Below are 131,571 nucleotides of genomic sequence, written 5' to 3'. Positions count from 1 at the left end.
AGTTGCACTGCACGCAATAGATGCGTTCTGAACTTGCCCTTTGGAGAGACGCTACAGCTATAGTTTTATAACTACCTTTTAGAAACTTCTCACATCTTTGTTATTATAGCGCATCTCCATCCTACCTAAATCTAAACATCGTAGCTTTATCTAATGACTTACTTAATCGATCTTGCTTCCTTACTCTTAGGACACAAAAACAGAAAATCATGAATTTCAACGAAATTTTTACTTTGTGACATCCAGCATGCTGTTTCCACTAAATTACAATGAAAAAGGAATTCGAATATAAATTTTGAAGATTCTAGCTCCTTCCTGTTGCCCCAATGATTTTTACGTAAAACGTCCAAATTTCGAAAACTATTAAAGTTACTAAACTACAAACATAACAAATTATTATTTTAGCATCACTCCTGACATGCTATTAACTTTTCAGATCATTTACTTTACTTTTAAGGTATTGCGCAACATTTGTGACGTCATAGCTAGTTACAGCGGACTAGGATGGCACACAATGGAAAGCATATGAATTCTATATGGCGCGAGTAGGCTGCTTCCCTACACAGTATTAAAATATACTGCAATTTTATGTCTTATTATTTGTTTTAAAAAATCTGTTACTACTTACACAATTCATTTTACTGGAGAGTGGCAAACGGCACAATTACCAGCAGTGCCCTAAGGGATGAAATTACAATAAATAAACGTTATTGACAAAATGACACAGTTTGCCTCGGAAATGCACGAAGTCCACCAAATGCCAGGATGACAGTAGAAGCGATGTAAAAATTGGACTGTGTACCATGCACGACACAGGTTCTACCTTGGTGTGAATTAACTTTGTGTACTTCAAGCTGGTGCCTCTTGCGTTAACCTGCACAAGCAGGGTGAAGGGTAGGATCTTACATTACCTTTAAAATAAATCACAGATGATTGAACACTCATTCTGTCTTGTTGCTGTAAGAAATCGGAATTAACTGAAGACTGTTTCCTGACTATGACATAATGGGCCTTGCAATACTTCTGATCTTTCTTTGAAACCTAGACTAAACAACATATTAATTTTTTGCAAGGATTTTATAGCGCCTCCAACACTGCAACAGTACGTAAAATAATGAAATAAAATTTTGTGCTGATTTGGTCTAGAGCTTTCTGAGCTTGTAGCTAACATTAATTTCAGCTGATCATAAACTGTAGCAGACATCCTATTTGACAGTGAGGGTGCGTGGGGACAGATGGTAAGACTAAGGTCCCCGCTGAAAGAAAGCGAGATACATAGGAATAGTTGAATGAAATGAATAGCCTGCTTGACATAGGGCAGAGGAGAAGCAAGGGGAAATCTGTAAATAGGTGTAGAAAGTAGAATAGCGATTGCTAAGCTTCCAGTTTGAGGAAAGTACAGCAATATAACAATTAAAATAACACTAGCAAGACAACAAGGTTGACATTAAATGCAGAACAGATGAAATATCATTTCCGACTGTTGGCGTGGCGCTACGATCAATAGCTGACAAATGGAAATCAGTTATGATCATGTGTGACGAGGATTAGTATAAGTTAATAGTTTCGTCTTAGAAAATTATGTTTATTATATGAAGAAATATAAATGAGGTAAATAAGCAAAATCTCAAGAGAGAATACGAAGGTTGTGTATCAAATCTTTTATTTCTGTAGGCGATAAACAGATCAGTAGATCCACAGATCTCACCGGTTTCACCCTAAAACTCACAACCCCTCCAGGAGGGTCATTCATCAGTTCAAGACATAAATTATGTGATCAAAAGTATCCGGACACCTGCCTGTAAATGACTTACAAGTTCGTGGCGCCCAATATCGATAATGCTGGAATTCAGTATGGCGTTGGCTTACCCTTAGCCTTGATGACTGCTTCTACACTCGCAGGCATACGTTCAATCAGGTCTGGAAGGTTTCTTCGGGAATTACCGCCCATTCTTCACGGAGTGCTGCGCTGAGGAGAGGTATCGATGTCGGTCGGTGAGGCCTGGCACGAAATTGGCGGTCCAAAACATCTCAAAGGTGTTTTACAGGATTCAGATCAGGACTCCGTGCAGCCCACTCAGTTACAAGGATATTATTGTCGTGTGACTATTCGTCCAGGGGTAGCGTCTTTGATTCATAATCCAAACGGTTCCGAGTTCTAATCCAGCCGCTGCTTAAATTTTGATTAATAATCAGCATTGGCGACCGAAGATTTCCGGCGTAAGATGTCACCCTCATTCTCCCAACGGCCTTGTCAAAGAGGGTGGAGGAGCGGATATGGGTTCAGGGTACTCTCTTGTCCTAGGGGTAGGAAACTGCCCTGAAGGCGGAAGAATCAGCAATGATAAACGGAATGAGGATGCAGAAGGCAATCGAAACCACTGCATTAAAGACACGTAACGTGCATCCACAGGAAATGTGGCCCGTAATTGAAGTAGTGTCATGACGATCTCTCCATTGGCAAAAGATTCCGGAATAGACCCCATTCGGATCTCCGGGGGGGACTGCCAAGGGGGAGGTTAACATGAGAAAAAGATTGAATAATCAATGGAAGGATAACGTTCTGTGAAGTGGGACGCAGAATGTCAGAAACTTGAACGTAGTAAAGAAACTAGAAAATCGGAAAATGGAAATGCAAAGGTTCAATTTAGATATAACAAGGGTCAGTGAAGTGAAGTGGACAGAAGACAAGTATTTCTGGTCAGATGAGTATAGGGTAATATCAACAGCAGCAGAAAATGGTATAACAGGAGTAGGACTCGTTATGAATGGAAAGGTACGGCAGGGAGTGTGTTATTGGGAACAGTTCAGTGACAGGGTTGTTGTTATCAGAATCGACAGCAAACCAACACCGACGACGATAGTTCACGTATATATGCCGGCATTGGAAGCTGAAGATGAAGAGATAGAGAAGGTGTATGAGGTTATTGAAAGGGCAACAATGGAAAAGGGGATGAAAATATAATAGTCATGGTGAACCGTGATTTATTTTCAAAGAATATTCTTAAGAATTTATTTTATTTACTAGCGATACATCAAGAACATTAACACATTTAATCACACTATGAAAGCATGGAAGTAGTTGCCAGGGAGTAACTGATGAAATCATAACCAAATTCCTTTTAACAAATGGGAATTTTATTCCTAAAAGCGTTTTCTTTTAAAGAAAACAGATTTAAAATTATAAGCAGAAAGCACCCTCTAAATACCAAAGTTACAATTTATTCAGAGGCACAAAGAAACAAGTTTTGACTGTATGAGCTTTCGGGCAGAGAACCTTGGCGCTCCCTTTTGACACGGCCGTAGTTACGACTATTCACAACAGCCTCTGAAAGACTACACTGGTGCAAATCTGCAACACACCAGATAACTTTAAACTAAGAGTTTTAACAATTTACACAAGCACACAAACTATGCACCTCCCGTGGTAGGGATGGAAATGGTACAAAACACCAACAATTAAAATATTAACCTTGCCATCGAAGGTGCAACTTGATTTTAACTTCTAAGAAATGTCTTACGGTGAAAGGATGGCAACTTTATATACTAAAATGATCATTTAAATAACAGCCCATGAAATGCAATCTTATATCAAATTCTGCAAGATCGGCCAAACAATAGTTATGGTGCTCTACAGTACACAGATACCGCCTCTGAAGATCATAGGCAATAATATCAAAGTTTCCAAAGATCAAAACATATTTCAGGTATTAGGCCGTTACACTCCAAGCAATAAATTTTAACACACCAAATCCGACAAATATGACAGAGGCAGCTACTAACGTACGGTAGATTGATAGGGAGATTACCAAACAACCCGAACTGCAAGTTGCTCTAACCGCCCCTAGTCCACAAGGGAAAAACGGACCACCCAATTTATAAACAACCACCTTCCCGCGGGTGGGCAAACGAAGAACAATGGTGGGACGACCCCAAAGCAAAACGGCTGGTGACCTCACTTGAAAACAAGTAGAATTTAACAAGAGCAAATCAAACGACATATCACCAATCACTTGACTTCTAATAAACTGCGATTTCTCGAGAAGACCTGGCGCAGTACCACCAAATCGCTCTCCCGAACCGTCCGCTGCCAGCCGCTTCAACGGACGCAGGAAGGCGCGCCGATCTCCCGTCTCACGTCGTCGCAGCTCGCACCGGCCAGACTGATGTCGTGGGTTGACTCCTCTTGCTCTCGTGTCGACCACGAAGTCAACTACCCCTCGCTATACGCCGCGGCCCGCTGGACTCACGTGGCGACCTCACATGCGCCGACGCTCAAGACGGACAAGTCGTGTCTCAGTGCGCGACCGACCAACCGATCGATCCAACCGCCAGTGACCATTGCCTGAGCAAACTCGAGCAGACTGGCGGCCTAACGCACAGACTCAGATGCAGGAACTAAGCCCTGACCGGGCGACCACTCGCTGAGTTCTCTTACTGGCGGAGTGGAAAGACTCTCATTCTGCCGGCTTTAAAGGTTGATACGAACGACAGACATACTAGCACTCCGAACGACAGACAGACACTAACTGCCTAACAAATGCGGACGAGAGACAGACTAGCAAGCTGGGGACGAGAGACTGACCCAGACTCACTTACTGGCGAGCTCATAGCACCCCTTAAATGCACGTGAACAGGCAACCTTTCCCCTTTCCCACCAGAGGGAGACACCAAAGCTACGATTGCCACAGCGGCGCCACCGCCAGAAACGGAGCGAGACTGCTTCACACTACGCGCTGTGGCGCGCTCTTCAAAACAGCAGTTTTTACCACGGCTAAATGGGGGACTGGAATGTAGTTGTACAGAAAGAAGTAGAAGAAAAGGTTACAGGAGAATATAGGTTTGGGAGAAGGAATGAGAGAAGAGAAAGACTAATTGAGTTCTGTAACAAGTTTCAGCTAGTAACAGAGAATACCCTGTTCAAGAATCACGAGAGGAGGAGGTACGCTTGGAAAAGGCCAGGTGATACGCGAAGATTTCAGTTAGATTACATCATGGTCAGACGCAGATTCCGAAATCAGATTCTGGATTGTAAGGCGTACCCAGGAGCAGATACAGACTGAGATCACAATATAGAAGTGATTAAGAGTAGGCCGAAGTTTAAGACATTAGTCTGGAAAAATCAATACGCAAAGAAGTGGGATATGAAATTACTAAGGAATGACAAGATACGCTTGAAATTCTCTAAGGCTATAGATACAGCAATAAGAAATAGCTCAGTAGGCAGTAGAGTTGAAGAAGAATAGACATCTCTAAAAAGGGCCATCACAGAAGTTGGGAAGGAAAACATCGGTACAAAGAAGGTAACTGCGAAGAAACCATGGGTAACAGAAGAAATACTTCAGTTGACTGGTGAAAGGAGGAAGAACAAAAACATGTCGGGGAACTCAGGAATACAGAAATACAAGTCGTTAAGGAATGAAATAAATAGGAAGTGCAGGGAAGCTAAGACGAAATGGCTGCAGGAAAAATGTGAAGACATCGAAACAGAAATGATTGTCGGAAGGACAGGCTCAGCATACAGCAAAGTCCAAACAACCTTCGGGGACATTAAAAGTAAGGGTGGTAACATTAAGAGTGCAACGGGAATTCCAATGTTAAATGCAGAGGAGATAGCAGATAGGGGGAAAGAATAGATTGAAAGCCTCTTTGAGGGGGAAGATATGTCTGACGTGATAGAAATAGGAGTCGATTTAGAAGAAATATGGGATCCAGTATTAGAATCGGAATTTAAAAGAGCTTTGGAGGACTTACGCTCAAATAAGGCAGAAGGGATACATAAAATTCCATCGTAATTTCTAAAGTCATTGGGGGAAGTGGTAACAGAACGACTATTCACGTTGGTGTGTAGAATGTATGACTCTGGCGACATATCATCAGACAATCGGAAAAGCATCATCCACACAATTCCGAAGGCCGCAAGAGCTGACAAGTGTGAGAATTATCATACAATCAGTTTAACATTTCATGCATCCAAGCTGCTTGCAACAATAATATACACTCCTGGAAATTGAAATAAGAACACCGTGAATTCATTGTCCCAGGAATGGGAAACTTTATTGACACATTCCTGGGGTCAGATACATCACATGATCACACTGACAGAACCACAGGCACATAGACACAGGCAACAGAGCATGCACAATCTCGGCACTAGCACAGTGTATATCCACCTTTCGCAGCAATGCAGGCTGCTATTCTCCCATGGAGACGATCGTAGAGATGCTGGATGTAGTCCTGTGGAACGGCTTGCCATGCCATTTCCACCTGGCGCCTCAGTTGGACCAGCGTTCGAGCTGGACGTGCAGACCGCGTGAGACGACGCTTCATCCAGTCCCAAACATGCTCAATGGGGGACAGATCCGGAGATCTTGCTGGCCAGGGTAGTTGACTTACACCTTCTAGAGCACGTTTGGTGGCACGGGATACATGCGGACGTGCATTGTCCTGTTGGAACAGCAAGTTCCCTTGCCGGTCTAGGAATGGTAGAACGATGGGTTCGATGACGGTTTGGATGTACCGTGCACTATTCAGTGTCCCCTCGACGATCACCAGTGGTGTACGGCCAGTGTAGGAGATCGTTCACCACACCATGATGCCGGGTGTTGGCCCTGTGTGCCTCGGTCGTATGCAGTCCTGATTGTGGCGCTCACCTGCACGGCGCCAAACACGCATACGACCATCATTGGCACCAAGGCAGAAGCGACTCTCATCGCTGAAGACGACACGTCTCCATTCGTCCCTCCATTCACGCCTATCGCGACACCACTGGAGGCGGGCTGCACGATGTTGGGGCGTGAGCGGAAGACGGTCTAACGGTGTGCGGGACCGTAGCCCAGCTTCATGGAGACGGTTGCGAATGGTCCTCGCCGATACCCCAGGAGCAACAGTGTCCCTAATTTGCTGGGAAGTGGCGGTGCGGTCCCCTACGGCACTGCGTAGGATCCTACGGTCTTGGCGTGCATCCGTGCGTCGCTGCGGTCCGGTCCCAGGTCGACGGGCACGTGCACCTTCCGCCGACCACTGGCGACAACATCGATGTACTGTGGAGACCTCACGCCCCACGTGTTGAGCAATTCGGCGGTACGTCCACCCGGCCTCCCGCATGCCCACTATACGCCCTCGCTCAAAGTCCGTCAACTGCACATACGGTTCGCGTCCACGCTGTCGCGGCATGCTACCAGTGTTAAAGACTGCGATGGAGCTCCGTATGCCACGGCAAACTGGCTGACACTGACGGCGGCGGTGCACAAATGCTGCGCAGCTAGCGCCATTCGACGGCCAACACCGCGGTTCCTGGTGTGTCCGCTGTGCCGTGCGTGTGATCATTGCTTGTACAGCCCTCTCGCAGTGTCCGGAGCAAGTATGGTGGGTCTGACACACCGGTGTCAATGTGTTCTTTTTTCCATTTCCAGGAGTGTACAAAAGAATTAAAAAGAAAATTGAGGATGCGCTAGATGACGATCAGTTTGGCTTTAGGAAAAGCAGAGGCACGAGAGAGGCAATTCTGACGTTGCTGTTAATAATGGAAGCAAGACTAAAGAAAAATCAAGACACGTTCATAGGATTTGTTGATCTAGAAAAAGCGTTAGACAATGAAAAATGGTGCAAGATGTTCGAAATTCTGAGAAAAATAGGAGTAAGCTATAGGGAGAGACGGGTCATATACAATACCTACAACAGCCAAGAGGGAATAATAAGAGTGGATGACCAAGAACGAAGTGCTCATATTAAAAAGGGTGTAAGGCAAGGATGTAGCCATTCGCCTCTACTGTTCCATCTGTATATCGAGGAAGCAATGATATAAATATAAGAAAGGTTCAGGAGTGGAATTGTAATTCAAGGTGAAAGAATATCAATGATACGATTCGCTGATGACATTGCTGTTCTGAGTGAAAGTGAAGAAGAATTACATGATCTGCTGAACTGAATTAACCGTCTAATGAGTACACAGTATGGACGGAGAGTAAATCGAAGAAAGACGAAGGTAACATGAAGTAGTGAAAACGAGAACAGCAAGAAACTGAACATCAGGATTGATGGTCACGAAGTAGATGAAGTTAAAGAATTTTGCTACCTAATCAGTAAAATAACCAATGACGGACGGAGCAAGGAGGACATCAAAAGCTATGGCAAAAAAGACATTCCTGGTCAAGAGACGTCTACTAATATCAAGTATCGGCCTTAATTTGAGGAAGAAATTTTTGATCATGTACATCTGGAGTACAGCATCAATACTAATAATAATGTCGTGTGACTGGGGTAGACCGTTCGCCGGGTGCAAGTCTTTCGATTTGACGCCACTGCGGCGACTTGCGCATCGATGGGTATGAAATGATGATGATTAGGACAACACCAGTCCCTGAGCGGAGAAAACCTCCGACCCAGCCGGGAATCGAACCCGGGTCCTTAGGACTGACAATCTGTCGCGCTGACCACTCAGCTACCGTGGGCGGACAGTACAGCACAGTATGATAGTGAAACATGGACTGTGGGAAAACCGGAACATAGGAGAATGGAAGCATTTGAGATGTGGTGCTGCAGACGAATGTCGAAAATTAGATGGACTGATAAGGTAAAGAATGAGGAGGTTCTGTGCAGAATCGGAGAGGAAAGGAATATGTGGAAAACACTGATAAGGAGAAGGGACAGGATGATAGGACATCTGTTAAGACATGGTACTAGCGGGAGCTGTAGAGGGCAAAAATTGTAAAGGAAGATGGAGATTGGAACACATCCAGCAAATAAGAGAGGACGTAGGTTGCGAGTGCTTCTCTGAGATGAAGATTTTAGCACAGGAGATGAATTCGTGGCGGACCGTATCAAACCAGTCAGAAGACCGATGACCAGAATAAAAAAAAAAAAAACACTCCGCCACAGGCCGTGCATTACGAACAGATGCTTGATCGTGTTGAAAGATCCAGTCGCCATCCCAGAATTGCTCTTCAACACTGGGAAGCAGGAAGGGGTTTAAACATCAATGTAGGCCCGCGCTGTGATAGTGCCACGCAAAACAAGGGGTGCAAGTCCCCTTCATGAAAAACACGACCACACCATAACATCACTGCCTCAGAATTTTACTGCTGGCACTACACAGGCTAGTCGATGACGTTCACCGGGCATTCGCCATACCCACACCCTGCCATCGGATGGCCATACTGTGTACCGTGATTCGTCACTCCACACAACTCTTTTCCACTGTTCAATCGTCCAATGTTTACGCTCATTACACCAAGCGAGACGTCGTTTGGTATTTACCAGCGTGATGTGTAGCTTATGAGGAGCCGCTCGACCAAGAAATCCAAGTTTTCTCACCTCCCGCCTAACTGTCATAGTACTTGCAGTGGATATCGATGCAGTTTGGAATTTCTGTGTGATCGTATGGACAGATGTCTGTCTATTACACATTACTACCCTCCTCAACTGTCGGCGATCTCTGTCAGTCAACAGACGAGGTCGGCCTGTATGCTTTTGTACTGCACGTGTCCACTTCACTATCACATCGGAAACAGTGGACCTAGGAACGTTTAAGAGTGTAGAAATCTCGCATGCAGACGTATGACACAAGTGACACAAAATCACCTGACTGCGATCGAAGTCCGTGAGTTCCGCAGAGGGCCCTATTCTGCTCTCTCACGATGTCTAATGACTACTGTGGTCGCTGATACGGAGTACCTGGCTGTAGGTGGCAACACGCTGCACCTAATATGAAAAACGTATGTTTGTGGGGGTGTCCGGACACTTTTGATCATATAGTGTACCAAGCTGCAAACTCTCTCAGCTGCTTAACATCACCTGACAATATTGTGCATTTTAAGAATCTTACTTGTTATATTACAGAGAGTATAAAGAAACATATTAAAGCAATATCATTTTTATTCAGAAATATGAAAAATTAAAAGAATAGCAAAAGGTAAAGTATGTTTTGATACCCCTGTCAACAGATTACTAAGATTCAGCAGCCAAAATGGAAGAAAATTATGGACAGTATCACAACCTCAAAATATACCAGCATAATGGCTGCTCCGATTAAATGTCTTACTTATTACGAACATGCAACACGTGCGTCACCTTTTATGCCATACAAGGGTGTACACAAATGAAAGAAATAAAACTGTCCAGGGACATAAGCCAGAGTGAAAACAATTTTAATGACTGTTTCAAAAAGTTATCAAGTTAAATACAAGTTTGACGCGAATATGGAATCTGATCAGCTCAAATTGCAAAGAATAAATGTAAAAAGAAAAGTGGTGCCGACTAAACTGAAAGACTAGTCAAGAACAAATATGAAATAATGGAAATTATGTGGAGAAATGAAAATATTGTTCCTAAAGGATGTAGCTACACACTGTAAAACTTTCAAACATGTAAAATAAAAGATGGATTTTTAAAAAAATTGTGTGCATTTCTTTTGGAGTTACCCTCATATATTGCAGTAACTCAGTTTTTAATCAGTAGTTATTTGCAGAGATTTACATGAGGCACGATAAGAAATTAGCCTATCCAAGAAACCGATTTCATATCCCATGCAGCTATAATTTGTTAATATCACATATGCTATGATGAAGAAACAAACAAATCTAACCTCATCTTCAGAAATAGAAGACATGGATTATTGGAAAAGCGTTTAAAATTCAAAATAAAACTATGTAGTTGTATTATTATTGTTACTTTCCAGTCCCGTGTAATGATTCAGCTAACAGAACAGTAAGAGGGAGAGTAAATGCTCAGTAGCACAAACGGTGCGGAAAAGTCTCCATGATTAGAAAGTAGTCCTACATTCTGGAAATATTGTGTATAGGTTTGAGAAAAACAGCTACCAGTGCTACATAAAAAAATATGGTCACAAGTGGACTACTCATAGATTGTACCTCTGTGACATAAAGGCAATGGCATGATCAGCAAGGACACGTGACAACGACCGTGTTCAGTACTAACGTGGTAATGCAGGTGGCAGGAGTACTGTGGCGATTTTGTGGGTGGAAGGAAACAAAAGTTCTTTATGAGTGTTTGGCCGCTGTACGTAGGAGGTGAAAGGGAATGCAACAACGTTTATATTTGTGGAGAAGAGACGAAAGGAAAGACGGAAGATTAGCACTTGTCTGATTGGTCAGATAGTTTTATGTACGCATTTCTTGGATCAGTAAGCGGGAGTCGGTAATAATCACCTTCAGAGAAGATTTGGGGTGTATGAAGGTTAAGGGAAAGAGGTTCGTCCAGGTAGTGGTCGAGTATAGCTGATGAATGTGATGAGGGTGGGAATTTTCTGGTGCAGTTCATACATATTTACAAAGGTACACCTATGAAACGTCTGAACCTTAGGAACGTAATTTACTGGTAAAATATTTACATAGACGACTGCAGGTGGTTTCAGAATGAAATGTGTTGAGCATCATATACAAGAACTTCTAGTGAGTTTTAAAACATGTAAGGTGCGCAAGTACAAGCAGCATTGACAGTGATACGAATGAGTCAGGTAAGGCATTTGTAGGTGCGAGATGTAGTGAAACGATGTGATCCCAAGGTATGGCCTATTAGTAGTTGCAGTTATTTGTTTTTGTTCAACTTTCAGTTTCCAGGATAGCGTGCAGTAGATAATTATTACCAAGTGTATTTGTGTTCCAGTAACTTGCACGACATGGTTGTACAGGGTGACAATTATTGAACTGTAGGAGAAAAACGTAAATTAGTTACAAAATACGGCTTTCACACACTTCATTCAACATGTAAACACTACAGATATTCGGATTTCGGTTATGACATTTTCGATCGGCCTGCCATCATCGTCGTTGATGTGGCGCAGACGAATAGCGAAATTCTTCATGACTTGCTGAAGTGTCAGAACATCGATGCTGTCGATGGCCTCCTGAACGGTTGTTTCCAGCTCAACAATGATTTTGTGGTTATTGACGTACACATTGTTTTTAATATAGCTCCACAAAAAGTAGCCGCATGTGTTCAGATCCAAAGAATATGGTAAGCAATCGAGGCCCATGCCAGTGGCCACTGGGTACCTCAGAGCCAGAATACGGTCCTCGAAGTGTTCCTTCAGGCATCAAACACTTTCCTGCTTCGATCGGATCGACCTCCGTCTTGTATGAACCACATCTTGTCGAAATCAGGGTCACTTTGGATAATGATGTTGAAATCATCTTCCAAAACCTTCACATACCGTGCTGTCAAGGAGTATCGCACGATTTTCCGTGACTGGACAATGCACACCACACAGTCACCTTTTGAGGGTGGAGAAACTTATCGATCGCGATATACGGATTGTCAGTCCCCCAAATGCTTCAATTCTGCTTATTGAAGAACCTATCCAAATGAAAGTGGGCTTCGTCGCTAAATCATGCGCATACGTATGCTGATTCCCATCATGCCCCGTGGCCAACCATCCAGCTTGAATGTCCTAACACAAACCGTTCAAAACTTATAACAATTATTTCTTGTAGTCCAACAGTTGTCACACTGTATATGGTGTGGTGAAAATTAGGAAGGCGAAATCAGCAGGTGATTTTTCTACTATTAATGCGTTCGTATTCTTGGTACTGATTACTAGGTGCGACAGATTGCTGTATGACAAAAAACAGTTAAGGTGAAGAAGATTTCTTTGGGAGAAGGTAGGGGTTAAAATGAGGGACAAGGAATGCCATATCATCAGGGTACATGAGTATATTTGAGGGGAGAGGAGTAAGTGGGACAAAGTTCTTACCACCCCACATAGCACTGTTGCCAAATTTATTCAAGATGGTGGATCCAGGATGGCTGCGATACATATGGCAATGTCGCAATGACGTCAAGGTGGGAAATTCGAATTTTGGCAGGAAAGTAGGTCAATGGGGCTACTTCCACTAACCCTGCCCCTCCCTTCCCCCCGCAAATGGTGGGAAGTTAAAATTTAGCGGAAAAACCGCACTTTGGCTACCTCCACTAACCTAAGAAAATAACGAGGAAAAAAATCACTTGCACTACCTCCACTAACCTAAGCCATCCGACCGTCACCTCTTCCTAGGAGTTGGTGGGGCAAGGGCACAGCCTGTGCTCGGCTGCTGGATAGGATGGACATAGGTCTTTATTATGCAGGCATTGTTTATTTAAACAATTCGTGTTGTCATAGGTAGTAGCTCCATACAGTGCGTTCACTACGAGTTCTGGAGTCCAACTGATCAAGTGCACAGTATTGCGAACAAGGAGCACTGTCACCCCAAGGCGGTCTGGGGAAAAATGGCGGGAAAAAGACACTGCCTGTTCTGGGCTGCTGGATAGGAAGGACTGTACTTTATTTATTTTGGAACAATTTATTTAGCAATGAACTTCATGTGGTTCACTTATTATGCCGATACAAAACACTCACTGTGATGTGCTTGGGGTCACACTACATAGCCTACAGACCTGCACACTACTCGTAAATCACCGAAATAATGCAGTACACTGGTGTACAGACACGCAAACAACTCGTAAATTGTCAAAATAATGCATGTAAAACGCTCTGCAATCACGCTTGCTAATCGTCAGCTGTCAAAATTATGCATTGCACAATCTCGCACATGTTCACAAAATAATGCAGCAGACATGCAAACAACACGTCAATTGTAAAAAAATAATGCATTTGTAACGATCTGCAAAGACACTTATAGCGCTTAAACAGCTGCAAAATATGCATGGCACAAAAACTCATTCCATGTAAAAAACGCTTCTGTACTGTCGTCAACCGCAACATATCAGCGAACTCTTCCCTACAAAGGTCCCAAGGCACGCATGTCGGACGACGCACTCACGTCGGTTCCATATGTGGGGCGCCCCTGGGCCACGTGCAAGTGTTTTCCAATGCTGGCACAATGCCTTTCTACCTGTGGTCCAGTGAAGACCTAACAGCCGAGCGACTCACCATCGTAGGCGCAAATAAAAGGTTCTCACTGTTATACTGATGTCACATGTCTATGTAAGTAACAGTCAAGTCGCTCTCTCTGAACACGCTATAGAAATCTGTTGCAATGCTTCCCAGCACAAGGTGCATTGCTCCTAGTGAACCTAATGGGACATGTGAGATGCATCTAGCTGTGCACGTGTTTACTGTGGCTGACATGTAGCTCTCAGAGCTGTCGGTCCAGCAATAGACGTTTGCATAGCGGCTCACCTGTGCAGGTGAAGCTAAAAGGCTGCCAGTGTTATACTGCTGTCACATGTCTATGTAAGCAAGAGCAAATTCTACCTCTCGGAAATCGTAATGTGCTGCAGAAATAGTTAACAGTCGCTTTTATAGGAGCTTTCACGATGTCTCAGCTTTTCTTCATGGAAATTCTTGTCTAACAGGACCTATTTACGAAAATAGCCCAGAATAATGCCGAATGCATTCCTCCTGGTGGTCCTAACGTGGCACCCCATCCATCCTGGAAAGTCTTGCTTTCAACAAACATCTCTGAAACGCAATCGTTCTCACTGCTATATAGAAGCTCTTATGTCCCAGCACAAAGGATGTCTTGCAAATGAATGGAGTATTCTGATCGGCTCTTACTGAAGTTACTCACCAATTTACTGATGCTGCTGGTGTGGAAGCACTATCCGCCTTTTTCTTTCTGCAGACGAGACTTCAAGCGGCAAAACTATTTTGTACAGATCGCCATATTACACTGACAGTTAAACCCTGCAAAAGTGGCCTACAGATCGTCAAATACGGAAAGAGTCTTGCTCAATTAGGCTGTTCTGCCACTAAGGACGGAAGATTGAATATTTTAGCGTGAAACCGATCTCCACGTACCATATCGATGTAATAAACATACAATTCGTATCCTGCGCCATACAATATCATCCCTTTTGCATCATACATGTAGCAATCGACCGCCAGACACTCGTACATATACCGCAAAGACAGACAGTATAAGGCCATGCACAGTATATACTCCTCACAGTACTTGATATTTCCCACAAGTTTACGTGGTCACCCACTGCAGCTGACGGTCACAAGTCATCCACTACCGACGCGTGTCCAGAGTGCCCTCAGTGGACCGAAGTCACTGTTTGAACTGTTGTACAATGGCTGGCCCGTTTCCCCTGGGTGCAAAGATGTTACTGTTTCTAGTCCCAATCTGCTTGCTTATTTGCATTCTACACCCATCTCTAGATGCACAATGTACAGAGCGATGTTGGGCTGCAGATCCACAATTTACCACATCCGAGTTAGCATTCGAATGTGGATCTTCCACGCACTATATATGCAAACTGGTGTTCAGAGTCGGATCCGCCACACGTAACATTTGGGATAGCGCTTCCAGGTGGACCAACCATGTCTTACGTCTGAAGGTGTGTTGTATGTTCGAAGTTGGATCCACCAGTGGGAAGATCTGGTACTGGGAGGTGTCTGTGACACATGCACACACACAGGTACACAGAAAACAGAGCAAATGCATTGCAAATGTGGAATATGTGGGTGGATGCGACTGTATGCAATCGCCTACAGTGATGTACTATGCCTCCCAATCAGATAAATAGTGAATTGCGCTAGGTGTTGGCAGCTGTACTACCAGTTTAGAACACAGAAGGAGAGGTTATGTCAGAACCACATGGGTAGAACTGACATAAAATCGATAGAACTGCGAAAAATGAGTGAAGATAAGTATAAATTGAGGAAACATACACCAAAATGGGGGGGGGGGGGGATCTAGGAAGTACTGCATGTCTTCTTGCTGACACAGAACGATTTGTGCATGGGAACAAGTATGTGACAGCAAGAGGAATCTGAGAAAATGTCAACATGGAAGCAAAGGGAACCATGGAAGCAGTCACGGTTCTAGGCGCGCAGTCCGGAACCGCGCGACTGCTACGGTCGCAGGTTCGAATCCTGCCTCGGGCATGGGTGTGTGTGATGTCCTTAGGTTAGTTAGGTTTAAGTAGTTCTAAGTTCTAGGGGACTTATGGCCTAAGATGTTGAGTCCCATAGTGCTCAGAGCCATTTGAACCATTTGGAAGGAGTCACTTTCTTTTCTGTCGAGGCAGCACTCTGCTGTGTGTCTATTGTGGTAATAGTGATACACGCTGACGTGTTTCAGGAAAACAGAGAACCATCTGCTTCTAAACTTACATGCATATGCATTGAAGGATAACAGAGAGTGGACAGAGTGATCGATTCAGATGGAGCTGTAATAATTTAATAGTTGATTGGAAGGGAGATGATCTTGCTGGTCATTTGAACATTTTTCCAATGTTATGTCAGGGTGCATCAGTCATGTGACATAGCCTGCGTTTGACTTGTATACAACCACGTGTTCTGTATGAGACTTAGAGCACTGTCTAGTGCGATTGTTAACAGCAAACCTCTCGGACATCAGAGGACTTCCATCTCAAGTGTGATGAAATGTCCTTGTTTCGGCACATTCCTCTAAATGAACAAAGATTTATCCAATGTACTCCATTCCATTGTCACATCTTGGGTATAAGATCGAGACTTCAGTTTCATAACTAAGGTGATTCTAAGTTAGCGATAGGTGTTTGTGAGACACTGCAATCCCCATGTATGCATCTGCTTGACAAACGTGCTGTTTACAGAGTTAGTAGCGGCAAGGATGTAATTACACATGTCGAACGCTGCTACTATGCGTTATCTGTTTCCTTATAAGAGGCATTCTCCATTACTAACGATCATTTTATATAGGACTGATGCGGGCATAGTATAATTTCTGAACCACGATCGAATGTGAACAGTGGACGCTATGCATCTCTGGAAAGCTACAATGTGCATGTATCACAGAGAATCGATATTTTAAGGAAGTAGTTTTTTTCATTTTACAGTCTGTTAGAATAGTTTATCATAGACAAACCTGCAAGAAGGATGTATGTCACGTGATGAAAATATATTTCCTACAATGGAATATTAACAGCGCTGCATTCCACAAGACTGATACGTCAGAAATTGAAGCAATGTAACATTATAGCCTGTTTTAAGTGCGGAACCGTGTAGCCTTAGTAGTGCGTGTTTTTATGTTCTCTCTTACCAGTACCCTCCTGGTACTGATCCCAGACACCAGAACAATGCTTTAAAATTCGTAACGTAGTTCATTTACGTAAAATGCTTCCAAATTCATCTTTCTGGAGCTCCATCATGCATGAAAACAACCCATTTCTTGTTCTTCTTAACTGTGTGCTACTACATCACAACTCCTTCAAATGTGTTACTATACACCTATAAGGGGTGATAACCTCCTCGACATGGGAGCATCTGGAAAAATATTGTGCACTTGGATAGGCGAGAACTCGGTAAGCTCCATGCATTCACAAGACGCTGAATGTAGCGCTCTACTTCTGGTCAGCTGCAGATTGAATCTGTAAAGGTCGGGTTGGTGTGTGGGGGGTCTTTCAGTCTCTAATTTCATCTTCTATCTTCGAGAAAGCCCTGTGACTCCCATGCATATAGAGATAGATCATAAATTATGCACTATGCTCGAGGTGCTAGAAATATGTAGAGCGCTGTCTGGTATACATTCATGATGTATACGTTCGAGAATTAACAATGAATGGATGTACTGCAGTCACCTATCTACATTCACAATGATACTCGCAAAGTAGAGAACGGGTTGTTTAGCGATGACACTGAAATTGGGGAACATGCTGTTGCATCTCTGATGACTGTTGAAATTACTGTAAAATTGCTGAAATTTTTCACGCTATCAACTGTGATGCTTATTATTACAGTACATCGATGGTGTCTTTTCCATCCCATCTGTCCACTGGTACGCTATTGGTTATCACATAATGATTGACTAACATCGGTTGTTTGAGATGGAGTAAGAGTTTTGGTGGAGGGGCAACACCTTCTGGGGATGGCTAGCACTGAAACAGTGATCAAGTACATGACTGGAATATGAGGAATCAGTCAAAACAGAGTGCAGAACCATCAGCTATTTAGCGACTGTGACCTATGAGTTTAAATGTAGAGGATGTCATCACCTTCGGACAGCAGTTTGGAAACGCTCCACAACCCTGCCAAACTCTTCCAGTTTCCTTATGTTGTAATTGTCTTTTATTTAAAATCATCCAGTGTGTGTGTGGTGTGTTACGTTAGCAGCAACAACAACAAAATGATTTACACGATGCAACGTCTAGTTTTCTGTGAGAAGCAATGGATCAGAACGTGTTAATGTCATTTTAGAACCTGACACAGACCTCGAAGTTGTGGCGGGAAAAAAACGTATGGCAGTGTACAGAGCGTGTTACAGCAGAAAAAGAAATGTTTCAAACAACGAAAGACGCTCAAAGTGGGTATTTCTTGCGACTTACAGTATAGTTTGTCGGATATGGTCACACTCTTACAGTACAGGCGATGCAACTTTACACTAATCAAATGGTTCAAATGGCTCTGAGCACTATGGGACTTAACAGCCATGGTCATCAGTCCTCCAGAACTTAGAACTACTTAAACCTAACTAACCTAAGGACATCGCACAACACCCAGTCATCAAGAGGAAGAGAAGAGAAAATCCCTGACCCCGCCGGGAATCGCACCCAGGAACCCGGGCGCGGGAAGCGAGAACGCTACCGCACGACCACGAGCTGCGGACTTACACTAATCTGTGCACTGGATCAATACCCGTATATTCAACAACTTGATACCAGCTAGCAGACAGTATTTGTTTTCGATGTATGGGAGGAGAGAGGTGTGGTAAAAATTTTATCAAGTTCTCTATCGGATGAAGTTAGTGGAACTTTTATAGTTCGTAGCCGGCCCGAGTGGCCGAGCGGTTCTAGGCGCTACAGTCTGGAACCGCGCGACCTCTACGGTCGCAGGTTCGAATCCTGCCTCGGGCATGGATGTCTTTAGGTTAGTTACGTTTAAGTAGTTCTAAGTTCTAGGGGACTGATGTCCTCAGCAGTTAAGTCTCATAGTGCTCAGAGCCATTTGAACCATAGGTCGTAATTTTTCTGTGTTAGATGGTACATAATAAGGATGATACCATGTTGGGGTGATATACATGAATGGGCCCTGAGGGATGTGTATCTGCATCAGACTGCAGTACCTGTATGTAGTTTGGGGACGCACCACAATGCAGTAGCAAAATCCTCGTCCTCCTCCCAGTTCCTACACTGCCTATTTTTGTACTACCTCATGTTGCAGGAGCAGGCTTCGTTTGGTGCTGACATTTCACATCGTACACTGTTGGCAGAGCTATGACAACATGTTCCCATTTCCACCAAATGGTCAAAACACGGACCTGTCGCACTAACTCAGGTCACTCTGTTTCTACACAGGTTGCAGGAGGTGGCAGATATAGCTCTCTTCGACTTCTGCTTAGTTCTGACTTAAACTGGAGTGATCACATGCACAAAGCTACAGAAATGGCAGCAGTTGCAAGAGGCATAGGGACTATCTAAAATTTTACTGTAGCAGATAGGTTCGAAAAGGATGACTCCTTTCGAGATATGGGCGTGCCAAAATACGATTCACTAGTGGCTGTAGTCATTAAAAGACTTCTCCATAGGATCAAATGCAGGTATGTAGTTGAATTGAAAGACTTAATTCCAAATCGCAGACTTTCTACCGGGAAGCGTAGCACTAGCGATCTGAAAAGCCTGTATACACTTCTTACGACCTCAATCAGCACACCATCTGCTGTTTGCGATCATTCTCAATCAATGATCACCTATAACACAGTGGATATATTGCAGAACCTCTGACGTGGCACCGAGACAGAATGCATTACTAATACTGGAGGAATATCTAGCAGAGGCATGAGGGAGCTGCAAATACCGTCTTCATACTGCATTCCTTAGCCGAATCACTTTCTAAATTCGGTGATTTTATTACGAGCTTACACAGTCGGCGACTTGTGACCGCACTTTCGGTCTGTTAATTTACATTCCGGCGATCACCGTCTATGTTCAATGCAGCGGTATTTGTCTGGAAAAACCACTTCATTCGAAGGTAATGCCAAGCCATTATAGTTTTACCATGGATACTTGTGTGAACCTATAGAACCAGGAGCGATTGTGATAGTAATATGGTCATTGCGATCGCGTTTTTTAACATATCGCAGTTTGTAAGATGATTAGGCACCTCTTTCTAAGACACAATGATACCACTCTCGGGAAAAATTTATGAGACATGTCGACCCACCGCTGAATTTCGGTCAGTATTATTTCGTATCGCCGGCAATCAGTTATTGGCGAAGTATTATACTTAGTAGTAGCGGGCGCGTGATAGGTTTCCCATGAGCATCAGGCTTATGAAGTATGTGTGTGTTTCCCGACATGTGCAAAGGAAATGACTATGTCCAGTCCTAAGGAAGGTATGAATTTGACGTGGAATACTGCGATAGCAAAGTGAAAAGTATGTCGGGTCATAAGAATGATAAGATATCTCTATTTCCAGAGCCACAGCCATCAGCAGGGTGTATTAACGATTCTTCACACATTGTCGAATGTTGTTCCGTTGAGACTGCAATCGTAATATTTAATTGTAAGTACAGTGATCAAATATGTATGTAGCCAGTTTCCTAGGACGATTCCGTCTAGGGGTGTGTGGCGCGCAGCGGCCGTGGTCTGTGGTGGGAATGATTCTCACTAACAGCAGGAGCCGCTCCAATGGAAAGAGCGATTGGGGTGCAGAAATGTAGGTCACCTTACCATGTCATTCTCTATACGGGCGAATAGCAAACTAATACTTAGTATGTGTTGTACTGCTTTTGTGATCACATGTAAATCTGAGAAGATTCAGTATGGACTTGTGTTTGCACTGGATCATTATTTCCTCCCATGTAAATTGTCTGTTTGACTGCTTCTGCACGTTTCGCGCTTTTATTTAGTTCAGAGAGCACTGATGGTGGTGTGTGCATCTAGCAGGTGGTATCAACACGATGCGTATCCAGTACATTTTTCACTGATGGCTAGAAATGAGTTACAGAGACAATTCCCATATCGCTGGATTGGACGTGGAGGAGATGTGTCGTGGCTGGCTCGTTCGCCACAGTTCACAGTTGATACCACTGAAGTTTTTCTTGGGGGGGACCCGTAAAAGACATTGAAGATATGCGAGAGAGAATTGTCAGAGCATGTGCTTCTATAAGTGCCAAAGTGATAGGGAATACCACTCAATCCATGATAAGAAGATTGCAGCACTGCATTGATACCAATGGTCATCACTTCTGTATGGTCTCACCTTCCGTGTGGTCACACCTTCTGTAAATGGACGTTCATGCCATCTTTTTGACCTTTTTTGACCTTCAAAGATCTTACTTTTACACATCATTTGATTAGTCTTGATAGCTGCTACCAGAAAAGAAGTACCAAACTACAACATGCCATTTAAAAAACAAAGTTGACGTTCATATCTCTGACGCGACCCCAACTAGCAACAAAAAACAAACGTCATATTATGGCCCCTGTTGTCCCATGCAACATTTGCCCCACAAACGTTTCAGCTAATATCATACTTTCAGAGTTATTCTAGGTGGCATTAGTCAGTGACTTACCCAATATAATGTTGGTACACAACTAAATTTGGAAGGAGAATGTGGGATTTTTACTGATGACTGTAATAAACGAAGCGCATAGATGTGGGAAGGAGAGAATCAGAAGGAAGAAGTTGAGGGGAGATGTACAAGCTTCGAATACAAACAGTAAAGTGCAGTCATAGGCAGTCAATATCTGAGACGTCTTGCACTCCCAGTCGAAAGAGTTCATTCAGAGACACATTCATTCTGCAACAGCTTGTCAAAACAGGCCAGTAAGGTGGACAGAGATCCAAAGCACATTGTTGTTCTCAGGACGGGATAGTACAGCTATAGACATGAGGATGCAGGAGGCAACGGAAACCACTGCATTAACCACACAACAAATTGGACAGTTAAAGATAGAAGTCAGTATAGAGAATGGAGTTGTAGGACAAGTAGAGCAAAATATGAAACTGGTAGTCATTCTTAGCATAAATCAGTAAGACTGTATATGAGGCGGTATAACGTCAAGCTAAGGATACAGAGCAGGCTGCTTCATCTAATGCTGGAAATATCCAGCATTATTCGTGCTACAGTGTCATAATCAGCAACTGACCTCCATATGAGTCTAGTAACAGAGTGATTTGACGCCGCACTATAGATTTCTCAGATTAATTATCACTTAAGTCACGTTTTCTCTCGATAGTAATCGTCATGAAACATCCGATTAGCAGTCATTATTTTAAGAGACAGAAGAAAAGAAGAAACTAGCAATACTAAATTGGAAATCTTTAACAAGAAGAAGAGAACAGAGTAGTGATGCACTGTTGTTTGGAGGACCCATCGGGCAGGTACTGCCATCTAACCTCGCGTAACTGTGCCTTCCCTCGCATTGTGTGGGGGTCGTGTCTTACGTTTATCGGCTGAGGATATGTGACTACAGTTGGTCCGTGTGTGGGGTGGATTCATGTTTGAGTTGTATGATGGAAGAAGAGATACATGAAACTCGATGCCAGCACGCAGCTTAGTCGAACAGCACCAAACAGTGCTTAACATCCACATCCGATGGTTGAATCACCATAAAAATGTCACACATTGTTACTCGATGAAATCCTGAGAAGAGATTTGAAGTCTAGTGCACGACATTGGCGCAAAGTGTAGCAATCAGTAACTTCATGCAAATACCTTCCCCAGGCTTGCCGGCCAAATACCAGATGTTAAAATTCTACCAACACCAGATTTCGAACCGGTTACCTCCAATTCTGGCATTACCTCACAGGCGTGCACTACCGATCTCTGTTTCATAGGCGAACACCAGAGCAAAAGCGTGGGACGAATCCTAGATGGACATCGACGACAGACTACATGTTATATTAATCAGCAGTTTACCAGATATCATTCCACGAACTCTTAAGGTCAGCTGCGCGTCAAATGATAGTCAACAAGTATCTCACTACAGCGCTTTTGATAATTACATAATTCTTTCAGCAAAGAAGGTTAAGTAAATATTCCAGAATTCGAATCAAAAACAGCGGCCATCACAAGGAACTTAGACGGAGATTCCTGCTGTTTAACCATGCAGCTTAAATCACTTCATAAAGAAAAGTCTCACATTATGTACCACCAGTGAAGAAGAGCCTGAAATACTACACATGGAAGAGGCAATACTTATGCAAGTCGATTGAAATTCAGTCCACCTGTCCTACTGAAATTTGGAAAACAATAAATTCACTTAAAAATAAGAGCTCGCAAGAAACTGATGGCGTTTCCAACAGAGTACTAAAAGCTTGTTCCCAACAGACAAGTAGCATTTTCAGCCACATATGTAGTAGCTCACTGAAACAGGGCACTTTCCCAGATAGACTGAAATACACTATTGTTAAATAATTGCATTAAAAAGGGGATGGGTCTGATGCTAACAACTACTGCCCAATCTCACTTCTAACAGCTTTATCCAAAATTCTTGAAAAAGAAATGTATTCAAGAGTAGCATCACATAATGTATTCAAGAATAGCATCACATAATTGCAAAAATGAACTACTAACAAAATGTCAATTTGGTTTTCAGAAAGGATCTTCAGCAGAATATGATATTTTTTCACTGATCAAATATTAAGTGCACTCAGTAACCAAACATTACCCATTTGGATATTTTCTGATCCCTCAAAGGCTTTTGATTGTGTGAATCATAAAATTCTTCTAGTTAAGCTGAAGTATTGTGGTATGAGTGGGACAGTGCACAAATGGTTTAACTCATATTTAACTGGAAGAATTCAGAAGTTTGAAATTAACAGTACAGATAGTCTGCAAAAATCAGCAGAGTCCTCTAACTGGTGAGGTATCAATAACGGTATCCCACAGTGTTCAGTCTTGTGTCCCTTATTGTTCTTAATATGTATTAATGACTTGCCACTCTGTATTCATGAAGATGCAACGATAGTTCTTTTTGCTGACGGTACAATTGTAGTAATCGTACCCAACAAAAAAGAAACAGCTGAGGAAATTGTAAACGATGTCTTTCAGAAAATTAAGTGGTTCTCTGCGAATGGACTCTCACTAAATTTTCAGAAAACACAGTGTATACAAATCTGTACAGTAAAAGGCATAACATCACTGATAAATTTAGACCATGAATAGAAGTCTGTTGTTAAGGCAGAATATTCAAAATTTCTGGGTGTGTGCATTGATGAGAAATTTAATTAGAAGAAACATATCGATGATCTTCTGAAATGATTAGGTTCAGCCACTTATTCTATTCATATTATTGCAAATTTTGGTGATAAACATATCAGTAAATTAGCCTATTGTACCTATTTCCATTCACTGCCTTCACACGGCATCATATTTTGGGGTAATTCATCATTAAGGGAAAAGGTATTCATTGCACAAAAGCGTGAAATCAAAATAATAGCTGGAGCACACCCAAGATCGCCTTGCTGAAATTTACTTAAGGAACTCGAGATATTCACAGTGCCTTCGCAATACATCTATTCACGTATGAAATTTTTTATTAATAACCCATCCCAATTAAAAAATAACAGCGAAGTGTATAGCTACAACACTAGAAGAAAGGATGATATTCACTACCCTAGGTTAAATCTGACTTTCGCACAGAAATGTGCGAATTATGCTGCCACAAAAATCTTCGGTCATTCGCCAAATAGTATTAAAAGTCTGACAGAGACCCAACCAACATTTGTCACGTTCCACATCATTACGAAATGTCGTATTCATGATCTATGAAACAAGTATTAATGTAATGTGATAGTTATCCGGGAAGAATCGCACGTTTCGTAGTACATAAACAATGAGTTGTGCGATTAGCTCCCGCGATACCGAGCACAGAAATCGCGTGTCACGCTGACTAGGAGGCTGCCCTATCGCTGACGAAATTCATCTGACACGTAGATGCAAGCCCGCCGGCTTTGAACTGCTACTTTTATCTCCGGGGAATTCCTGTCGCGCGGGTGCTGAGTCACCATTGCCTAATGTCGGCTTTTGTTTTACCTCTTAACAGTAGAAAGCACTACGAGTTTCCGACTTCGATTGGTTTTCTACGCCCACGCTCTTGACATGGAGTACACGAAATAGTGCGTTCAGTAGTAAACAAGTTCGTTTCGAATTATTATTATTTTGCTTAGTTGCTAGACACGTTTAAAGAGTCAGGAAAATCTTTTTTAAATAAAGGTAAATTTTGTTGCCATTAATGACTTTTGATAAACTTAATACTTGTAATAGTTACTTTTCCAGTTCTAGACATACGAAAGACGATGTTGCTTTTGGCCAGCAAGCTAATGTGATCGGTATCGCGTTTTCGTAGAAGTTGGAACAGTAGAAACTCGTGTACAGGTTAGGTATTTTATATTAGAAGAAACACATCGATGATCTTCTGAAATGATTAAGTTCAGCCACTTATTCTATTCATATTATTGCAAATTTTGGTGATAAACATATCAGTAAATTAGCCTATTGTACCTATTTCCATTCACTGCCTTCACATGGCATCATATTTTGGGGTAATTCATCATTAAGGGAAAAGGTATTCATTGCACAAAAGCGTGAAATCAAAATAATAGCTGGAGCGCACCCAAGATCGCCTTGCTGAAATTTAATTAAGGAACTCGAGATATTCACAGTGCCTTTGCAATACATCTATTCACGTATGAAATTTTTTATTAATAACCCATCCCAATTAAAAAATAACAGCGAAGTGTATAGCTACAACACTAGAAGAAAGGATGATATTCACTACTCTAGATTAAATCTGACTTTCGCACAGAAATGTGCGAATTATGCTGCCACAAAAATCTTCGGTCAGTCGCCAAATAGTATTAAAAGTCTGACAGAGACACAACCAACATTTGTCACGTTCCACATCATTACGAAATGTCATATTCATGATCTATGGAACAAGTATTAATGTAATGTGATAGTTATCCGGGAAGAATCGCACGTTTCGTAGTACATAAACAATGAGTTGTGCGATTAGCTCCCGCGATACCGAGCACAGAAATCGCGTGTCACGCTGACTAGGAGGCTGCCCTATCGCTGACGAAATTCATCTGACACGTAGATGCAAGCCCGCCGGCTTTGAACTGCTACTTTTATCTCTGGGGAATTCCTGTCGCGCGGGTGCTGAGTCACCGTTGCCTAATGACGGCTTTTGTTTTACCTCTTAACAGTAGAAAGCACTACGAGTTTCCGACTTGGATTGGTTTTCTACGCCCACGCTCTTGACATGGAGTACACGAAATAGTGCGTTCAGTAGTAAACAAGTTCGTTTCGAATTATTATTATTTTGCTTAGTTGCTAGACACGTTTAAAGAGTCAGGAAAATCTTTTTTAAATAAAGGTAAATTTTGTTGCCATTAATGACTTTTGATAAACGTAATACTTGTAATAGTTACTTTTGCAGTTCTAGACATACGAAAGACGATGTTGCTTTTGGCCAGCAAGCTAATGTGATCGGTATCGCGTTTTCGTAGAAGTTGGAACAGTAGAAACTCGTGTACAGGTTAGGTATTTTGTATTCAGAGCAGTGGACTGCTATATTTTGCGCCTGATCAGGTCTGTCAAACCATAATAATAATAACTAATAAAACAATTTAATCAAATGAACAATCTGCAGATTGTTATAAGTATCTTACCACAATGTATGTGATTCACAATTAAAGGCAGATTTCCCATTTACTCAAGACGTGTATACAGTTCTAGGGTCAACTGAACATTCCGACACCGTGACGTAATGATATTGAGATATCATACATACACACAGGGTTAGTCAACAAAAAACTGACAATATTTTTTGTGCCTACATTATTTTTTGGCATGTTAGATATAGTGACAAACTGATCTATATCTTTGTTTAGATAGAAAGGTGACACTTTGTTTATTGAAAGGTTAAGTTAGTCTCAGTTCTGTGAACTTCGTAATTATTCTCCGGTAAGAACGGCATAAAAATCTGAAGGGGACAGTTTTTGCAGGTCTCCGAATAGAGTATGTATGGAATCACGCGGATATACGTACGTAACCGATCGCAATATGGCCACGAACTCAGCAGGGATGTTATGTGGCGAATGCGATGCAGATTTTCTTTGAAGCAGCGCTGCCTTAGATCCATGTGTGATGGTGGTTCCGAGGCTGCGCGAACAGTTGTCATTTCTCTTTACGCAACTGCAGCGAATTGTATATTTCCACCTAATCCCTTCCGCTGTATCTGGACGAGTCCCAAAATTCTTTCTGTCGCACTTCCCTGGCTTTAGCACTTGACTCTTTGTATGCAATCCGTAGCTGAGTTCCCCCATTTCGCCAGCGGCCTCTCTGGCCAAAACAGCTTCCGTTTCGTTTCTCTTATTGTTGCAGTCTGCCCTACCTCTGCAACAATGTTAAGCCATGCGCAAAAGAATTTCGCTTCTTACGCAATGCAAATGCTTGAGGGTAGAATCCACCGTTTATCAAGCGATAAAATGATTTGTAATTGGACCAACGAACTGTGCAGTTTCGTAAAGTTCCAACGAAATCGCCAATAAAATTCATATTACTGTTTTGGAAGAAAGGCAGCATGTTTAAAGTATGAAGTTTTGTCGACAATAAGATCATTAGAGGCAGAGCACAAGCACAGACTGGGGAAGGATGGGAAGGAAATTGTACGTATATTTCAAAAGGAACCAGCCCAGCATTCGCCTTAACCGATTTAGGGAAATTCAGGGAACTTAACACATGGCAGGATATGAACCGCTGCCCTCCAGAAGGCGAGTCCATTGTCTGACCTCAGCACCATTTCGCAGGATACTTAGGTAGAGAATAGCTACACAGAAAGTTTTGTACGATTTATGAGCTGTTACTCATCTCATTTCAACGGGTACGAAATACGAAGGCGCTCTTTTTAGTGTTTACGTAAACACTTAAAAAATAAGCAGTATATTGCTGCAAATCGTTGTATGGTTTCTCAATAGTTTGGTCTTTCAAATTTTTTTCACTGTTTCTTGTATTCGATCCAGTTCAGGAACTATACCGTCTACTTTAAAATGTTGACGCTACAGAAACACGGTTTTGAATGGATCAAGAACTCTTTGAGAGGATGAAAGTTACATACGCTTTTGTCTAAAGCAAGGAAAAAATAATAAGTCGTTAGTCAGGTGAATACTGACGATTAGTCATAAATTCGATATCTTTATCCGTCAATTTATCGATTGCTAGACGTGTCATGTGACAGGCTCCCAATGTGATCAATAAGAATGATGCAACTTTTCCGATTGTTTCTCCTAATTTCATCCATGGCAGAAAAGATCTGGTATATCATTCACCATATTCAGTTCTTCGATTCTTCAAGTTTACGGTCATGACATGTCCCGTGTAATCACAGAAGCAAGTGACCTTGAAAATGCTTCACAAACGAAACACATTTCCCGTCATACACCTCATACAGACAAAGAAGGTGTTAAGGCTATGAAGCCACAAGTTACGTGCCCGACTTGCAGTGCATCTAATTTTCCATTAGTGCGTGTAGAACTGAAGAATCTGAGTGTAACAGTGATAACAACGAGTTTTTAATTACAGTAGCCGGCAGGATTGGCCGAGAGGTTCTAGGCGCTACAGTCTGGAACCGCACGACCACTACGGTCTCATGTTCGAATCCTGCCTCGGGCAGGGATGTGTGTGATGTCTTTAGGTTAGTTTGGTTTAAGTAGTTCTACGTTCTAGGGGACTGATGACCACAGCAGTTAATTCCCATAGTGCTCAGAGCCATTTGAACCATTTGATTACAGTAGATCAAGAACACTGAAAGAAGGGCATTTAACTACTGAATCTGAAGAATTTGAGTGAAGGACTTTTGACGTAGTCGTGGGACTATAGATGAAAAGTGGATTTATCATTGTGTGTTGGAGACCAATTTACAGTCGAAAAAATGGACTAGAGATGTAGGAACGTCCTGAAATAGACTGTGTGGCGTTTAGTTGTAAGGGAAGAGCGATGACGGCTCTTTTCGCTCCCAAGGTGTTACATCATCACGGACAATAAGGGTACACCTGCAGCGCAGCAAAATCGAGAGAGTTAAAAAAATAGTAATTCACAGATAATAAGATCCTAGTCAGGTAAAGAACATTAATCAGTCAATTCAATGATGATCTTGGATAGATTCAGTTGTCCCCCTCCCCCCCCCCCCCCCCCATTTCCCGAATCGTCGTAACTCCTAGGAGGAATGGGTGAATAGGTGAGTAATAGCACCACATAGCGTGCACTCACCTGAAGAAACGTCGCGGATCTTTCCGTTGTTGCGCTATTCATAAAAAACGAACAGCTCATTGTATGGACGGACGTTGTAAGACATACAGTACCGCTAAACTAAAACGAACATAATTACTATGTCTTCGTTTAGAATTCAAAATAGAAAAATTTTAGTGAGACTTCGTACTAAATTTTTCGTCTCTATTGACTATTTTGACGAGCGGGACATTAAACAGTATTCTTTGCGTTTCATCACTCCAAATGAAATTTTTCGTTTCTTGGTTCTCAGAGAGGGAACTGAAATTCTCTTCCACGACATCTACACGCCTTGCTTTCATTGTCTCTGATATCTGCGATCTGCGAATATTTCAAAGATTTGTTATGAGCCTTTCCATATCTGTCTTGGAGTAAATATTAGCTCCGTACACGCCAACTTTGTTTGTGACACCCGCCATCTGTACCTACATCTACATACATACTCCGCAAGCCACTCCAGACACACTCCGCAAGTCACTGTACGATGCGTGGTGAAGGGTACTCTGTACCACATCTAGTCCTTTACTTTCGTGTTCTATTCGCAGATAGAGCGAGGGAAAAACTATTGTCCTTGCGTCTTCGTGTGAGCCCTAATTTCTCGTATCTTACCTTCGTACATTACGACGCTACGTTTGTATGATTGACCTGCGTGAACGATTTCTTAAACGTGGAATTTAAAACTTCGACCTTCCTCTTGCTATCTTCTACTGCCAAACCCGACTGGTCTACGAGTAACTGAAGTGGAAGGCAAATCTTTAGCCAAGGTATGTCGGTGATAGCTGTAGTATGCCTCACACGTAGACCTTTTCACAGACGCACAAATCTCTACTACTCTTTGCCTCTCGTTATTTGCGCGTTATCTTTTGATTCGAGAGTGTAACAGCCTTTGCTTCCTCAGCATTTTTCGAATTTCGTTATTGAACCGCAGTGGGTCTTTTCCGTCACTCCATTTACTAGGCACATACTTGTCCAGAGTACGATTTACAGTCTGTATTTTTTTTTTTTTTTTTGCCCTTAATTCCTCTGTGACCATCATTCTGGAACTAAATGTTTGCAGTTCATTGTGGAAGTGAGATGCTAAAAACAGCTTCTCTTCTCTTTCTAGCAGAAACACTCTCCTAGTCCTCTTGACTGATTTATTAATTTTCGTAACCATAGTCGCTATGTTGACATCATGATTACTAGTCTCCGTCTTTATGCTGATGCCAACGATAAGATCCGGCCTGTCTGTAGTTACAAGGTCCAAGATACTTCCGTTACATGTTAGCTGCGGAACTAGCTGCTCAAGATATTTTACAGGTTTACTATCCTCGTACAATGAAACTCGATATCGCAACAACTGTCATAAAATATTTCTAACGGGAAAAGACGCTTATTTCGTTAAAGACGAAATAAACAGCTAGCATTTCTCTTTACTCACCTTTTAGGCGGAGAATAATTACAAAAGGCAGTATTATACACCGCAGCTGTACGAGGACGCATGACACTCATCACCGTGTGCCACAGAGGCACATAGGCCTAGTCATCAAACATATGTATGCCTCGGCGAAATTTTACCGCTGTATCATTATTTGGAAGCTGTCGTGCATTTTTTTCTCTTCCTTTATGAAGGAAATAATGTCAAATCACGCCAGCCCAAAATCTTATTATTTCGTTTTTAAAATAGAGTTATTTCCCTTGCATGAAGTCATCTTCGATATTCTGGGATATACGTATTCCGGGCTGGGTGATGTTTATTGTAAGCAGTACACCGAAACTGCTGGGAAAGTAGCTTCTGACAATGGAGAAATCTCATCTACACTACTGGAAATTAAAACGGAAGCACCACGAAGGCAGCATACGACAAACGTCTAAATACTATGCTGAGATATTTTAGTTGTCACCGGAACTTCATTTGGGAGCCATCCATCTACATCCTCTATAGTAGGAAAGTTCTCGAAGCGGGTTTTTCATTAAGAAATGGCACTTGAATCTTAGGTGTTTGAGAGAAAACCGTGTTATGCTTCGGGTAAGAAGCAGAAACTTCTAGCACCAGCTGTCACTTGGACAGCGCCAAGATGGTTTCCTGCAGAATGTAGCCTTTCACCTCTAACGTTCAAACTATGCATCCAAGAAACAAAAACAGAAATGAAAGCAAGGTTGAGCAGTGGGATTAAAATTCAGGGTGAAAGAACATCAACGAGAACATTCGCTGATATCATCGCTGTCCTCAGTGAAATTCAGGAAACGTTGCAGGACCAGCTGAACGGAATGAGGCTGTAATGACCACATGCAATGAAGTGGGAGCAAGCAGAATCAAGACGAAAGTAATTAAGACGAGCAGAAATGAGATTAGCGGCAACATCAAAACTCGGGACTATGAACCAGATGAAGAGAAAAAATTCTTCTAATTTCGAAGTGAGAAAACAAATGATAGGCGAAGCAAGGACATAAAATGCGGACCAGCACAGGCATGGAGAGCATTAGTCGTCAATTAGGGTCAAATATTGCCTTAGTTCAAGGAAGAATTTGTTAAGAATGTACGCTTCGAGCACAGCAGTGTATGGAAACGAATCATGTACCGTGAGAAAAGAGGAGAAGAAGAGAACAGAAGCATTTGAGATGTGGTACTTTTGAAGATGTTGAAAATTAACAAGAGCTGTAGAGTAAGCAATGATGAGGTTCTCATTTTACTAAGATTTGTAGCTCCTCTTGCTGTTCCTCCGTGTTTGCGATTTAAAAATTTGGTTCTTTGAAAATCCCCCTCACGCAAACACAATTAGTTTTTATTTTTTTATTTTTTAATATTTACGCAGACATGTTTCGACACTTATGAGTCATCTTCTTTGTGTCAAATTTTTATTTCTGTAAAATACAATAACAATTTTATAATAATTTAACTGTTGTAGGCCTAAGAGCTACAATATATGCAATTTGCTTTGTTTTGTTTAGACGCTCACCTTAAAATTACATCGCTAAATGAACTGCATTATTATACACCGTTTTTTGTGTTCTTTTTCGTCGTGTTTTGACAGCGTGTCATCTGCAAGCTAGCCATGAAGAAAATTATTGCGTATTTGTGAAGAACTGTTCGTGGGTAGACGTTATGTGCATTTCTGTACTTACATGTTCCGTCCTGTTTCGTGTCTCTGGTTGGTGTCTCGGTCAGCTGTTGTCCAGTGCACTGTTTTCACGCAGTTTTTCACAAAATTTTCGCTCACTAGTTCACCTCCCATGCACTTTCATAAAATGTGGCGAAACGTGATCTGAGCAGCCACTTCTGACTCCATACTCAGTGAGAGGTATTATGTTATTGTCGCTGTTCACTTGTTCATCATTGGACTTACGTTTGTTGTGACGCTAATTTTGAATGTTTCGTCAGAACTGGTGTGGTATGGCTGCTGGGAGAGGCCAGAATGTATACACTGAATGTATACACAGAATGTATAGACACTACATACATAGATTTGCTGCAAAATTCTAGAGTATATTCTGACTTCGAATTGAATACATTTCCTGGAGATCGAAAAGCTTGTGTCCCGTCTCTCTCGATACTAGGATAGAGAAGAGGAACACATAAAGTTCTGTAAGATTTATGGGCTGTTGCGCGTCTCGTTTCAACGAGTACGAGATACGAAGGAGCCTTTCAAATTTTTTACACTTTTTCTTGTATTTTATCCAGTTCAGGAACCATGCTGTCTGCTTTAATGTTGGCGCTACAGAAACATGGGTTTCAAAGGATCAAGAACTCTTTAAGGGGATGAAAGTCACACACATTTCAGTCTAACACAGTGGAAAAATAATAAGTCATTAGTCAGGTGAACACTGACAACGAGTCAGAACTTTAATAGCTTTATCCGTCAAATTATCGAATTCTTGAATTGCCACGTGACAGGCTGCCAATGTGATCAAGAAGAACGATGTGACGTTTTCGGTTGTTTTCCCAAGTTTCATTCATGGAAAAAAGAAGTGGCATACCATTCACCATGTTCAGTTCTTCAATTCTCCAAGGCAATGGTCGTCACACGTCCCGTGTAAGCGTAGAAACAAGTGACCTTGAGAATGCTTCACAATCGAAACAATTTCCCGTCATACACCTCATCGAGACGAAGTAGGTATAAAGGTTATGAAGCCACAAGTGAAGTGCCCGGTTTCCAGCGCATTTGATGTACCATGAGTGTATATCATGAAATGAATAGTGATTGTGAAAAATCTGAGCGTAATAGCGATAACAACGATCGTTTGCACACAGTAGATGACGAACACGGAAAGACGAGGATTTAACAAGTGAATCTTAAGAGTTTAGGGAAAGGACTTTTGACGTCGTCGTGAGACTGTAGATGAAATGAGGATTCATCATTGTATGCCGGAGGCCAATATACAGTCGAAAAAATGGACTAGAGATGCAGGAAAGTCCTGAAATAGACTGTATAGCATTTAGTTGTAAGGGAAGAGCGATGAAGGCTCTTTTCGGTATCAAGGAGTTACATCATCAAGGACAATAAGGGTTCACCTACAGCGCAGCTGAATCGAGAGAGTTAAGAAAAAATACTAATTCACACATAATAAGATCCCAGTAAGTTAAACGACATTAATCAGTGAATACAATGATGTTGTTGGATGATTCAGTAGCCCCCCCCCTTTCCATCCACCTCCAGGAGGAGGTAACAGGACCACATAGTATGCATTCACCTGAAGAAACTTCAAAAATGGCTCTGAACCCTATGGGACTTAACATCTGAGGTCATCAGTCCCCTAGAACTTAGAACTACTTAAACCTAACTAACCTAAGGACATCACACACATCCATGCCCGAGGCAGGATTCGAGTCTGCGACCGTAGCGGTCGCGCGGTTCCAGACTGAGGCGCCTAGAACCGCTCGGCCAATCCGGCAGGCAAGAAACATCGTGGATCACCTTGTTATTACGCTATTCATCAAGAACGAACGGCTCCTTATATGGAAGAAAGTTATAAGACATACAGTACCACTAAACAAACATCAACATAATTACTATGTCTTCGTTTCGCATTCAAAATAGATCAACTTCAGTGAGGTTCGTATTAAATTTTTCGTTTCTGTTGACTTTGTCGACGACGGGACATTAAACGGTATTCTTTGCGCTCCAAATGAAATTTTACGCTTCTCGGGTCTTACAAAGGGAACTGAAATTCTATTTCACCATACCTACGTGCTCTGCGTTCATCGTCTGTGACATCTGCGATCTGTGAATTTTTAGCATTTGTTTCTATGTCTGTGTTGTAGTACAGATTGGCTCCGTACACCCTAACTTTGTTTTGGCATCCACCATCTTTATTTGCATCTACATACGTATTCCGCGAGCCACCGTACGGTGCGTGGCGGTGGGTACTCTGTACCACTAGGCCTTTGCTTTCATGTTCCACTCGCAGATACAGCGAGGGAAAAACGAATATCTATATGCCTCCATATGAGTCCTAATTTCTTCGTGGTCCGTACGCGAAATGTATGTTGGCGGCAGTAGGATCGTTCTGCAGTCAGCTTCAAACGCCGTTTCTCTAAAGTTTCTAAGTAGTGTTCTTCAATACAAATGTCTTCTTCCCTCCATGGATTTCCACTTGAGCTGCCGAACCATGTCCGTAAAACTTGCACGCAGATCGAACCTAATGGCAATAATTCTAGCAGCTTGCCTGTGAACTGCTTCGATGTCTTCTTTCAGTCCGACTTGCTGCGGATCCCAAACACTCGAGTAGTACTCAAGAACAGGTCGTACTAGCGGTCGCACTAGCGGTCTCCTTTACGGGTGAAGCACACTTTCCTAAAATTTTCCCAATAAACCGTAATCGACCATTCGCTTCTCTATCACAGTCCTCACATGCTGGTTCCGTTTCATATCGCTTTGCAACGTTAAGCCCAGATATTTAGACGAAGTGACTGTGTCGAGCAGGGCACTGCTAATGCTGTATCAGAACATTACGGGTTTGTTTTTCCTATTCATCCGCATTAACTGACGTTTTTCTACGTTAAGAGCCAGCTCCCATTAATCGCACTAACCAAACATTTTGACTAGACCGTCTTGGATCACTCAACAGTCGCTTATATTCGATACCTTGCTGTACACCACAGCGTCATCAGCGAACAACCGCAGGTTGCTGCTCACCCTGTCCGCCAGATCATTTATGTATATAGAGAATAGTAACGATCCTATCACACCACTGATGTTTCCCCTGTCTCAGATGAACACCCGCCGTCGACAACAACATACTGAGTTCTATTACTCGGTACTAACGAATCATGGACCGTGGGAAAAGGAGAAAAACAATTTGGAAATTAATAAGAGTGGTAAGTTAAGAAATAATGAGGTTGTCCGCAGTATTTGTGAGGAGAAGAACATGTGGAGAACATTGACAAGAAGAAGCGACAGGATTACAGGAAGTGTGTTTAGATATCGGGAAATAATTTCCATTATACTTGAGGGCGTTGTAGGGGAAGGAAAAATGTAAAAAAAAGACAGTGATTCAATAAATCCAGGAAATAATTCAGAACATTGTGTGCAAATGTACTCTGAGATCAAGAGGTTGGCGCAGGAGACGAATTTGTGGCGAACCGCTTCAAATCAAAAAAGTCAACAAAACGAGGCATGTTTGTGTGCCTTATATTTCGTCTCGTTATGCTGGAGACATCATTAGAGACTCCGACACCAGTTTTAAACTTAAAAGAAGCTCAACACGCTGAACTGTTAGTACGTATCCGCGCAACCGTGACGGCACCACAACGCTGCCTGCCATCGCATAGTCGGGTTTGCTACTAAACTTATAGTGGGGAAGAGTTGGCGCTGTTCGCCATATTTACTACAAAAGCCAACAAATTGTCCTATGTGCAAATAGAAGAAAATCAGCCTAATACCGATATTTCAGATACTTGCGGAGTGTAGTAAGGCAATGTGTGTCCCGTAGTGATTTGCTGTGTGGGTGACTGGCCCACGGACTCTGTCTGGCCTTTAAGTGATGCGGCGCTTTTATCGCAGAGAGCGTCTGACACGTCACGACGAACGACGCGCCCTCGCAGATTTAAATGCGGCTGCCGTGAGAAGGCAACACAGTCCCCTCTCGACAGCTGCGGCGCGGTTCATATCCCGGACCCTGCAGCCGTCATCGCCGGCCCTACAGCTGCCAGGCGCTGCTTGCTCGTTACAGGTCGGTGTGCGTCTGGCTATCAGCACTCTTTGTAAGTCAACTGAAGAATGGCTTTGACCAATGACTTCATAATTTACTCATAGAGATTATAATCCCAAACAGCCGGCCGGAGTGGACGAGCGGTTCTAGGCCCTCCAGTCTGGAACCGCGCGATCGCTACGGTCGCAGGTTCGAATCCTGCCTCGGGCATGGATGTGTGTGATGTCCTTAGGTTAGTTAGGTTTAAGTAGTTCTAAGTTCTAGGGGACTGATGACCTCAGATGTTAAGTCCCATAGTGCTCAGAGCTATTTGAACCATTTTAATCGCAAACTAAACTGACACTCGGCGCGCTGTCTGATGGGAGCAACTGTAAATGGGAAATACCTTTACGGTCGCACCCACCAGCCATCACACCCACTGTCAACTTAGTTTGCGCGTATAGTATTAATGTCTTTATTTTCGAGCCGTAGGTAATAAATGGATTATCTTCTGTGGCAAGGCGTCATCATTGTAAACTGAGATAAATGAATGTGTTCTTAAAAGACAGGGCTAGACACTGTGTACGATTTTTGTCGCTTGCATTAATTAAAATCATTTGTTCGTTCCAATTTATTCGATACTTATTTTCGTTCTTAGTCAGTTTGAGATATTTTGGAAGAATCTTTTTTCATTCTGAACAATTTTTACTTTTTGATATTCGTTTGTAGGTATAGATTTATCTGTTCCTATGGATATGGAAGACTTGAAGCAAGATCCATCAACTGCAGTACAGAATACAAATTTTACAGGTGTCGCTTTTTTCGCCTTCGCTAGCACTAATGTTACTACGATATTCTGCAATCGATACTAGTAGTACCGAAAGCTAAAAGACCGACTACGAAAAATTAGTATCCCGTACTTCAGTTGACCTAGCAAAGACGCAAAGCGACGTACGTAACATTGGCACCCTTTACCTCAGCTGAACGATGAAGGTAGTATCCTATGTAGGTCAACTGAAGAACCGAATACAAATCTTATTTATGTCGCTTTTTTTCGCCTGCGCTAGCGCTAGTACTATTATCCTATTCTTCAGTTGACCTGTATAGTCCAACTGAGGTACGAGATACAAATTTTACGTATGTCGAGCTTTTCGCCTTCACGAACACTAGTATCCTATTCTTCAGTTGACCTGCTCAGGTCAACTGAAGTACGGGACCCAGAAGAAGGCCGCTGCAATCGTGGCCGAAACGTTGGTTTTTCTCCAGCAGCAGTAGTTTTTACATTATGACGCGGTACCATACCCAGAAAACTTTTATGTCGACTGACTCTGGCCGCGGAAGCCTATGCAATTATACGGGATATAATATTACTGTTGTAGGTTTTGTCGCTATCGTTAGTACTACAATGACGATTTTCAGTCGATACTATTAGTATAGAAGACGAAAACAATTTGTATCCCATATTTCAGTTGGCCTACATTGGTCAACTGCAGACTAGGATACTCGTGCTAGCGAAGGCGAAAATGTCGACCTACGTTTGATTTATATCCCTTGCTGCAGTTAACTTATACAGATTAGGTGAAGTTCAGGATACAACTCATGTATGTCTACTGAGGTATTCCATGCTAACGTTACTTCTGTCCCTTTTTCCCCTTTCTTTTTTGCACTAGTATCCCATTCTTCAGCTGAGCTAAATAGGATAACTGAAGAATAGGATTCTAGGACTCAAAGAACCGATGCACTTAATATATGTTCAAAATATGAATGTACGAGTACATGATATATGGCCACCATTTGTATCTCTGTCCTGCATTTCTTTGTTTCTCAACATTCGTCTGTTAAATCTGTGCAACACATCATCTCTGGTAACTTCTGACATCATTGGTCAAAGCCGACAGGTTGTATCCTATTCTTCAGTAATAACCCCTGTGCGGTACATCTAGCATGTCAGTATTTAACACCAGTGCTTCCACTTTCATTCTATGTTCTCACTGCAATAAAAATCGTCAACGCCGAGGCGTAAGGCAGTTGTTTCTTATGGAACGTAATCAGAGAGAAAAACACGTGCTTGACCTGGTCTTCTCAGGTAATGAGACATCACGCCACCTGAAATATTAATTTCCAACAGTTGGTGCCTTGTCTGCAATAGAAAACTTTCTGGTAGTAACAGCATTGCTCTATCGTGTGAATTCATGTGGGACTGATGCCTCTAGGCACTATGGGACTTAACTTCTGAGGCCATCAGTCTCCTAGACTTAGAAGTACTTAAACCTAACTAACCTACGGACATCATCACACACGTCCATGCCCGAGCCAGGATTCGAACCTGCGACCGTAGAAGCAGCGCGGTTCCGGAATTAAGCTCCTAGAACCGTTCGGCCACAGCGGCCGGCTCATGTGGGACTCCTTGGAATAATCTTTATGAAGTAAGGGTCTACAAATATAGCGAACTGGCATCTTAAATGTACGGTGTTATGCTTAGGTGCAGAACCACCTTTTTAGAAAACCAGTGAGGCGACTTTACAGTCATGGTGGTGGCTTTGTACGCCACCATCTCGAAGCTAAAGGTTAATTTTCAAACAGAAAGAGCGCCATGTGACATGTCAATTCAGATATAGAATTACACGAGAAAATAAAAGGTGTCTCTCACCAGGGCACAGTTTCATTCACCTTCTAGTTGTTATCCGCTTAACACATTCCTCGTCACTTTAGCCAAGTTTCCTGCAAGAGGGAGCCAGTACGGCGCGGCTGCAGAATGACATGTTGTTCTTGTTGTGGTCCTCTGTCCTGAGACTGGTTTGATGCAGCTCTCCATGCTACTCTATCCTGCGCAAGCTTCTTCATCTCCCAGTACCTCCTGCAACCTACATCCTTCTGTGTCTGTTTAGTGTATTCATCTCTTGGTCTCCCTCTACGATTTTTACCCTCCACGCTGCCCTTCAATACTAAATTGGTGATCCCTTGATGCCTCAGAACGTGTCCTACCAACCGATCCCTTCTTCTGGCCACGTTGTGCCACAACCTTCTCTTCTCCCCAATCCTATTCAATACTTCCTCATTAGTTATGGGATCTACCCATCTAATCTTCAGCATTCTTCTATAGTACCACATTTCGAAAGCTTCTATTGTCTTCTTGTCCAAACTATTTATCGTCCATGTTTACCTTCCATACATGGCTACACTCCATACAAATACTCTCAGAAACGACTTCTGACACTTAAATCAATACTCGATGTTAACAAATTTCTCTTCTTCAGAAACGCTTTCCTTGCCATTGCCAGTCTACTTTGTATATCCTCTCTACTTCGACCATCATCAGTTATTTTGCTCCCCAAGTAGCAAAACTCCTTGACTACTTTAAGCGTCTCATTTCCTAATCTAATACCCTCAGCATCACCCGACTTAATTCGACTACATTCCATTATCCTTGTTTTGCTTTTGTTGATGTTCATCTTATATCGTCCTTTCAAGACACTATCCATTCCATTCAACTGCTCTTCCAAGTCCTTTGCTGTCTCTAAGAGAATTACAATGTCATCGGCGAACCTCAAAGTTTTCATTTCTTCTCCATGGATTTTAATACCTATTCCGAATTTTTCTTTTGCTTCCTTTAGTGCTTGCTCAATATACAGATTGAACAACATCAGGGAGAGGCTACAACCCTGTCTCACTCCCTTCCCAACCACTGCTTCCCTTTGTTGTCCCTCGACTCTTATAACTGCCATCTGGTTTCTGTATAAATTGTAAATAGCTTTTCGCTCCCTGTATTTTATCCCTGCCACCTTCAGAATTTAATAGAGAGTATTCCAGTCAACATTGTCAAAAGCTTTCTCTAAGTCTACAAATGCTAGGAACGTAGGTTTGTCTTTCCTTAATCTAGCTTCTAAGATAAGTCGTAGGGTCAGTATTGCCTCACGTTTTCCAATATTTCTACGGAATCCAAACTGATCTTCCCCAAGGGCGGCTTCTACCAGTTTTTCCATTCGTCTGTAAAGAATTCGTGTTAGTATTTTGCAGCTGTGACTTATTAAACTGATAGTTCGGTAATTTTCACATCTGTCAACACCTGCTTTCTTAGGGATTGGAATTATTATATTCTTCTTGAAGTCTGAGGGTATTTCGCCTGTCTCATACATCTTGCTCACCAGATGGTAGAGTTTTGTCAGGACTGGCTCTCCCAAGGCTGTCAGTAGTTCTAATGGAATGTTGTCTACTCCCGGAGCTTTTTTGCGACTCAGGTCTTTCAGTGCTCTGTCAAACTCTTCACGCAGTATCTTATCTCCCATTTCATCTTCATCTACATCCTCTTCCATTTCCATAACATTGTCCTCAAGAACATCGCCCTTGTATAGACCCTATATATACTCCTTCCACATTTCTGCTTTCCCTTCTTTGCTTAGAACTGGGTTTCCATCTGAGCTCTTGATATTCATACAAGTGGCTCTCTTTCCTCCAAAGCTCTCTTTAATTTTCCTGTAGGCTGTATCTATCTTACCCCTAGTGAGATAAGCCTCTACATCCTTACATTTGTCCTCCAGCCATCCCAGCTTAGCCATTTTGCACTTCCTGTCGATCTCATTTCTGAGACGTTTGTATTCCTTTTTGCCTGCTTCACTTACTGCATTTTTGTATTTTCTCCTTTCATCAATTAAATTCAGTATCTCTTCTGTTACCCAAGGATTTCTATTAGCCCTCGTCTTTTACCTACTTGCTCCTCTGCTGCCTTCACCACTTCATCTCTCAAAGCTACCCATTCTTCTTCTACTGTATTTCTTTCCCCCATTCCTGTCAATTGTTCCCTTATGGTCTCCCTGAAACTTTGTACAACCTCTGGTTCTTTCAGTTTATCCAGGTCCCATCTCCTTAAATTCCCACCTTTTTGCAATTTCTTCAGTTTTAATCTACAGTTCATAACCAATAGATTGTGGTCAGAGTTCACATCTGCCCCTGGAAATGTCTTAAAATTTAAAACCTGGTTCCTAAATCTCTGTCTTACCATTATATAATCTATCTGATACCTTTTAGTATCTCCGGGATTCTTCCATGTATACAATCTTCATTTATGATTCTTGAACCAAGTGTTAGCTATGATTCGGTTGTGCTCTGTGCAAAATTCTACCAGGCGGCTTCCTCTTTCGTTTCTTACCCCCAATCCATATTCACCTACTACGTTTCCTTCTCTCCCTTTTCCTACTGACGAATTCCAGTCACCCATAACTATTAAATTTTCATCTCCCTTCACTATCTGAATAATTTCTTTTATTTCATCATACATTTCTTCAATTTCTTCATCATCTGCAGAGCTAGTTGGCATATATACTTGCACTACTGTGGTAGGCGTGGGCTTCGTATCTATCTTGGCCACAATAATGCGTTCACTATGCTGTTTGTAGTAGCTTACCCGCATTCCTATTTTCCTATTCATTATTAAACCTACTCCTGCATTACCCTTATTTGATTTTGTGTTTATAACCCTGTAGTCACCTGACCAGAAGTCTTGTTCCTCCTGCCACCGAACTTCACTAATTCCCACTATATCTAACTTTAACCCATCCATTTCCCTTTTTAAATTTTCTAACCTACCTGCCCGATTAAGTGATCTGACATTCCACGCTCCGATCCGTAGAACGCCAGTTTTCTTCCTCCTGATAACGACATCCTCTTGAGTAGTCCCCGCCCGGAGATCCGAATGGGAGACTATTTTACCTCCGGAATGTTTTACCCAAGAGTACGCCATCATCATTTAACCATACAGTAAAGCTGCATGCCCTCGGGAAAAATTACGGCTCTAGTTTCCCCTTGCTTTCAGCCGTTCGCAGTACCAGTACAGCAAGGCCGTTTTGGTTAGTGTTACAAGGACAGATCAGTCAATCATCCAAACTGTTGCCCCTGCAACTACTGAAAAGGCTGCTGCCCCTCTTTAGGAACCACACGTTTGTCTGGCCTCTCAACAGATATCCCTCCGTTGTGGTTGCACCTACGGTACGGCTATCTGTATCGCTGAGGCACGCAAGCCTCCCCACCAACGGCAAGGTCCATGGTTCATGGGGGTAGGCAGAATGACATATTTCACTATTTTTAATTACCTTACTATGTTTCACTTCACTATTTTTAATTACCTTACTATGTTTCACTTCACTATTTTTAATTACCTTACTATGTTTCACTTTTACATATCACGCTTCATCAGTCAGTTTTCACAGTGTGTTTTGAAATTGTGAGTAAATACTTAGACACACATGAGCAAAATTAAAAGTTACCACCATATTATTTAAACGGAGGTAACATCAAAAGCAGCTTTCTTTTATCTAGGTCAAGCAAAAATTGATTTACGGAATAATTTTATTTATGTGGTATTTTCAATTACTCATTTCGTGTGTGTTTCGGTAAACCGTAATTTAGTGGAGTAATACAAATCTTTGTTTGAACTGTTAATGGCCAATAGTTTACCAACATTGACGAAGGTTTATAAGCAATCTGCTGCCCCGTTTTCGTAGCGAAGAAACAGGTGGCTGAATTTAAGTGAGACCCTTCATAGTTTGGAGATGGTCCAAATGCAGGACGTACAAATAATAGAAATTCGGGTGAAAACCGGAGAGGAAATGCGCAACATTTTAATGGCCAGTAGGCAGTCAAGGGTGTATTAAACACATGAAACTGAAGAAACAGAACAAATTTCGCGGTGCATTCGGCTCCTAAATCTACCTGTGCAAAAGAATTGTGCCGAATGAGGGATGTTTCTGTTGAATGCTAACCACAAGGAAATGCGAGAAGGAATGTCTCAGCGTCGTGTGGACTGTTTTAAAAGGAATACCACAAATTTTGAGCAACTATACTTTTAGCTGAATGTGACCTGAGCTGCCAAAGAAAGCACTGCACACAAGGCGGTGGCAGGCCGTTAGAAAGCAGGAAAAAATTAATTTGGGCAACAGGAAGGTAATGGCCGTTGTTTTGCTGAATTGGAAAGAAGATCTTATACAGTTCAAAGAGAAAACAGTAACTGTCGAATACTTTGAAACATAATAGACGAACGGAAAGACAGATGAGGTCTGGTTTAGAAAAGAACAAATGGTCGTTTTTAAAGGTGCTGCTCAGCTGGAAATACGATGCACTTGAATTACAAAGTCGTGTGATGTCCACACAGTTCCAGTAGGTATGGAACGTAGCGAGTTCTGTCTTATCCAGTGTAAAAGAAATTTGCGGATGGGAACGCTTTAAGTCCTAGTTGCAGTGTGTACAATCTGTTCGTTTTTACAAAATACACTAAGGCGAGGGCTGTCTTTCAATCATTTACAAAAACAATGAAACAACAAAACGTATTGTACATATCGTGTTATTGTTTCTCAAGATATTCTTCTTTAAAATATATACATTTTTGCATGCGCTCAAACGAAATCTGTAAAGTGCGTTCCCCACTAATGTTGGTACTTCACAGGATTGCAGGAACTGATATAATCAAGATTGTAAATTTTTGTAGACATGTTAGACACGTCTATCAGCATTTTGCTAAGACAACTGAAGTCCTTTTTGCAGAAGACATAAGCGCAGATTTATCTTCGTGAACATCGAACAAAGAGTGAGCGATACTAATCATTGCTTCTTTAACTACTTCCCCGTCACTGAAAGGTTTAGTCCCTTTTAGTTAAAGCTTGACAGACCCTTAAGAAGCCATTATCATGCTACTATTTTGCTTAGCTGCGTTAAGAACAATGTGTCACATACAAATCACGTGACTCCACCTACACTCACAAGCTCTCAAGTTATGCAGGACAGCGTCAAAAAACATTGCTCAGGAAGATGCTGTCGGTACAAACAACAACGTTCATAAAGAGCGAACTCACTGCTTGCAGCAAAGTTTTGTTGTGATTAAAGTGACTCTTCTCCAATTCCCAGCAATAAAGGTCTAATATTTCTTCAGGGAGAAAATGAGTACAGCTCTGAGCGCACAAAAAATAGTTTTTTTGCTGAAATTTAATATCGGCTGGTACCGGCGGAGGTTCGAGTCCTCCCTCGGGCATGGGTGTGTGTGTTTGTCCTTAGGATAATTTAGGTTAAGTAGTGTGTAAGCTTAGGAACTGATGACCTCAGCAGTTAAGTCCCATAAGATTTCACACACATTCGAACATTCGAAATTTAATACCGGAAATTGTCGGAACAGAAATTTGCTTACGAAGGGCGCCAGGAGATCTAACAGAAGCGATTTGAGTGGCTTACGTAGGCTCAGCGGGACGAACTCATTTTTTTTTCTGCACATCTGTACATAGTAAAAAATACGAGTTTATATATATATATATATATATATATATATATATATATATATATATATATATATATAATATGTGTGTGTGTGTGTGTGTGTGTGTGTGTCTGTGTTTTGTAATCAACAGTGTAGTAGAGAATGACATGCACTTTAAATGACAAAAATGTCAGTGCTTACAAGTATATAGACAGAAAACATATTGCTGCCATAAATCCGCACCTAGACACAATACGTAACGAATGATATACCACACCTCAAAATTAGAGCAAATTAGATAAGACATGTCATATTTGGATTCAGCAGCCACAAAATAACCTTTAAATGTCGAAATATGGCAGGTAAGGTAAATAAAAGTCATTTGGTGACCAATGCAAACGACTGGCTTATAAGCAGAATTCTGTTCATGAAGGATGACGCCATTTTTCGTAGGAAAGTCCAGTGTAACCATTGGAATAAGTAGTCGTTTTCATGCGAGCCTCGTGAATGAAGCAGCTTCGCAGGAGGCGGTTCAGCTTAGAACACCCGGAGAGTTGATTTTTGTTTATTTTCCTGCTTGCGAGAGTATATCCGTAGATTCGGGTGATTCAGCTTTGTTATGAGCATGTCATTAGGTGTGAAGCATAGTTAAGACAATCTATAGACGGGGTTGAAACTAAGATTAAATCTCTTTTACTGGTAACAGGTTTCCACGTCCATTTGAGCTTTTCCTGGCATTCCGCCGGATGCTGACGCCGTTTCCCTATTTCCTTTTTCCAGACTGCTGATGGCGCTGCTCCTGGACTCGTGGATCGCCGAGTTGGTCGTCGTCTTATCGGCGGCCGTGCTCGCCCTCTACTTGTGGTTCTCCAGTGCCTATAGTTACTGGAAGAGCAAGGGGGTGCCGTACGCCAAACCTACCGCCCCGTTTGGAAACTTCCGGAGAACCTTTCTAGGCCAGGAAACTGTCGGTGTGACACTGCTGAAGATACACAACCAACTGCCAAGTAAGAAATTTTAAACTGTCGTCAATGATTAGGAAATATACACTATTAATTAAGTGAATCTGTCCTGCAAGCTGTAATGATGTAAAAATGTTCTGTGCGTTTGTAACACACCATTTTCTCGCCGCGCCTGTGACTTCGTCCCGTGGCTGTAGCGGCCAGCATTCTGGTGTCTAGGACAATGAGGCCCTCTGCAGCCTGAAAGCAATGGGCAAGTCTGTACCTGATACTCCTCAGTGGGTTGCGGGGAGGGCTCTGGATCCAGCTCAAGAGCGAGTGACTTTCCCAGGATGGGAGGTGTCCGTAGCACCTTACGGGAGCTGCAGTTAGACCGTTATTACACTACCATATTTCTTTATCCAATATCTTTGTCAAATATCTTTGTCAAAGAAATTTGATGGTGTAATATGGAACTTCGTCAAATGTCGTCAAATATTTGATCAGATCTAGGGCGACGCTGTATATTTGATCAAAGAGGTCGCTTGCCTTCTGTTCACTGCAATGTGACATGTTACCACGTGGAGCGCTAGCATCGCTGCAGCGTTCTGTCGTCTGTAGTGTTTTTATAAACATTGCCGGTAAATACAATTGGTTATACCGACAACTACAAAATTAATAGAGATGTATAAAGCTGATGAGGCGCTTTACAACGTGAGGCACACTGAATACAAAAACAGATTAGGAAGATTGGAGACCTAACCTAACCTAACCTAACCCTCTCCTGTAGCAAGAAATCAGAGTGTTACAGTGGGCCTGTCTTCTGCAGATATAGCAGTTAAAAAATGGCTCTGAGCACTATGGGATTTAACTGCTGAGGTCATCAGTCCCCTATAACTTAGAACTACTTAAACCTAACTAACCTAAGGACATCACAGACATCCATGCCCGAGGCAGGATTCGAACCTGTGGCCGTAGCGGTCTCGCGGTTCCAGACTGCAGCGCCTAGAACCGAACGGCCATCCTGCCCAGCAACAGTTCTTAAGTGAGTATTGTGCTTTGTGATATGAGGATACACTTCACTGAGCACATACTGAAATGTATGCTCATCCATTCTTAAGTATTTTAAATATACAACTTGACGTCCTCCACTATAAGCTCACGTAACAAGTTTTGTTGAACGCTTTTATCGTGTCGTCATGAAAAAAAAATGGTTCAAATGGCTCTGAGCACTATGGGACTTAACATCTGTGGTCATCATTCCCCTAGAACTTAGAACTACTTAAACCTAACTAACCTAAGGACATCACACACATCCATGCCCGAGGCAGGATTCGAACCTTCGACCGTAGCATGTCGTCGTAAAACCCAGGGCTTCACCCAAGTGCGTTTCCTTTCTTTTCCCGCTGCTCTTCCGCATGTGCACACAGTACAATTGTGGTACATGCAATTGCTGTTGACAACAAGTTGTTGTTGTCAACCGTCTTGAACTTTGACGAAAAATATGATGACAGTGTAATACCCCTTTTTAGCGCCATGTCAAAGATCTTTCTCAAATATATTTGACGAATATTTGATTACATCTTTCATCAAATGTTTGACAAAGAAATTTGGTAGTGTAATGCCGGCCTTAGCATCAGCAGGAAACATGCAATGATAAAGCATAATTCTGTTTTGGCTGTAAGGACTAAATGTCAATACTCTCTAACACAAAAAACAGCACATCAAGAAGGAATTACCTCAATGGGACTGAAATCTACGATAATGATGGAACCTGAAGAAACCACGCTCGGGGCGCAAACCCAGGTCTTCTTGCTTACTAGGCAGAAATGCTGAGCATTACACCACCGCAGCACTACAGTCAACATTGCTGTACAAACTACCCAAGTCGTATGCCCTCCCCAACACAAACTACAGTTCATATCTCCAGCTTATCGTCCCCCTACACTGATATGAATTGAAGTTTGTGTTGTGAAGGGCACTGGAGTTGAGTAGTTCGTACAGGGGTGTTGACTGTAGTGCTGTAATGGTGTAATGGTCAGAATTTATGTTTCGTAAGACGGCAGCCTCATGTTCGAGTCCTGGTTGTAACATTAATTTTAATTCATTTCTTCAGCTTCCATCACTGTCGTAGATAAAAGTGATACTTAAATGTCCCTGGGAAAATATAATTATAAGGTCAATAAGGGATGTTACGTACATATACAAACAAATGATTACAATTTCAGAAAACCGGATTATTTATCCGAGAGAAAGAGCTTCAGAAACTCAGCAACTGACTAATCCATTGGTCCACCTCTGGTTCTTATGCAAGTAGATATTCAGCTCGGCATTGATTGGTAAATTTGTTGGACGCCCTTCTGAGGGATATCGTACCAAATGCTGCCCAGCTGGCGCGTTAGGTCGTCAATGTCCCGAGGTGGTTGGATAGCCCTGCCCATAACCCTAAAAACGTTCTCAGCGTAGTATAGATCCGACGACCTTATTATTCAAGGTAGGGTTTGATAAGCACGAATACAAGCAGTAGAGACTCTCTCGGCGTGTCAGCGAGTATTATCTTGCTTAAACGTGTGCCCAGGATGGCTCACCATTAAGGACAACCAGATGAGGCATGGAATATCGTCGACGTAACGCTGTGCTCTATGCTGGTTGCAGATGACAGCCAACACCTGCTATGAAATGAGATGGCACCCCAGACCATCACTCTAGTTTGCTTAACTGTAAGACGAACGACTGGTCTGGGGCTGTCTGGGCGTCTCCAGACCCCTTTACTGGTGACTGGGCATCAGTTCGATGTGGGATTTATCAATGAAGAGACTTGTACTGCCGTCAATGAGATTCCAGGCCAAAGACATGTCTGGGGATACCAACCTGTCGCCCGCCATTCATCCCGACAGCCCGGAGTGATAGAATACCAACCTGACTGTCGCCTGCCATTCATCCTGACAGCCCGGAGTGACAGAATACCAACCTGACTGTCACCCGCCATTCATCCCGACAGCCCGGAGTGATAGAATACCAACCTGGCTGTCGCTCACCCCTCATCCCGACAGTGCGGAGTGATAGAATACCAACCTGACTGTCACCTGCCATTCATCCCGACAGCTCGGAGTGATACAATACCAACCTGACTATCGCCTGCCATTCATCCCGACAGCCCGGAGTGACAGAATACCAACCTGACTGTCGCCCGCCATTCATCCTGACAGCCCGGAGTGATAGAATACCAACCTGGCTGTCGTCTGCCATTCATCCCAACAGCCCGGAGTGATGGCCTGGGGTACCATTTCTATTCATAGCAGGACCCCTTTGGTTTTCATCCACGGCCCGCTTAGAGCTCCGCAATATGTCGTCTATACTTGACGCCTCGTTTACTTGCCCTTCATGGCAAGCCCTCCTGGACCTACATTTCAGCTAGATAATGCATGCCCACACGCGGCGAGAGTTTCTACTACTTTTATTTGTGGCTGCCAAACTCTAAATTGGCCAGCAAAGTAGCTCGATCTGTCCCCAATTGAGAGCGTTTCGAGCATTATGTGCAGGACCTTCCAACGAACTTGAGAGTTTGACGCTCTAACGTGCTAGTTGGACAGAATTTGGCATTATATATGTGATGAGGACATTCAACAACTCTGTCAACCAATGCCAAGCAGAATAACTGCTTGTATTAGGGCCAGAAGTGGACCAACGCGTTATTATTGGATTGCTCAATTTGCGAAGCTCTTTCTCTTCAATAAATCATCCAGTATTTCCGAAATTGCAAACATTTGTTTGTCTGTACATGTACATTAAATCTACCGTTTTACGTGCCGTTGGGATAATTCCGTCATCGTGTAACTTTTTTTTTTTTTGCCTCACTGTGTAATTTTAGGGAGCTGTTTCGAACGCTGTCTGCAGAAGGTGCTGTTATGGTGTGTATTTCGATAGTCGGCAGTTAGTGGCAAAGAAAAGTTGGCAAGTCCCCATTGCGTGGGCCTGAGGACCGGAATAGTCGTTTGCACGTCTTATAGGCGAGAGCGGCTGTTTAGTGGCCACACTCATTATCGGTAACAATCGGCTGGATAGCTGGCCGTAGGGCCACAAGCTAGCGGAAGTTATCGTTCACGAAGGAGACTGCACTTGGCGTAGTCTGATAGAACACAGTAAATTCGTTTCTTCCCGGTGTAAACTTGTAGCGCTGTGTTTCTGTATTTATCTTTTCTGGCTTTAGACCGTTGTCTGATACTGCTTGTGGAAGAGATACTCTGCATGATCAAAAGTATGAAAATGACTTACAAGTTCGTGGCGCTCTCCATCGGTAATGCTGGAAACAATATTGTGTTGATGACTGCTTCCACTCTCGCAGGCATACGTCCATCCAGGTGCTGGACGGTTTCTTGGGGAATGACAGCCCATTCGTCACGGAATGCTGCACTGAGGAGAGGTATAGATGTCGCTCGGTGAGGCCTGCCACGAAGTCGGCGTTCCAAAACAGCGCAAAGGTGTTCTATACGACTCAGGTCAGGACTCTGAGTAGGCCAGTCGATTACAGGGATGATATTGTCGTGTAACCACTCCGCTACAGGCAGTGCATTATAACAATTCCTCGAATGTGTTGAAAGATTCAATCGCCATTCCAAAATCGCTCTTGAACAGCTGAAAGCAAGAACGTGCTTAAAACATCAGTGTAGGCCTGTACTTTGATATTGCCAAGCAAAACAACAAGGGTGCAATCCCCCTCCATGAAAAACACGACCACCCAATAATACCACCGCCTCCGAATTTTACTTTTGGGACTACACACGTTGAGAGTTGACGTTCACCGGACATTCGCTACAACCACACCGTGCCATCGGATCGCCACATTGTGCACCGTGATTCTTCAATCCACACAACGTTTTCCCACTGTTCAATCGATCAATGTTTACGCTCCTTACACCAAGCGAGGCGTCGTTAGTCATTTACCGGCGTGATGTGTGGCTCATGAGCAGCCGCTCGACCGTGAAATCCAAGTTTTCTCACCGCCCGCCTACCTGTCGTAGTACTTACGGTGGATCCTGATGCAGTTTGGAACTCCTGTGTGATGGTCTGGATATATGTCTGCCTATTAGACATTACGACCCTCTTCAACTGTCGGCGGTCTCTGTCGGTCAACAGATGAGGTCGGCCTGTACGCTTTTGTGCTGTACGTGTCCCTTCACGTTTCCACTTCACTATCAAATCGGAAACAGTGGACCTGTGGATGTTCAGGAGTGTGGAAATCTCGCGTACAAACGTATGACACAAGTGACACCCAATCACCTGTGCACTTTCGAAGTCCGTGAGTTCCGCGGAGCGTCCCATTCTGCTCTCTCACTATGTCTAATAACTATTGAAGTCGCTGATGTGGAGTACCTGGCAGTAGATGGCAGCACAATGCACCCAGATATGAAAAACGTATGTTTTTGGTGGTGTCCGGATACTTTTGATCACATAGTGTATCACTAAGATGGGGCAGAAACCAGTTTGAAACGGGGCAGTGGCAGCGTTAGAAAATTGCAGCGAAATGCAGTAAGGTCTGCAGCAGATAGGCACTTGGTGCAGGGAGTGGCAACTGACCCTTAACATAGACAAATGTAATGTATTGCGAACACATAGAAGGAAAGATGCTTTATTGTATGATTATATGATAACGGAACAAACACTGCTAGCAGTTACTTCTGTAAACTATCTGGGAGTATGCGCACGGAACGATTTGAAGTGGAATGAGCATATAAAATTAATTGTTGGTAAGGCGGGTGCCAGGTTGAGATTCATTGGGAGAGTCATAGAAAATGTAGTCCATCAACAAAGGAGGTCGCTTACAAAACACTCGTTCGACTTATACTTGAGTATTGTTCATTAGTGTGGGATCCGTACCAGGTCGGGTTGACAGAGGAGATAGAAAAGATCCAAAGAAGAGCAGCGCGTTTCCTCACAGGGTTATTTGGTAAGCGTGATAACGTTACAGAGATGTTTAGCAAACTCAAGTGGCGGACTCTGCAAGAGAGGCGCTCTGCATCGTGGTGTAGCTAGCTGTACAGGTTTCGAGAGGGTGTGTTTCTGGATGAGGCATCGAATATATTATTTCCCCCTACTTATACCTCCCGAGTAGATCACGAATGAAAAATTAGAGAGATTCGAGCGCGCACGGAGGCTTTCCGGCAGTCGTTCTTCCCGTGAACCATACGCGACCGGAACAGGAAAGGGAGGTAATGACAGTGGCACTTAAAGTGCCCTCCGCCACACACCGTTGGGTGGCTTGCGAAGTATAAATGTAGATGTAGATGTACTGAAAATTATGGTAAATGTATAGCAGTTTACAATTGTTTTAACAGCTTGTATGCATCCGTTTAGCTTTTATTAATATCCCTGCTCTTTTAGTCATACTTTCTAATAGATTTTACAGCTGTTTTGAATATGTAGCTCATGTAACTACGTTTTGTCTCGGGAATTCAATCAAACCGTCCTTTACTGTGACCTTCCGTATTCTTATTTTCTTCTTAACTACTGTCGACAGATTTTCGATTGGGTTTATGTCTGGGCTATTCTCAGGACACGGGAGGACAGTAACAACATTTCCATCCAAAAATCTTCCCACATACTTAGCCTAATGTATGGCGCACCATCATGCATAAAAACATAATCTTCACCATTAAACAATTCCTTATCAGGAGACAGACGTCTCTTTTTTAACACGTTGAGGTACTGTCCTTGATTCATAGAACCTTCAACAGTGTACAGGTTAATTCCTTATCAGGAGACAGACGTCTCTTTTTTAACATGTTGAGGTACTGTCCTTGATTCATAGAACCTTCAACAGTGTACAGGTTCCCTGTACCCTTCCATGAAAACTCTCCCCGACCGTAACTGAAGTAAGATGTTTCACAGTTTGGCGTGCATAGTCATAATAAAGGTACTTCGATTCCCTACTCCTCACATACTGGCTGTTCTTAGACAATTTTTGATAGTCCACAAAAGTTCGAGATCAACATTTGGAAATGAGTTTATTTAATGAAATGTGTACTAATGCATAAATTATTAGTAAATACCCGTTGTCAGTCATTGAAAATTCAAAAGTTCTGCAAAGATTTCCCCCAGTTTAACCACTTCAACTCCCTTCCTGGGGTGATCTGGGGCGTAGATCGGGATCGACGTTCTGGCAGGCCTACTTTGTACAAAACGCTCCTTGTAGTTCCAGCTTACACAATCGCACCATTATCCTTCAACTGCACAGACATTTTTCGAGAACAGCAGAGAATCGGATCCAAAGTACATCCTTCACGGCAGCGGCTGTGACTTCAAGCCCGACTCCGTCGTTGTTGATATCACGTAACAACAGAATCATTATCCTAATAGCAGATAAACAGAGACGAATTGCATAGACATTGATATTTAAAAAAGTAAGTGAGTGTTAATCCGTAAGTCAGTTGTAACAGTAGCACTTAATTTTTCCTTCCAGTGAGAACTAGAAGTCAGATAATACAACCAGAGTGACTATATGTTGCCTCAGGGTTTGTATATGGAGTAACATCTTCTTCCTTTCTTTTGTCACATCTTGACGTTACGTGACTCATTTATTTAAATACGGTTTGTGAGAGCTACAAATGAGAGTAAAGACTATAGTAATTTACTCAGGTAAACAAAATGGAAACTAGATCTGCTGAAGCGTAACAGACGATTTTTGTGTAGTTGAAAGTCACTTTAAGTTGAGGGTAGCTCGTTTCGTGTTATCGCGCAATAGGGGTGAGAGTGTCACTGATATGATACAAGATTTGGGGTGGCAGTCACTGAAACAAAGGCGGTTTTCTTTACGGCGAGATCTGTTTACGAAATTTCTATCACCGACTTTCTCTTATGAATGCGAAAATATTTTGTTGACACCGACCTAGGTAGGGAGAAATGATCATCATGATAAAATAAGAGAAATCAGAGCCCGAACGGGAAGATTTAGGTGTTCCTTTTTCCTACGCGCCATTCGAGAGTGGAATGGTAGAGAAGTAGTATGAAAATGGTTCGATGAACCCTCTTCTAGGCACTTAAGTGTGAATTGCAGAGTAACCATGTAGATGTAGATGTAGAGATTGCATGTACAGGTGACATTTATTTCCACGGCATCTAAGTGCTAACCAGTATTACCATTAGTCTAACTCCAGTTAGGAATCAGACCTTCACAAGTTAGTGGCATTTCGCTATTGCGATCGATCTGAACTTTTGCTGTACTGATCTGCGAACGCACGTCAGTGAGTTTATTCTGTTTACTTATTCTCTGTACCGGAAAACGAGTTTGAGAAATTCTCCCACAGAAATACTTTTGCACCTTACTATTAACTATGTTACTTACACCGAAGAGCCAAAGAGACTGGTACACCTGCCTAATACCGTGTAGGGCCACCACGAGCTGCCCATACATCCGTAAGAGTACGAGGGGGTGAAACAGCACGATGCGAGGCATCCCAGATATGCTCAATAATGTTCATGTCTGGGTAGTTTGGTGGCCAGCGGAAGTGTTTAAACTCAGAAAAGTGTTCCTGGAGCGACTCTGTAGCAGTTCTGGATGCGTGGGCTGTCGCATTGTCCTGCTGGAATTGCTCAAGTTCGTTGGAATGCATAATGGACATGAATGGATGCAGGTGATCGTACAAGATGCTTACGTAGTTGTCACCTGGGCAGAGACGTTTCAGGGGTCTCACATCACTTCAGCTGCACACCATTACAGAGCCTCCACCAGCTTGAACGGTCCCCTGTTAACATGCAGGATCCGTGGATTCATGAGGTTCTCTCCATACCCGTACACGTCCATCCGCTCGATACAATTTGAAACGAGACTCGTCCGACCAGGAAACATGCCACCAGTCATCAACAGTCCAAAGTCGGTGTTGACTGTCCCAGGCGAGACGTAAAGCTTTGTGTCGTTCAGTCATCAAGGGTACATGAGTGGGCTTTCGGCTCCAAAAGCGCAGATCAATGATGTTTCGTTGAATGTTTCGCCCGCTGACACTTCTTGATGGACCAGCATTCAAATTTGCAGCAATTTGCAGAAGGGTCGCAGTTCTGTCACGTTGAACGATTCTCTTCAGTTGTCGTTGGTCCCATTCTTGCATGATCTTTTTCCAGTCGCAGCGATGTCGAAGAGCAGACGTTTTACCGGATTCCTGATATTCAAGACACATTCGTGAAATGGTCATACGGGAATATTCCCACTTCATCGCTACCCCGGAGATACGGTGTCCCATCGCTCATGCGCTGACTGTAGCACCACGTTCATACTCACTTAAATTTTGATAAACTGCCATTGTAGCGGTAGTAATCGATCTAACAACTGCGCCAGACACTTGTTGCCTTATATAGGCGTTGCAGACTGCAGCGCCGTATCCTGCCTGTTTGCATATCTTTGTATTTTTATGCCTATACCAGTTTCTTTGGATCAAATGGTTCAAATGGCTCTGACCACTATGGGACTTAACATCTGAGGTCATCAGTGCCCTAGACTTAGAACTACCTAAACCTAACTAAGGGCAGCACACACATCCATGCCCGAGGCAGGATTCGAATCTGCGACCGTAGCAGCAGCGCGGTTCCGGACTGGAGTGCCTGGAACCGCTCGGCCATGCCGGTCGGCTTAGAGCAAAGATTCTGTCAACAATTGTATTCTGTGTTTTGTATGTGTGGGTGTGGATGTATCTGTGTGTCGCTTGGATCATGTCAATCAGGCGTAAGGAGATAAGCTAGCTGCCTGATATTTAGAATAATTACATTCGCTCAGGTTGGAAGTTACACCTGGTAAGTGGAATTTGACGGAAGAGAAGTGGCATCGTTTCTGTCTACATTCTGTTGTGGTGGCCACGTGGGGGTGGTGATACAAAATCATTAAGTATCTGTGACATATGGTATACTCCTGCTGTCGGAGTTAAAATACATGGTGCCAGGAGAGGATATTGATTCAAATCATGTTGGTTAATTTCCGTCGGAGCTATTGCAGAACATGTTAAGTGGTTAGAAATTCCATGAACTTTCATGACACTGTGCAAACCAATATGGAAGCAGCAGTGGCGACTAAACAGTCAGCAGTCAGAGAAGTGAGAGACAATTAAGACTGTTACAAGAATATTGCACTGAATGTGTACTGACTTTGTTTTTTCTCATACCACGGAACTTGAAAGTAAGTGTCTAACAGCTTGAACTAATTACTGTGCTTGGAGGATATTGGGTTGCCTTGTGATCTGTGTTTTTCTCATACGGTTTCACAGAACGTATATGTAAATAATTGTGTAAAAGTTTTGTTTAATTAGCTTATGTAATGCAGTTTCGTTTTTTCAGTCTTATTTCGCTCCAGTGAGGTTAGGCCAGCAGGTAGTTGGATTTCACAAAAACTAGAAAAATAAATCTCGCCAAATTGTTAAACTTTGTGACAAATCATTTCCTATGTATGAATAAAACAAAACTCATAAAACTGGACAAATTTGTAAAATATTTATAACTCGGCGTCTGAAAAAAGTACTAGATCAGCCCATCATTGTGGAAGATGAACTTACACCTACTTTCTGTGTCTTAGACTTAATGTAGCATTGTTGTCCTGAACTATCGGGTAACTTTGTGATAATTAATGTGTATTCCAAACTCCTAGCACCTAACTGCACATAAAAACTACATTCCTATCAAAACTGAAGCTATAAAGTTCCATATATGTGGAATTTAAATGTCACAGTACATATTGTAAAAATGTCCTTAAGTTGCCCACTTCTACGCTACCACTCTTTTTCTCATTCCTAGATAATTTTTCTCTCTACAAACTGCCCAGCTGAACAGTTTTGTTCCGTTGTTCAAGAGGCCACCTTTCCCCTGAGCGTTTTTAGAGGAAGTAGTAGCAGTCATTTAGCTCCATGATTGCCTGGGGATATACTACTCAGGCACAAACCTACATTCCTGAACAAGCCTGTTGCAACTGACTTGTGGCTGCTGGATAGAGGTAGTCCACTAACGATAGTTGGCCCTCAGCTGTCGCACACTCCACCGCCATGTAGCACACCTTCAGTTTTCTTACATTTTTATTCAGGTTTTTAGCGCTCTTCCAGTATCAGCGATTATCCAGTTTACCCATTATATGCGCCGCCATTAGATGGCTAGCGAACATCAACACCATACCAGATTCGCCTAAACCGCAGCAAGCACAGAATGGTCACGTTTGCTGGGATTCGCGTTACAGAGAGCGAGTGGGTTTTGAAATGTCAGAGACGCGTCGCGCCACACACGACTTTGTATTTGTCTCACAAGGGGAGCAAACGGCAAGTGGACTTTTGTAGTTTGGTATTGTGAAGTTCAGAACTCAAATACACCTCTCTCAAAAAGTTCGATGCAACTCTAAAAAATTCTCGAGAAAATCGTTTTTTAAGTTTTCCGATCACGTCTAATATTTTTCGACAAACAATGTGGCTCTGTGGTAGAGTGCTCGCTCTCTTGGTGAAGGGGGTGGGGGGGGGGGAGGAGGGGGCGGTTGAATTGAAATCCTGTCAGATCCAGCTTTTAAGTGGAAATACATCTTTTATGAGTATTTGCGTGAGACGTGAAATAGTAAAAGACAGAAAAAATAATTTTTATTTTTTTAGCTACACAATCTTCGTTAAAATTCTTTTACACGGCATCGGTAATCAAGAATTTTTGTTTGTAATGAATACTGGATTTCTGTGTCCAATATACAGTTGTTGTTGTTGTTGAGGTCTTCAGTCCTGAGACTGGTTTGATGCAGCTCTCCATGCTACTCTATCCTGTCTATCCTGTGCAAGCTTCTTCATCTCCCAGTACCTACTGCAACCTACATCCTTCTGAATCTGCTTCGTGTATTCATCTCTTGGTCTCCCTCTACGATATTTACCCTCCACGCTGCCCTCCAGTGCTAAATTGGTGATCCCTTGATGCCTCAGAACATGTCCTACCAATCGATCCCTTCTTCTAGTCAAGTTGTGCCACAAGCTTCTCTTCTCCCCAATCCTATTCAATACCTCCTCATTAGTTATGTGATCTACCCATCTAATCTTCAGCATTCTTCTGTAGCACCACATTTCGAAAGCTTCTATTCTCTTCTTGTCCAAACTGTTTATTGTCCAAGTTTCACTTCCATACATGGCTACACTCCATACAAATACTTTCAGAAATTACTTCCTGACACTTAAATCAATACTCGATGTTAACAAATTTCTCTTCTTCAGAAACGCTGTCCTTGCCATTGCCAGTCTACATTTTATATCCTCTCTACTTCGACCATCATCAGTTATTTTGCTCCACAAATAGCAAAACTCCTTTACTACTTTAAGTGTCTCACTTTCTAATCTAATACCCTCAGCATCTCCCGACTTAATTTGACAACATTCCATTATCCTCGTTTTGCTTTTGTTGATGCTCATCTTATATCCCCCTTTCAAGACGCTATCCATTCCGTCCAACTGTTCTTCCAAGTCCTTTGCTGTCTCTGACAGAATTACAATGTCATCGGCGAACCTCAAGGTTTTTATTTCTTCTCCATGGATTTTAATACCTACTCCGAATTTTTCTTTTGTTTCCTTCACTGCTTGCTCAATATACTGATTGAATAACATCAGGGAGTGGCTACAACCCTGTCTCACTCCCATTCCAACCACTGCTTCCTTTTCATGCCCCTCAACTCTTATAACTGCCATTTGGTTTCTGTACAAATTGTAAATAGCCTTTCGTTCCCTGTATTTTACCCCTGCCACCTTCAGAATTTGAAAGAGAGTATTCCCGTCAACGTTGTCAAAAGCTTTCTCTAAGTCTACAAATGCTAGAAACGTAGGTTTGCCTTTCCTTAATCTAGCTTCCAAGATAAGTCGTAGGGTCAGTATTGCCTCACGTGTTCCAATATTTCTACGGAATCCAAACTGATCTTCCCCGAGGTCGGCTTCTACTAGTTTTTCCATTCGTCTGTAAAGAATTCGCGTTATTATTTTGCAGCCGTGACTTATTAAACTGATAGTTCCGTAATTTTCACATCTGTCAACACCTGATTTCTTTGGGATTGGAATTATTATATTCTTCTTGAAGTCTGAGGGTATTTCGCCTGTCTCATACATCTTGCTCACCAGTTGGTAGAGTTTTATCAGGACTGGCTCTCACAAGGCTTTCAGTAGTTTATATATATATGTATGTAATATACAATTAGAAACAAGAATATGTGTATTTTTCATAAAAATGACTATTAGATACGAGCACATATTTGATGAATACTCCATTTGAAAGACAAAGGTATTCGAGCTAAATGGAAGAAAAAGTAATGACCCAAACGAGCCTCGAATTAAGAATTACCAGACTTGTCTATCTTATGTATTCTTCACTGCAGGAACATGAAACTGTTTTTAGAACTTGCTCAGTCTGGATGGAACCCAGGTCTCTCACACAGCGAGAGAGCACTTTATCCACTGACCGCCCACGCTACTAGTCGTAAAATACCTACCTTATTTCATTGTAGCAAATGTGTTCGGAAAATTTCAAAGTCGATTTTCTCGATAATTTTTTTAATTTGCAGTAGACTGCTTTCGAAGAGGTATATTTGAGTTCTGAACATGACGTACGATAAATGCAAAAAATTACAAAAATCCGACTGCTGTGTGATTCCATTCTGAGCTGTGGATATAGTTAACACCGAGAATCAGTAGGGCAGCTGTGGTGGCATGTGTGCATTACTACGTCTGATAGATCTGTGCCGTTAGTTTATGTCGTAGCACTAATTATTCTGTTTTTATGTTTTTATTTCAGGAGAGAGGTATGTTGGGTTTTACGGATTCCGTCGCCCACTTCTGCTTGTCCGTGACCCTGAGCTGATTCGCCACATCCTTGTCAAGGATTTCGGGACATTCCACGACAGAGGACTTTTCATCGATGACGAAGAACCTCTGAACAAACATCTCTTTGCGTTGGGAGGAAAGAAGTGGCGCCAGCTGAGGATCAAGTTAAGCCCTACGTTCACATCCGGCAAACTGAAGGGCATGTTCAAGGTGAGTCGAAGCGCGACTCGTCAGCTGTTGTTTTCTGATGTAGATCAAAGAGCTTTTCTGCAAAAACTGTTCTTGGAAGTTTCGAAACTTTCCCTTATGTAGAGAATGCTGGCAAAGCGGTCGATGACAATAAAAGCCTGTTTGAGCACTGTTTGGAGTCTATAGGTTCTGGACCGATTATCGCTGCCTTAGGACATGGTCTTTTCAAAACCTTACCGTTCAGTCGTCTTACTTTTCTTGCTAGTATACAACTGTTTCGCTTTAGCGCACACTGGTGTTCCAATAGGCATTGGAAACTTCATTTACGTTATGCGCTTCAAAGGTGTAAACGGAATATAAATGGAACCTCGCCAGTGCGGAATTACGTCAAAAACTCGCCTACTGTCCGCTCACAGCTAGGTCCTCTCAGAAGGTTCAAAGTCTCACACAAATGTCCCATTCTACTCGTGTGCTGTCATCAAAGTCTTAACGGTCAGTCCAAATCACTGTGAGGTTAGGAGTGAAATGCGACCCAGGACACCAGCTCACAGTCTGCCGAGCAGAGCTGTGCGCCAAAATATACGTCCTAATAACGTAGTAGCTCGTTAAAATATTAGTGTAATGTTAGTTTCGGCATTAGGTCAATTCGGTATGCAGATATTTTATTATAAATACACAGTGCCACTTACTTTTGCATGCAGTTCTTCGTTATAAAATAACGGTTGGTCTGGGTTATAGGGGGATACGAGTACTGCTAACATAACGGGCTATTACAGAAATCAAAATTAAATGTGGTGCAACCGATATTAGTATCACACTATATAATGTGATCCTCACATAAAAGGTTTTTGTTCCGTAGAGCAGCATATAGCGGTATATTTTGACACCCTACATCGAAAGCAATTACAGAGCGCTCTTTACGGTATGATACAATTACAGATATACATTGTGCAACATCTGAATATGTTTTAATACAGTGTAATTATAGGATAGCTGGTGGAACAGCGTTCTGAGAAGCAGTCTATGAGCAATGAACTCGATACAGATAAAAGAAATTAAATGGTACATAACGGTGGAGCTACACCATTATGGCAAATAGGAAGATATTGAAAATACCTTCCTTACAAAACTTTTAACGGACCTGTTTGTAATGCTTTATTACATGTTAGAGAACGAGGTTGTGATTTTTGTTCTGTTTTCCGCTAGAGGAAGTTTCGATCCTTTCTTTTTCAAAAGATTATAGCTTGAAAAATATATTGCGCTCACAATTTGTGTTGAATCGATTGCTGGATATTTTTTTTAAATCCTTGTCCATTGTTCGACGTTACATTATTTGGAACTGTATCATCTATGAGGGTCACTCCAAAAGAAATGCACAATATTTTTATAAAAATAGAGTTTTCATTTTTCATGTGTGAAAGTTTTGCAGTGTGTAGTACATACTTCCCGCTTGTTCTCAAACTTAGTTCAACCTGTTCCCGTGAGTGGGGCCTTCACAGCATGTCTTCAAGATGGCTGCTACACTTGACGTTGGATATTTTTCCAGGATGTTGACAGTGCCTCACAAAGGAACAAGAAAAACAGTATGCAGCGAACGTTTGGAACAGTACGAGAAGGGTGGAGATGAATTTCTTGGAAGAACTGTGACAGGTGATGAAACATGGCTCCATCATTTTTCACCAGAGACGAAGAGGCAATCAGTGGAGTGGCATATGCAAATTCACTCAAGAAAAAAAATTCAAAACCACACCTTCTGCTGGAAAAGTTACGGCTACCGTGTTTTTCGATTCCGAATGACTCTTGCTTGTCGACATCATACCAAGTGGAACCACCATAAATTCTGATGCATATGTGACGACACTGAAGGAACTTCAAGCTCGACTGAGTCGTATTCGACCACATCGGCAAAATCAGGATGTTTTGCCGTTGCACGACAATACACGGCCACATGTCAGTCAAAAAAACCATGGAAGCAATCACAAGACTCGGATGGACAACACTGAAACACCCGGTTTACAGTCCTGACCTGGCTCCATGTGACAATCATCTCTTTGGAAAACTGAAAGACTCTCTTGGTGGAACAAGGTTTGAAAATGATGACTCCCTTGTGCACGCTGCCAAACAGTGGCTCCAACAGGTTGGTCCAGAATTTTGCCGTGCGGGTATACAGGCGCTGGTTCCATGATGGCGTAAGGCAGTTGAGAGGGATGGAAATTATGAGGAGAAATGAAAATATTGTTCCTAAAGGATGTAGCTACACACAGTAAAACTTTCAACCATGTAAAATAAAAGATGGATTTAAAAAAAAACAGTGTACATTTCTTTTGGAGTGACCGTCGTACATGTAGTCCTACTCAGTCTATCACTATGATCTTTACCGACTACGTCTTCAGTTGAACTGTTTACCTATTTTGTTCCTCTTCTATCTGGGTTCTGATTTGAAAGGTTTTGTTTCCCTTGCGCTAATATTTTTCCACATCGCGTGCATCTTTTTTGTGTATTCTTTAAAGGCCAGATAAGTCTCAAGACACTTTGTGAGCTACCATCCTGTTTTGATACAAGTAACTCACGAACGTAAAACACGTAGCATTCTGGCTCTAGTGACCAGTCGCACACAGCTGCAAAACAATTTCAATTTTTAAACGGTGACAAGTTGATAATGTCTTTGCAGATTTGTTAACTACGATTTAATGAAAGAAACGTAGCTGGTGTTTTTTACAACAAAGAAGCTAAGTGCCACAACGAATATCTTTGAGTTTCACTGATTTATCCTTTAAAAATACAACTGTTATAGTGGTACTAGTTATTTCAGTACACTTTAACTGGCAGCCAGATTTATTGCTGACCCAAAATATCTTCACAACAGACGGTTAGTACTTAAAACTGCTAATGTGTATTAACACATTTCTCTACAAAACTTTAAAGCCCGCCTACGTTCACATTTTCTAACAAATTCTAAGCCAAGATGGGCTCATTGAAAGTCCCAGAAATCGACTAGTAGGCCTACATGTCCATTTTCCGTCAAAAAATCAATCACAAACTTGACTACTTGTGTCCTGGAGACAGAGGTCCTCACCCTTTCGACGCTAAACACAAAGTCGCCAATACGCTGGAGCCTGCCATCAGTACAGGCAGCCTACATTGCCTAGCCCCCACCATCTCTTATTACAAAAAGCCTCCAGTCTCCAAGGGCCTAGGGCATACAGAGGACGTGCGTACACCTCGGAACCGTCGGTATTATACTTAATCAGTGTCATAGCTGCGGTAGGAAAGGATCAGAGGTCCAAGCACTAATAGCAAGCAATGAAGATCAAATCGTTAAAGGCTCTGAAAGCTGTCTAAAGCCGGAGATAAGTCCAGGCGATATTTTCACAAAGGACCTAACTGTGTTTAGACAGGATAGATTAAATACACAGTTGATGGTGGCGTGCTTGTTGCTGTTAGTAGTGTTTTATTTTGTAGAGGAACTGAAGCGGATAGTTCCTGTGAGTTAGTGGAGGTTATACTTGACTGTCAGGATAAATTAATAATTGGTTTCTTTTACTGACCCCTAACTCAGGCGAATCTGTTGATCTACAGTTAAAAAAACTTGAATCACATTTCAGATATGTTGGTGGTAACTACAGTCTGCCCTCGACACGTAGGCGAAAACATATATTTCAGGTCGGTGGTAGGAATAAATCATCGTCCTATATTGTACTAAATGCTTTGTCCGAAAATTATTTTGAGCAATTAGCTCAGGAGCCCACTCGATTCGTAAATTGGTTGCGATAACTTACCTGACCTCTTCGCAATAGTACATCCCCGGCGATTGCTCACAAATAACCCTGGGTTCGGTGTGGGCCCGCGGTTGGGTGGGTGGACTGCTGTCGCCTGTTGTGGGGTTGTGAACCACTGAGGGGTACGGGCGGGACGAAGCCTCTCCGTCGTTTCTAGGTCCCCAGTTCAAAACACAATACACAAGCATATATCAGGTGTGGGTTGAATTCAGAGAAATAGTACTGACTACAGTTGAGAGATTTGTACTGCATGAATTAATAAGAGAAGAAAATTATTCTCAATCGTACACAAAACAGGTCAGAGCAATATAGCAAAAGCAACGACAAAAATCATGACAAATTTAAAAGAATGCAAAATCTCCAGAATTAGTGACGTTTTAAACAAGCTCGAAATTTTGCGCTCACTTCAATGCGATATGTTTTCAATAGTTTTCACAACAAAATCCTATCTTGCAACAAAAAATCCATAGATATTATACAGCAGCGGCGAACCATAATCAATAACTTCACTGCGCGATACAGATAGTAATATTACCGAAAGCAGTGCCACTAAAGAGGAGTTCACCAAGCCGGCCGAAGTGGCCGTGCGGTTAAAGGCGCTGCAGTCTGGAACCGCAAGACCGCTACGGTCGCAGGTTCGAATCCTGCCTCGGGCATGGATGTTTGTGATGTCCTTAGGTTAGGTAGGTTTAACTAGTTCTAAGTCCTAGGGGACTAATAACCTCAGCAGTTGAGTCCCATAGTGCTCAGAGCCATTTTTTGAGTTCACCAAACACGACAAAGTAAATATTCCAGAATTTGAATCAAGAACAAAAAATGGTTCAAATGATCACCGTAATAAAACGTGAGAAATCAGAGCTTGCATGGATGTATTTTGGTGTTCGTTAATCCCGCGCACTGTTCGAGAGTGCGAAGGTAGAGAAATAGATAGTGTGGAGGTGGTTCGATGAACACTCCGCCAGGCACATAGATGTGAATTGCAGAGTAATCGTATAGTTGTAGATGTAGTTTGCTTCCCACTGGCCCCAGCTGTCGTCTTCTCCTTAGCATGGTCACACCATCCCAGTGACGATCTTTATTATTACAATATTTTTCACAACTGTGATCCAGTTGGCATACGCCAATTAAAAAGAGCTGTGTAATAGTTCGCTCTCCAACACTGACTAAAAACACATCAAACACTAAGTATTAAAAATGAATGACGCTTCATAAAATATTATACCAACAAAGATGGTTCAAATGGCTCTGGGCACTATGGGACTTAACATCTGAGGTCATCAGTCCCCTAGAACTAGAATTACTTAGACCTAACTAACCTAAGGACATCACACACATCCATGCCCGAGGTAGGATTCGAACCTGCGGCCGTAGCGGTGGCGCGGTTCCAGACTGAAGCGCCTAGAACAGCTCGGCCACACTGGCCGGCTGAATCAAGAACAACTAACATCATCAATAACTGAGAAGTGGATATCTTCGGAGTAGGAAAGCATCTTAAATCACTTAACAAAGGCAAGTCTTCCGGTCCAGATTGGGCACCGATTACGTTCCTTTCGGAGTATGCTGATAGAATAGCACCATACTTAACAATCCTATAAAACCGCTCGCTCGACGGAAGATGCGTAGCTAAAGACTAGAGAGTTTCATAGCTCACACCAATACCCAAGAAAGAACACAGGAGTAATCCCACTAATTACAGACCCATATCACTAAAGTCGATTTTCAGCAGGATTGTAGAACATACACTGTGTCCAAACCTCATAAATTACTTCTAAGGTAACGGTCTATTGGCACATACAACGGATTCAGAAAATATCGTTCTTGGGAAACATAGCTAGCTCTAAAGAGCTAGTTATGTTTCAAGAAACGAAGTAATGAGTACTGTCGACAGGGGATCTTAAATTGAGTCCACATTTCTAGATTTTCAAAAGGCTTTTGATACCGTTCCTCAGAAGCGGCGTCTAATCAAATTCATGTCTTTGCTGTATCGTCTCAGTTGTGCGACTGAATGTCTAATTTCCTGTCAGAACGGATCCGAAGAAACTGCAGGAAGGCCATCGAGTAAACCGGAAGTGATATCTGGTGTTCCCCAAGGAAGTGTTACGAGCGCTCTGCTGTTCCTAGTCCATATTAAGGATGTAGGAGACAATCTGAGCAGCCCTCTCGCGTTTTTTTGCAGATAAAGCTGTCTAATAAAGTCACCATAAGATTAAAAACAGCTGCGAAATGATTTAGACAATACGTCTGCGTGGTGCGAGAGGTGGTAATTGATTTTATATAATGAAAAGTGTGATTCCATCCGGGTGAGTACTGAAAGGAATTCGGTTCGACGATAAATCACGCAAACTTAACGGCCGTAAATTCTACTAAATACCTAGGAATTACAGTAACGAACAACTTCAATTGGAGCTATCACATAGATAATATGATGAGTCAGGCGAACCGAAGTCTTCGTTTTATTGACAGAACGCTTAAAAGATGTAACAGACCTGCTACAGAGACTGCCTACACTACGCTTGTCCGACCTCTTCTGGAGTACTGCAGCGCGGTATGGGATACCTTAACAAATAAAACTAACAGAGGGGATCTAAAAAGTTTAAAGGAGCGCAATTCGCTTTGCATTATCGCGAAATAGGGGAAAGAGAGTCACATATGACGTGCGAGTTGGGGTGGTAGTCATTAAAACAAATGCGTTTTTGGTTGAGACGAGATCTTTTCGCGAAATTTCAATCACCAACTTCTCCTCTGAATGCAAAAATAGTTTGTTACCGTCCACCTACATAGGGATAAATGATCACCGCAATAAAACGTGAGAAATCAGCGCTTGCATGGATGCATTTTGGTGTTCGTTAATCTCGCGCACTGTTCGAGAGTGCAAAGGTAGAGAAATAGATAGTGTGGAGGTGGTTCGATGAACACTCCGTCAGGCACATAAGTCTGAATTGCAGAGTAATCGTATGGTTGTAGTTTGCTTCCCACTGGCCCAAGCTATCGTCTTCTCCTTAGCATGGTCACACCATCCCAGTGACGAGCTTTATTATTACAATATTTTTCACAACTGTGATCCAGTTGGCCTACGCCAATTAAAAAGAGCTGTGTAATAGTTCGCTCTCCAACACTGACTAAAATCACATCAAACACTAAGTATTAAAAATGAATGACGCTTCATGAAATATTATACCAACAAAGATGGTTCAAATGGCTCTGAGCACTATGGGACTTAACATATGAGGTCATCAGTCCCCTAGAACTAGAACTACTTAGACCTAACTAACCTAAGGACATCACACACATCCATGCCCGAGGCAGGATTCGAAGCTGCGACCGTAGCGGTCGCATGCTTTCAGACATAAGCGCCAAGAACCGCTCTGCCACACCGGCGGCTTATACCAACAACTTTTATATTGTCACTAACCTAATACATAAATATCTTGCGCGTTTTTAATATCAAGAACTGTTAGTTAAATGAGGAAAATAAACTTAGTTAGCCGACCGCTGTGGCCTTGCGGTTCTAGGCGCTGCAGTCCGGAACCGCGGGTCTGCTACGGTCGCAGGTTCGAATCCTGCCTCGGGCATGGATGTGTGTGATGTCCTTAGGTTAGTTGGGTTTAGGTAGTTCTAAGTTCTAGGGGACTGATGACCTCAGAAGTTAAGTCCCATAATGCTCAGAGCCATTTGAACCATTTCAAACTCAGTTACATCTCCATGATGTGATCTGTGCATTAAATGTTGGTAAGTGTGAAACGGTGGGCGGTGGGAATTACAACCCAGTCATACTTGGTATGCTTCTCGTGTTGGGACTCGATGTTGCCTGTTGCGAACGCTAAGCATTTCGGCCATTGTTCATGGCACAACATAGTCTGTCCGAACGATGGCAACTGCTTTTTTTTTTTCCAGAGAAATTCACCAAACATCCTCATCTACATCTACATGGTTGCTCTGCAATTCACATTTAAGTGCCTGCCAGAGGGTTCATCGAATCATTTTCATACTACTTCTCTACCATTCCACTCTCGAAACGCGCGTGGGAAAAAGGAACACCTAAAGCTTTCCGTTCGAGCTCTGATTTCTCTTATTTTATTATGATGATCATTTCTCCCTACGTAGGTGGGTGTCAACAGCATATTTTCGCATTCGGAAGAGAAAGTTGGTGATAGAAATTTCGTAAATAGATTTCGCCGCAAAGAAAACCGCCTTTGTTTCAGTGACTTACAACCCAACTCGCGTACCATACCAGTGACACTCTCACCCCTATTGCGCGTTAACACGAAACGAGCTGCCCTTCTTTGCACTAATTCGATGTCCTCCGTCAGTCCTACCAGGTAAGGATTCCACACAGCGCAGCAGTATTCCAGCAGAGGACGAACAAGTGTAATGTAGGCTGTTTCTTTAGTGGGTTTGTCGCATCTTCTAAATGTTCTGCCAACAAAGCGCAGTCTTTGTTTCGCCTTCCCCACAATATTATCTGCGTGGTCTTTCCAGTTTAAGTTGCCCGTAATTGTGTAATTCCTAGGTATTTAGTCGAATTGACAAATGGTTCAAATGGCACTAAGCACTATGGGACTTAACACCTGAGGTCAACAGTCCCCTAGACTTAGATCTACTTAAACCTGACTGACTAAGGACATCACTCACATCCATTCCCGAGGCAGGATTGGAACCTGCGACAGTAGCAGCAGCGCGGTTCTGGACTGAAGCGCCTAGAACCGCTCGGCCACAGCGGCCGGCTCGAATTGACAGCCCTTAGATTCGTGCAATTTATCGTATACCCAAAATTTTCTTTTAGTTCCCATGTGAATGACCTCGCACTTTTCTTTGTTTAGTGCCATTTGCCACTTTTCGCACCATACAGAAATTCTCTCTAGATCATTTTGTAATTGGAATTGATCGTCTGATGATTTTACTAGACGGTAAATTACAGCATAATCTGCAAACAATCTATGGGGGCTGCTCAGATTATCACTTACATCATTTATGTAAATCAGGAATAGCACTACCTTGTGGAACGCCAGACATCACTTCTGTTCTATTCGATGATTTATCATCCATCACTACGAACTGTGACCTCTCTGACAGGAAATCACGAATCCAGTCACACAACTGAGACGATACTCCACATGCAGGCAATTTGATTAATAGTCGCTTGTGAGGAGCAGTATCAAAAGTCTTCTGGAAATCTAGGAATATGGAATCGATCTGAGGTCTTTTGTCGACAGCACTCATTACTTCATGGGAACAATATTTTCTGGATCCGTGTTGGTTATGTACAGGGTGTCCAGAAAAGGACTCCCTGATTTCAAAATTAAATATCTCGAAAACAAAGATCGATAGAGGAATGCAGTAAACCGTATGTTTATTGTGAAAGCTGTAAGAAGTTTATACAGCAGTTTGAAACAATAGTTACAAAAGCTGCTAACAGATGGCGCTGTAATCGCCATACGTAATGCCTAGTATAAATAGTGATCCGAAGCCCAGAGCGATCAGTTCCACTATTGAAACGTCAAAGGAGGTTAGCGTACCGAAGGAAGAGATTAAAACCATGTACTCCATTGAACAACGCGTTTTTCTATTGCTAGAGTACCACAGGTTAGAAGAGAGTCCTACGGCAACAAGGCGAAGTTTTCAAGCACGATTTAATGTTCCAAAAGGACCCGATGCGAAAACCATTCGTACGCTCTTCGCAAAATTTCTACGAACAGGCAGTGTAACTGATGATCTAGTGGGGCATGTTGGCCGCAAGCAAACCGCAGTTACGCCTGAAAATATCGCCACAGTTTCTGGAATTATTCAGCGAAATCCAATGTCATCCGTACTGAGAAAGAGCCTACACATGTTTCCATTCAAAATTCAAACACACCAGGCCATACCCGTACAAGCTGTGCAACAAAGGGTTGCCTTTGCTAATCAGATGCTCACAATGATTGATAGTGAAGGATTTTATGTTCGCTGCATCTGGTTTACAGATGAAGCACACTTCCACCTGAATGGATACGTGAATAAGCAGAACTGGCGATTTTGTGGTTCCGAAAAGCCATATTGGTGTGAAGCGAAACCCCTGTATTCCCCTAAAGCTACTGTGTGGGCTGCAGTATGCAGAAGAGGCATTATTGGCCTTTTTTCATTTGAGAAACGGTCACTGGTGCGCGTTACTTTGCAATTTTGGAACAATTTGTCGCCACACAGCAAGCGTTAGAGGATCGACCAGGTACTGAATGGTTTATGCAAGATGGAGCCCGACCACATCGGACCGAACAAGTGTTTCGCTTTCTTGAGGAATACTTCGGGAATCAAGTCATTGCTTTGGAATATCCCAAATTTACTGGTGCAGGCATGGATTGGCCTCCATATTCACCGGATTTGACTCCCTGTGACTTTTTTTTGTGGGGCACAGTGAAAGACATGGTCTACCCGAAGCATCCCGCCACGCTGGACGAGCTTGAATTGGCGATCTCTGTGACATGTGAATCCATTTCGGTTGAGACACTACGAAATGTGATGGCGAATTTCATTCTTCGTTTGCGCCACCTCTGTAGTGCCAATGGTGAACATTTTGAAAACATTGTGATGTGATTCTTTGCAAAGATTGTTTTCATACGATTATTTCATTTATGTATGCTGATATGAGCTGTACAGCCTACAGCGCCATCTGTTAGCAGCTTTTGTAACTATTATTTCAAACTGCTGTATAAACTTCTTACAGATTTCACAATAGACATACCGTTTACTGCATTCTTCTATCGATCTTTGTTTTCGAGAAATTTAATTTTGAAATCTGGGAGTCCTTTTCTGGACACCCTGTATTTCAACTACGTGAACAGCACACTGAAGATACATTTTTTGAATGAATAGATTTGCAAACATGTTCATAACCTTACGCTGTGCTAGTTCTCTGAAGCGTGCTGTTCTGCTACGGACGCTGGTAGTGACGTGGTACGTATTTCTGTGACAGACGATCCAGGACTGCGGGCGCGAGATGGCCGACGTAGTGGGGAAGATGGTGGACCACGGGGAGTCGGTGGAGGTTCGCGAGCTGATTGCGCGCTTCACCACTGACGTCATCTCCTCCGTCGCCTTCGGCCAAGAGTGCAACTGCCAGCGGAATCCTGACCACGAGTTCCGACAGTGGGGACGCAAGATCTTTGAGCCTTCTGCGCGTACGGCCATCGGTTTCCTTCTGACCTTCCTCAGTCCAACGTTAATGAACTACCTAAGGTGAGACCTGCAACACTTAATTCCTGTAAATAGATCCATTTGATGTAAGGGGAATGGGAGATCCTCATGGTAGAGTGAGTGAGACGCTGTATTCACGCTGCAGAGAGCGGTATTTAAGTGTCCGCTCAGTCTTCCAAATTTAGGTTTTCTGGGATTTCTACACGTCGCTTTCGGCAAATGCTGGAATGCTTCCTTGAGAATGACACCTCTGAATTAGTTCCCAGTCCTCCTATAATCCGAGCCTCTTCGTCGACGGAATGTTGAAACCCCAATAGGGCATTTATGTTACAGAAAACATTCTGCGTTTCACTAACTTGGCTTACGGCCGCTGTCTTGCTACTGATTCTGCTTTTCAGATCCTTGAACAGGAACTTCCGCATGCTTTCTTCCCCATACCTGGATTTTAAAGTTTTCTCCAACCTAGGAACTTTCAGAGAGCCCTTACCGATGAACAAAGTAAGCGCATATGGACTATGAGACCAATTGAGTGATTGGATTGAAGAGTTCCTAGGTAACAGAACGCAGCATGTCATTCTCAATGGAGAGAAGTCTTCCGAAGCAAGAGTGATTTCAGGTGTGCCGCAGTGGAGTATCGTAGGACCGTTGCTACTTACAATATACATAAATGACCTTATGGATAACATCGGAAGTTCACTGAGGCTTTTTGCGGATGATGCTGTAGCATACCGAGAGGTTGTAACAATGGAAAATTGTTCTGAAATGCAGGAGGATCTGCAACGAATTGACGCATGGTGCAGGGAATGGCAATTGAATCTCAATGTACACAAGTGTAATGTGCTGCGAATACATAGAAAGACAGATCCTTTATCATTTAGCTACAATACAGCAGGTCAGCGACTGGAAGCAGTTAATTCCATAAATTGTCTGGGAGTAGGCATTAGGAGTGGTTTAAAATGGAATGATCATATAAAGCTGATCGTCGGTAAAGCAGATGCCAGACTGAGATTCATTGGAAGAATCCTAACGAAATGCAAATCGAAAACAAAGGAAGTAGGTTACAGTACACTTGTTCGCCCACTGCTTGAATACTGCTCAGCAGTGTGGGATCCGTACCAGATAGGGTTGATAGAAGAGCTAGAGAAGATCCAACAGAGAGCAGCGCGCTTCGTTACAGGATCATTTAGTAATCGCGATAGCGTTACAGAGATGATAGATAAACTCCAGTGGAAGACTCTGCAGGAGACACGCTCTGTAGCTCGGTACGGGCTTTTGTTGAAGTTTCGAGAACATACCTTCACCGAGGAGTCAAGCAGTATATTCCTCCCTCCTACGTATACCTCGCGAAGAGACCATGAGGATAAAACCAGGGAGATTACAGCCCACACAGAGGCATACCGACAATCTTTCTTTCCACGAACAATATAGAGATATTCAAAGCACCTTCCGCCACACACCGTCAGGTGGCTTGCGGTGTATGGATGTAAATGTAGATGAAGATGTGCACTTAATGTGGAGGTGCTGGACATGTTGGAAAATTTAAGTCATACAATCTCGCACTACCTCACCGCAATGGCCTCACTATGTATGGAGTGTCTCCATGTAATGATCCAAAGTTTCAGTAATGGCGCTGGAGAGTAAATCTGTCATTTTCAGACGACAGAAATGGCCACGCCGAAAATTATGACGTCAAACGTGTTATGGGATATCTCAGCCTGTAAGAAACATGAGAATCTACAAGTCATTCTTAGTATAAAGCAACAAACTGTACTAGGTTGCTAATAGTACATACTTGTCAAACATATCGGGAGGGTATATATCTTTCACTCCCGCCGTGTTTCGTGCACCCTTATAGTGAATTTGTGTTTTTGCTTCATGGGTTCCCTCCTCGATATTCTCTGTGGAAAATATGTGATAGGTCGCTTAGCTCCACCAACTTCTTTCAGGCTAAAATCACACGGTGGTTAAGCTATTTCTGTCCATCACCTCGATGGAAAGATCGGACAGAGAGCTTTGTCATTCGTTTTCTGAGGCCTCGTTGATTTCGCATTGCCCGACATGCAGCAGAAGGAGTGTTTTGGGGTTTCAAGTATTGCCTGCAAAATCGGTCACAGGATGCATGAATGCTTATTCAATAGGGTATTTGCTAACAACGTTAAAACAAACATTGAACCATGAACTCTAAGTGTAACTGGAGAATTATCAAGCCCTGAGCATGAACCAATGCTGGTGTTAAAGGCTGCTGCTACATTGGTCCGATGATTTAGTCTAACCCAATGATGGTGTCTCCCACCATTATCACACGCCATGTGATATTTTATTTTTATTTATTTTTATGACTACTCATTTCTTCAGGCAGATGAAGAATATGAGATGAATTCTGACTTTTCCAGCTGAGTTTTCCAGCGAGCTGTCCGCGTCGCTGGGTGTTCTATGGACATCTGTGGCGGTGGTACCCATTGTCTGCGCATTTCTCCGTAACACACGGTACGAGCCAGTGTACAGAGATTGTAAGGGTGGTTTTACGCCGCCGGTGAGGAGCATGACATGCGAGCAGTGATCTAGGTCCTTATGCATGTAACAAAGTGGCGTCCCGTGACAGAAGCTTTTGGAGGATGGATGCGCGCGACGTGGTTCTGCAATCGACATAAGAAATCCGTCTGGTCTTGCGAGGGAGTTTGCAGTGTACCTGCGTTGACGAATTAGCCAGGAAGACGCAAGGTCTCTCCGTAGGCCAACACCGCAGCCGAAGAATCAATATCGGGCTTATAAGCTGTTTGTAGATCAAGCAGAACCATTGGAAGAGACGAAGTCCATCTGTTTCCATAGCACATGAATTCCGCCTTCAAGGAACATAGCCGCAAATCTGCCAAGCTGCGCGAACAGGTCCTATTCAAACTGCCGTCCACAGCTAACCACGCTGACGCAAATGTAGAGACTAATGTTTCGGCTGTAATGGTACCAATTTCCATTGGCCATAGCCAACGGGTAAAACGATTGAACATTGTGAAAAAGTAGCGTTGACTGTTCGATGGAGGAAGTGGTCGCATAGCATCTAGATTTATATGGGAAAAACGTACTGTTCCATCTACATCTTTGGCACTGTGAACATGTCCTTGTCCATCCTCGACAGTGCTTTTCCGTGCCAACTCACACAAAACGTTGGGGAAAGAGTCGAAAAACCGGACATACTCCTCGATGGCACAAGTTCTGGATGCTGTAAAAAGTTTATTTTCTGAAAGCTGGTAAAAGAAACAGATGAGGTTGTCCACGAGAGAGGTTGCAATAGAGCTTGACATCTTCTCCCAGAATGTTGACGAGCTGCAACTGTTATAGTGTCACGTCGTCGTTGACGAGCGTCGTTCGGAGTTCCTAGTCTTCTTTTTGTGCTCGGGCCAGAGCAGAAAAGTCGATTGAACTCGTCGCGCTGTTGACGCATGAAATGTACTTGATGTCAGTACTGAACTAAGGTACGAACTCTAGATAGTTCAATTGGTGTGGAGAACAGCTGTTGAAAGCAAAAGTCAACGATTTATGGTACGTGAACATCTTGAGCACTTGCTCTTCGCCTAGATTGCTTCATATACTGCCAGAAGCTCACGATCGTAGGCGCTCCACATTCTTTGAGATGCTGACAGTTTTTCGAGAAAAGTACACCAATGGTTGTCATGGACCATCTCACCGCTACTGTAGCGCCGCGCCGATAGCCGCCTGGCATCCACCACTAATGCAAGACGTGCGTCGAGCATAGAATGAGTTAGGAACGCTGCTTCAGCCATGATCAGTCTCGCGGCCGAAAATTCGGAATGCATCCATTTTCGTCTTAGGACCAGTCAGCATCGCATGTTGTTTGCACACTCCTTGTGGATCACAACCTGATAGGAGCTTCATTTTTTCTGGAACAGCACCATCTATCATGTGCCGCTACATACAATATTTTGGATATGTTAGACAAGTAATCGTCTTTCACAGTAGAAAGGGGGAACTGCTTTTAGGAGTCGTTGCGTTAATATTAAATAATTATTATCTTTTTTGTAGGGTCAAAGGAGGAACGACAGACGTCAGCAGATATTTTCAGCAGATGGTCGCAGACACTGTCGCTTACAGAGAGAAGAACAACTACAGCAGGAAAGATTTCATGGACCTCCTCATTCAGCTCAAAAACAAGGGATATGTCGACCCTGACAAAGGAGAGACAATGGAGAACGGGCATCAGAATGGTGTTGGCACTCCTGACAGTAAGTCACTCTTTCTCTTCTTGTTCTTGCTGGTGTTTAGCTACACTCACAGTGTCCTCTCTTCCAAATGGCACAAAGCCATCGTGTAGGAATATCATGTTCTTTGTGCGCCTACGTATCATATAATCTTAGATTGCATGTTCTATGGTTTGTAAGTTGTGTTTCTGTGGTGTATGTGAGGGGGTCGGTGGAAGAAAGTGCTGTCACTCACTTTAGTAAGAATTAGTTTGAACCCATTATCTCTTGTGTTTACGAATGTACCACATGCTGGTAACGTGTACTTGGATAAGCACCACTAGAAAATGCTGTCTACTAGCTTAATTGCTTTGTGTTACTACATTTCTGTTCTTGACTTTGAGTGTAACCAAATATATAACGTACAGTAGTGCAAAAATACTTTCTTCTGGATTATAACATGCGTATCTACACAATGTGAAGCACGAGCTGTGAGTTACCAGAGCAAAAATGCTTCTGTCGCACCAAAAAAAAGGGGAATATGTTTTTCTTTAAAGACTCTGACAGAAAAGTGAGCAACTGGTTGCCTCGATCCTTATTCAGCCTTTCTCACCACAAATTTTGGCATGTGAACATATTTGCACTCTTTGAATACAGAACATTCTGATTTATCCAGTTTCTCTTTGTAGTTAAGCCTTGATATTCAGCAGTTCCCTCTAATTGCCACCATCTATACAGGGTAATAGTGACCGGGCCAAATATCTCACGAAATAAAAATCAAACGAAAAAACTACAAAGAACGAAACTCGTCTAGCTTGAATGGGGAAACCAGATGGCGCTATGGTTGGCCCGCTAGATGGCGCTGCCATAGTCAAACAGATATCAACTGCGTTTTTTTAAATAGGAACCCCCATTTTTTATTACATATTCGTGTAGTACGTAAAGGAATACAAACGTTTTAGTTGGACCACTTTTTTCACTTTGTGATAGATGGCGCTGTTATAGTCACAAACATATGGGTCACAATTTTAGACGAACAGTTGGTAACAGGTAGATTTTTTCAATTAAAGTACAGAACGTAGGTACGTTTGAACATTTTATTTCGGTTGTTCCAATGTGATACAGGTACCTTTGTGAACTTATCATTTCTGAGAACGCATGCTGTTACAGCGTGATTACCTGTAAATACCACATTAATGCAATAAATAATGGCCCAGTCACGATCAATGGACCACTCTGTATGCGTCTCTCATTGTTTAAGTATATCCCACTGCCATTGTATAGACTGTCTCTTCTTATCTTTCTTTACTTCCACTCCTTCACCATACCTTGGCAGCTCACAAAGTTTGGGGGTCCAACTTGTGTTTAAAATAGCAGGGCAGGATTCGCCCTCCGCTATACCTACGTGTTGAAGCTTGCCGGTCTGGGAGGGTCAGATCCCCTGAGCCTATGTATGGTCTCCATTCATCTGTATTTTTCATTTCCACTGTCTCCTCTCTCCTTTGTTCCCACTGTTTCTTTCTCCATCCTCCTCCATCTTTCTTTATTTTTTACTACCAGTGCCTCCCATTGACCATCAATATTTCTCCTCTCTTTGGCTCCCACTGCTATTGTCTTCATCCATCTCTCTTTCCCTTTCACTGCTACTTTCTCTTTTCACCATCACTGTCCTCTCTCTCTCTCTCTCTCTCTCTCTCTCTCTCTTTCTCTCTCTCACTCTCTCTCCCACTGGCACTGTCTCCTCTCCCTTCCACCATCACTGTCTCTCTCTGTTACTCTCTTTTACCCCAAAAAATCGTGAATACGTTTGCAGGACTGAGGCAGCTGATTCTCCACTTTTAATTCAGAGTCTTTTAAAGAGGTACATATTCGTCTTTTTGTGCTAAGACTGAAACATTTTTCTGGCGGATTCTATTTTCTTCACTGTTACAGGAAGATGTGCTATTCATATAAAATTAATTCTGTAGGTCAGTAAAATTTTGAGAGTTTATGTACTTCGACACTTAAAAAGCATATCAGTATGAATAATATAAGGGTAACAAAATCGCTTACGTTAACCTATAAAGTCTTATTCGTGAAGAACTGCAGACTAAATGATTGTGTGATCTCAGAACTCTTGCAATGATCCTATAACCCTTGCCCTCTGCGCCAGTTAAAACTACATTTACTTCTCAGACGGATATTACGTTCATTTTTTATGCGCTTTGGTAAGGTAATTTTGAACCTCTGGACCTTGGTAACGGGTAATGATATCGAAAACAGTTTCGAAGTTCCCATAGAATATGATCTGAAGAACATATGGAAAGAATGTCGACGATATGCCATGAACAGAAATTACAGAAGCGGCCATCTTCGCAACTAATGGTTTTTCGTAACCAAAAATCATGGTCTTCTGGGGTTTTCTCAGAAACCGCCCGTGAAGAAATAGAGCTTTTATATGCTGCCTAAGGTTAACCCTAGATCACACCTAATGCGACAGAACCGTCCAATTAGTTCAATTTGCCTGGGCTGGAGGGAGTCTGTTATATTTAAATTGTCTTAGTGATCAACAGAATGGGAGATATGACGCCCTGAAATATCGCATTTTCGTGCACAGCCGGATAAAATCAATCATTGTGACGTAATGTCCTTATTGTGATACGACAGCTCTTGTTCTCCATACACGTAAATGATCCTACGGGTAGTATGAATAGCAATCTGCAATTGTTTGCTGATGACGCTTCAGTGTATGGGAAAGTGCCATCGTTGAGTCAGTGCAAGATACAGGAAGGGTTGGAGAGAATTTTTGTGTTCTACGGTGAATGGAAACTTGCTCTGAAAGTGGAAAAATCTTAGTCAATGAGGATGAGTAGGAAAAGTCCGCTCCGGTAGCTGAGTGGTCAGCGCGACGGAATGCCGCGCACAGGGGCTCGGGTTCGATTCCCGGCAGGGTCGGGGATTTTTCTCCGCTCAGGGACTGGATGTTGTGTTGTCCTCATCCTCGTCATCGCGTTGTGTTGTCTTCCACATCATCTCATCCACCGCGGTGGCGACAGGAAGGGTATCCGGTCACCCCTTACTAAATCAAACCATAACCATGCCGACCCTGTGCAAGTGCGGGACAAAGGCACAAGGAAAAGAAGAGTAGGAAACACAATCCTGTCGCGTTAGAATACAATATTTCTGGTGTGCTCCTTGACATTGTCGTGTCGATCTGATATTAAGGCGTGACATTGCAAATGAATATGAAATTGAACGTACACGTATGATCGGTTGTAAGAAGGTGGGTAATCGATCTGTGTTCATTCGGAGAATTTCATGAAAGTGTAGCTCATCCACGAAGGAGTCGACGTATTGAACACTTGTTGGACCCATTATCAAGTATTGCTCAAGTGTTTGAGACCCGCACCGGGTCGGTTTAAAGGAAGGCATCGAAACAATATAAAAATCGTGCTGCTATATTTGTTACTGGTAGGCTCGAGCAAGACACGAGTATTATGGAATTACTCTGTGAGTTAAAATGGGAATCCCTGGAGGAAATAAGAAGTTCTCTCCGCATAACGCCATTGACTAGAGATTCGCCATTTGCCGCTGACTGAAAAACAATCCTATGGCCACCAACATGCATGTCACATATGGACTGCAAAGACAAGATGAGTGAAATCAGGACTCGTACAGCAGCATATAGACTCCGTCTGTGAGGTGAACAGGATAGGGAGTGATTAGGTACTCTCCGCCATGTACCGATGGAGGCTTGAGGAATATGTTTGCAGATTTAAGTGTTACACAAACTATAGTCACTGAAGCACTGTTAATCCATATCGGAAGTAGTATTCGTCTTTTCCTCTATATGTACCTGTATGATGCAATCTTCCTTCAGACCCTCTTAATGACGCTTCGATGCATACGGCTACTTTCATCTTCCTAGAGTACATCATTTTTCAGTGCAAAAGTAATATAGAAGCAGTAGTGTCCAATCTGACGAATTTAACAATTTATGGACAGGACTTTTACTAAGCTTTAATTAAATCTCACTTTTTCTCCTTACATTTAAGCACAAATTAATTGTACCAGCCACGCGGAGTGGCTGCGCGGTTAGAGGCGCTATGTCACGGACTGCGCGGCTCCTCCCGCCGGAGGTTCGAGTCCTCCCTCGGGCATGGGTGTGTGGGTCGTTATTAGCATAAGTTAGTTTACGTAATGTGTAAGTCTAGGGACCGATAACCTCACCAGTTTGGTCCCGTAGGAATTCACACACTTTTGAACACTTTAATTGTACAAGACATTTAACAAATATTTTTGGCTCAAAATAAGCAGGTCACTGAGTCAAATAAATGCCATGTAAGCTACAATTCATCCTCAGCTTTGTTCTGGCTGCGGACACTGAAATACTTACGCAAAATATGTTGTGACTTGGCAAGACAGCCAAGCCACTAGGAGGTGAAGCCGAAAGGCACGCGTTTAAGCTCACGCAGACTGGCGTGAGGTCTGGAACAGGTAAAGTAATTGAGACTAGCAAGTAAAGTACGTAGCTTCTTGAATACTTAACTTTAATCCATAGTTGGTGAACATCTGTCTGACGGTACATGCATCACAAGATAAATAGCAAATGATAATGGCGCCTTGCTAGGTCGTAGCAAATGACGTAGCTGAAGGCTATGCTAACTATCGTCTCGGCAAATGAGAGCGTAATTTGTAAGTGAACCATCGCTTAGCAAAGTCGGCTGTACAACTGGGGCGAGTGCTAGGAAGTCTCTCTAGACCTGCCGTGTGGCGGCGCTCGGTCTGCAATCACTGATAGTGGCGACACGCGGGTCCGACGTATACAAACGGACCGCGGCCGATTTAAAGGCTACCACCTAGCAAGTGTGGTGTCTGGCGGTGACACCACAAAATATACAGTAGTGATTTTCCAGTGGGAAAATGACCCACGAGAAAGGAAGGACAGGATTAACGTCTCGTGACGACGTTGTGTTAGAGACTGAGTGCTAGGCGTGATCAGCACGGTTATGACAGGAAATCGTCACGACATTTAATGAGGAAACATTGTTCACTCTTGCTATTCAGCGAGATAAACGAAGTAATTTATCATGTATTTGCTCTACTGTTGCCAGTCATAATTTTCTGAATTTCCCGCCACAAATATGCCGCACGTCTTGGGATCTGTAGTGGAAAAGGAAAAGAATTTTATACCTGCCCTTTTATCTGGAAATCTTCAACGTAAGAAGCATGTAGGGTGGGCATAACATAATGCGTTTTGCATACGCAGTGGACTATGTCAGCATTAGTTGAGTCAGTAACTCTTAGAGGCCCGAAAAATTCGCAATTTGCGGTAAATGCGAATAAATATGCGAAAATGCGAAATTACGTAATAACTTCTATTTCACAGCGAATTGCGTCCAGGTGGACTATTTTATCACAGGTAGTTTGAAATAGCTTTATTTTCTGTCCATAAATACCGAAAATCCACTCTGTTGTCGATTACTTGTACTGCAAAATCATTTAATGTAGCCCAGCTTATCAAGATAATGTACCCGACAATGTGGGTACAAAATGAAAAGTACACGAACGCAACGATATATCAGTGCGCTCGGTGCTCTGGTCACACCGATTGTGGCCAGTGAAGATACATGCTGCGTAATCCAACACAGGACTCAGTCGTGGGACCTAGCATCTTAGGACAAAGGAATGCTTACGTTTGTCTGCTAGCTAAAGTTCAAAATTTGGAATGATGCGGACACTTTAACGAGCCAGTTTTAGGTGGCAAGTGTTTTTGTAATTTTGGTTCCGTTACAAAACACTAAAATATGAGAGCTGCAAAGCCTGTAGAGGCACAGAGAACGACAGCAGCACTCCTAGTGGCATGGCAGTAAGCTTGGAGTTCGAGAAAATATGGCGTGGAAAATATTTTTAATCCGAAATACGCGATCAGATGACAATATTCTTCATTTATACTTCACGGCTGGGCCTCATAGTCTAGAAGGGAAGTGCGCACCTGTAAACTGAAAGGTTTTTGTGACCTCACTACATTCAAGAAATCTTAATCACCTCTTGACTATTAAATAATTTATTTGTGAAACTCAGTACTGTAATTTCGACTATGTAGCTATTATGAAGGAGAAATAATTCCACCTTAGCACATTTCAAAATTTAAAAATTATCTGAAATGTCATGACACAGAAAGTGGTTTCACCGTAATCTGCTCCTTATTACCCTCTTGTTCGTGTAGCACTCTTTGAATGGCACTGTCAATATATACCTCGTATTCTGCTAGTTTTGCATGCGTCTCTAATATTGTATGGATAAAACGATTCCCTATCTGCAAATGCTAAAAATGAAGCAGTAGTTATGCAAACGTGTTCACACATTATTAACAGGTACTCAGGTACTACAGACAATACATTTTAGCAAAAATCAGTGCAGTATACTCATCCTCCCACTCCAATGAAAATTTAAAAGCAAATAATACACAGTCTCATGCTTTCATCATTGTATCTACTAGTGGATTCTGAATAACTAGAGTTTACTAAATGCAGTAGCATTCAGTACAGTGGAAATAAGTTCACACTATACCACACAATCTCATGTACAGATATGCGCTCCATGTATTATATTTTTTGTGCATAATAGTACCTGGCACGATGGCTTCTGTCACTAATACCACAAAGCGTACTCACAATCAGTGGCAAGAAGTAACACCATTCAATGCAGAAACACATATTCATTCCGTGACAAGATGTAATACGGTTGAGTACCATTTCTGTCAATAGCCCTCACATGGAGTTCATTAAATGTGAGAAAGTACGACAAATGGATGCAAACTATAATAGAGTAGAACATGAATAATGTACTGGTACTTACAGCGCATTTAAATGTTGTAAGACAAAAACAAACATGGAATCATTTATACCACGCAGTATTACAGACGGAAGCAAAAATCAAGCAGATTATGAGCAACACATTCACGACACAAGTCAGAGTCCAACTCACACACACACACACACACACACACACACACACACTACGTCGTAATTAGGAACACAATCATATGAAACCAGCTTTGTGTCGAAAGACAGCAAAACAAAAAAAGGCTTTAAATCATACAGTAAGAAACCGAGATGATGAGCTGATAAACTTGCAACAGTCCAAATCGCCTGGCAGCGAACCAACATCATATTGCCGGAACTTGCTCTGTAACTTTCACCCCCCTCGGTTTCGTGAAATGCTGGTACTTGTCAAGCCTGAACTACCTTGTTTACCCCGGCTGCTGTAACCGAGCAGTTCTAGGTGCTTCAGTCTGGAACCGCGCTGTTGTTACGGTCGCAGGTTTGAATCCTGCGTCGTGCATGGATGTGTGTGACGTCCTTAGGTTAGTTAGGTTTAAGTAATTCTAAGTCTAGGGAAATGATGACCTCAGATGTTAAGTCCCATAATGCTTAGAGCCAGTTTAACTATTTTTTTTTTTAACCTCGTTTACGACACTGCCAACATGAGCAAGGAATTGCGTGGTAGCCGTTACGGAATGCTTTGTGTTGCACGTTGCTCATTGTTTTCTTATTTTGGTATCAGTGAAGAACCTAATCCTGCTCTATCAACGTGTTCTCTTACGACCATCAAAACAGCAGTGTGAGTCGGGGATCCCTATGACCACATGTCAAGTTTCTGCAAAGACCATGCGTCAAGTTCTACATTTGCAGATGTGCAAAATATGAATATAACCTGGCTGCTCTGTGAGAGGGCTTGTTTCCATTCACTGCTCCTCTATAACTCTAGTTTGTTTATGCTCGCTGTCTTCTGCTGGTTTATAGTGTACACTGTGTGTAGTATAGTGCTGTGTAGTGTAGTGTTGTATAGTAGTGTAGTCCAGAACTATAAATTAGAAAATTTGTTATACATCAATGGTGCATAGTGCAATAGACCAGTAAATCTGCCTTCTGGACGAACAGATATCTGTGCACCAGAAGGCCAAATGACTGTACATAGATTTTTTCTATTATTACTATTTTCTCTTTTATATAAGTGTTCTATCTAGATTCCACTCTTAAAGAGCATAATATTTACTTATTATTAACATATTTGTTTTAATTACATTAAAATATTATGTACTCTTTTCATGCCAGATCAAGTGCACATTCAGTGTGTTCCTTTACACCCAATCATCCAGAACATTATGACCACCTACCTAATAGTCAGTACGTCCACCTTTGGCATGGATAAGGCAGTGACACATCAGGGTGTGTAAGCACTGCGGCCCTGGTAAGTCGCTGGAGAGGCTGGCACCATATCTCCAAACACAAGTCACCTAATTCCCGAAAATTCTGCGAGGGGGGGAGCGGGGGGTGATGAGCACATCCCAGATGTGTTCAGCCGAGTTCAGACATGGCGAGTTGAAGGGCTATCACACCATTTTAAACTCGCCACTGTGTTCTTCAAAACCACTCCATCACACTCCTGGCCTTGTGACGTGGTGCATTATCTCATGGAAAAATGCCACTGCCATTGGGAAACATGATCGTCATGAAGGGGTCTACATAGACTACAACCAGTGTACAATACCCCTTGGCCATCAAGGTACTTGCACAAGCTCTACTGGATCCATGGATGGCCATGTGAAGGTCCCAGAGCATAAAAAATGGAGACACCGGCAACTTGTCTCCATCCTGCAGTACAAGTTGTTCCCCTGGAAGATAACAAATTTGCACTCTCCTATTGGCATGATGGGGAAAGTATCAGTGTTCATGAGACCATACAATGCTCTGCCATTGCGCCAACGTCCAGTGCCATTGGTCACATGCCCATTCCAGTTGTAGTTGCCGATGTCGTGGTGTTAACACCAGTACATGGATGGGTCGTCAGCTGGGGAGGCCCATTGTTAGGAGTGTTTGGTGCACGGTGCATTCAGACACACTTGTGCACCGCCCAGCGTTAAAGTCTGATGTTAGCTCCACCACAGTTCACTGCCTGGCCTGTTTTACTAGTCTGCCCAGCTTATGACGTCCAACATCTGTGATGAGAGGTGGCCGTCCGACCCCACGATGTCTGGACATGGTTTCATGCCGGTTTCGCCACATGCTGGAAACACTTACCAAAGCACCCCTCAAACACCTGACAAATCGTGCAGTTTCGAAAATGCTCATGCTGAGTCTCCACACCATCACAATCTGCCCTCGGTCACACTCATATACAGGACGGAGAAAAACTGTGTCACAACATTTTAACCCCGGATAGATGATGCCAGAAGGAATCAAAATTACGATTGTTGTGTAGATTGACAATGTACAGTTTTTAAACTATGGAAAATTGGCACCACACTCTCCAACTGGCCACATGATAGCCCTCTTGCTGGATGCTCTGGACAACACATGACCACAAATGCTTTGCCTGCCGGAGATCGCGGTATAGCCAAGGTGGTCCACATGCTCAGTGTTAGTGTGCCAGCCTTCCACTCTGGGGGCTTGGGGGCAAACCTTCCGGGGTCCTCACACACCCATTTTAGTTTCATGATAAGACTTACTGGGAACAAACTCATTAACAGCTGTTAGTTTGTGTTCAGAAAGTCTTTTACAAATTGTGTTGGTCTTGAAAAGGGCTTTTTCGTAGCTAGGACATTGTTTGCTTAAAGCAGGTGCTCAAACGTGCAGCCCTCTGACGTGACACAAGCTTGGTGACATCGAATGGTGTTTCGCCAAACTCTTTCAAAGATTTCTGGCATTGCCCTGATGTGATTGGTGGCATGTTGAACGTGGTCCATTAAATCCTCTTTGTTTCTAGGTGGTTTGCATCCGGTTGGGTGAACTAGAAACTTGAAGGATCACCACATGAAAAAGTCCGGTGGCGTGAGGTCTGGTGATTGTGGGGGCCATGTACTACGAGCACCTCTACCAATTACCCGGGCACTAAAGAGTTCATTTAAATATACATGCAAAGCACAACTGTTATGTATGGGCGCTCCATCATGCAGCAACCACATATGTAGCCATATGTCCAGGGGAACATTTTCCAGCAGGTCACTTAGAGCTTCTTGCGAAAATTGGAGGTAATTTGCCCCGGTAATTCGAGGAGGTCATCCACAATGCCTGCCCAAATGTTGAGCGAAAATCGTTCCTGGTGTCTGTGGACATACAAAACTTGAGGATTTCCCCTTGCCCAGTAATGAACGTTTCAAATATTGTAAAGGCCATCCCAATGGAAGATGCACTCCTCGGTAAACAATACAATGGCGGGGAAGTCGGGATCTCATGCAACACATCGCAGGAACCACTGGCAAAACCCTAGTCTGTGTTCGTAGTTCGCCACGGGATTAGGTCTTGGGCAGGGTGAAAATTCAATGGATGCTGGCCGTCATCCTTTACAAACCCCCAGACTAACCGATGAGTGACCCCCATGTCGTGTCCAGCAGCTCGAGTACTTGTTGTAGGTGTTCCTGAAGTGCTTGAGAACCGTCTCTTCAAATGCTGCATCCCATCATGTTCGAGGTCTTCCAGCATCACCATGATATTCCACTACTGAGCCTATTTGCCAAGTCGCTGGTGAATTGCTGTGGATGTTTGTGGGTGTGGGTGGCATCCTGCTGGGTACCATTCCCCATACAAATGTCAAGCTCCATGTGTATTACCATCGCCTAGTCCATAAACAAAAACCATGTCTCGTTGTTCTTCAAACAAATACTGAGCCGCTATGCTTACTGTATGACTAAATCGCAGGTGATGTGTGTGTGCTCCAAAGTCAAGCTTACGTGTGAATGCCTCTGACGTGAGATGGAGACAAACAACAAGACCTATTTGACAAGAGCTCATATCACATTGGGCCAGTGACGGGGCAAGGGACATTTGTATGCATGAACCGACAACCATAGCGCTGCTCGTCAACCGACAAATGGCAACAGGTCAATCCCATGGCCAATGGGAGCATGTGGCGTTTAAAAATGGTGTGTTGTCGACCTACACAACATTAGTAATTTTGGTTCCTACTGGCATCAGCTATCTAGGGTTAAAATTTCTTGAAACAGTTTTCCTCCACCCTGTAGATCGTACACCTTACCCGTTCTACACATGGACAGCACATTCAAATGGTTCTGAGCACTATGGAACTTATCATCTATGGTCATCAGTCCCCTAGAACTTAGAACTACTTAAACCTAACTAACCTAAGGACATCATACAACACCCAGTCATCGTGAGGCAGAGAAAATCCATGACCCCGCCGGGAATCGAACCCGGGAACCCGGGCGCGGGAAGCGAGAACACTACCGCACGACCGCGAGTTGCGGACACACCACGTTCACTGATACTACATGCACCATGTGTGTGTCTGACTAGCAGTCATTCCTTGCCAAATGACACTGCTATCTCATAGATGGGTTTATACTGATAGCAGGTCATCGCCTGGATGGGTTCATATTGATAGTAAGTTGGTAGTCATAATGTTCTGGCTGGTCAGTGTATTACAGACTAAAAGGAAAAAGTAAATAAACTAAAAATAATAAATGTCCACAGTATGCACTGTTGAGCGACAGGAAAACAAAACCTGTTAATGCATTTCGACAACTCCAGAAGTCTTCCCCTAACATGTGAAGAGTTATTTTCAGCTATATTTCTATGCTACATACATTGTCGATTCTATCCATAGTGTTGTCAAGTATGTGTCGCACAGCCATGAATGCCCACAAAAGGTCGAAATCAACACTCTGCAATTTGTAACTATCAAACGTGGTAGGAAAAGTAAAACAATGTCGAAAAACATTTTAAATCAGAAGTGTGAAAATGATGCTGTTTCTCAACAGACATAATCATTAAATGAAAACTTAAATAGACCTAAAAGAAGAAAATAAGCAAAGACCATTTCGGGAAATAACTGTTAAAGGCTTTGCAAACACAAACATTCCAGTTAGAAACCCCAAAATCACCATTTCTTTCTTTTCAATCAGTTTCATAGCTCTCCAGGAACGTAACATAACAACCATTACATTTTTACTTATAATCATCTGTAAATAAAAAGATGTGAATTTTGTCTAAAAATATGCAATTTCCCAAAAACAGATGCGAATTTTGTCAAAAATAGCTGCAACATTTTCAGTTCCCTAGACTAACATCTGACTTGGCTACTGAAAGGCAGTATTCCCTGATAAACAAAATAATATAACATTTATTGTTGGAGAACTGCTTCTGTAGACATCATTGCTGACACATGCCTATGAGGTGGCATTGTACTCTGAGGTTGACAGCTCATATCTTAGGGGTGGGAAAAATTTTCACAGCTAATATTTGAGTGGCAAAAAGAGTAAAGTTTCAGATGACCAGACTTGGTGCAAATGTCCTGGAATTTAACTCCAAAAGTCCCCATGACATTGCATGTAATGGGGACATGTAACATTGCTGATGTTGATCTGTTTATTGAATGGGGCACTAAACCTGCCAGTTCCCTTGATGCTATTGGAGATGTATAGGCTGTGTGTCAGCACCGAATTTCAACCTCTCTCTTTTCTCATCGTGCAACACAACCACAATACCACCCTCTACACTCAACAGACACACTGAAGACACAACTCTCACACAGTGCGGAAAGGTGCCAGTCTGCAACAAGGAAAATGTGTCTTCCCAACTAGGCTCAGGTCTCCCTCTGTTAACAATGCCATATGGCTCTCCCTTCTAACTGGCTGCACACAGATTTAAAAACTATCTTCTTACCCATGGCTACATCCATCTATGCACCTTATTCTCTGCTGTTTTATACCATGCAACACCTGGGCAGATGTATACTCTATCTTGGGTACTCTGCTGTGTGGCATGATCTTTTATGTGAAACAGCCTGAAAAAACTATTGCCTTGCTGCGGCGTCATTCTCGCAACCTGGTTCCTACACTAACTGACATGTGTACCCCAGTCAACTAAGTGTAGAAGAGAAATATGAACAGGTCATTTCCAAGATTTGCATATGGCACACCACCTTGTTTCCATGTCCACCCCTGTTCTCGTACAAGTATCTTACTCCCACAATATTTTTAAACAAATAGTCACATATGTACAAAATTTGGTTGAAATTGTTCCAGGGCTTCTAGAATAATATTTTTATGCCAACCTTTTTCACCCTCATCCTCACACACAGTAATTTGTTTTCAAACAGGAAGTGATAAGTGTGCCAAGTTTGGAAGACATTGTTTCACAGAGATGGCTGATATGTTATTGTCTATGCACACCCATCCCCTTCCTAACAAAGGGGTGTAACACCATCTGCACTGCCACAAATCACCATAGTGACCCCAATCGAATATTTTTTTTTATATTTTGCCATGGCTTCTCATCCCTGGAGGTATTACAGGTATAATTCCCACATAGTATTACCATATAAATAATAACACAAATAATGAGTCAGTTACATACAAAATTTGGTTGAAATAGCTCCTGGCTTTCCTGAGTTATGCTTCTATATCACACTCTTTCCACCCCCCCCCCCCCCCACTCTAAGGGAAGCAGGTGACTCTTACACCCACAACGTTTCTCTCCACAAAGTAAGGATAATGTATACTGACTGTTGTTGAAATTGATCTAGTAGTATAGGAGATGTTTAACATACATACAAATATTTTTATACTACACTAGCTTTTTACTTATGGCTATGCCTACGTCCAAATATGTCCGAGTCTCTATTGTTTCATCGAATTAATAAGGAAAAATTTAAATCTCTTCCCTAATCTACTTTTTCCCTTCTCTTTCTCACTCCCTTCTTCACACTCTGTCCTTCTTCCTCTTCACATGCTCTCCTTCTTAAATCTGCCTCCTTACACACTTTTTCCTTTCCCACCTGCACAGTAGACCTCCTCATCTTTCATCTCTCTTCTACGCCTCCTGCTCTTCACCTCTCTCTCTGTCTACCCCTCCTCCCCCTATCCTGCGCATCACCTCCTCCCCCTCTCTTTGTCCATCTCCACCTCCCCTCTCCCTGTCCTTCTTCATCTCCTCCTTTCTCTGGTCATTTTCCCCTCCCCCATGTTTCTGGTCTCTCTTCCTCCCCCTTACCTCTGTACCCACCTCCTATGTCATCAACATCCCAATGAGAGCCACAGTATTTCTTCATAGACCATAAATGGTGTGTGTATAATCTCGTTTGAAATCAATTCAGTGGTTTAGGAGGAGATGTGGAATACACACAGACACACACACACACACACACACACACACACACACACACACACACACACACACAGCCACTACAAGTTCAGTGCTTGATTTGTGATGATATAAGCCGGTACCCAGTACTGATGAAAAGGAATCAGATCCGCACATTTTATGATGTGGTACAAAACAATTTTTTTTATGTGTACAAATATTGTATTTTAACTTTTAAAATGCTCAGGAAAGCATAAAAATAACATTTTAATAAGTCTAAATTTTGAAAACAGCCACCACAAGCTCACAGTACCAGAACCTCTGTTTTTCCAAATCAAGCACTGACTAAAACCATTACTTAACTGAATAATATCCCCTTTCACATTTTATGACATAGTCAGCTGTGACAGAAACTTTTATCTGTCTTTCTACAGAACTGTCAATGGATGACTTGGCAGCACAGGCGTTTGTCTTCTTCATTGCGGGGTTCGAGACATCGTCAACGGCGACAAGCTTTACTCTGCACGAACTGGCACTCAACCCAGATGTACAGAGCAAACTACATGATGAAATTGACACTGTGCTGAAGGAAAACAATGGTGAAATTTCCTACGACACCATCGGCAAAATGACTTACCTCGACAAAGTGGTATCTGGTAAGGAAAATCAATCTTCAATTTGAATTCCACTTTTAAGTAAATGTATTACACTCTATTCAGATATGTTACAGCAGAACCTCCCAGCCCAGGTTTCCATAGTGATTAGCATATTGTGCATACCTTCTTCATCATGTACTGTCATTATACAAGTCAGAATGAGTGGCAAGGTTCACCCACGCGCTTATACAGTGATGAAGGAAGGAAGGAAGAATTGTCACAAATTGAGTCCTCAGAAATTGAACATTAACTCGGACTGCAATTACGAAAGAGAGGGTTCACTTTTAGCCTTCATTTGAGGTGCCATACTGGCCTCAAACTAAACAGATTCAGAGAAATAATAGAACCCATTTCAAAAAACTGTTTAAAGTTTCGAATCTACAGCCTATTTACTATAAACCAACTATTGATTATGATTCAGACTGGGAGCATGTGTATCTGCCCTGCACCCATACAAGAAAAACATCTAAAGAATCTGCCAAATATAGCTTAAAATGACATTCACAGCTCACTTACAAATCCATAAATCTGGGAATTTTGCTTACCATATTTACTCAAATTTAAGCCGCACTCGAATCTAAGCCACACCTGAAAAATGAGACTCGAAATCGAGGAAAAAAAATTTTCCCGAATCTAAGCCACACCTGAAATCTGAGACTCGAAATTCAAGGGGAGAGAAAAGTTTTAGGTGGCACTTCCAAATCGAAACAAAGTTGGTCCATTGTAATATGGGACACAATTTAGGTTGAATGAATGATGATACAGCTGTAGTAGTTTGGTTCGAGTTGTAAGCTTAGCAGTTAAGCTTTACCAGGTAGCCGTTGTTATGCGTCAGGCACTCCGTCCGTATTTATACGGGTACCCTTCCTTTTTCATATTTTTCTTTGATCTGACAAGTGCAGTTCTCTTTGTTATGGGTGTTTCCATCACTCAAAGCTGAAAATGCATTACTGTACTGTGTCATGCATTGTTTGTGGCATTCCGAAAATGAGGGTTTACGGTCTGTCGCCGTACGCTACCGCCGCTTACAATTTAAAAAACAAAGAGAGGAATCATCTCATTAGCGAAACAATGGCAAGAGACTGCTGTTCGTTGCTACTTACACTGCTGCTTTCTTTGATAATGATCAACAAGAACCAAATAATAGACTGCGTATGATAGAAGATGTTCTGAACGAGAATTTAGCGAAAATTTTTTCCGTTTGAAAATCTTTGCAGACGCCTCTTTAGTACATTACATTATGCACAGAAATTAGAGTCATCTTAGATTTAAAAATCTAGTCAATTGCCGTGCTTCATTTCTGACTGTATCACTATTAGGCATAAGAATAATACGAATATAAACATGACATGGTATGTATATTCTTCCGCGTCTGCTGTTGCCTCATTCTAGTTTCGTAGTTTATTAGGCGGACAGGATTTAAATGAGATAGCAGCAAACACGAAAGAATACATGGCAAAATGTTTGTATTCGTATTATTCTTATGGTGAAGAGAATACTGTATGTGATTCACAATTCATAAAAGTTCCTATTAGCAACCATTTCTTCTCACAGTTAGGAAACAATTCAGAAAGCAGAGTTGGCCATATTGACAAATATCCCAAACAGTCTTGCCAGTCGGATTTTCGTAGTACATTGAAATGCTGCTACGTTCGAAGAGGCACAATACGGAATTTGTATTTACTTCGTTGGATAATGTATGAAAATGCAGTGGTCGAAACTCGGGGCGGAGAAAAAAAAAAGCTCGTCTTCCACCTTTTTTTAATTTATTTACTGACGCAGAGGTTTTGGTGCCAGTACTTGTCTTTGTGCCTGTGAAGCATGTCTGCGTAGCGCTACATATATTCGACGACAGAAGTTAGTTGTGGCGGCACCTACCAGCATTTTTCAGAACTTCCGCTTACTTTGCACTCGATTCTAAGCCGCAGGCGGTTTTTTGGATTACAAAAACTGGAAAAAAGTGCAGCTTAGATTCGAGTAAATATGGTACAGACATTTGAACTTTGTCTCTGCCCACTGATTGACATTACTCAGTACTAAATCCCCACCATTTTCTTGAAATTTGGCACTGGTGTACTGTTGGTATAAACGTAGAAAAATATAAAATTTTACTGAGATATATCAACTCATTTCTGAATTAAAGAGCTGCAAAACTATCATAAATGGTCCCAAAAATGGGGAACAGCAATTTATAGAATTGCTGTAGAAGCTACAGACCTGGGATACATACCATTTTACAGAATTTTTTACACCCTTTCACATGGTATACAATAATACATAAAGCAAATTTAAAATTTTAATTTTTTTTCCAAAAATTTCCCAGTTTATTCCATGAGTAGCTTATACTGTTGTAAATTACATATGGTTCTAGGAGACTTTCCTGAAATCTATGCCTTTTGCTAGACCCATCCAGTCCTTTTCCTTCACTCCTCTTCCTTCCCCTTGAGCCCTTCTGCTGGAAAAAGGAGCCACTGGCTCCAGGGGCTTCTGTAATTATGCCACTACCGATTAGTGAGTAGATTTTTTATCTGTCCAATTACATTATAGTGTCAAAAATTGTTTTATTTTCTTGTTGTAAAACCTATTTTTGTTAGAAATGTCTTTGAAAAAGATTGTTTTCATAGGAACACTCTCTTTCTCAGTTGCAATAACTCAGGATTCAACATATTTCGGTAAGAATTGATGAATGCAGATGGTGGGTCTTGGGCATGGCTACCATAATGTGCTGAAATTATAAAATGACAAAAATAACAATGGTTATAACAAGGGTTATTTCTGTAATGAATTCTGCAGTTAGAAGAAATGATCTTACATTTGTGGAATATTTCAGCTCCACATTTTGCTCTCATTCAGAGCATCAAGAATATTCTACTGAATGAATTACTATTGACCTCCAAAACACTCAATGGTTGACTGTAGACAATGATAAAGATAAACAAAGACCACCCGGACTTGTCAGAATAAGCCTGTCTCACAAACATGACACTAGCAATTAAGGGTTATACAGCAAATGCTAACCCCACTATATTGTCTCACTGCAATTAGCCATGTAAAGCTACAATGACTAAATGAGAGATTTAGCAGAATCATGGGAAATCAATTCTAGAAGTTTGTGTGGATTCTGAAGTGAAAAAAAGCTCTGTTCTCCACATTCCTGTGGACAGTTTAAAGTAGTTCCTCTTCCTCCTCTTCAGACGCTTACACTTGAGCTATAGGTTTTTTTTCTGGCAGACAATCACCTCTGCACACAACACTGGTCTTGATTACCAATAGCCAATCTGAGTTCCATTTGTTGACTTTCAACTGAATGAATGATGACATATTGTTATGTAGGCGCTTGGTCATCTGGCACTGTGGAAGCAATGACCTTCCCTCCCCTGAAGAGATATTCACTGCTACTCAGGAAGGGAAGGTGACAAGGCGACCTTTTCACTGTACCCATCACAACCAGGTGTAATGCTTTCTGAATCTCTATTTCATGATCCAAACAGGAAATTGACTGGCTGTTTACTAAAACTGCAAGCAGTTGCCGGTCGGATCCATCACTTACATACAAGCATGAGGGTTTTGTTCCAGACTATGACTACAGCTGCATGCCAGCACAGTAGTAAATAAGGGGGTGCAAGAACAGCAGCTGCAACAACCTAGCATAATAGGTTCTAGACATGAGGAAAACAATACGGTCGTGTTGTTACCCAAACACTGAGGCTAATCCAGAAAGAGATCATACTGCAGTATGATTCATGGGAACTGTTACCAGGAAATTAATCATAAATTGAAAATAGTATCTACCATTATTGCTAGCTAGGTATTTAGCACAACAATCATTGTTTCAGGCCATAGTCTACATCTAACATGAAGAACACTTGAACACAGTGCAAATCTAATTGATATGATCAAAGTATTGGTAAGTTGTTGGAAAGAGCAAGTGTGGGCATACTAAAAATGAGATTTGACATGAAGAAGTGACCTACAGACAGGTTATTTACCTGGCTTGGCTGTAAATTCTGTAGAATAGGCAGCAGCATCTGGTGTTGCACCAGCTATGGCGGCAGTGAAATATAAAGAAAATCATGATGTGGTTGTTAAAATGAACATTGCTTAATCTGCATAGGAACACCTGATTTCCTCTGCTTGCAACACTTGCTAAACATATGAATCAGTCTGTACAAGAAAGCAGACCAAGATGGATGCCCTAGGGTGAAACTACTTATACTAATGATGTCTTTGTCCTATAAAAGAAGACTTGTCTCCACCAAAATCTAATTCAGACAAAGTACAGGCACAGAATGAGAGTGAGGTGAGGTGTATTCATATTTTTATTAGCTTTCTATATGAAAGAACTACCAAAGTTGTGTATACAGCCTCCTTGGATCTAAACTTATTAGTATATCAAAATTTAATTCATATAACTGCTCCCTTTTAATCTTTATTAATTAAATGGTCCTATTATTTAAGGGAATGCTCTCGATGTTTGTCCTCTGATACAGTTCATCATAATTTTATCATATCAAACTATCATTTTGCTCTCCCTTAAATATTGTTTTTTCTTTTCTGTTCCAGAGTCTCTCAGGAAATATCCACCAGTACCATTTCTGAACAGAGAATGCAACCAAGACTACAAGATTCCCGACAGTGATGTCATTCTGGAAAAAGGAACTCCAGTAGCGCTGTCTGTGCTGGGCCTACACTATGAACCCAAATATTTCCCTGACCCTGATCGTTTTGATCCTGAGAGGTTCTCCGAAGAAGCCAAAGCTAGGCGACACCCCTATGTCTACCTGCCTTTTGGAGAGGGACCACGCATTTGCATTGGTAAGTAGTAAAGATAAAAAACTCTGTGAGTGTAAGTCTGATGTTGAGGCCTGCACACATTACAAATCAAGGCCACTACTTCATTTCTTTCTACTACATTCCATGAGTCTGATGAGTGTAAGAACAGTGGCACTGTGGTTGCTTCCTACCTATTCAGTCATTCTCTCTCACTGAATTGTGCAGGAGTGTAAGGCTAGTTGTAAAGTTCAGTGTACAATCTTGGTGTCATAAAGTATCACTATCAGGGCAAAAATAACCAGTTATCAGGATCAGAAAGGTCTAAAGAAAACTGTGTTTTGTGAAACTGTGGAGGGTGTGAGACATAAATGGAGTGATGCAGTGTATACGACTGCAAATATTCTCCATATGAGGAAGATGCTCTAGCCTATGCTTCAAATGGAAAACACACAAAATTTTTCATTGCAAACAAAATGGTTGTGTCCTTATATATTCCACCTCCACCATGTATAAAAATGTGGTCTGTCAAAAGAATACATGACTCAGAGCAGAACTACTGTTGTTGCAGCCAAAAACAAACTACTCATGATTCTTTTGGTCATGGCATCTTGTATTTATGAGCTGGTAGTGTATTGTACTGATTATCATTCATTTTTGTAACCTTTTCAATGAGGACTGCAAGTTTATTTTAATGCTTAACCACCATTTAGAGAATATGTTTGTACGGAGATGTTCATAAATGTATAATATACATACACACACACAAACACACAATCACACACAAAAATAATACCCATAAATACACATACATATATAAATTTAATATGTTGTTGTTGTGGTCTTCAGTCCTGAGACTGGTTTGATGCAGCTCTCCATGCTACTCTATCCTGTGCAAGCTTCTTCATCTCCCAGTACCTACTGCAACCTACATCCTTCTGAATCTGCTTCGTGTATTCATCTATTGGTCTCCCTCTATGATTATTATCCTCTACGCTGCCCTCCAATACTAAACTGGTGATCCCTTGATGCCTCAGAACATGTCCTACCAACCGATCTCTTCTTCTAGTCAAGTTGTGCCACTAACTTCTCTTCTCCCCAATCCTATTCAACACCTCCTCATTAATTATGTGATCTACCCATCTAATCTTCAGCATTCTTCTGTAGCACCACATTTCGAATGCTTCTATTCTCTTCTTGTCTACACTATTTATCGTCCATGTTTCAGTTCCATACATGGCTACACTCAATTCAAATACTTTCAGAAACGACTTCCTGACATTTAAATCTATACTCGATGTTAACAAATTTCTCTTCTTCAGAAACACTTTCCTTCCCATTGCCAGTCTACATTTTATATCCTCTCTACTTCAACCACCATCAGTTATTTTGCTTCCCAAATAGCAAAACTCCTTTACTACTATAAGTGTCTCATTTCCTAATCTAACACCCTCAGCATCACCCGACTTAATTCGACTACATTCCATTATCCTCGTTTTGCTTTTGTTGATGTTCATCTTATATCCTCCTTTCAAGGCACTATCCATTCCATTCAACTGCTCTTCCAAGTCCTTTGCTGTCTATGACAGAATTACAATGTCATCGGTGAACATCAAAGTTTTTATTTCTTCTCCATGGATTTTAATACCTACTCCGAATTTTTCATTTGTTTCCTTCACTGCTTGCTCAGTATACAGATTGAATAACATCATGGAGAGGTTACAACCCTGTCTCACTCCCTTCCCAACCACTGCTTCCCTTTCACGCCCCTCGACTCTTATAACTGCCATTTGGTTTCTATACAAATTGTAAATAGCCTTTCGCTCCCTGTATTTTACCCCTGCCACCTTCAGAATTTGAAAGAGAGTATTCCAGTCAACATTGTCAAAAGCTTTCTCTAAGTCTACAAATGCTAGAAACGTAGGTTTGCCTTTCCTTACTCAAGCTTCTAAGATAAGTCGTAGGGTCAGTATTGCCTCACGTGTTCCAATATTTCCACAGAATCCAAACTGATCTTCCCCTAAGTAGGCTTCTACTAGTTTTTCCATTCATCTGTAATGAATTCGCATTAGTATTTTGCAACCGTGACTTATTAAACTGATAGTTCGGTAATTTTCACACCTGTCAACACCTGCTTTCTTTGGGATTGGAATTATTATATTCTTTAATGTACATATATGCATTGGTGGAACAGAACGTGAAAAAGGACATCTTGTCTGAGAAGTACAATTTTCAGTACAAGCAAAAAGTTTGATAATGTTTAAAACATCTATTTTCATTTTTTGTATAGTACAGTAATTTACATCATTCTGTCCAATTTGAAACTTGTTTGAATCCAATAGGACTCAATAATACAATTAAAAGCAATCAACATTAGTCTTCTGAAAACAGACCTCTCATCATTATGGAGAAAAAACATTGGGCTGACAAAAAGCCTCTTTTCTAAATCTTCAGCTGCATATGCACTGCTTCACAGAATAGCACCTCCTTAATTTTAGAAGCATTTTAACGACTTCAAATTAGCTTTGTGTAAAAGAAGAGCATTTTGTGAATAAAACAACACCAAACAAGAGAAGTGGTCCATTTTTATATGAGAACTGTAAATGCCTACAAATGCTACCAGTTTGCAGTTGACAGACCTAAAACAACAGCTGACAGTTGTCATTACTGTAGTGATGTAAGCCTACACCTACAACACATGTTAATCCTGCTGGTTCTGCTGTAAATGAAAATGGTGAAGCTGCTGTGAACAGATGTTGTTCCAGTGGTTGTCAGCCTCAAGACTGATGTGATGCAGCTCTCCATGCTACTCTATTCTGTGTGAGTCCTTCATCTCTGAATATTCTGGATCTGCTTAATGTATTCATCTCTTGTTCTCCCCCTATGATTTTTACCCTCCATGCTTCCCTCCAATACTAAATTGGTGGTGATCCCTTGATGTCTCAGAATGTGTCCTATCAATCAGTCCCTTTCTCTAGTCAGGTTGTGCCACAAATTTCTTTTCTCTCCAATTCCATGCTGTACCTCCTCTTAGTTGCATGATCAACCCAACTTACCTTCAACATTCTTCTCACCACATTTCAAAAGGCTCTGTTCTCTTCTTGTGTTCATTTTGTGTGTGTGCGTGTGTGTGTGTGTGTGTGAGTGTGTGTGTGTGTGTGTGTGTGTGTGTGTGTTTGTGTGTGTGTTAACAAATTTCTCTTCTTCAGAAATACTTTGCTTGCCATAACCATACCAGCCCTCTCTACTTCGGACAGCATCAGTTATTTCACTGCCCAAAGATCAAAATTCTTCTACTACTTTAAGTGCCTTGTTTCCTAGTCACATGGTTTTAATTTGACTACATTGCATTAACCTTGTTTTAGTTTTGTTTACGTTCATCTTACATTCCCCTTTCAAGACACTGCCCATTCCATTCAACTGTCCCTCCAAGTCTTTTGCTGTCTCTTGCAAAATTACAATACCATTTGAGACTTCAAAGTTTTTAGTTTTTCTTCCTGGACTTTAATTCCTACTCCCAATTTTTATTTGGTTTCCTTTACTGTTCATTTGCTGTACAGGTTGAATAACACTGAGGATAGGCTACAGCCCTGTCTGACTCCATTCTCAACCACTGGTTTCTTTTCATGCCTTTCAACTCTTATAACTGCAGTCTGGTTTCTGCAGAAATTGTACATAGAGTTTCACTCCCTGTATTTTACCCCAGCCATCTTCAGAATTTCAAAGAGAGTATTCCAGTCAGCAGTGTCAAAAGCTTTCTCCAAGTGTACAAATGATATATGTGTAGGTTTGCTTTCCATAAACTATCTTCTAAGAGAATTCTTAGGGTCAGTATTGTCTTGCATATACCCAAATTGATCTTCCCCAAGATCAGCTTCTACCAGTGTCCCCATTCTTCTATAAAGAATTAATGTTAGCATTTTGTAACCATGGCCTATTAAACTGATAGTGTGGTAATATTCACACCTGTCAGCACCTGATTTCTTTGGAATTGGAATTATTATATTCTTCTTGAAGTCTGAGGGTACGTTGCCTGTCTCTTATATCTTGCACACCAGATCATCCTCCAAAGGTTATCAGTAGTTCCAACAGAATGTCATCTAGTCCCGGGCCTTGTTGTGAATTGGGCCTTTCAGTACTCTGTGAAATTCTTCTTGCAGTATAATATCTCCTACCTCATCTTCATCTAGGTCCTCTTCCATTTCCATAACATTGCCTTCTAGTACATCTCCTTTGTAAAGACATTCTACATACTTCTTCCACCTTTCTACTTTTCCTCCTTTGCTTAGGACAGGTTTTCCACCTCAGCTATAGTTATTTATACAGATGGTTAATTTTCCTGTAGGTGGCATCTATCTTTCCCCTACTGATTTATCCTTCTAAATTCTTTGGAATTGGAATTATTATATTCTTCTTGAAGTCTTAGGGTATGTTGCTTGTCTTATATCTCTAGCCATTCCTGCTTAGCCATTTTGCACTTCCTGTTAATCTCATTTCTTAGACATTTGCAATTCCTTTTGCCTGCTTCATGTACTGCATTTTTATATTTTCTCAACTCATCAATGAAATTCAATACAGCTTGTGTTTCCCAACAAGGAGAATTCATTGAATTCAAAGAACAACTAAAATTTTATCTTCTGGATAACCACTCCTATTGTTTAGAGGAATTTTTTGGCAGTGTGTGACACTTTGTGTTGCGTTTGATTTTACACATTACTCTGCAAACTTAATCTGAAGCACTGGTATAAAGCTTCTTGATAGAATGCCATATGTATCAATTAGACTGTAATCCTTGTATTTTGTTTATATGACTACTATTACTACAGTCATCTGGCTTATAACTGTAGCAGTTGGACCTGACTTTTCTTGTACCTGTCTACACGTGATTGAGATTGTAAGCTGTATGAATTATGACCATTTACAAATGGTTATTACTGAAATCATCTGGCATGTTCTACATCCTAGTGATATATTTGTGTGATGGATCTATGGAAACTAAAAATAAATAAAATAGGTAAATAGATGATAAGGGATCTCAACTCAATCTATTCTGCATGACAGAGCTTGGTGATATGCAACATATGTAAAACCTTAGTTGCTTTATATTCTTGGAGGTATGTATTGTCTATGCAACCAACTAAAGGCAGTTTGTTTGTTGCCATATGTGTAAAAAAGGAAACACGTATTACAGACCACTGATGATTCTTCCCAAATAAATGAAGCAAAAGGCATATGACAATAAATAAACTACCGTTAATTGGTTGCATAGATGGTACATACCTCCCAAGAGTTAATGCATCTTCTTTACAGTAAGTAGCAATCCATATTTTCCTATATTGCTGATACTCCTACCTAGAGTTTGAAAACTTACCTACCTTCTCCTACGTAAAACTGTCATGGCAGGCATGTTATCTGATCCTTTGCTTCAAGTCTGATGGTGGAAGGTTGGTTGCATAGGCCAGTAGTGGATCAGCCCACTACCAGTGAACTAGGATCTGACCTCCCTTCACACTCTATTAGTCTGTAGCACTCTTGCAAAGGCATCTGTCACAGCACATACCTGAAGCCACATCCTGCAGCCACTGAATACATGTAGCTGGACTGTACATGGCATATTTCACTGACATTTCTCAATTAACATGAGTATAGTTTCTCAATTCACTGAGAAACCTCTGATACACATATTACATTGTTGGTTGGGCATATTAATGTTGAGGTCATGATATTAACCTGTTGTCCCACAATTGTCACCTGCATTTCTTCAAATGAAGCGACATTTTTGTTTGTTACTCAGGCTCAAAACGCTTGGAAATTGAAAGTTGATAGCCCTAGTCTCTGTGCTGTGGGAGTTGATATTGTCATTAAAAGAAACACTAGAAGTTTGGAGTCTCCTGCAATAGCAAATTGAACAAGATCTATCTGAAATATATATATATATATATACTATTAAAGGGAGATTTTGATGACATTTTAAAGAGAGGCATTGTCTCCCTGATGAAGAGGTGCAGCATATGTTGATTCAGCATATCATGATCATGCTTCATACTTAAGATTTCTATACATGTTTCAGGTATGAGGATGGGCCTGCTGCAAACCAAAGTGGGTCTTGTGAACTTACTGTCAAAGTACAGTGTGCAGCCTACACAGAAGACAGTAGCAAAACTTGATTTCCATCCTAGGTCCTCAATCCTAATGACCAAAAGTGGAATCCACATTCAGTTTGTAAAGCGTTCCTAGGAGGACAACACTGAAGAACAATATCATGTCAAAATTCACCCATTTTAGTGTTGTTTATATATGTAAGCACTATGATTCATAGATAGTCCTTACACAGTGGCTTTACTGTATGGAAGACTATTGTGCACAGTTGTGTTGCCCCCAATCTTCAGTATTGTACTTTTAACAGCACATATTATGTTTATGTACTTAATATAAATAAACACAGTTTCTTTATTTCAGTCATAACTACTTATTTAGTTAAAGAAAAATATTATTACAACTGTTCTTTGTAAGATTCCAAAAAAGGGCAATCACAGCAGCCACTATCAGGTGCTGCCATTGAATAGCAACTTTAAACAACTGTCTCCAGGTTGACTGTCCTATCTGACAGATACCGACAGCAGTGCTTTCTCTTTTGTTTTCTCGATGTGATTAATTAATGGTGTGCTTCTGGGTGTTCTGATGAATTTTTCTCTCTTTTTGCTTAAAAGCATACCAATCACCAGTTGCAATGTTGAGGTGCTGCTATGGTGCACAAATGGTACATCAGTTGAACACAGCTCTATGCTTTTGTAAAAGAACATTTTGATGTAATTTTATGAGATAGATATTTACAGAAATGAAATTATTTGAATAATGGAGCTATTTGCTAAAAAAAAACTATGGTGACAAAGCATGAAGTTAGTAGTTTGATAGTTCCAAGAATTAGTAATGTTTCTGATATTCTCAATACCATTCATGTACGACTGTCATATTAATAATATTAAAAATATATTGATATGTTGTGTCTTCTAATTTATTTCAAAAAATTTGCTGCTGCTTTCAAAATACATTTTACTGTGGAATGGCAAATGGTGTCTTCACCATCAGGGTCCATAGGATGAAATTACAACAAATAAACAAACTTTATCATGGTTTGTGGACACAGCAGTGCTTGGAAACAGACAAAATCTGGCATGTGCCTCAATGGCAGTGGAAAACTATGTAAAAATTACACTCAAGTCTGCCAGTGTACAATGCATCATGCAGATTCTACCTTCTCTTTCCTTCTCATTCCATCTGGTAATTCACCCTTGACAAGGGTTCTGGGTGACTTTTCTGAACACTCTCCACATCCTAAAATTCATCAGTCCTTTTCCTTCACTCCTCATCCTTCCCCTTCAACCCTTCTACCAGAAGAAGGAGCCACTGGCTCTGAAAATTAGCAAATTTCAGCACCTATTTATATATGAGTTCTCCTGTCATCACTGGATCATTAGATTGTTTATTGATCCAGTTGCTTATAGATTCTACTTTACAGGATTCACCTTCTTGTATTGCAAGTTAGTGCATTTTGTATTTAGCAACATAAAGGGTAGGATCTTACACCACTTTCAAAATAAAACAATACATATAATTAAACATTCATTCATCAGATTACATCTTGTTATTGCAGAAGATTAGATTAAACTGAATACTTGTTTTTGAATAACATATAACATTTTCAACCTTGGACGGAGGAAGTCATCTAATATTTGGGCATGGTGATCAGTAATTAATGTTACTCACTGCCATAGAAACCTCCAAAAACATATAGCTCAATGATGCCAAAATGAAGCCATGCAGCCCCACACAGTCATACATCCACAGTGCATGAGTTTCTTATGCAGTTGACAAGGATTACCTTCTGTGTAGTTCTTGACATTTTTGCATTTTACTGAATATTCTATGAGGTTTTGGGATTGCAGCCAGATCATGATGACTTCTTGCCAAAATATTTTGGCTCACAACCATTCAGCCATCTTCTCAGGTGTCCTTGGTGTCCAGTGGCAGACACATGAAGATGGCTGAATGGTTGCAACCAAAGTATTGTGGCAAAAAGTCAATGTGATCTGGCTGTGGATTACCTTCATTGAGTGGTGTCTAGCAACCATAATTCTGTTTATGTACACCATAATCTAGATTAAAATGAGCCTCACCCAACGTTAGAGTGTTTTTTTACATGTGTGGCTTGCCTTCAAAAAGTTCCAAGAAGCACAATGTGAAGGCTCATCAGGCAACTTTATTTTGTTTCTTTAGTTTCTGTACAACCTGCAATTTGCTTGAGTGAAACTGCATGTTATCATGTGTTAAGTGAAACGGGGAATGATCTGATGCTGTTAACAGCACCAAGTGATATCTTATAGCAGAACAGTGAGCTCTTCAGATGAGTGCTTCATATGCTGCCCCTCCACTTCCTCCGCAGTCTGCTGCATCCTTTGCTGCCCTGGGATATTCTTTTCTGCACAAGATGCAGTAATCCTGAATTGTTGGACCAACCATACAATCATTTTTAATCATGTCTTTTCAACCTGAGATGGGGATTATAGAGTTGTTGAACAGAGAAGGGAGACTTGTTATTTTTTAAATACATCAGCGGCAAATGCCTGATGTCCAGAATCCCACAAGCCCATAATCAAAAATGGCCATTATTCCTTATTGTAGCAGATGTATACTAATGTATTCTAGCAGACAAAACAGTAATGAAATATTATGTGACTCAAATCTGCTATTCATTCTGTCTCACCATGTACTACTGATGTCCCTTTATCACCTAGACTCAAATGAACTTGTTGCAAGGTTTTTGTAACTCTTCAACATTGGAATAATATGTGAAATATTGAAATGAAATTTTAATTCTATTTGCTCTAAATCTTTTTGAAATTGCAGCTCATATTAATTTCATCAGATCCAACAATGTGGTAGAATTCTTACAGGGGAATGGAAGACCAAGGGGAAGATGGTAATGCTTCCTGTTGAAAGTAAGATCCAGAATAACAGTTGAATGAAATGAAATTTCACTTGACATAGATTTGGGATTAAGGTAAAGTAAAGCAAAAGTGAAATATGTAAACAGTTGTAGAAATTAAACCAGTGATTGCACAGTAGCAGAAGAATTTAAATACCTGCATCAAGAAAAAAAGGTTGACATAAAAGGCAGAATAGATGGAAAAAACCTGGTGACTGTTAGTGTGGCACTGATTTTAAAAGCTCATGAAGACAACTCCATTATGATCATGCATGATGAGGGTTAGTAAAAGTCAGAAGATCTCAAAATATAAAATGTATGGCTATGAAACAAGATCAAACCACAAAATTTGAGAGAAAAATACGAAATTTGTACAAAAAATTTAACTTTCATTACCAGATGTGATTAGCAGATCAGTAGATCCATGAGTTTCAGAGCTTAGGTCACTCTAAAATCCACACCTTCTTCTCTGCCATAAGATCAATTGACAATACAAGGAGATATCGGGCTGCAAAGTCCCTTATTACTTAACATGATATTTGATCAAATTACATATTTGAAGCATTTCACTTGTCATGCTGCACAGAGCATATGCAAACGTGATGATGATGATGATGATGTTTGGTTTGTGGGGCACTCAACTTTGGCTACCCCATGGGGCCCCAGCCTTTGCAGCATCTTTTCACTTCCATGTTGCATGTCTATCCTCTTACTATTCACCCCCCCCCCTTCCCCCCTCGTACCTAGGGTTTGCATTGTCTGTAGCTGACATAATAACAGTCCCACCACTGTTTTTCATTTTCATTCCCTTTTCCTTTCTTCGTTCACCTTCTCCTATCCTTCCTCCACATTGGCGTATGTGGCTCCTCTTTTCCTTCTTCATCCCTGTGCACTCCTGAAGTCTGGCCCATGTGTCTGATGCATAACAGGTGACTGGGTAACACTTAATTCCCAGCCCCAGGTCAACAGGCAAGGTTCGCACGTACCCTCTGGTACAGACCAGGCCCAGGGAGCTGCTTCCTTCCCAAATTGCCAATTGGTCCCTCTGTCAGGTGTTTGGGGGGGGTATGACCTGAGGTGTGAACAATCACCTAAGGTGGGTGCACCCCCTTGTGAAGGGGGCCCCAATGGGAAGGAGCACTCCCTCGGAGGCACTGGCGAATTTTCTTGCAATGAGCCAATCATCTTCACAGTTAACATCTACAAACTGTAAACAGAAAGAGGCTCACAGTTCAAAGACCCTGCCAGCTGCATCATGGTTCCTCTTGGTTTCATGTACTGAAAATGGACAGTCTCTTACAAAAGTAAATCTGTTTATTATTCAAAAGGTGTTGATGCAATTGCTGGCCCTGTGAAATGCGGCTCTGGTTTATAGAATGGCATTTTGCTTTTGGAGACTACTTCAGACTCTCAAGCACAACCAGTGCTTGCCACTTTGCTTCTCCACAACTACCCTGTCTGTGCCAAAGCCCATAAATCTCTGAACTCTTCCCATTGTGTTATTTACACTAGGCTGCTTGATGGTCTGACTGAGGCCAAAATCCAAACATACCTCTCTGATCAGGGTGTCATTGCCATCCATTTGGTGATGAAAAAGGTAAATGCATCCTTAGTGCCCACACACTCTCTTTTTCTCATCTTTGATAGAGTGGTGCTTCCATCCAAGATCAAAGCAGGCTATGAAGTTATCACAGTCCGACCGCACATTTCAAACCTAATGCACAGCTACCACTGTCATCGTTTCAACCACACTCGAATGTCTTGTCAGCAGCTGGCCAAATGTGTAACCTGTGGTAGGAATGCATACAAGAGTGATCGGCTGCCTCCTTCTGCCTGCTGTAGCAACTGCAATGGCTACAATGCCACCACCTCTTGAGATTTACCCATGTATCCCAATGAGGGAGCTCTACAGGAGATCTGGGTAAAGGAAAAAGTTCCTTATTCGGTCACTTCAAAGTTCTTCACTAGTCAGAAACCCTGCGTTCTACCATCTGCCTCCTTCTGCCTGCTGTAGCAACTGCAATGGCTACAATGCCACCACCTCTCGAGATTTACCCATGTATCCCAATGAGGGAGCTCTACAGGAGATCTGGGTAAAGGAAAAAGTTCCTTATTCGGCCACTCGAAAGTTCTTCACTAGTCAGAAACTCTGCGTTCTACCATCTGGCACTTATAGTACTGTTCTTGTTACATCTCACTCCATGAAGGACACGGCCATGCAGACATGCGACCTCAAATTCAGCTCTGACATCGTGATATCGTGCAGTGTTATGAAAGCATCACTGTCCCCTCATCCAGCTGTGCAACAAGACATCAAAACCAACAAGCCGGAAAGGACAGAAGAAATACTCCCGTAAGGACCTCCTGCATCCCTCCAGCCAGCCAACACCTGAGTCTTCCTCTGCTAACCAGAAAGGCTCAAAGAAGTCCAACAAAGGCAAAAGGTCTTCTTCTCCTTTACTGACTTGAAGATCCTCTTCGATGGTGTCACTATGTGATACCTTTGCCTGGCTGGCCTCCGTGTCGCCAGTGCACACCACCAACCATTTTTCTGTGTTGAAATCCGCAAGCCAACAGCACAAGAAAGCCAACACTTCTGTGGACCTCATGGCGTAGGATCCTCCTTCATCTGTGCCCTGTAGCAGCGAGTCTTCGCAAACACGTCTGACCCTCTTACGCCACCTCAATACTGTCCACCTTTGTGGCATCTGTTTGGCCACTGGTGCCTGTTACCTAGCCTGGTTGAGAGTCTGTATGCAGAAACTGCTGAACTACCACTGTCCTACTGCCATGACTTTCTTCTCAGCAGGTATGCATCCCATTTGTCTGTCATGCATAGCCACCCATCCTATGTCCCCTTCTTTGATGACTCTGATCACCAGTATGGGGCACATCCCTCTTCTCTGTTACCTCCTGGAGTTCACTTTCGGCCCTTGCTCTGGCAGCTTGACATCACACTACATATCCGCCCCCGGTAGCCGAGTGGAAGACCACGATGCATATATTTGCGCAGTTAACCTTGGTAGACAGCAGGTATGGTAGACGGAGGGGTAATTGGAAGATGAACGTCTCCCAGCTGTGATACAGAATGCCGACACATGCTGGAGGACGCGTGGCATGGCTGCCTCCGTCGACAAAATTCTTTCAGTTCCGTCCTGCAGTGGTGGATCGAGTGTGCGAAGCCAGTTTTACAGAGGACGTTAATAGGTTACGGGAAGGAAGTTTCTCAATGGCAGCGCATGACCACTGAGTTTTACTTTACGGCTCTCCGGGAACTATTAGCTCAACCACCTACACCAGAACGCCAGACAGCCGTCCTCCGAGTTAAACCAAAGCTGGTACAACTTGCAATGCAGAGGATGGCAGGTACGATGATACGCACGAGGTCACAGGATTTCCTGCCCAATGATGTTCCCTCAATGCATTATGTGATAAAGGAAAGAAGAAGAAGATGCAGGAGTTTAATACATGAGATCGATCTCAGCGATGGCCGTCGTTTTACAACACAAAGGGACATAGCACAGGCATTCACGGATCATTTTAGCAGATTCTATGCGAGCAACAGGGAGGGTCAGAGGGACCTGGGAAACGTCCTGGAAGAGATCCCAGACATGATGAGTGTGAACGGGGAAGCGGACGGGTTATCTGAAATTACGTGTGAAGAGCTGGAGGAAACGATTACATGAGGTGCTTGCAACAAGTCCCCAGGTCCAGACGGATTCCCGTTGGAATTTTACTGTATCTCTGTGACCCTTATGACACCGATGTGGCTATGTATGTTTAATGAGCTTCTGCGGCAAGAAGTACCGGTTCACATTCAATTTACGGAAGGGCTCATGATACTGATACCGAATCCCCGTGGTGGCAAACAGCCTTGTGATTATCGCCCCTTGACCCTCCTTAATAGTGACTACAAGATCTTCATGCGCATCCTGGGAAGTCAAATCAAAAAGTCTCTGGAGAATCGAATACATACCGATCAGACTTGTCTTGGCAGCATCAGTAATATCCACACAGCCTTGGGAGACTATCGTGACGTTGTCACCCTCATGGCTGCATGCCGCCTTCGGGGGGCGATGGTTGCAGTAGATTTTGATCATGCTTTTGATCATGTGGATCATGTGTACCTCGCGGCGGTGCTGAACACGATGGGTGTCTCACCATTATTGACCAATGCTGTGATGCGGCTGTTGCATGGCGCCAGATCAGCGATGGTGGTCAACGGAGGGAGAACTGAGTATTTTAAGATCTTAAGATCAGTGAGACAGGGTTGCCCCTTGTCGATCCTCCTTTATGCGATCGCCTTAGAACCATGCCTCACAGGCCTTCGCCGCCGTCTTACCGGGATCTCCCTACGGCATTTATCATTCAAATGCAGAGCATATGCGGATGATATTGTGTTCCTCGTAGAGAATGAGGGGGAGACTCAAACAGCACTGGATTGACTACAGACGTATGGGATGGCAGCTGGAAGTGTGGTCAACTACCGAAAATCACAATTCATGCATGTGGCATGTGGACTAGAACCAGGAACGGAAGGACCCTTACCTGTGGTGGAAACCCTCCGCTGTTTGGGTATCACCTTTCATAAAGAGACAGCGAGAATGGCTGCGGACAACTGCCGAAGACTGTTACTCAGAATCCGCACGACAGTACGACTAAACGACCTACGGTCGATGGATATGCTGCAGCGAGTGTTACTCGTCAATCTTTATCCCGCGCCCATGATGTGCCACCTGACACACCTTCTCCCCTTGACACGCACGATGGCTATAAGGATTCAGGCAGCTTTTGGGTACTATGTGTGCCTGGGACAACTCTTTAAGGTACAGTACAACACGCTTACCCTCCCAGCGCGAGAGGGGGGAGTTGGTTTAGTGAACGTGCACGAGAAAGTGCGTGTCATGTATATTAATACTATGCTCAAACGGTGGCGCAACAGGAATCACTCGCTTACGGGGACGATCATGAAAGAACTCGTACCAACATCGCATCTTCCTCCAGTCGGTGTTGGCCATATATCGCCCCCTTTAACGTATGTGCACACGTTCATCGTGGAACACAGTTACGTCCGAGAGTGTTTACCAACAACCTGACAGTCAACATCGAAGGTTGTGTACCATCTGCTTCTTCGACAGATTGCCCGGAATAGGGTGGAATGGAAACATCCAGCTGTTAATTGGCACATGGTGTGGCGCACGGTCCACCATCCCCACCTACCTACATCAGTCAGATCAACATGGTACATTGTTGTCAACCGAAAATACCCTACAAATGATAAAAAGTATGCAATACATTTGGCGGATTCACCCTTGTGTCAGCAATGGAGCGTGCTGGATACGGACGACCATGGGCTGGTCTGCGGCGAGGCATTGCCTGTCTGGACTCTCGCAAGAAAGATAATAGCGTTCATGCTGCGCACTATCTATACAGCAGTCTGTTCTGACATAGTATTTTTTCCAGAGGAATCGTATTTTCCGCTTCATAAGACAAACGCAGTGGCGTGGATCACAGGTATGACGGTCCATTACATCTATAGAGACACACATACGAACTTACTGAACGTCCTGGATTACTGGCAATACTTGCAAGCCCACACAAAACTATTACGGCTACAAAAGTACAAGGATTGGTATGCCAATTTCCTAGTAACGGTTTTTGCGGACCCGCCATATACTTGGGGTGAGCTGGGTGCGCAAAGATGAGCGGCGGTGCTTTCGTTGTGAAACCGACCAAGTAAAGTGATCGACTAAGAACACTATGTGAGTATGCGACCTACGAAAAACTCACGCTTGCACAGTTAGCAAATGGATGTACATCAAATTTTGTTTTCATATCTACAAATACTTTCTTTAGGGTGCCGGAGGTGGCCCCACTTTGATTTTGTTGTTATTTCATGCTGCATGGTAGGACGGCAGCGAGGTTCCTTCCAGGACAGTTATCATGTGTCAGGACATACTATGTTTATTTTGTGAATAATAAAGGTTTCTGTTTCTCCTACCTTCCTTCATATATAAAAAAAAAATGAATAAATAAATAAACACCCTCACTCCCGAACAAAAAAAAAAAAAAAAAAAAAAAAAAAATGTGGTCAGCGTGACGGAATGTCAATCCTAAGGGCCCGGGTTCGATTCCCAGCTGGGTCGGAGATTTTCTCCTCTCAGGGACTGGGTGTTGTGTTGTCCTAATCATCATCATTTCATCCCCATCGACATGCAAGTTGACAAAATGGCATCAAATCGAAAGACTTGCACCAGGCGAACGGTCTACCTGACGGGAGGCCCTCGTCACATGAAATTATTATCACACTACATGCAACTTTTCCAGTGGGTGTGAACCCTTCACCACCTTGGTTTTGTGTGGCAGCCCATGTTCATCTTGGTCTTCATTCACTTCCTAAAGACACTACTCCACCCTTGCACTATCGCCTTTAGGTTCATGACTTTTGCATGGAACTTCATGATAGTACCTTTGAGTACACTGATGGCTCTCGGACTGACCGTGGTGTCAGATGTGCCTTCATCACTGGCGCTGACGTTTTTCAGAATCGACTTCCAACACACTGCTCAGTATTTACAGCAGAGCTCTTTGCCCTGTATCAGGCCAAGGAGTACACCTGGCAACACAGGCTTTTCAATTGTGCCCTCTGCTCAGACTCTCTCAGCACCCTTCAAAGTCACTGTGTACTGTACACCGCCCATCCTGTAGTGCAATGGGTCCAGAGAAACTGTCACTTGCTCACTCCTGATGGAGCCACTGAGATATTTATGTGGTCATGTCAGTCTGCCATGAAATGAGGCCACTGATGCTGCTGCCAAGGCTATAGTTCTCATACCTCAGCCCACTAGTTCTAAATTCCCTCTGATGATCTCTGTGTTGCCATCTGTCAGGAGTGGTGTCACTTTGGCATCACCACTGGTCCCCTCTGCATGGGAATAAGCTCCAGGATATTAAGCCCCTCCCAGTGGCTTGGATGGCCTCCTCTTGGCACTCCCGCTGAGAGGAGGTCATTTTAACTATGTTGCGTATTGGGCATTGCCTTCTTAGCCATCACCATTTGTTAAGTGGTGCTCCCCCACCACATGGTGCACATTGCGCCCAAGTTTTAACTGTGTGTCATTTCCTGATGGAATACCCATTTTTTAAACATTTATGTTCCCACATGGGTTTGTCGTTTGAGTCATCAGCTGTTTTAGCAAATGACACATGGGCTTTTGACCGCTTTTTACTTTTCATCTGTTGTAGCAATCTGGTGAAGGAAATTTAGTTTTTAGTTCTGGAACTCTGTTTCTCTGTGCTCTACATTTCTGTTTTCAGCTGTCTTCTCTTACATCGATTGGGATTGATGTGTACCATATTTACTCGAATCTAAGCTGCACTTTTTTTCCAGTTTTTGTAATCCAAAAAACCGCATGCGGCTTAGAATCGAGTGCAAAGTAAGCGGAAGTTCTGAAAAATGCTGGTAGGTGCCGCCACAACTAACTTCTGTCGTCGAATATATGTAGCGCTACGCAGACATGCTTCACAGGCACAAAGACAAGTACTGGCACCAAAACCTCTGCGTCAGTAAATAAATTAAAAAAAGGTGGAAGACGAGCTTTTTTTTTTCTCCACCCCGAGTTTCGACCACTGCATTTTCATACATTATCCAACGAAGTAAATACAAATTCCGTATTGTGCCTCTTCGAACGTAGCAGCATTTCAATGTACTACGAAAATCCGACTGGCAAGACTGTTTGGGATATTTGTCAATATGGCCAACTCTGCTTTCTGAATTGTTTCCTAACTGTGAGAAGAAATGGTTGCTAATAGGAACTTTTATGAATTGTGAATCACATACAGTATTCTCTTCACCATAAGAATAATACGAATACAAACATTTTGCCATGTATTCTTTCGTGTTTGCTGCTATCTCATTTAAATCCTGTCCGCCTAATAAACTACGAAACTAGAATGAGACAACAGCAGACGCGGAAGAATATACATACCATGTCATGTTTATATTCGTATTATTCTTATGCCTAATAGTGATACAGTCAGAAATGAAGCACGGCAATTGACTAGATTTTTAAATCTAAGATGACTCTAATTTCTGTGCATAATGTAATGTACTAAAGAGGCGTCTGCAAAGATTTTCAAACGGAAAAAATTTTCGCTAAATTCTCGTTCAGAACATCTTCTATCATACGCAGTCTATTATTTGGTTCTTGTTGATCATTATCAAAGAAAGCAGCAGTGTAAGTAGCAACGAACAGCAGTCTCTTGCCATTGTTTCACTAATGAGACGATTTCTCACTTCGTTTTTTTTTTTAATTGTAAGTGGCGGTAGCGTGCACAAAAGCAAGCCACGCCGCAAGCGGCGACAGGCCGTAAACCCTCATTTTCAGAATGCGACAAACAATGCATGACACAGTACAGTAATGCATTTTCAGCTTTGAGTGACGGAAACACCCATAACAAAGAGAACTGCACTTGTCAGATCAAAGAAAAATAAGTAATCAATTCAAACCAGACAAAGCATGTGAAAAGGAAGGGTACCTGTATAAATACGGACGGAGTGCCTGACGCATAACAACGGCTACCTGGTAAAGCTTAACTGCTAAGCTTACGACTCGAACCAAACTACTACAGCTGTATCGTCGTTCATTCAACTTAAATTGTGTCTCATATTACAATGGACCAACTTTGTTTCAATTTGGAAGTGCGGCCTAAAACTTTTCTCTCCCCTTGAATTTCGAGTCTCAGATTTCAGGTGCGGCTTAGATTCAGGAAAATTTTTTTTCCTCGATTTCGAGTCTCATTTTTCAGGTGCGGCTTAGATTCGAGTGCGGCTTAAATTCGAGTAAATACGGTAGTTGTTTTCTAACTTCTTTCTGTCTTCGTTTTCTATAGTTTGTACATGGGAGCATATGACCCTAGTTATTTTTGCACACTTAAACAAAACAAACAACAATACATTGTGATACACAAATCAACAGACTACAATCTAAGACTCAGCTGTCAATTTATTGACAGTAATACATACTCTAAACTGCCAACATTCTGCTGCTCAGCAAAATTTCTGAATAAGTAACTTACTTATTCAGAATTTGCAAAATTTGCATCACCTTTTATATAATAGAAGTACACACAAATAAAAGAAATAGCACTGTATATGAAGATTCATGATAATCTTATTCAGCAATATAAGAATTTGAAGAAGAAATTTCTAGAAGTTATATTTTTCTGAATTATTTTCTAGTTTGAGGCAAATATGAACTCTAATTAGTTAATATCACACAGCATAGATCTGAAAAGAAAATGTGGCTCCAGACTGAACTGAAATAACAATCAAAAACATATATTGAATTAACAGAGCCACTTAACATTTGATCTTGGAATGTTACAACATACTGCATTCACAGCAAACAGAGTATATTATTCTGTTTTTAATGGCAGCAATCTGTATACATTATACTGAGGTGACAAAAGTCATTTGATACCTCTCAATATTGTGTTGGACCTCCTTTTGCCCAGCGGGATGCAGCTACTCGATGTGGCAGCTACTCGATGTGGCATGGACACAACAATCATTGGAAGTCCTCTACAGAAATACTGAATGATGATGCCACTGCAGCCATCCATAGTTGTGCAGGTGTTGCAAGTGCATGAGCTTGTGCGCAAACTGACCTCTTGATGATGTCCCGTAAATGTTTGAGGGCTGGCCAAATCATTTGCTCTAACTGACCAGAATGTTCCTCAAACCAGTCGTGGCCCAGTGACATGGTACCTTGTCATCCATAAAAAATTCATTATTGAAACCTTCATGGGTTTTCAGCCAAGTGGCGTGGTCTTCTAGCCGCAACGTTTCAATGGATTGCGTATCCATCATCTTCAGGCAAAGTGTCAGGGTGCTGTCTGTCACATGCCTTTGTAGCTGCTGGAATGCTATCAGATGCCACCAACCAATTATGTGCCAGTGGAATCGCACCAGGCGATTCGCACCACTGGTGGTGGGAGGGACGCTCGTGCGGGCGTCAATTCTCAGCGTCTGTTCATATCAGTGCCCTCCACAGTCCCTTTTGTACTGGAGCGTTCTTGATGAATTTTCCTAACTCCAGGATCCCAAGCTGTACTGAGATGGTAACCACTGTCTTGGTTAATTAAATTTTCATGCAGATGAATCTATACCGCTTCTTTTGTCACAGAATCCCAAAATCTAAACTTCTTCGTTTCTTCAGATTCGAAGGTATGCTTTTCATTGATGCTGTGTTCTGCCACTGTGGACTTGTCAACCTGTCCAAGATGCATGTTTCTTATATGTTACGTACGGCGCTGTGTAGTGCAACAGTTTTAATGATGGTAGCAATGATGGAACCAGTAGTGATGAGGATGAGGTATTTGAATTTATCATCAATAATGACGGCAATGTGTTACATAAAGAAAGAACAATTGAGGATAATATTAGGCCTAATGAAGAGTAAGAGCTTCATGAGAGTGATTATGACAAAGGTAACCATGGTGTCTGCCATTTGACTGTGCCTGATAATTGTTTTGGTAAACAGGATGATAGTTTTTCCAGGGAACAGATTAATGAGGATTTGTTGTACGAAGAAGATCATATGGTAAGTAAAAAGGCAGTGTGGCATCCTGCAATATCAGCAAGTGTATACTGTATAAATGTTAAGTGTTTACTTGATAGTGATTTGAATGGCATTTCACATGCATTTTTTGAGTCTATTAAGAACACAGAGGATATAGTAGTTAAGCATGTTTGTGGAATAAAAATTATTGATTCTACTGGTAAGCTATCAAAAAATGTGAAACGAGAGGTACTATTACTGTGGAATTGGCAGGACAGCTGTTGGAGTGCAATTTCTTGGTGATTCAAAATCTCAGCACAGCAGTGATATTTGGTATCTATGTGATGCTGTGTTTATTCTGGTTTTTGAAATACAATGAAAATAAATTGGTGTCATGGTTAAAGGATTTCTGTCAAATAAATAGGTAAGGTAAAAAGAAAATGAAAGGTGTGAGCATATGTGGAGGAGAAGGTGCAGATTATCTGAAAAATATAATTAACATCTGAAGTAATCAGATCATGTGTCAAATTAATATAATTTGGTGCAGCAGCAGTGGAAATATGCAGTAAAAACAGTCTTGAATACTAGGTCTTAATATTAATTATGATATTATAAAAGTGTTTGTGTTCAGTGCAGTCAGTATATGGAGAAAACTATCTACCTACAAAAGTGTGTCGTAGTACAGCTTCTTCTAACATTAATGAAGTACAACTTTAAACATACTTGCCTGGAATAATGTGTATGAAAGGAATAAGCAATATTTGTATGTATGTCACCCTTCAGGCTAGAATCTCAAGCAGTTTGATGGAATACAGTGAAATAATAGTTTTTCTAAGTGAAGATATTGTCTGATCATTAGTGAGAGTTAAGTTTGCCTTAGCAGTGTTTTTCAGTAGAATCAGTTTTGCATTGGATATGCAGAGCAGGTGTTTATTTATTAGATAATGAAGTAATAATGAAATAACAAAATAATGAATAATGTTAAACTTTAAATGTCTCTGCAGTACCGATATTTTTTGAGAATGCAGTCCACTAGCTAACGAGGTAAGGAATGTAAGTAAAATAATGGAGCTGACAGACATGATTAATGAAAAAGATAACTGGATACAAACAACTGTGGTGTAACTATAATGAGGATCTATTTCTGATCTAGGCAACATTGGGTGCTGTGTACATTGTGCAATTCATGACACTGCAGCTGGAAATGAGAGCTTAACAGAAAGGGCAATACTTTAGTGAGATACAAGTCATATAATGCTGCATTATCAATCTATATGTTATCTGGAAACTTCTATTTGTGTTCTGGGGAAGTTCTGAGGAATTATGAGCTTATAAGTGGTAATACTCGAACAAAGAAAAGTAATTTTGATTTTTTGAGGACTTAATTTTCTGGTTTAATGAATGTAGCACTCAGAGCTGAGTGGAGAAGTAGGGCAATGATTTGGTATAACTTCCATCCCCTTAATTTTGATTTGAGCAGTAATTAATTTATGTGATGGTGACTCTATTTATTTATTTATTTTTCATAATGTAATGGTCAGTAAATCTATGCTAATGCACATCTGAAGTTTTGCAAGAGGTAATGTACATATTTTGGACATTAAGATGATGAGTCTATAAATTATGTGAATTTCAAACCAGGACTTGGTATTTTAGTGATTTTGCAAGTGGAGAAGAAACAAACATCTTTCAAGTTTAATCAGTTTTATACACAGTTATGTCGTACTGAAATGTGCACTTGATTTTAAATTTTTACTAGTCCACACTTTTCATACTGTTTTGGTTGGCAGGAGAGCCAACACCGTGTTACTAGGAGGAGGCCAAAAGGCACGCGTTTTAGCTCACGCAGGATGGCGTGAGGTCTGTAACAGGACAAGGAAATTAGAATTTAGAAAAACGGATGTAGCTGGTGGAATACTTAACTTTAATCTGTTAATGAAGAACATTGGTCTGGACGGTACATGATTCAATATCCATAGTAACTGATAATCGCGCCTTGCTAGGTCGTAGCAAATGACGTAGCTGAAGGCTATGTTAAACTATCATCTCGGCAAATGAGAGTATATTTTGTCAGTGAACCATCGCTAGCAAAGTCGGTTGTACCACTGGGGGGAGTGCTAGGAAGTCTCTCTAGACCTGCCGTGTGGAGGCGCTCGGTCTGCAATCACTGATAGTGGCGACACGCAGGTCCGACGTATACTAACGGACCGCGGCCTATTTAAAGGCTACCACCTAGCAAGTGTGGTGTCTGGTGGTGACACCACACATACTATAGTCAATATTAGTGCTAATTATTGTGATGTTATGAGAACTATGTAACATCTGTTTATGAAGTAATGACTGTAATTTTTCACAAGTGTGAAACATTTTTTCCCTATGCTTAGTTGGAATTAAAAATGAGTATACTAAATTAGGAAATTTTGTCTAATTTTTTCGTGTTCTGTGGCAGAGGAGAACCACCTCCAAGGGAACTGATAGCAGTGCATTTCCTTACTAACTGCCACTTGGACCTGTTGAATGTGTGGATGACTGGGTGAGAAAATGTGTTAAAACTCCTTAAAAGAGTGAAAGTGTTTGTGAAAAACACTAAACACTGAAAAAGTGAAATTTTCTGTCTGAAATTAAGTGCAATTCACAGTGTAATTTAATTACTTGCAACCCATGAGTATTTATTCCTTGAAGAGGACCTGTATAATGTGATAAGTATCTTAGAATGTATTCTTTGTTAATCCAAGAACGACTTCACTTATGATGAAGATGCCTATTTTTATTAAAAATATAACTTGTGGATATTTTGTGCCATTGTACAATATGCTATATGTAAATACTTTGTATGGGGATTTTCATATGGCCAGTTTATATAAGTAGAAATTTGAAAAACATATGTAATGTTGTTTTTGATAAGATTTCTTATTAGTTTGTTAAATCCACTTTCTAGGATCACTTATGGTCATTGAATTGCTGAGTCAGCTATTTACAATATTTATCTGGTCAATCCAATAAGGGGGTAATGTGTCGAAGCAAGCTGGTATCTCTTTACTTCCTCTTTTGTTTTGCCATCTGCCTCCTTAAATGCATTTTCTTTTCTTTTCTTTTGACTAATAACCATTAAAATACATGAGTACAATCTGAATTTTCATAAAAGAGAAAGGTTTGTATTCAGTCTTAAGAAATATAGCACCAGATCTAATTTTGTGCTTAGTTTTGTGTACGTAATTCATTTCCTGATTTCTTTTGACTATTGTAGCTAATATCTTTTGCTATAGGGTGATATCAGTAATTGTTTCATGACTTGGAGATTCTATTGTTGACCTATAAACAAATATAAATTCCATACTAATTATAAACATTTGGAAGAAGAACAATTGTGATACTTAAAGTATTTATTTGGCTATATTTGAAAACATACTAGCAAAGCCAGCTCTTGTTTAGTTCCAAAATAATTACCAGGTTTGTCAAAAGTATTATTTGTATAACTGTATCTGTTAACTTCATTACTTAAACAAACAATCCAGTCCAGCCTTTGCGGTGGAAGAAACTGTTAAAAAGAACCAATTTTTCAATGTATTCAGTTAATCGAATTAATTACATTTTAATTGTAATTGAACAATGTATAGTTTCAGCACCTATTATTGTGAGGATGTATAAACAACCAATTTTTTTCCCGAGACAGTCAGTCCAAGGCGGATTTTCAGATGGGTATTGCAGTGGAATTCGTGTAACACCAATAGACCCTGTGTTAAAACAATGACGGTGTCTGTTCAATTGATTTGAGAAATATTGTCACACATACTGTATTATTCTGAAATAACTGTGTGGTTAGGTTTTTATTGGTCATAGACGTTCAATAGCAAATTATTGTAGGAATATACTGATGTGTGCCTGCAAGCTATTAGCGACGATTATCTAAATTTACCAATAGTGAATTAGCCATAAATCTGTGTAACATTCGGGGGTTATGAACAGTGACAGTAAAGAACTATGAAATGCAACTGTGTGACTGTTGGCTACATCACTTATAGTAGTCAGTGTTGAACTTCCATCCCCCATTTTTCAGCCAGTATAAAAACGCAGTACGTCGACACTGAGGACTATCAACGAAGAATTAAAGCATGCGAACATCACAAGATGTTTGTATGGGTGCACGGCAGGAAGGCCTTCAACACCAACACAAAAACAGATTGAGATGAGTGTCAGTAAAATACACAAAATAGAAAGGTAAAACAGCATGGAACAGGATAGTAGAAGTGATCCACAAATCTACTGTCCAATATTCTTGACACTGATTTGTTGTTGAATCTTAGAGCGTATTCTGAGCTCAAATATAATGAGGTACCTAGAACAGAATCACCTTCTCAGTGCCAGTCAACAGGAATTTTGAAAATATTGACCATATTAAAACCCAACTTGCACTTTTCTCACATGACATACTAAAAGCTTTGGATCAAGGCCACCTGGTAGATGCAGTGTTTCTTGATTTCCAAAATGCATTTGACTCAGCACTGCACCTGTGCTTATTGTCAAAAGTATGATCATATGGAGTGATCATATGGGGTATCAAGTGAAATTTTTGACTGGATTGAGGAGTTTTTGGTAGGGAGGACACAACATGTTATCTGGGATTGAGACTCATTGTCAGATGTAGAAGTAACTTCGGATGTGCTCCAGAGAACTGTGTTGGTACCCTTGTGATTCATGTTGTATGTTAATGATATTAATAGTAAAATCAGGCTTTTTTCAGATGACACAGTTATCTATATGAATCACTATCTGAAAGCCAGTCAGATCTTCGTAAGATTCATAATGGTGTAAATATTGGCAACTTGGTTTAAATGTTCAGAAATGTAAAATTGTGTACTTCACAAAATGAAAAAATATGGTAGCCTATGACTATAATATAAATGAGTCACTGTTGGAATCAGCCAACTTGTACAAATACATGGGTGTAACACTTTGTAGGGACATGAAATGGAAAGATCACATAGACTCAGTTGTGAGTAAAATGGACAGTAGACTGCAGTTTGTTGGTAGAATACAGGGGAAGTGCAATCCATCTACAAAGGAGATCACTTACAAATGACTCATGTGATTGATTCTAAAATACTGCTCAAGTGCCAGTTTGTTGGTAGAATACAGGGGAAGTGCAATCCATCTACAAAGGAGATCACTTACAAATGACTCATGTGACTGATTCTAAAATACTGCTCAAGTGCATGGGACCCATACTGAACAGGACTAACAGGGGATATTGAACATATACAGAAAAGCATAAATGGTCACAGGTTTGTTTGATCCTTGAGAGGGTATCACAGAGATACTGAAGGAACTGAGCAGGAGGATTCTTAAAGACAAACATAAACTATCCTGAGAAAGTCTATTAAAGTTTCAAGAGCTGGTTTTAAATGAAGACTCTAGGTATATTCTTCAATCCCCAACATATTGCTCGCACAGGGATCATGAGGTTATAATAACTACATGCATTCAAATAGGCATTCAAACAATCATTCTTCTTATGCTCTCTGTGTACAACATATTGCTCGCACAGGGATCATGAGGTTATAATAACTACATGCATTCAAATAGCCATTCAAACAGTCATTCTTCTTATGCTCTATGTGTAATGGTACAGGAAGAAACTCTAGTAACAAGTACAATGGGTCGTAACCTCTGCCATGCACCTCACAGAGGTTTGCAGAGTATGATGTAGATGTAGATCAGCTGTTTGTATAAGCTGAAAATAAATCTCCCTTTAATATTCATGGAGTTATGTGGAATCAACATCCCTGAGTCCTAATATTATGAAGAATTGCCTATGGAGTGCATAATTAGGTATCCTTTCATTTTATTTTTGAATATCTGGGGATTTTCCATTTCTTACCTTATGTGTGGTGGTATTCTGTTCTAGATTTTTCCACTATACTATAAAGCACCATTCTAAACTGTAGCCAACATTAAGTCAAAATTCAGCAAGACATTCCACCAACTGCCACTTCAAGCACAATGAAATGCTTCTCATCACATGAGTTACCCAAAGTTTGTAGTCAACTGCTAGGTTGATGATTATCTTGTTCCCTTTTGTACACATATTTCACACTTGTGTGTTTGTAGCAGCATTATGCTCAAAATATACCACAAATTCTCTAGATAAAAACTACCTTCAATAAGGTTGCACTGTTGCTTTTTTCCAGTTTGTTACATGAGGAGAAAATAAGAGAGTTAATTTGTGCTATAAAAGTTTCACATATGTGTAAATCACATATTTACAAGTGAAAGCAAACATAACAGTGAGATTTTATGATGCTAAACATACTATGCCATACATATTTGCTTTTAATGAGAAAAAAGTCTGCATCATATATTCTGTGTAATGAAAACTAGCAGTATACATCAATAGTTATGGGATACAGTACTTCACATTTACTTTCTTACTTCTTATTTTGGAGACCCTCTGCAATGGAAACATATGTTTGTTTGCTTATAGTGTTCTGTTATTTGAGACTCGAAGTTAATTAGAGAATTTTCATTTGTGTAGATGGAGAGCACGTAGTATTTCACTTGCATGAGTATTGTTTGACTTATGAATGTTACTGCCAAGCAGTTGTCAATATATAAGATATTTTTTATGTCTAAAATGACAACGTTTTGAAAAGCTGAACTTTATTCCATATAATGTCCCACACCCATTTCAGTGGAAATGGTGTGTCACCTGGAGAATGCTTTAATTTTGATCCTTCAAATACATATGTAACCTGTAAATCAAAAAAACAAAAATATTAAAACAAAATTATTTAACACATTATAGTTCTTTCACTGGCCAATACAAAACTTTATAATATCATGTTTTTATCTTAATTTTACTTTAAGTAATCCATGATTTTATTGGTACATATGATGGAAGGAATACTTAAAAATGATATATACAATAAGGAACATCCTGGTAGAATGTAAATAATTTAGTAGTAAAGAAAACCATACTATGGTGTCACCGCCAGACACCACACTTGCTAGGTGGTAGCTTTTAAATCGGCCGCAGTCTGCTAGTATACGTCGGACCCGTGTGTCGCCACAATCAGTGATTGCAGACCGAGCGCCGCCACACGGCAGGTCTAGAGAGACGTACTATGATTTAGAATGGAATTATGAACTCTTGTGGGAAGCTCCCAACTAATCTAAGGCAAGAAATTGGAAAGCCCTACAAATTAAAAAGGAAATATAAAACATACTTCACTAGCCATGCTTTCTACAAATTATCTATCAAGATTCATGGACTGAAAATTCCTATTAATTACATGGCAAGCAGCAGTGTTTGTATAAAACTCTATGACAAGTAATAATGAGCTATAATAGTACTCTGTCTTTAAAGATGCGAAAATGTATCCTTCCAAAATATCATTTTAATCAAGTAAATAATAGCAGATAAACAACAGCTACCCAATAAAATTCAGGAGGCAGCAGTTTCTTTTAAAAAGCAGCTTTCTTCCTAATTTATTTGATTAAATTTTGATGGAATATGCTTGAATAACACTAAGCAGTATTTATTTATTTATAGTATGATGACAGAGAAGTATTATAGTTTGATCACAAGAAATACAGACAACTATTCACAACAAATACATACATTATATATAAATACAAAGATGAGGTGACTTACCGAACAAAAACGCTGGCAGGTCGATAGACCACAAACAAACACAAACATACACACAAAATTCAAGCTTTCGCAACAAATTGTTGCCTCATCAGGAAAGAGGGAAGGAGAGGGGAAGACGAAAGGAAGTGGGTTTTAAAGGAGAGGGTAAGGAGTCATTCCAATCCCGGGAGCGGAAAGACTTACCTTAGGGGGAAAAAAGGACAGGTATACACTCGCACACACGCACATATCCATCCACACATACAGACACAAGCAGACATATCTAAATTATATATAAATACAAAGATGAGGTGACTTACCGAACAAAAACGCTGGCAGGTCGATAGACCACAAACAAACACAAACATACACACAAAATTCAAGCTTTCGCAACAAAATTTAACAACAAAATTTAAATATGTCTGCTTGTGTCTGTATGTGTGGATGGATATGTGCGTGTGTGCGAGTGTATACCTGTCCTTTTTTCCCCCTAAGGTAAGTCTTTCCGCTCCCGGGATTGGAATGACTCCTTACCCTCTCCTTTAAAACCCACTTCCTTTCGTCTTCCCCTCTCCTTCCCTCTTTCCTGATGAGGCAACAATTTGTTGCGAAAGCTTGAATTTTGTGTGTATGTTTGTGTTTGTTTGTGGTCTATCGACCTGCCAGCGTTTTTGTTCGGTAAGTCACCTCATCTTTGTATTTATATATAATTTTTCCCACGTGGAATGTTTCCTTCCATTATATCAAATACATACATTTCTATACAGATAGGCACAATCACAAGTTCGTATGGGTTCAGTGCTTTAAGTCCAGATTGGAAATCGAGTCAGAAGATTCTGCAGACAAATTGTAAAGGTCTTCCATCATTCCTTTGAATGCTCTAAGGGAACATGCAGATGTCATGTGATATAAGGTTTATCATCTTTTCTCAAGGGAGGGCTTCCATCCCCATTGGTGTAGCAATGTTCCACATGTGCTGCAGTCCGTTCTCAAATGATTCACTATGCACCACTGTCATCTCAGCAGATGAAAACCTGCTGGTCACTCACAGGAAGTTTAGATGAACAGATTATGCCCAATGGGAGAGTGCTCTAGCCATTGATTGTTCCACACTTCTTGTGTTGAAGATTGTGTCCTGCAGGCTGACTGCTGTGTGTCATGATGGTTTTATAGACCTCTGTCACCAGGTTTCCAATGAAACTTCTGAATGAGTTGGTAATAATAGTGAGTTGCTTTTTATTCTTGTCCACATGTTCAGCAATGACTGTGAAATCCTTATGTATGGTTGCAGAATATTATTAAGTACTGATAATCAGCAAATGTTTGTGGGGCAAATACACCCAATGATGAGGCAGATTTCTTGATTGCACTATGTCAGTTATTTTAGTGTGAGGACAGTTTAGTCATGTGGGACAGTAGAATTCTGTGACTACTATGAAACTGCTAGAGCTGATGATCCTAGAACTGTTGTAGTGGTGTTCATGGTAGCTTTTGTTAATTTTTGGAGCAGATTGGTCCAAGATTTGATTTTAGTTGCCACATTCTGGAGATGGACTTTGTGTGTCAGAGGTCTAGGGTCACATGTAGGTATTTTGGATTGTTGAAATATTGGAAGCTTTGATCCTGAGTGATCATATCAATTGCATCTGCATAAATAAATTTCCTGGACTTTTTTTCTGGAAGGTTGTATGAGTACAGATTAAAAATGAATGGGGTCATCATTTATTTTGTGAACTTTGCTTTTGAAATTCTCTGAGAACACCTGGAAGTATCTGTCATTCAGTAGGTTGCTGATTAGAGTGGTTAGTTTCTGACATTGAATGACACTGATAAAACTGAACTGGAGTTTGTCATTCCATACAGTATCATAGGTTGCAGTTGGATCTAAGAGGACCCCCCCTTCCACCATTTTTATCTTCTGCTTCTCAAAGGCATTTTTGATATGAGTTGCTATTGCTATCACCTGTTCCTCACATCCTCTTCCTGGTCTAAGCCAACCTTGCTCTATTGGGATGTGTTTGTTGATGGCTAAGCAGATTCTGTTATGAATGAGCGTCTCCAGGTGCATGAACATGAAACTACAGAGAGCAATGGCTGATAGTTTTCAACTCTAGATGGATCTTTGTTTGGTTTTAGTGCAGCAATGATAATACATTCCTTGAAGAGATGTGGCAGATGACTTGTCTCTAAGGTATTGGAAAAGAAAGTCTTCAGCCATTTGACAGCAGCAGGACCACAGTACAACAGCAACTTGGGTAAATACTATGAATGCACGCTGCCTTCTTAAGTTTTGCATTGTTTACAGCTTCTATGGTCTCTCCCAATTGAAATGGGGTGGAAAACTCAGATGTTTGTGGAGCTGACCATATCCCTACTTTTAAGACATGTCTCACTCCTATTATGATGTGTTTCTCTCTCTTTGACTTGGAGGTGGAGATCATGTGATTGGCCATATCACCTAAATTAATGTTGCATTTTTGTCAGGTAGTGGTGTTTGCTGTATCAAGCTTTTTCATTAAGGACCAGGCCTTCCTGCTGTAGTGAGTATGATCCAAGGAAGCTACAGTTTCTTTCCATCAGTTTTATCTGCTCTCATTTAGAACTAAGCAATATAAAGATAGATTATCATTAACATGGTATACAGATTAATTTTCTTTTATGTTTTTGTCTCCTGCTAATGTATTTCTTCACTCATTCCCCATCCCTGAAGGGGATCCTTGACAGCTTCTATGGGACATGATGAATGAATGAATAAGATTTACTGAGGATCTGATGCCATCTCTGATATCACATAAACAGGACTGAAACATTGCTAATATTTCTAATGATGTCCTTATTCAAAGCTAACTAATACAGAATACACATCAGAATACACATACACACACATTCACCTGTTTGGCTAGACCTTGCCAGCCTATTGCAATTTACTGACATAGCAGCTTAATTTGGGTGTGGAGTTGTGGAGGTGGAGTGTATGAAGGGAGAAAGGAGGAGGTGGGGGAGGGAGAATTGGACAGAATTGTGACATGTGAGAGGTTATTGTATACAGAGGTGATGTCAATTTTTGTATCCCGCCTGGATAGAAGGTGCGTGGTTCTGCTCCTGTGAACTGGTTCTGTAATGTAGACCGAGAGTGAAGGAAGCAAGTAGGAGCAGGAGAGGTGAAGCACTTTGGTACTGCATGTGACTTTAACACTTTTAATAGAGCCAAAAACACAAGTAAATATCAAATGCTTGAATAACTTTGGCTAGGATGAGCATGTAGGTGTGAAGCCATAGTCCATGTCTAATCCTGCAAAGCTTGGATGACTATTCTGTATAATCTCAAAACTAATGAATACTCTTTGCTGTCCAAACTTTAACTGAACAAAACTAATACAAAGTCTCAATAGCAAGCTAGCCCACTCAGTAGTAGAAGCATATTTCCAGGCCATCTGCTCTTGATGAAAATGCGTGAAATCAAGACGGCACTCCCTGAGCTCCACAGCATTGGCCAGAGGGTGCTGTGGTCAGCGTAGTTAGTCTTCTCTCATAGTGCCAACTCACGAGAGAGAGCACTTACGTTGTGGCATCGTAACTATCATCGCAACATCAACAGTGATAAGTAAGGATCCAGGTGGCCACCAGGTGAGGATGGTTTAGAGGTGAAGAAGGAAGTACTTTATTTGTGATATGGAAAGCTAACCTATGGACATACACTCCTGGAAATTGAAATAAGAACACCGTGAATTCATTGTCCCAGGAAGGGGAAACTTTATTGACACATTCCTGGGGTCAGATACATCACATGATCACACTGACAGAACCACAGGCACATAGACACAGGCAACAGAGCATGCACAATGTTGGCACTAGTACAGTGTATATCCACCTTTCGCAGCAATGCAGGCTGCTATTCTCCCATGGAGACGATCGTAGAGATGCTGGATGTAGTCCTGTGGAACGGCTTGCCATGCCATTTCCACCTGGGGCCTCAGTTGGACCAGCGTTCGTGCTGGACGTGCAGACCGCGTGAGACGACGCTTCATCCAGTCCCAAACATGCTCAATGGGGGACAGATCCGGAGATCTTGCTGGCCAGGGTAGTTGACTTACACCTTCTAGAGCACGTTGGGTGGCACGGGATACATGCGGACGTGCATTGTCCTGTTGGAACAGCAAGTTCCCTTGCCAGTCTAGGAATGGTAGAACGATGGGTTCGATGACAGTTTGGATGTACCGTGCACTATTCAGTGTCCCCTTGACGATCATCAGTGGTGTACGGCCAGTGTAGGAGATCGCTCCCCACACCATGATGCCGGGTGTTGGCCCTGTGTGCCTCGGTCGTATGCAGTCCTGATTGTGGCGCTCACCTGGACGGCGCCAAACACGCATACGATCATCATTGGCACCAAGGCAGAAGCGACTCTCATCGCTGAAGACGGCACGTCTCCATTCGTCCCTCCATTCACGCCTGTCGCGACACCACTGGAGGCGGGCTGCACGATGTTGGGGCGTGAGCGGAAGACGGCCTAACGGTGTGCGGGACCGTAGCCCAGCTTCATGGAGACGGTTGCGAATGGTCCTCGCCGATACCCCAGGAGCAACAGTGTCCCTAATTTGCTGGGAAGTGGCGGTGCGGTCCCCTACGGCACTGCGTAGGATCCTACGGTCTTGGCGTTCATCCGTGTGTCGCTGCGGTCCGGTCCCAGGTCGACGGGCACGTGCACCTTCCATCGACCACTGGCGACAACATTGATGTACTGTGGAGACCTCACGCCCCACGTGTTGAGCAATTCGGCGGTACGTCCACCCGGCCTCCCGCATGCCCACTATACGCCCTCGCTCAAAGTCCGTCAACTGCACATACGGTTCACGTCCACGCTATCGCGGCATGCTACCAGTGTTAAAGACTGCACTGGAGCTCCGTATGCCACGGCAAACTGGCTGACACTGACAGCGGCGGTGCACAAATGCTGCGCAGTTAGCGCCATTCGACGGCCAACACCGCGGTTCCTGGTGTGTCCGCTGTGCCGTGCGTGTGATCATTGCTTGTACAGCCCTCTCACAGTGTCCGGAGCAAGTATGGTGGGTCTGACACACCGGTGTCAATGTGTTCTTTTTTCCATTTTCAGGAGTGTATATTGGAGGTGGAGGTCTATTAGACCTGAGATTCTTTCGATGAGGATATAGCAACCAACTAAGCATTTAGAATGGTTGAGTCTATGGATTCTGAGAAGCTTGTAGAAAGTGGGTATGCAGGAAATTAGTCAGGATGAGAAGTGAGATGGAGTTTGGGGAGAGATTCTGAGGTGGCTCCAAAACTGACCAAAACCCAATATTGAACCTTGCCTCTACAGGTTCCTCTCTGTGCATGAAGGTTCAGTAATAATCTTGGTGAATTACAGTGATTACCTAACATAAGGTATCTAACATAAGCTACTGCTGTTGAAGCACCTTGCCAAAGTAAACAATTCTGATGAAATTAAGGATCTCGAAAAAACCACTAAGAAATTGTATAAGAAAGAGTTACAATTGGCGAAACAAAGATACAACACAAATCTCATAAAAAGTAGTAAAAACCAATGCAAAACAACCTGGTCAGTAATTAATACTGTTAAAGGTGAAGTCATGAACTTTGACAAGACAGTCCCAATACCAGCAGATACATTCAATAAATATTTTGTAAGCTGTGCTGATGATATCAAAAAGTATCAGTAAACCCTATGTAACATGTATAGATTATCTTAATAGAGCAAACCTAAATCATAATAGGGCCAGATCATCATTGAAACACTTTAAAGAGGTATGCCAACATGAAGTTCTTAAAATAGTTAAAGAAATGAAAAATTCACACAGTACAGATATTTTTAATATGTCAAACAATCTATTGAAAGAAATCATACATTACATTGCAGCACCATTAACATATTCTATAAACCTGTGTCTCATAGAAGGGTTTTTTCACTGATCCTCTCAAACTGTCCAAGGTAATTATAGTCTTTAAGAAGGGTGTCAGATCATATCCTGCAAACTACAGACCAATTTCACTAATTCCAGTACGAGGAGAAGTTCAAATGGTTCAAATGGCTCTGAGCACTATGGGACTTAACTGCTGTGGTCATCAGTCCCCTAGAACTTAGAACTACTTAAACCTAACTAACCTAAGGACATCACACATATCCATGCCCAAGGCAGGATTCGAACCTGCGACCGTAGCGGTCGCGCAGTTCCAGACTGTAGCGCTTAGAACCGCTCGGCCACTCCGGCCGGCACTAGGAACAGTCTTTGAAGGTATAATATATCAGAAGATGTATGAGAACCTAGAACTAAATGATATTTTAAGTGCATCACAGTTTGGTTACAGAAAAGGAAGGTCAGCTATACATGCCATAGAGCTCTTAGTATGAGACATTCTAGCAGCATTTGAGGACCATGCGCACACACAGGTAACCTTATGTGATCTGAACAAAGTTTTTGACTGTGTTGACCACTCACTATTGCTCTCTAAACTTGAATACTATGGAATATGTGATAAAAGTTTAAAACTCATCAAATCATACCTTAATAAAAGGAAACAGGTGGTGAGTTCAGGAAGTCATCTGTCAAACATACTCAAGGTTCAACACTAAGTGCTGCAGGGATCTAAATTGGGACCACTTATTTTCCTTGTACACATAAATGACTTACCAGGAAACATAGATGTAAAGACACATATGTATGCAGATGATGCAACTTTTCTATCTGTAAACCATGTACTTGATAATCTTGTAAGTGATATGAAATTAGCAAAAGAAAATGCAACATCATGGTTTGTGCAAATAGTCTGCTATTAAATGAGGAAAGGACCCAGAATATGTGGTTCAGTCTATCAAAGACTACAAAAATATAAAAACAAAAGGCAAAGTTTTTAGGTATCGTACTTGACAACAGTCTAACATGGAACTCTCATGTTGATCACATAGTGGTTAGGTTGTCAAGAGTTATATATTTGTTGAAGAGACAGATGTGTTGTGTGACATTTGAGAACATAAGGACAGTGTACTTTGCCTTTTTTCAATCTGTTTTAAGTTATGGGTTAATACTCTGGGGAAACAGCAGAAAAACAAATGAAATTATGGTGATCCAGAAGAAAGTAATCAGAGTAATGGCTAAGGTAGATAATAGAACACACTGTTCACCATTGTTTATTAAATATAGAATTTTAACAGTTATTAATTTATATATTCTTGACAGCGTTAACTACATACTTGCTGAACTACCTAATTTAAGTGTAACAAATCAAAGGCATGACTACTATAGAAGAACCTGTACTTCTCTGCTGTTGTCACAAAATAGATTAGCTAAAACTAACAACAGTCATAAGCATATGGCAATTAAAATGTATAACAAATTGTCTAAAAATGCACCAATCAAGCCTGACAAATTATTTAAAGAAAACGTACATAACTTCTTGTTAATTAATCCATTCTATTCATTAGAAAAATTTTTAGAAATGCGCAATATCAACTTAAATATGTAAAAATTTATTTTGTAAAATTAATAGGTTAAGTGAACTGACAAATTCTATTGCATGTAATAATGCTTAATGACCAATAAAGAATCTGAATCTGCCGTCTGACTGATTCATCCACCAGCAGGTTTTGCTATGGTGATCCTATCCCACATATACAGCAAAACCATCTGTCCTTAATCAAGTTATTTATGAGTAAAGGAGACGACTCTATGAACAGCACATGCATTTAATTGTTAAGGAGCATACACAAAAGAGAATGAAAACTTTAGTACCTTGACACACAGGTATGGGACCTGGCTAAGAGTGGTGCATGATGAACATAATGTGATGGTGTGGACTGGAAGGGAGACAAAGGACAGAAGGAGGGAAAACAATTGAGTAGAGGGTGTTGGGGAAGTGGGTTAGTGGAGGATGATGTCAGAAATTGAGGTCAGGAGGATTACAGGAGTGAAGTTGGTTTGTATTGCAAGGATAGCTGTTATCCACATAGTTCACAAAATGTGGTGCTGGAAGAAAGGATCCAGATGGCTCAGGCTGTGAAGCAGCCATTGAACTCTCGCATGTTGTGCCACTGAGTGGTCAACTTTGTTCTTGGCCACAGTTTGGTTGTGGCCATTCATTCTGGTAGAGAGATGGTTGGTAATCATGCTCACGTAGAATGCTGTGCAGTGATTGTAGCACAGCTGGTATACGGCATGGGTATTTTCACATGTGCTCCTGCCTCTGATGGAATATTTATCGATAACCAAATCTGAACACCAATCTTCTCTCTGGACACTGCACTATAGCTGGTCCCTGGAAAAGAGAGAGTCTTGTTGACAAACATGCCCAACCCATTACCTGCACCTTAGTTTCCCACGTGAAAGACACAAAACGCCTCTTACATTGAAACTTCCTGGCAGATTAAAACTGTGTGCTGGACTGAGACTCAAAATTGGAACCTTTGCCATTTGCAGGAAAGTGCTCTACAAACTAAGCAACTGAAGCATGACTCACGCCACATCCTCACAACTTTACTTCCACTAGTATCTCACCTCCTACATTCCAAACTTCACAGAAGTTCTCCTGTGAAACCTGCAAGACTAGCATTCCTGGAACAAAGGATATTGCAGAGCCATGGCTTAGACACAGCCTGAGGGATGTTTCCAGAATGAGACTTTCTTTCTGCAGTGGACTGTGCACTATTATGAAACTTCCTGGCAGATTAAAACTGTATGCCAGACTGAGACTCAAACTTGGGACCGTTGCCTTTCAAGGGTGAGTGTTCCATGTGTGATGAAGAAAGCTGGGACATTTTTACTTCCCCTCTTGTTTTTCCATCTGCCTCTTTAAAATTCATTTTTGAACCAATTATCATTAGATATACATGAGTATCATCTGCATTTTCGTATAAGAGAAAGGTGGGACCTCAGTCTTAAAGAATATAATGCCAGAACTAATTTTGTGCTTAATTTTATGTATGTAATTGATTTTCTAATTTATTTCAACTATTCCTAGTTAGTATCTTCTATTATAGGGCAAAATCAGTGATTGTTTTGTAACTTAAATTCTATTGTTGATGTATAAACAAATATAAATTCTGTACTAATTGTAAACATGTGGAAGATGAAATACTAGTAATATTAATGTGTCTATTTAGCTCTATTTGAAAACATGTTAGCAAAGCCAGTCCTTTATTACTTCCAAAGTAATTAACAGTTTTATCAAAAGTATTGTTTGTGTAATTATATATCTCAATTTCATAATTTAAACAAATAATTTGGGTTAACCCATGTAGTAGAATAAACTGTTAAAAAGAACCAATTGTTTGATGTATTCAGTTAATTTAATGAGTTAAGTTTTAATTGCAATTTCTGTAAATTTAACTTCAAACAATGTGTAAGTTCAGTACCGATTATTGTGAGGATGTATAAGGACCCAGTGGTCACAGGACAGTCAGTCCATGGCTGAGTTTCAGACAAGAAACCTGTGTTAGAGCAACAACAATGCATCAACATAACTGTGAATTAAGTGTAACACAATTAGACCATGCATTAAACCAATGACAGTGTATGCTCCATACACACCTGATTATTCTGAAAGAACTGTGGACTATGTGGTTATGTTTTTACTGCTCATAGATGTTAAATAGTAAACTATTGTAGGAATATGTGGATGTTCACCTGCAACCTGTTAATGAGGCTTATTGAAAGTAAAACAATAGTGCACTGGTCACATAACTGTGTAATATTGGAGGGTGGGGGGGTTGTGAACAGTGAAAGTAAAGGACTGTGCATCTGTTGGCTACATAATTTACAGTTGACAGCTCCCTATTTTTGCAGCCAGTACATTGACACTGAGGACAATCAACAAAGAGGTAAAGCAGGGAACATTGCCTCACTATGAACTAAGTTACCCAAAAATCACACATTCCCCATTCTCACAGCTTTACTTCTGCCAGTACCTCATCTCCTACCTTCCAAACTTCACAGAAGTCCTCCTGCAAAACTTGCAAGACTAGTGTTCGTGGAAGAAAGGGTATTGCGGAGATGTGGCTTAGCCACAGTCTGGCAAAGCACTTGCCTGTGACTGACAAAGGTACCAAGTTTGAGCCTCAGTCTGGCACACCATTTTAATCTGCCACTGAGTTTCATATCACTGCACACTCTGCTACAGAGAGAAGAATCTCATACTGGACATCTGTTGTTGCCTCTAAACCATATCGTTCCCATTAGATCCATACTCATTAGTGTTCATACCACCTATCAATGCACCAACACATCCCACATTCGTAGCTGTGCCTCAGGTTTGGTGATGGC

The 131,571-nt window shown here is 41.6% G+C and overlaps 1 protein-coding gene across 1 annotated transcript; it reads left to right on the top strand.

Moving 5' to 3' along the window:
- The first annotated feature begins 36,215 nt into the window (after positions 1 to 36,215).
- Positions 36,216 to 100,559, top strand: LOC126484321 (cytochrome P450 6k1-like). Its single transcript, XM_050107762.1, has 8 exons — positions 36,216 to 36,335; positions 45,310 to 45,536; positions 59,235 to 59,473; positions 70,178 to 70,440; positions 74,437 to 74,636; positions 89,110 to 89,331; positions 93,895 to 94,146; positions 100,172 to 100,559. The coding sequence occupies exons 2-8, from the start codon at positions 45,317 to 45,319 to the stop codon at positions 100,336 to 100,338; spliced, it is 1,563 nt and encodes a 520-aa protein (XP_049963719.1). The 5' UTR covers positions 36,216 to 36,335; positions 45,310 to 45,316; the 3' UTR covers positions 100,339 to 100,559.
- Positions 100,560 to 131,571: the final 31,012 nt, after the last annotated feature.

The sequence above is a fragment of the Schistocerca serialis genome, chromosome 6, assembly GCF_023864345.2.
Source record: "Schistocerca serialis cubense isolate TAMUIC-IGC-003099 chromosome 6, iqSchSeri2.2, whole genome shotgun sequence".
NCBI classification, from domain to species: Eukaryota; Metazoa; Arthropoda; class Insecta; order Orthoptera; family Acrididae; genus Schistocerca; species Schistocerca serialis.
Note: the sequence above shows the minus strand (reverse complement) of the source record. Positions and strands in the feature narration are given on the sequence as shown.

Excerpts from the sequence above, each read along its gene's own strand:
- LOC126484321 (XM_050107762.1), top strand. The coding sequence starts at position 45,317 with ATGGCGCTGCTCCTGGACTCGTGGATCGCCGAGTTGGTCGTCGTCTTA. Across the intron at positions 45,537-59,234 it reads GATACACAACCAACTGCCAA|GAGAGAGGTATGTTGGGTTT; the intron begins GTAAGAAATTTT and ends TTTTTATTTCAG. Across the intron at positions 74,637-89,109 it reads TGGTGTTGGCACTCCTGACA|AACTGTCAATGGATGACTTG; the intron begins GTAAGTCACTCT and ends GTCTTTCTACAG.